We start from the raw sequence: 142,108 nt of genomic DNA on the forward strand, positions 1-142,108 counted from the left end.
TCAAGACAGATCGATAATCTCACAACATGGATCAAAGAGATTTATAAAAGCACACTGTTAACGGCACGCAAATTTAAACGTTGTAAACGCTTCCTTCGGCCAATATCCAACACCATTTGGAAGTATTTCATTTGTCGGATATTTTGTGGTCAATGGAACGGAATGGCAGAGAGATCTGGGGGTACAGATACACGATTGACACACACGTTATGAATATATTGAGTATGATTTATGAAGGAAATTGTTATAAATGGCATTAAAAGAACCATGACATAACTAGTGCTACCGATTGGTGAATTAATGATAAACACATAAGCAGATGTATCTAACAGTGTCATAGATAAAGAAGACACTAGGGGGCAGCAACAATCATTCAAAATCATACATGCATGTAAATCTGAAATATTTGTGGATTTTAGTGCCCTAACTCGTCAGAAAAAGAGTTTCTTGGAGGTTTTAATTGTGTTCTGAACGAAGGAGACAATATCAAGTCATTTATTTAAAAAAAAAAACAAGTAAAATGCAATAAAGATCTTTTAAAAAACATTTCACTTCTGAGCTTCCGAGGTGCTGCGAGTTGGGATCTGTCACGATTGCATGGAGCTAGGCTAGCTCCTGTTTCCCCATCTTTATGCTATGCTAAGCTAGCACATTGTGTAACAGGAGGGGGTTGTAACATTAGATGCGTTTGTGTGTGAACAGGCCCCTCAGGCGGGTACCAAGGAGAAAACTCTGTGCTGCTGGTTCTGTGCTTCAGGCCCGATCTCCCTCAGTGCCAAGATAGAAAGAAAGGGCTACACTCCAGGTGAGTCAGATCTCCTCCTCGCTCCTCTTCCTCCTCCTCTTCTTCTCCCTTCACTTCACTTCTCAGACTCGTGTCTTCTCTCTCTCTCCAAGGCGAGTCCATTCAAATCTTCGCCGAGGTGGAGAACTGCTCGTCCAGGGTCGTGGTGCCCAAGGCGGCTCTGTACCAGAACCAGACCTTCTTTGCTAAAGGCAAGGGCAAGCAGATCCAGCAGCTGGTTTCTAACCTGAGGGGAGACCCTCTGCTGCAGGGGAAGAGCCAGAGCTGGGAAGGCAAGCTGCTGAAGATCCCCCCGGTGTCGCCCTCCATCCTCGACTGTCCCATCATCAGAGTGGAGTACGCCCTCGTGGTGAGTCCAGGGGAGACCTCTGCTCTGAACCGGCACCGTTCCGACACGGATCGCGTGAAGGTGTTGCAAAATCGAGTGGTTTTTGGTCCAGAAGAAAAATCATGGCAGGATTCCACAAGCGATACAGGCGTGACGTGTAAACGGCTTTTTTCTCTCCTCGAGTCAGCTGCTAATTGCTACTAGCTGTTTTTTTAACCTCCGGGCTAAGATTATGTAACCGATCGTCCACACATCACACTCCTTACTGACTCGTAGCTCCAAGCGATCCAAAGTCAATGTCACACTTTATTCAAGTAGAAACGTTTCAGCGAGTCGGCGTTGATGCGTATTTGATTTTTGAATCCGTAAATGGAGTTTTTCCAATGTTACAATGTAATATATATCTATTTTTTTACTGGAAAACATTTTTGAAGCTCCGTTTGAAATGTTAAAGAACATTTCAAAGTGATCCAGAATCCAGAATCTCTTCTGGATCCTGACCAAAAATGTAATCGTCTGTTCCTGGTAACGTTTCCTTAAAGCTTCATCCGGAACCTTTTGAGTCATCTTGTTTACAGACAGACAGACAGACGGCGGTGATTACGGAATGATCTCACCCTCACCTGCATCAACTGGTGGCATTTGTTTTACGTCAACCCTCCGTCTGTCTTTCCCGCCTGCAGGTGTATGTGGATGTTCCCGGCGGATTGAATCTGTCTCTCTCGTTGCCCCTGGTGATCGGGACCATACCTCTCCACGCCTGCACCTCTCGCACCTCCAGCATTAGCAGCAACTGCAGCACATTGAACTGGCTGGGCCTGCAGGAGACGCCCGAGGGTATGTACACTGAACGGCGCGTGCTCATGCTGCTCGCCTTGCGCACCGCGACGTCTCACGCTCATTTGCATGTCGCAGCGCCGCCTAATTACAGCGACCTGTCAATATCGGAGTCTCAGAGGAGGGACCGTCTGCACGGTTGCGGTCGGCCCGACAGCGACGGAGAGGAGCAGGGATCTCTGCTGACCTACATCACGGAGTTCAGATACCGCCCCCCGCCGCTCTACTCCGAGGTACAGATGCTGCTTTGTCACCAAAAAATATGTAAAAGACTCCTCTGCATTAAAAGGAGTTATTTTGTTAAAAGACAGAACCGGCCAAAAGTGCATCAACAAATTACAGAAAAAAAGAAGAAAAAATCTCTGTAAAGCGACGTAGATCAATTAATATCAAAATGTATTTGTTATGCTAATTGTATAAAAAGAAATGTCAGATATTTGTTCTTCCAGCATGTTTTTTTTAAAATTCTTCCCCAAGAAATCCTAGAATTCTGGATCTGCGGTCTCACGTGCGAGACGTCTGTACTTTTTGCAAAGTTTGGGAAAAATTGTAACAATTTTACAGATTGGTTACAAATAAACAAACTGAAGTACAAACACATGGAAAAGTGTAACTTCAGAAAAGATCTTTTGGAAAGAATAGAGTTCCATTAGAAGATTCAAAGTTTGGTTTTCGTGACGTAAAATGTTCCTCGTCTCACGTAAGAAAAAGAAAATTCAAACTATTGTCTTCTGTCATGTTTCCTTAACATTCACCCTCTGTTTTATCTGTCGCTGCACCAGCAGCCCGTGACATTCCTTTGTGTCACCTTCCTCAGGTGGATCCTTTCCCGGACCCCGTGGCGGCACGCCCGGCCGCCGGCGTCGGGAGGCCCGACATGTGCCCGTCCCGCTGACGACGGCTCCAGAGATCCGAGACTTCTGCCTGAACAAGAGGCCGTCGCCTTCAGCAGCTCCAGATATGATAAATCATGCTGCAGCCTCCCTGACCTGGGGGGTCTGGGCAGGGGGGGGGGGGGGGGTTACAGTGTATTTGGTATATAGACCGGGGATTTGGAGCCATGCAGGATTTATTTTTAATCCTGTCCTCAAGACGAGGCAAACAAAAGGACTCTGACATCGCTGCTGGACGAGGCAGAACGCGAAGCAGACTTGTCCCGCCTCGGTGGAATTTGCACACGCTGTAGTGAGTCTTTCCTCTCGGTGGGGGTTTCTATCCTGCAGGATGCCACGGGCCTATACGCTACAGATTCTGTCCACAGATTTGTGTCTTTACTTTAAACAGCACATTTAAAAGCTGTCTGCAGTTAAACTTGAGCATGTTAGACAAGACGAGAAAAAAAAAATGCTTTATATGATCACGTTTCGTATAAACGACCACCTCGAGCACTTAAAGCTCAAACTGTGTGTGAATTTGCGTGTGTGAGGGAGTGAATGTGATGCGACGACCAGGGGCAAGAGAGAGAGAAAAAAAAAGCACAAGTCCGACCAATCAACATAAAGCATCACAAATCTGTTGGTTTCTAACGGAAGCTCTTCTGGACGTGGATTTCCTTAAAAAGCTTTGTGTTAAAAAATGAAAAGAAAAAAAAAGTTTACAGACAAGAATATCGAATTGAGAATGTTGTTCAAACATGATTTTCTTCCACCTAAAACTTCAAAGTGCAATATATTTTTGTATTTGTGTTTTTTCTTTTTTTTTGCACTACTTTCATATACTCCGTTGCTCTTTATTCCATTTCTGTGCATTATGTATTGTTATCATGATATTTCTGCTGTCATGATCAACTTTTGATAAAATAAAGTTTATTTTGTAAAATAAATACGTGTGTTTTTTTCTTCCTTCGAGTAGTTACCGAGTAGTCTAGTCCATAATCCCATCCGCTACCGCCCTGTTCACATTAAAAAATGATTCTGTAATTTGTGAAACATGACACCACATCCAAGGAGAGGGTTTTTTTTGGGGAGGGGGGGGGGGGGGGTGTTTTGTGCGTGAGGTTTCCCGGTCTCACTTTGCAGGACGACACGCTCATACCTTGACCCACATATTTAATGGGAGGTCACACGAATCGTGTTTTGGCTTCTTCTATGCAGGCTGTGTCTTTGTGGCTGATAAACAGAAACTGGTTTGAACTGGATGAGGAGGGAATGCACCAGCAGGCAGGAGGAACTGGGAATGCGTGTTTATATTGAGGACATGCAGCTTCTCACTCGCATCGCTTTCCTACTTCGGCTGAATTTTTCCAAATCGTCTAAAAGATTCTGATGTTCAAACTGTTTCTGAAACATTTCTGATGCTCCATGAGAGAATAACAAAAACAGGATGTGATGGCTTTTTAAATAAATCTACACCTGTCAGTGTTTGGAGACGGTTTCCAACCATGCTCTGGACCGGTTACTGTAGCGTGTCTCCGTGCCAACGGAGTCTCACTGTCCTACAGTCCAAACTATTCACCTCCCGAAGATGTTTGAACCGTAAAGCTCCTCAACATCTGAAATGCTCCATCAGTCAAGAATGGGAAACTTTCCAATTTCAAATGGCAGCAGGTCTCCTCACTTAACATTCCAAATGTCATCTTTTTTGCCATTTTCCCCCAGAACGAGCCTAGATTGAACTTGTAACCACGGAAACAAAATTGTCTAATTGTCTTTATTCTAGACCACAGCTAAAACGCGAAGGGAAAACCCTTCCTTCTGTCGTCCTTTGTTCGATGGGTGGTTGTGAAATGTCAAATGACTCAAAGGGTGGCAAAACCTGAACAACCGGAATGCAAATTCCAGAGAGTCAAAACAACGACCATCCCATCAGTCTCGAACAAAAATCAGACGGCCGTCATCAATGGAAAAAAAAAAGATCAGATGTGATCATTTGATAGTTGAAGCTTTCTGACGAATGGAATCACTTCTCCTACATCACGGAGGATCTGGAGCGACACACGACTCTGACCTTGCATCATTCAGCCACCTACAGGTCATAGGGTCACATCTCTGCCCCTCTCTGCTACTATGACCCCCCCCCCCCCCCCCCACACTGGAATCTAACAAAGTCATGTAGGGCAGGGACCTCGATCATACCACCAAATCTCATCGAGATTGGATCCAGAGTGAGATCAGGAAGACATTTTAAACGTTAACATTGAAAACGGATTCAAAACACTCAGCTTTTAATGCTTTTATCTTTCTGACAGCATTTATTCAGACATTTCTAAACTATAAATGCAAATCTTAATTACGGATTACAGATCGTAGCATTGTTCAACGGAGAAGACAGGAAGCTGGAACTGCAGATCGTGGCGCCCCCTGGCGGTTCAACAAGTGAAGTTATGGCTGTAGTTTCAGTGACTCCTTTCCGTCTAACACGCCCACATGACCTAATAGACCAATCATGACGCTACACGTCATCTCTTGGCTCCACGTGCAGCTGTTTACGTTAGCTTCCTCAGACAAAGCAGCCGAGCCGCTTCGGTTCGCATGTAGCACAAAGACAAAAAAATAATACTCGAAAATGGTGAGATACTGCAGTCACGGCTTGTGTAACCATGACGACCGGTAACCCCGAACTAAAGGCTGCAGCTAGCTCGAGGCTAGCGTCGGTGTTTACAGCTAAAGGCTGCAGCTAGCTCGGGGCTAGCGCCGGTGTTTACAGCCAAAGGCTGCAGCTAGCTCGAGGCTAGCGTTAGCTTCCCAAGTCACTGAAAGCATTTAACTTTTAGTTTTAAACATAAATTTATCGCCCACAAATATCGCCATTTTTAATGTCAACTCAAACCTCCGTAGTGAAAACTCTGCCGATTGAAACGTTATGATTAATCGACTAATTAGCTAATCATTAGCACCTGGCTTGGGGTTTATCGGCGTTATCGATCATTAGACCAGTGTAAACTGTAAAGATACGTTTTATAAGTTCTATTAACATTTTCTTCGGTATTCTATTGTGGTACAATCAGAAACAGTTGCAGCCTATCACACTTATAGGCTGCATAAGTACGAGTCATGAAATTACGCTGGTTACTGCACGTTTATCCGGAATATTAATGCCACCAAAAACTTCAATAAAATAAGAATAAATTCTTACCGTGCTTGACGAGTCCACAGATTCCAGTGGTATTTGTGCCGTTGCTCTGTTGTTTTCTGACTCCTGTACGTGCAGTGACGTTAATTCCACCGTTTTTGGACAAAAATACATTAAAATTGAGTGGAAAAAGTCCTTCAATTACCGGTAAATATTTAAAGCCCCTCTGCGTGGTCCTCAGAAAAAATTCCACATCCATGAAACACCTGACCGAGAAGCTCTGTCTGCTTTGCCAATGAACAGAATGCATTAATTGCATTTCCATCAAATGCTGTCCGAGTGTCTGAGCTGACGCCTTCCGGGGGGCGTGGCTACCCAAGCACTATATAAAACCAATGCATTATTATTAAGAGCTAATTATTCATTGATAAATTCACAACTAACCCCAAACCTGACCCCAGTGTTCAACATTCATGCCAATTTAAATCAGGACCAAGATAGTTCATGCTACTTTTTTTAACTATACATAATTCTAAATTCTAAAAATTATTAGAATTCTAAAAAGCTTCTCAGAATTGTAATAATCTGGACTTTATTTTTTTCCCCGGACTAAAAATCGGCTTTTCGTTTGTGTCTTTTTTTCTGTTAAAATAACGTAATCATCATGAACCTTCTCTCAAACTTGTTTTATTCTATGATGAACAATATTCTTTCACATTTTAAAGACCCACATGTGCTTGCGTCGGGTTCCACCTCGTTGACGGGCAGGCTTGTGAGCTCGTTTCTAACATTCTCTAGTTTCTGCATGGTTTTCACGTGAAGCCTTTAAAATTCATGGGAGCGCTGAAGAAGCAAAGACCACACAGAGACGTTCATAACAGAGCCCATATATTTTTGTACATTTTTCTCCAAAATACAAATTCTAGCACATTTCTGGTTGAGCGACCTGCTGTACATGATCTCTGAACGTGAGATGCACTTCGTTTTTCTTCTGGGAAACATCGCCTCCAAGTGGCGACAAAGGCCAGCTTATGCCGCTAACAATCTCTTTGGACATTTTAATGACTATTAGAAGCACTAAAGGGGAGAAACAGCCCAAACCATAGTAGAGACACATTAAAATGATGTCATTCAACTGATGCCATCAAATGTTTTGAGATTGGAGCAGATTTGTGATGATAAAAAAAACAAGACATTTCTCACTCTGGTCCTGATCTTCAGCAGGAGGCCGACCGACAAGGAAACGACGTCACTCAGTAAATAGACTCAAACAGACACAAAGATATGGCTGAAGGTCGGAGCTCCAAATATACAGCTTTTAAACCAAAATATTCAAATGTGACGGACCCTCAGCCACCTCTCCGTTCCCGCTCGGACTCTGGGGCGCGGCGGTCAGACCCGGCGACCAACAAGGCACAAACGTTCACCCTGCCCCGGTTACCGATACTGCACAAATACTCAGCGGTGGAGAGGAACTAAGTACATTTACTCAAGTCCTGCACTCAATGCAATGTGTACTTCATCGGTCCTTCTTTTTTGTTACTCCAATACTTCTGTGTTTATTAACAGCTTATTGACTGGTTCTTGTTCAAGTTAAAATATGAAATAAAAAAAGCAAAAACATTATTAGCTTATAAAAACAACATATGAATATCAAGGATACAAACAACTGTTTCAGATGTATGACTTGCTCTCACCTCCTATAATCTTGACAAATATTTAGGCAAATTCTGTTTTTCACAGAACAAAATACAAAATAGAAGAAAATCCAAATTAAAAACCAGATTTCGGAAGAATTATCTGATGAATTTGAAGTTCATCACTCACCTTCCCGAATCTGTTTAGTTGACTTAACGTAATTTTATTTTACAGAAAATTACCTTTTGATTTTTCCACACACACAAAAAAGAATACATAAGATTCAAGACTGAACTTGTGAAAATTTTAAAATAAAACAATTTTCAAATCCAATAAAATATGTGAAAAATGTGTTTGCAACAAATTAATCTGTTTGAATTTATATAAGTGTAGAATTTAAATTACCATTTTGTTTGTTTCTGACATAAAGATGAAAATATTTGAGTAATCATAACATGTTTTTTAAATTGCTTGTCCTGACGATGTTACTTGAGTAAATGATCTGAGTAATTCTTCCACCACTGTAAATACTGTATATTTTAATAATCACATTATACAGTATTTCATTGACATGTGCAGCAGATTGTCAACATCGAGTCTGACGCCATCCAAACCATTAAGGTGATTTGTTTTTATTTAAAATCTCCCTGAATGTTTAATAGAAACTATGATGCACCTCTGCATTTTATTACATTTATTACATTACTGTTATCTTTTTAAATAGAGTTGCAGCTATCCATGAATATCAATTTGATATAATAAGAAAAAGAAAAACACAACACTAAACACTTTGTGCAGCAAAGCATCACCGTCCAGTTGGATATGGCTTTTAGAGAGCAATCCTGACTCTGCTAAATATATTAGCACACGCTAACTGTGTCTGTGCATAACAAGGCATGAAGTCTGAATGTGACGCAGCTCAGGTATGGAAGCAGATAAAGGCCAAAATTAATTCAGTGATTTTTCCTTATTCAAATTGGAAATAGAACCAAGACTGGATAAATAAATACTAAAACATTTTTCATTTAAAAGCTCTCCTCATTGTCCATAAGTGGATGGAAACTCAGGTATAACCTCATCTAAACCCAGTTTCTCAACTATTTTGTTTTTCCTTTTTTTAAAATGCAAATAAATCCATTAAAAATAAATTTACAACTTTGGCCTTTCTGTGCTTCCATACTTTTGTGCATCTTGATTTAATTGACAAATAAAATCACATTTATTCTGGCTCTGAAAATTATTCACTAACTGATTCGACTTCACATCAAGTGAAAATGGTCAAAAGCTTCTTTTCTAACAACCTGTTGCAGAAACCGTTCTCGCCGCTGACAACGAAACCTCCTCAGTCTCTCCCTCTTTCCTGTCCTACGCTTCTTCCCTTCTTACTTCCTCTCTCTTTCTACCCGTTTCCTTTCGCCACCGTTACCTTCCATACTTGGTGTCTAGGTGTGTGCAATGTTGAACCTGCAACACGCCTGCTCTCACGTGTTGTTAAACTCACCAGTAGCCTCAGAGTACCAGACTTCTTCACTTTGTTAGCTTGCATACACATGCACATACGGTCATGTGCATGTAACATGTTAATTATTTATACCCCTCCCCCCCAAACACACACAAAACAAGTCATACATGTACAGTGACAGACCGCCAGCTGCTTCGGTACATGCTCATCCTGACTGTTTATCAAACTAAAGACATTTTACAGCTCGGATTTACTCCAAATCACAAATTTCAGGTTAAATAAAAACCCTTCCCCCAAATAAATTCTTGTCACGGATGACGCCTACAGTGATTGGACAAAAATAATGACTCAATGATCATCACGAGGTCCAAAACACATCAGAGTGTGATCTGGAGCCACTTCTTATTCTGGATTTGCCGATCTAGAATCTTTAAAATTTACAGAATCACCAACAATTCACTGCTTGCAGGTGAATCCTTGGTGAATCCAATCTCTGATTGGCTGTCGCTGCTCTAATGATAAATATTGCAAACCAATAAGAACTTGCTGGAGTCGATGGATGTGAGAAACGTTCTGATTGGTCGGTTTGTTGCCTTTAGTTTGATAAACGCTCGTCCTGATCTCTAGTCCAGCTATCGTCTCTGACCCATCATTGGACCGTTACACTTAGACACACCCACTCAGTACAAGAATATGAGAATAATAATAACACTATCTGGTAACGTTCCTGGCGCCCCCCCCCCCCCCCCCCACCCCCCGACCCTTCTGGCTGCAGACCGCCGCCCATCATGTCGCCCACCCCTCTGATAGCCTCATCCGTTTTACCGACGGGCTGTGGTGCTCCTCCTGACTGGACAGAGGTCGGAGCAGATAGCTGTCGTTTCCGTGGTGATCTTCACGTTCCTCGCTGCCTTCGTACGAGCTTCCGCAGCTGGACGCGCTGTCGCCGGGAGAGCGCCCCGCCTCGCCGGGACCCCGGCCCGCAGCGGAGTATATGGCCGTGGTCGCGCCTCCTCCGAGCCCCGTGCACATCATGCCAACGCTCCGGTCTCTGGGAGGGGAGGCTGGCTCGGACTTGATGTGGAGGTGATGGGAGGAGGAGAGGTTCATTGTGGAGCTCTGGCACAAGTTCCTGATGAAAACAGAAAGGACTTATTACCCGAACACCGGCTTTTACCACCGTTTGATCCAAAGCAGGGCGGGAGGCGGGACGGGACAGACGTGAGTGGACGCTCACCCCATGTGTCCGAGGGCGGAGGGCTGCACATTCTGGATCTGCTGCTGCTGCCAGTTGGTGACTGATCCCAGACCAGAACCTCCAAAGCCAGAGAGCGAGGAGAGGTCGCTGCCCAGGGAGAACTCTGAGGGGGGAAACGCACACTTCACTAATCAGCTCCAACACGGGGGGCTCCGCCCTATTTGTGCCGTAATCACCTGAGCCGTAAGCGGAGGAGAGCGAGGACGGATACCCGCCCATCACCTGTCCAGGTAGGATCTGAGCGGCGAGGGATACGGCGGGGGTCGACAGAGTCTGAGCGCTCTGAGAGTGATTTATCCTCTGGTTCTGCAAAGAGAAGAAGAATATCTGACTTTAAAGTCAAAGTACATACAGAAGTACTCCACTTAAAGTACTCCGTTAAAGTACTCCGCTAAAGGAGGCACTAGAACGAGTCTCCGATGGTGAACTCACGATCGTCGGCATGGTGCCGCACTTGTTGGAGGGCGGCATCAGCGTGCGGAGGTCAGGCTTTCGGCCCGCGCTCACTGGAGGAGGACTCTTCTCCATGTTCTTGGCCACGCCTCCTGGAGCCAGCAGCCCGGGGGAGGGGCAATGGTTACCATAGCTGCCGTTTCCTGGAAGCAAAGGCAGGCGGTGTGGAATTTGACAGACGATGACGTTTGAAAACAGGCGAGAGAAGAAGACGGGTTGGACCGGATCTTACCCACAGTGGACACCACAGCGCTGGGCAGCTCGGACGCCATCATCCCTGCAGACGTGAACACACTGTCAGAAGGTCACGCGACCACACCGTCCACGTGCACGAACCAGACACACACCTGCGTTCCCAGCGCTGGGGGGCCGCTGTGGCGACACGCTGTTCCGCTGCAGGTGCGACATGGGCATCAGGTTGTGGTTACCGAGGCCGCATGCCATTCCAGACTGGGAGTACAGCAGTCCACTGGTGTTACTGGCCGGGATGGACACGCCCATGTCGTAGTTGGACGGGGGCAGACCCTGCAGGACGAATCGGGAGCCGTGAGCCGGTGGACGGGCAGAAGCGGCTGAGGTGGAGAGACGGCGTCAACTTACACAGATTCTCTGCCTGCTGATCATCAGGTCGATGTCGTCGTTGATTTTTCTGTATTTTTCTTCTGATTCTGGACTCTGGCCGGCGGAGTCGTCGGCCTCGATGTCGGGGCTGTCGCAGCCGTTTAAACCTTTCTTACGCAGCGTCTGTAGAAAACAAACACGTAAACACATCAGGGAAACAAGCAAATCTAAAAAATATGTATAGAAAACTATAGAAAAAAACTGTGGAAATACAGCATTAGTGCAGCAGTAATATATTACATCATATACTTTCAGTACATCTTGCTGTTCATATTTCCTTTTTTACATTGAATGCAGGATTTTCACTTGTAGTGGAGACATTCACAGTCAAGTATTAGTAGTTTTACTTCAGTAAAGAATCTGAATATCTTCTTCCACCTCTGACAAAACGACCCGCGGCCACTAGAGGGCGACGTCAGAGCAGAAAATCCAACAGGACCTTCCAGGAGCCAAATAAATCACAAACGGACCTGAAACTCTCGTTTCTACATCTCAGAAACTTGAACTCCGTCTTTAAAAGAATAAAATGAACATTTAAGCGTTTCCGGGTTTGAAAAACGTGTCGCCGTCGTCCTTCAGTAACACTTTGAGGTACTTCTACTTTCATTTTTCGGCACGTTTCTACTTCAGGTCAGAGGGCATGTTGCACTTTTTACTCTTTAGTAAGTACTGTATTGAGTTCGGAGTTTGCTCTGTCTGTGGTTTGGCTCTGGGGGGGGGTCCGGCTTCAGCACTTCACAGCTCATTAGTCCAGTCTGTCACTGGTTGGCTGCAACACACACACACACACACTGGGCTCAGTGGTGGGCCCACTGCAGTTATCCCAGTCATCCCAGTCATGCCACCTGTTTGGCTGGAGAGGACGAGGGTGAGGCCTGGCTGCAGGAGGGATGGCCGTAGAAGGCTATTTTTTGCTCCTCAGCTCGGAAGAGTTTCTCCCTCCCTCACAATCTGTCAGTCTGGCTCGTCCATTAAAAACGGCCCCCAGTCGGCTTGCCAACAGTCCAATCATCTTCCAGCAGGAAGTCACGCAAATCAAATTTCACATAATTACTAAATAAAGCCATTTAAAGTTAAAGCTCACAAAATAAGACATTAAATCCTTTAATTTAAAGCGTCGTGGAAAAATCGTAAACGTTACCGTGATTAACTTCGAAGAGAAATTCTCAGAAAACATAATTCAATTTCCATGGAAACCGTCTCCGCGCCATCTCTGTCCGTCTGCTAATTGGAGGACGGCTACAGTTTTTTGGACATGTGACATCATGAAATGAATTAATTAACTAATGGGTGACCACGAAGAAGTTATTTCCGCTCTGATCCTCCAATCTGAATATTTTTCAAATAACTATGAAAGAATGAATAAAGAAATGGATGTCGGGAAGGTGCAGATAGTTTCAAACTTTTTTTCATTCTCTTGAATCAAGCTGGGTCCGGATCTTTAGATTAGGAACCAACAATGTAGTTCGTTGGTTGGAGATAAGCTCGGGGTTTAATGTCTTAAACTGAAAGTGCCGTTAAATAAATTCCTTTAAATGTTCAGCTGTCAGATGGATGAAGTTGAATACTTCCTTTTGAAATACAGTAAAGTTAGGAGCGTCAGGAATGTGTGTGTGGCAGCTGGTCCGACCAGCCTCCCGCAGAGACAGCTGAGGACGGACGGGAGACGCCATAACATCATACCAGCGCCTCCTCCTCTTCCTCATAGATCCTTCCACACCTTCACCCTGACTGCTTTCCCCCCCCCCCCCCATCAGTTCTTGTTTCAGTTACGTGGGTGGTCTCTTCCACCTTCAGAGGATATGTACAACTACAAGTAAAAGTAAAAGTACTATACCTTTTATCCAGCTAACACTGGATATCAAATGGTACATGTATGGCTCTGAGGAAAAGACAGGAGGCGGAGCTAGAAGTGGTGGGGATGAAGATGCTGAGGTTCTCCTTGGGAGTTACCAGGTTGGACAAACTGGCAGCTTCTATGCTAACGCTAGCTGCAGCTCCTTCCGCAGAGATGCTATTAGCTAAAGCACAGGTCGCACAGGTGACAACAATAGCTGTAGCTGCTACAGGAGTCTTTCATCCCGTCTTAAGTCTTTTAGTCACGCGTCATCCTGGACAGATTGGATTCAGATTTTACAGCCAGTGATTGAACGTGTCGTCAAACTCAAAGGACTGACTTTGTCTCTCTGGAACATTTGGCGGTTCAATTTAACGGGGAATCTAGTACTGACACCAAAGTACCTTTAAAAGTACAAAGAGCGTGACGCAAACCTGATAAGAAATTGGATAATCTTCACACTGAATAGTCTCCTATACTTCTTATTTATGGCAGTAAAGTCTAATAGATGTATGGCAAAAAGAAATAGTCCATGCTAAGAACATCATAGGATAAGAAACTTCCTGGGAGACAAATATTAAATGCAAGTACATGACAAGAAGAAGTAGCAGCGGTGGAGGCTGCGGTCGTTACTCAGCCCCTCTTCCTCCGGTGGCTGTTCCACACACTCCCGGCTCCGTCATGGCTATTCTTAGCCGCGTACCGGCCTATTTTTAGACCACTACCGGTTTCCAGCCATTTAGCAGGGAGGGATCTCGGCCAACACAAAGGAACTGGACTTACTCTGTTGAGCGTCAGTGTGTGTGTTTGAGCGTGTGCACGGAAAAGTTCATCTGTTTCTAATGTGAGAGGAGAGCGAAACACGAACAGAACAGGCCGGAGCAAAAAAAAAAAAGTGGAGTAAGAGTAAGGAGGGCAGATTTATAAATATCAGCGAGGTTCCCAGGCTAAACAAACACACACACACACACACACACACACCAGAGGCAACATGCCAACCTGCCACAACAAAGGAGCCTCTCTTCTACTACATTCCTGTCTGGCAGACATTTCATTGGTGGAGTCTTTTCACGACTGAACAGAACTCAGTCCAGAATGATCAGACATCAAACTCACAACTTTTAAGGTTCCTGACCTAATTACGTCAACAACCGGTTCCCATGATCAACGTTCCCAACATTTCCTGAAATGTCGACGTATCCCTTGAACATTCTGTTCGCCAACGTGGGACAGCGACCGTCACCTTGGCGCTGTTTTGTTGCGCCATGTGTCGTTGAGGCTAAACAGCCTTTCAAAGATGTCTATCCCTCTCATCGTCCAATCAGAGAGCGGCGAGGTTAAGCACGATGAGATGGGCCGACTAACGAGCGTTATTAGCTAATGCAGGAATCACATGCGGGAGCAATGCAGCTTCTCTTTAACGTACCGAAAGAAAATGTTTGCTGCAATTTAGCCAATTGTGGTGTTTGAAATACAATAAAACATAGAATTATTAATCTTTACTAATAAATAGGCAGACGTATTTCATTTTCCTTCAATGTCTTTTTTTTTTTTAAATGATCCGTTTCAGGGTCCTTGATGAGAAAAGTTGTGGAACCAGTTAGCTAATAAACCAGAGCTAATGTGCTACGCTAACGAACAAGTGGATGCTCTACCAGCAGGGCAAAGAAAGCGGTAAAAAGCTTCTATCAGCTGCTGAACTGGGAAAGTGAAGCTTCCAGAGACAGGATATGTTCACAACACCAGGCTGAAGGAAACCACGTGTGATTTGTCGCTTTAAAGAGGAACAAAATACAACATTTGTTGTTGTAAAAACGTGATCACATCTGCTGCGTGTTCGGATCAAACACAAAATTTCAGCAAGATCAATCATCTGCTTTTCAAGGTGTCAAACAGAAAAGACAACATGAGTGATGTCATCACTTCCTCCAGCTCTGACTGGTGGAAATAAATAAATATTCTTGCTAACCGGAAAAAGGTAAACTCTACATGTCTGACCGGTTTGTGACAAGTCGAGGCTAAAGACCGGAAAAAAGCAGCGGGACGGAAACGAAGAGGCTGGTTGGACAGATTAGGGTAATGATCTGAACTGGATTGTGGTAGATTACAGAGGATTACAGAGCGTAAACCTGGTAGTGACGGGCGGGCCGAGAGGCCATGTGGTTGGGCGTGTGGAGGGAAAAGCTCAGGTACAACCGCCCACACGCTACAGACATGTGACAACAACACCTTTATACTCAACATGACTGCCTGAGGGCTCCAAAAAATGTCTCCCTGCAAATCCAAAATACGAACCTTTGTGTGTGTGTTGTCCTAACGCATCTGCATAACTCAGGACAGTTTGGTTTAATAGGTCCAGTATCGATCCGGAGCAGCTCTGTCCCACAAAACACGGTCTACAAATGAAGCCGTGAGTCTAAATAACGCGTAAACTCCTCCAGGTCCCGCCTCTTTGTTCTCAACAACATCAAAGTTTAATGGTTTCTTTCCTGGCCGACGGACTCAGCCTTCGTCTCAAGGCCATTATTAAATCTGTCAAGTGGTGTTTGTGCAATCCTGCCGGCAAACAAACCAATAAACAAACATGGAGGGAAACATTTAATGGAGGTAAATAATAATCAATTAGTCATCTGGCCTAGTCTCCAGGCACAGACGAAAAGAAGACGGCAAATGTTCTGTGAGTAAGAAGTTTAGCTTAACTAAATGCCGATTTCATTGACGGGATTGGTTCCGCTGTGATGTCGGCGTGCGCGTGGGGACCGATGGCGACTTACATCCACGATGTCGGAGTTGGTCCTGCTCTCGTGGGGCTCGTTGTATTCGGTGTATTTGAGCAGAACTTTGTCCATGTCGGTGCTGGCGTACTGAAACAGCTTGTTGGTGCTGTTGAAGATGATGAGGGCGATCTCGCAGTCGCACAGCACGCTCAGCTCGTACGCCTTCTTCATCAGGCCGAACTTGCGCTTGGTGAACGTCACCTGGGGGGACGAGGACGGTAAGGAAACAACGGTAAGGAAACAACTATAAGGAAACGATCTGGAGGATCTTTGAGTGTCAGGCATGGACGGATGGATGATGGATGGATGATGGATGGATGGACAGATGGATGGATACTAGATGGGTTTGAGGCCTTTAGACTCTCAGAACTGCATTTTTCCAACCTTTCCATTTGTCTCCCTTCATTTCAGCGCATTCTGAGGTGATGCGGCGCTGAGCGCTGAAATCAATCTGCACTCAGACGAAACTTCCATACATAAATAATGGGACTAAATGCAGAACTAATGCTCGCGCTGATGGATCTCACAACTCGTGCAAGCCTTAAGAGCCTGCCCATTGATTCCAACTGAAAAGACTTGAAATCAATGGCTGCCTGAAAGTGGACGAAATGCAGAAAATGGACTGTAAGGTTCTTAAAATTTCTGCAACAGCTGAAACAAACTGATGCTTCTTCAGAAACGTAGTAGAGAGGACTGTGATAAGGTCAGTCCTGCTACGAGGGTCAGGAAGCATGTGTGCCTGCATTTCCTGTCATAACAGGAAGAGTAGAACCGCTGCCCTGACAAGACTCTGTGTGTGTGTGTGTGCGCGTTCTTAGCTATCTTTCTCATGGCGCTACCAGGCTTCCTTAGACTCACATTCAATCACACAGCTTGCAACGTTTTTACGTCTCTCCTTGCTTTTTATTATTCATAATTTTATATTTTAGATCAAAACCTCAGTTTTCAAATTTCTGATTCTTGAAATTCTCCAAATCTGTGGATAAAAAAAAAAAAAAACATTTTACGTGCTACTAGCTTCTCCGTAAATCGTTGTGGGGTCATCACCAAACAGCCAATCGGCTTGCTCCTTCATTCTGATTTGGCGCTGCTGCCACCAAGGCAGGCTTAGAGGCAATATTAATTAGCTAGTTGAAAAAAAGCAGGCTGTGTAAAATTAGCTGCTTGCTGAATTTGGCTTTCTATTTAAAGTGCTAATAAATATGAAAGTAAATGTTCTAGTGATTTTAATCATGTGATCAAGTGAAAGACGTCTCGTGTACTTACATGTCTGTTGCGTTCATCCATAATCCGAGCTATCTGAATCTTTTTTCTCCCCATCTTGATTACTTTTCTTCGTCGTCACAAACGTCGTCTCCTTGGATTGGCTGTCGGATCCTGAGTTTGACTTTTTTTTTTATATATCCTAAACCACTGCTTCCTACCAAAAGACAAGAGCGGAAAACATCATCAGGATTAAAGCCATTATCTGAAAACAAGGCCGAACAAGCAGGGCAAGAAGAGGACAAGCTGGTTTTTAGGGTTCTTGAAAAGTCAACAGCAGAGTAATAAAAAAAAAAAAGACAAAAGAAAACAGGAACATGTACAAACACCACATTTAATCACCAACAGTGGATTGCGTGTGCGTATCATGTCATGCACTAATGGGGCGTTATACTGCCAGGCACGCACTGACAGGCAGCACTTGTCTGTCTGCACGCCCGTCCATTCACCGCAGATGAATCCCCCGGACACACCCAGCGTCCTCGGAGGGGGGTTGCTGTACCCTCAGGAGGAAGTGACAGAACCGCACCGTCCGATTGCAAATAACAAAGTTCAGTTCTTTGTTCGATTTACATAACAATTAAAAAAAAACATCCAGTGGTTTGGAAAAAAACAAACACACAAAAACGACCCCGGGGCGAGAAGGGACGAGCCAAAGTCAAACACTTCGGTAAAACGGCGGAATAATTATACAACTTTATTTACAATTCACTTTTTATACACGTCAAGACCGTAAATTATAGAACTACAGCAACTTCCTGGATCGACAACGCAGTTTACATCCATGTCATGGATGCATCGTTCATCTAGACTCCCCTTTTTCTTTTTTATATTTAGTCACATTTTAGAGTCAAAGTCTCAACATCTCATTATAGTCAAAGAAAAGTGTTTTAGTCTTGTTTTAATGAAAAGTGTTGGCATGTTATTGTATTATGTTTTCATCCATCCATCCATTTCCTTGACCGCTTTCTCCGTTACCGGGTCGTGGGTTGTGCTGGAGCCTGTTTACGGGCTACACCCTGGACAAGCCGCCAGTTTATCGCAGGGCCACGCACAGACAATCATTCACACGCACACACTCACACCTACAGACAATTTAGTGTAACCAATTCAACTAACTTGCAAGGTTTTCAGTGGTGGGAGAAAGCCGGAGAACCCGGAGAGAACCCCCGGACAGAACCCACGGAGAGAACATGCAAACTCCTCACAATAAAGTGATTCAGAAGCAGCGTTGCAGGAAGTGTCTGGTCTGATGGTGTCAGCTTAAAGCGTAAAACCAGACATGGAACGTGTTCTGACGGCTGAGGGATCTTGAGCCCGGGTCGGAGCCAGCGATCCAGGCTTCTTACACCTTTAAAGTTGAAAAACAGCTCGAGACGGTTTCAGTCTCCAGACCTCGAGCCGTTGGCTTTAGCAGCTAAAACCGAGGCTCTGAGCTGCAGCTGTCCCGAGAGGAAACCTTCAGAAGGACGGGCTACTGGGCGATCGCTGATAGTTCTTGTTGATTTAGTGACAGTTACAGTTTAATCACGCTGATATCATCTTCATCTGAGTCATGCGCAAAACATTTTTGTAGCCCAGAAATACAAAAATAAGTTGAATATTTCTTTGAATCGTATGAATAAAGATGATTGTTTGACCACAAACTGATCTTTTTTTTTTTTTATCTCTCGAGCCTCTGGCCACGAAACACAGGACGCGATTCCAGAACACAGACATGTGTGTTGGACTGTTGGACTGAGACGGCGCCATGTGACCCCGCCTGTTGCTGCAGAAGCGGAGCTCAAGAGGTCGTCCAGTTCAATTGGATGAACACACACACTCACTGAGACAAACACGCAAACACAACAGGTGTCCCTTGGCAGAGGAAGGCGGGGCCCCCTCGGACTGACGGGATGAAACGGGAAATTAAAATGGAGGATTTGTGAGACATAAGAAGACGATGCAGTTCTGCTGTGGTCCATCTAACAGCGCTGATCTCCTGAAGCTGAAAGCGAATGTAAGACTAGCCGAGTTCCTCATTTAAGTCAACTAAACCCTATCCCAGATTCCAAAGCTTCCTGGATCGCCTCTTTTTCCAGATCCACTCCTGAGTTCAATCGGGTTCTTCTTTGTTACTTGCTCAACCCTAGCACGTTAGCAGCGGCTACCTGCTAACCCCTCCGGCTTCCACCCAGCACCAGCATCCGAGTTCTACTTCCGCTGCATATCTGAAGGAGGAGGAATGTTTTGTGGACGCCACATAAACTGTCGCAATAAAAGACGAACAGGGGCCACGCCTGCTCTGAACTATGAGAGCGCTCACTCCCTCTTTCAAAACGCACCCATAACCAGAAACTCCTGCATTCCGAAGAGGACGAGAACGAGGAAGCGCCGCGCCGCCGGGAGTCACCTTCCCCAAGAGCAATTTGTGTCTTCTTTCTCGACGCCTCGGCGCTCCATTGTTTTAAAAGCTATTAAAATCATGACTGAGGCAGACTCCGGGTTTATGAGGGGCAGGGGCAAACAATTACAGTCGTGATCTACGTACGTACTTAGGGCGGCCATTATGGAAACGCATCACATTTTCTCCACTAGGAGGTGATTCATCACATTTTCTCCACCCATCAGCAGGTGTTTGGAGCCCACAGAGTCCTATGAGACGTTTTCTCCCCTGGAAGGGCACATTTTTAGATCTGATCAAATTATTCAGATTAAAACGGCATGGTTTTTTTTTTTCTTTACAGATTTCCAGATGTAAAGATCTGCTGCTTGATTAATCTCAAAGTTATTACTAAGACCAAAATGTCTCTTCGGGATCTGGGAAGATGATGATGTGACAATTTTTATTGACTAAAACAACTGTTCAATGAACCCAGAAAATAACACAATAACCCGCGTCGACGCGAGAGGCGACGATGATCTCATCTGATCATATGATCGGTCTTAATCGATGTGTTTTGCCACAACAGAAGACACGCTTTGATGAAGCAGAGCGGTGAATTATCATCGGTATCATCAGCAGCAACACGGCGGAGTGTCGCATAAATACTGAAGTGTCTGAGTCACGCTGCTGTGAAAACAGTCCAGGATCAACGGTTTAAATTTAGAACGCTCACAGACGAGCAAACTCAGCATGCTGCCATTAAACGGGAGTTTGAGGCCAAACTGAGACGTGAGAAGATGCATAAAACCACCCGAACCAGCGTGTGTGTGTGTGTGTGTGTGTGTGAGTGTGTGTGAGTCCTCTGATTCAATGCAGAGTTTGATCTTTTACAGGATGACAGTAAATCTCCACCCTTCTCACGCCCACGCTCACAAACCTGCTATTTATAGACTCGGAAGGACTCCAAAAATAAAAGAATGAACTTTTTACCCCAAACAACAATAAGACTGGTTTCTCGTTCTCAAACACAGAGAGAGAGAGCGAGAGAGAGAGAGAGAGAGAGACTATTCTGCAGAGATGGAAATCGGTCGTATCACCCAGTCCCCAGCTGATCCCTCGTCAATTATTTGCCACCGGGATGAATCCTCAGAGGATTCTGAGCTTGTGCTGCAAAATGTACACAGCGAAGAGCAACAGCTAAAGGGCGACATGTGGCGATGCCCTTGTAATCCTTGGCAGGACACTCTGCGTGTCTTGGTTTCAGGGGTGAGGGGGGGGGGGGGGGGGTGTAAGGCTCTCCTGCATGGGGCTGACAGGCAGGAAGGGGGAGGGACAGTCGTGAAAAGACCATCGCTAACAGCTAATGGGTCGTTAAATATGTCGTTTCACTTTGTTACCTTGTCGATGCCCCCCCTACTGCTTATTATTATCTATTGCCATCAGTTGCAAACGAATAACTGTGTATATTAATCAATTATAATAGAATCAGGTTCCCCTAAGCTAAAACAGCTCATGTTAGCACCCACTTATTGTAATGCATTGCCTTTAAACCAGAAAGAAAACTTACTTTTCAGGTTGAACTTAACAGATGTGCGCTGGTTTCATCAATCATAAGAGGCGTGACACAAAACGCAGGGCTGCTAACGTGTCATGCGATGTTCTACTTGTTTAACAGCCTTTTCTAAACAGGAATTATCTTCCGTTCCTGTTACATTGTGGTTGATCTTTGTGTCGTCCCAGTTTCAATTTGAAGATACTTTTGCTTTTCAATGGCAGGCAACGAAATAATCCTAATTAAAAACACTTTACATTTCACAGTTAGCGCGAATATTTGAAATGATGAGCTCATCGGAACGTGTCCCGGTCACGTACGGATGTATGCGAAGCAGCAACAGTGTGCCGGGTCAATCAGCATAAAATAAAACAAATCCAAGCTAATTACTGGTTCAAGTCCCTTTTAAGGTCTCAGATGTGGCGGTAACTGGATCTCATGGCTGCGGTTCTGGTGAGGGATACCCCCTATAAGCAGCCAGTGAGTCACGCTGCGGCTCAGACAACACACCACATGCTCGGCATACGTGAATGATATCACACTGACATCTGCTAAGTCTTTAAACGACACAGCGTTTCTCTCTAAGCTAACGTCTGAAGGACTCACCAGCCGCAGTACAATCACATTTTCCAGCTCAGGAGCTTTTTTTTGAGTGTGATTCATCCATTTCTGACCAACGGGGCTAAGATTTTAGACTATTTGAGAAACCTTTGCTGCAGTTTTTACCTCCGTAATCGGGTCTCTTTCTGCAGATAAATAATAAAAATTTGTTTGGCTGCTCTAATAATCGTTTATCATTTGAATGCTTGAAAACTTTCAGTTAAATAACAATTTAACATACTAACAATTTCAGTCAAAATCTAAAATTTCAAAATACAGTTTCAAGTTCATATGTCAACATTTTCAGAAGAGATTTGAACAATTCTTAAAATGTCCTAAAATGATGGATTAGTATTTCTATAATCTTTGAAGAAAAGCAATCATAGATTGTAAAAATTAATTTATATACATTTAGTTTGAGGTGGCAGCCCCTCTGAAACATTAACAAACGTGAACCCCAAAGCCCCAAGTGAAGCAGTACCAGCAGAAACCACCAGAGGCAGTTGAGCCATAATTCAAAACACAACATGAGAAACGTATACAGACACGTCGGAGAAGAAATCCCGATCAGTCGACGTATTTATCGACCGGACAGCACCGAGCAAACTTTTAATTAAAGTAGCCTCCTTCACGGTCGCCATTTCCATTGTTATTGACATTTGTCTCTTTACTGCCCCCTAGAGGATGCAGCCACAAGGAGGGATAAAAGTAGGAGGCATGAATACATGAATGTGCCCCCCCCCCCCCAGAGCCATAGGACCGCCACTGGGTTATTAAATATAGGAGGGGGCGATTAAATTGAATCCTAAACACAAATTTAAAAGTCCCCCCAGGAGCAACAACGGGTTGGATGAGTTTCCATCCATGACAAACTTTCTCCACTAACATCACTTCTCTCCGTTTTCTTACCGAGAGCTGCTGCAGAAAAACACACTTAATAAAAAAGAAAACACGTCCTGAGTGGAAGTGGACCGGTCGGGGGGGGTCCGCGCCGCTCCGGGATCGAGACTACAATCTGACGGTCAACGCAGCCGAGCTGGAGGGACTGATCCGGTGTTTGTTTCCTGTTGTTTATCAACCCCGCACGTCCCGCACCACACACGCACACGCACACGCACACGCACACGCACACAGAGGCTCACCTCTCCGCTCAGCTCCGCATGTCTCCCGTGACTTTCTGCTGCGTGTCTCCGTCCTGCGGTGATTCTCCTGAAGCGCGCGCTTCCCAAGACTCGTCAGCAAGCACCTGGACGTCAAGAGGCGGCACACACACACACATACGCACGCATACGTACACGCACGAACACGCACAGAAGAAGAAGAAGAAACACTAGTTGTATTTTAATATGAATAATAAAATACAGTTAACGGGATAATAAATAAATAAAGTTCTGTTTAATATTTTAAAGTATCCAACAGGTTTAAACTGTTAGAGGTTATCTGGTCGGGTTCGACACCGCCTCCTCGTGGAGACTGGTGAAGGTGCATCTCTGTTTCAACCGTGATGACTGAAACCCACAATTATAACTATTACCTTTAAGTATATTTACTCAAGGATTGTATAAATTAGAGGTACTTTATTATATTCCTAAATAATTATATTCCGTGTTTACTGTTCATGAAAACTTCATGTCTACATTTACACAAAACAAGTGAAGTTTATACAACAGGAATATATTTATGTGTAGTTTATATCTGCATATATGCTGAAATGAATATTTTTTTTTAATTCGGATTAGCGTTTTAATGAAATTTAAATAGGCCTCATAGAAGGTTTATGCTTTACTGAATAGCAATCATTTTATGTCTTTTTTTTTACTTCAACAATAATAAACTAAATTTCTTTTGATATTTTTTTCTTCTTCTCGTTGCGCAAAGGATGTTTCTGAATTCGCTCTTTCATCGGATCCACTCCAAAATGTAAAACGTTCTTCCTGCTTCCTGTCCAGCAATAAAATAAAATAAAATAAAAACAGAAACTCCATTTTGAACCCGGAGAGGGTTAACTTCAGGAACCGGTACCATACCACTCTTCAGCTGTTTCATACAAATCTAATAAGACCAACTGAATTAATGCAACATTTGGTTGTAATGAAGCACAAAACTAAAGGTTCTACATTCTGAATTTGACAGTGAAATGCTTTACTTTAAAAAAAATATTTAAACAATATTCAACAAGCAACAGCCAGGACACAAATTATTAAATTGAAAATGTCTCACTGCAAAAGTTCAACTTCACAAAATATTGTAAATTCAGTTGACGAGTGGCGCAGCATCTTCTGTACGACAACAACAACACCAAGTAAACCATGCAGACAAATCAATTTACAAACATCAAAGTTTTATATCTGACTTGGATCCCAGGTCTGCAGCTCTACAGGATAATTTAGTGTCTTTCAGATCATTGTCTTGATACAAGTAATCTTAGCTAGCTAACAACAGCCTGACACAGACATTAGCTAGTATCTAACAAGCCAGTTATTCCTCTCTTATTCATGCTAATGCTGCTCCCCATCTGCTAGAATCATAAAAAAGCTACTTCTTGCTAACACATTAGAACACAGCTGATAACCGGTGCCACCAAGTGGCTTAATAGTGACTTTCAAGCCTACTTATTATTTATTATCCTTAATGGGTCAAAAGTCTGAAGCTCTTTTAGCCACTTTCAGCTCATTGTTTCAGATTTATTTTCTAATAAACTGGCTCATATAAACTGAGCTATCTTATCAACCAAGCAGCTGAATGTTTCTGTCCAGAGCGGATGAAAAGCAGCTGTATCAGCGTTATATGATCCCATCTGTGTTTACAGCTTTTATCTGCTGCTGCCAGGTGAAGAAGAAATCATGCAAGTTAAATCCAGTTTCCATCTTCAACCTCTATCCTCTATTGCGATCCAGTAAACATGTTTTTCTTATTGTCCTCTAACAAATGTTCCCGTCACCTAGCCTCCGTGCTAAAGCTCACACTCACCTGTGCTTTTTTGTTGTTGTTGTGTCTTCACCTGGAAGGTTCCCCAGCAGCTCCAGCTGTGGGTTTGATCGATCAATAAATCAATCAATCACTTGTTTCAAACAAGAAATGATAGAAAAAAAAAAAAAAAAAAGGCGAAAGTGGTAGACGAGATTTCAAGCCAGACCAGCTGGCTTAGAGAAGAGGGGGGGGACCCAGAACGGGACTGCGTTTGGATCTGAGACCAGTCCGCTCTGAGCTGAGGTAGCCTATACCCTCATGGGACCCTGACCCTCAAGCGCCGCCCCCTTCGCCCCATCGACACCCCGTGACCTCCTGGGTCCGAGCTGCCGGTGGGTGGAGGAGCCCGGTCACCTGCTGCTGTCACTCGGGGTATATATTTAGCTCGGAGGTGTCAATGATGCTGCCTGAGAGTGTGTGTGGTGGAGAAAAATGTGTTGCTGACACTCAGGGCCTCTGGGGGGCCTCGGTGCAAGAGCCCAGGATTACTGGCCCAAAGACCGGCGGCTCTACACATTACATAGAGGGAGAGAGAGAGAGACAGAGAGACACAGAGAGAGAGATCAAACCAGTATGTCCTACATATCAGCACACAGAGCATCTGCTTGGCAGAGGATTACTCTCAGCTGTCCACTCCTGTCAGAGGAAGGAAAGGACTTCAATGACCTATGAATCCATCGCATAACGGCCCAGAAACGGCCCAAAACAGCAACCCCCCATTTGGGGGGGGGGCTAAAGTAAATGAAGCGCAGAAACCTGAGACAAGTCGGTGAAAACATAATTAAACAGTTCTAGTATTTCCAGACTAACAAGTCTCCATAAACCTGTTTACTTCCACCCTCTGCGTGTCGAGTCTTTAAACATGAGAACCGACAACCTCGAAGCCGGATCCATCCAGAACTAGAACTACAGCTGATCCAACGCGAGGGTTCTCGTTCCTGACGTCCAGCTCTGATGAGCGTTTCATGCAAATCTGTCACTACTTCTTCAGCTGCCACCATTGATTGATTGATTGATATTTGGTCCTTGTGCACATTTGTCACATCCATCCCTCATCAAGCCATCTATAATAGCTAACAGCTAGCCCCGCGGTGATAGCCGCAGACTCCCGGTGTGTGATCGGTCTCTCAAAATGAGACCAGGGTTCGTTCAGAGACTCTAAACAGCTGCAGCGATGAACCAGTTTACACACAGACAACTGGGCTGCATCAGAAGATTCGCATTATATGAAATAATATACGTTTCATCTAAATAAATTACAACTAGAAGCTTGACTCTGGTCTCATCGTCGGGTATGAATTAGAAAGCCGCAGAGCAGGAGGTGGTGATGGAAAACTAACAGCTCAAGCATAAACATTAATTCCACCTTAACCAAAAATAATAATTCTACATGATTTCCTTTCTTCGACACCCAGAGAGGGAGACGAGGACGGATCGTTGGCGTCGTGGTTTGGAAGGAATGTTTAAAATGTTCCGGTGTGTTAATTTCACGTTTTAATCGGTTTGCATCCATCCGTTTACACCATCCTCCTGAAATAAGAAAGGCGCTGTTCGTTTACACCCTCCTCCTGAAATAAGAAAGGCGCTGCTCGTTTACACCCTCCTCCCTTCTGCTCCCACTGGGTGGGGGGGGCGGGTGTTTAAACTCCTGTCTGCACCATTTACACCCGAGCATGAGGAGGAGATGAATGGCAGGTGGGAAGGAGGGGGAAAAAAAACCCAAACAGTGATTGTTTGTTCTTTATTCCGCTGTCGGGAAACGGATGAAACTGAATTCTGGCAGATTCATACACGGTTCAGTTTAATCATTCGAGCGCCGACTCATTTCATGCAGGTCCCCTTTTAGTTTGCGGCACAGCCGACCTCCACATTGGGTGGATTGTGTTGTGGCTTCAGAACTCCAACTGTTGAAGCTGGAGAACGATGGGGATGTCGACTGTAGGTCAGAAACAGGAAACGTCAGCGGTCTCTCGTTTGTTGACCCAACCAGCCGCGGCAGCCTCCTCCCTGGAACGCCACCTCACTTCCTCCTTTGCTCCCGACTGACAAAAGTTATAATTAGCACAGTGGCAAGAGGTCGGGCGAATGTGAACACCTTTTGTTTTTGGATATTTGCTGAAATTAACGATGTTTTTTTTATTTTTTTAACTAAAGACCTTTTAATCAAATTTTCAGGTGGTAAACAAATGTTTAGTTCAGACTATGAATACATTAATTTATGAGGGCACACCGACCACCAAACTGTATAGAATTAGGAAAATGTAATAGTTTGGATAAAAATAGGAATATCAGTTTACAGTTCAGAAATTAAATACAATTATAAAATAACATAAGCATAAATAAATTGAATTATAAATAATTATAGTTTGACTTACTCATCCACCCAGACTCAGGATTTATCAGGACAGCTGCTTTACTCCAAATATATTGCATTGTATTCATTGCATTGTTTTCATACTGCTCACAAGGTCAGCTCATCTAGCCTTGATACTTCCACGTAGCACAATATTTTGTTCAAGCTAGCATGTTTTGTCTACTAGCATAGTTTGTCTGCCCCTGTTGGACTGTGAAGGAGATGTTTTGTTTCACACACAACCCCCTCCTTCACTGTCCTGTTCTCATGTCAGACACACACATATGCAAACGCGCACACACTCTCATACAGATACGTGTAGCACTCTGTACAATGCAGTACCATAAAACACTTCTTATGGTCATTCCATTCAGGCTCTATTCTGTTTGAAAGACCAGGAAGACGGTCGCAACAGAACCTGGACCGTTTCACTGCGTGAACCTGGACTGTGTGTGGGACTGTAGAACATTCATTAACATTAGATCCTGTCTGCATGTCAAAGATTTTGATGAAGTTAAGCGGCTGTGCATTGTGGGTAAATGTCTCAGCTCCTTCAAAATCAAATGGAATTGTTGATGAAACGGAGGACAAAGAAAAGGAGGAGGAAGAAACGGAGGAGGAAGCACACCGGGCTATTAAAGGGAACAGGAGACCAAGCTAAAATACACCTATGAATAATTAGCAGACTACAAACAACCCCTTTGTGTTCTGAACCTTACAGTGAGGCGACGGGATGTTTCACAAATATCAGGTGTTAGACACGCCCGAAATTACTTTTTACCAGAGAACCATGAACTATAGATAATTTCTAAAGAACATTCAAACTGTTTCTGCACCATCACAAGCTTCCTTCACGGAGAAGGTTGACGAGAGCAGCGGACGCGGACATGGGGAGGGACCGCCTCGAGCCGCGCCGTGGATTGTGGACTATGCATGGCAGCTGGGTGAGGATGGATTAGTTTACACACGCTCATGGCTTTCACAGTAACTTAATCTCCCCGACAAGCCAGCTTCGTCCAGCTCCGCAGCGCTCTGCGGCGCTCTGCAGCGGACGCTACCCGTAAGCTGGAAGTCTTTGTGCGAGCACCAGAGGGACGCTGTCAGAATACGGCGACCTTTTCTGATCTACTTAAACTGCGGTGGATAAAATACTTTATTATAGCAGGAGACACATTTCATCGCTGCTGGGTGAAAGAAACACAGAAGAAATATCGTAGCAGTAGTCAGTATTATTAAATCTACAAACATTATCAGCAAACTTTTCAAGTCGAAACCAACGGCATTAAAAGTGTGACTAAATTCACACAAATGTGGAGTTAAAAAAAACAAACCATGACCAAAGTCATTCATAAAAGAGAAGACAATATCATCTTCTTTTGGCTTGTCCCGTGAGGGGGTCGCCACAGCAAACCAACCGTCTCCACTTCACCCTGTCCTTTACATCGTCCTCCCCAACATCAGCCACTCTCATGTCCAACCCATCAAAGTCTGGTCTCTCTGACCTCGTCTCCAAAATGTCTAACCTTCACTGTCCCTCTTATTGCGTCATTTCTAATCCTATCCAACCTGGTCACTCCCAAGGAGAACCTCAGCATCCTCATCTCCTCCAATTCTGGCTCCGCCTCCTGTCTTCTCCTCAGAGACACTGTCTCTCAGCCGTCCATCACGGCTGTCCTCTCCACTGTCACAGAGCCCACCTGATACTTTCCTCCATCCTTTCCACATTCTCTCCATCACTCTGCACTGTTGACCCGAGGAACCTGAAGTCCTCTCCCTTATTTACGTCTATTCTTTGTAACTTCACTGTTCCCCCCCGGGACCTTCGCATTTACACAAATATACTCTGTTTTACTCCTGCTCATTTTAATTTCTCTCTTTTCTAGATCATACCTCCACTTCTCTATATTCTCCTCTACCTGCTCCCCCCCTGTCAAAAGAATTCTGATTATCTGTGGAATCTGCATCACTCTAGTTTCTGGTGCTGCTCCAGAAACTAGAATCAGGTCCGTGCAAATAAATCGAAACTAACGAAGACGTTAGTTAAAAAATAAATTAAACTAACACTCGTTCACAGATCGTTTTAGGGCATAGCTCTGTACGTGGTGGCTTCGTAGGTGGAGGTCAGCCATACAGCGGTGCCTCGCCTCAGTAAGGGTCGGGGGTAACTGTTGTCACATGGTCGACATAACTCGCCGAATGACTGACAGGTGGACACTAGCGCTGACCGGGTGCCACTGATCCGGTTATGAGGTTCTGTCCGCGCAAACGGAAACAAGACTTCAGAGGTTTTCAGTCTGAATATCCAATTCTAACTAGAAATATTTCATATGGTTTTTAAGAAGTGTACAAAAACTCCAAAGTGTACTTGAGTTAATGTCCTTTAACTGCAAACGTTTTTGTTTTTACTGCAGGTTTTGAAGTAAGGAAAGCTAGCTAACGGCCATCGCACCGTTAGCCCACCTCAAGCTGGAGGCTAAGCTAATGCTACTCCTGCTAGCCAGGCAGCAATCAGAACATTGTACGGTCTCCTCACTGGCGTATTTTTAGATGTCCCATCAACCGGCAAAACACAAGTGTGTGTGTGTGTGTGAGTGTGAGAGTGTGGTGAAAACCACATGGGGGCGACTTTGAGGTTGTAACTGGGGAGGAACTGGGTTGGTTTATTTCTGGAGCTCGGGGTCCAGGAACCGACAGCTGAGCATGTGCCAGAGCAAGGGCAAGTCATGCAGAGATGACCAGATGCAAGTTTCTGATCGTCGGCTTCGCTTCTGACCTTCAACACTCTGCAACACGATCCCTGCAGTGTTTCGCGCAATGCCCGGAATCACCCTGTCGTTTCCATGTCTCCAGAAACTCCGGAAAACATGGGAGAAAACCACTCCCGTCATTGTGTTGATTGGCTCAAGCTATTACCAGAGCAAACTGGGTTAGCTTAGCACGGGGAGCTGAATCACAGGGAGCACGAGAGGACCCGCCTCGAGGGTTTTCGTGGTTGCATTTCTGAATCGCTTCAGTTTCGGCTCACGGCCTTCATTGGTTCAACACATCTGTGGAAGAGGTTTCAGTCTCATTCTGTTTAGATTGCGGCGAATCACCAGCCCCCCCCCAAGTTGAAAAGCATCTCCCATCGTCGTTGATGCAACACGGTTTGCTTTTCCCTTTGGAAATGAATCCGACTTGACGCTGCAGATCTTCACCGAGGCGTCTGAGATTCATCTGCTCAAGGACGAGTCTCTGCTCTCCACGCGTGTGAGCGCAGTGTGTGACTCTGATAATTGATCGGGCTCACACGATTGGAATGTCGAGGAGGCATGAATGAGCGCCGCCTCCCTCTAGTGGACAGCTGAGGTAGAGCAGGAAGAGCTGTGTGTCTTAGACAAATCAAATGAACCGATTGAATAAAGAATAGAAGATATTCTCTTAGCTGGGGCTGATTTGTTTGGGCCCCATCTGCTGGTTGGTAAATGAAACATTGCAGAGTTTATTGGATTGGATTGACTGATTCCAGATGGGAATACATGCGTCTTAACGTTCCCCATCTTGGAATTTTATATTTAAATTCAATTTCTGTTAGTCCTTTGAAAATAATCTGTATTTGACATAACCCGCGCAGCTTTTCCTGTTGCTGGAAGAAAACTAGAAACCATAAATAGAAAAACTCAAAGACATTTTAAATGTGCTTATAGTTTAGTAAGTATCCCGATGCTGAAGTTGATCGTACCAAGTATTTACAGCAGAATTATTGCGGTTCATAAACCACATACTTTGTCAGTGAAACCTGTACTACTACTAGTAGTAACAGTAGTAGCTGTAAAATCAAATAGTAGAAATAGACAAGTGATATCTGGTATCCACTGAGAGACAAGAGCAAAAAAGCCAACATTCTGAGAAGCTCGACTGACACGTAGTAGTACTTATTAATACTCGTAGGTGTAGGAGTAAAAGTGGAACCTGTAGTAGTACTACTAGGTTCAGTTTCCTCTACAGGGTTTCAAATGACAAAAAAAAATCTTATCACGAATGGACCAATCAGAGCAGAGGAGTAGGCTGTCAGCCAATCGGCATCAGCTTGTGTGTAACCGTATCCGGGGCCTGAAAATGGCAAATCATTGAGGCGGACAGAAAGAGGAAAAAGACAAGACAGGAACAAGACAGCCTGATCCAGATCACGTAGATCTAGAATCTGCAGGAGCAAAGTTAACGATGCGAACGTTACAGCCGGAGCGGAAACAGCTAATGTTGTCGTTTCCTGTCGTCCGGGGCTTTCCTCTGCCAGATTAACATCCCGAGAACCACACCACAGAAATGAAACTGGCTGGCAAGCACATTTATTTAGCACAAAATAAATAGAACATTAAAACATTATCGAAAAGAAAACAAACAAAAAAATAAAGGAGGTCATCTACGAGATGAAATGCATCATTCCTGGAAGAATATGAAGACGCTTTCAGGACTGAACGGATATCTATTCCCCCGTTTTTTAACGTGACAAAGATTTAAAACAAGATGAACATGAGATGGGGATTATACCTTAAAGACAAGAAAGGTGTTTGTTGGATTTTTACTGGAGGTGAGTAAACAGGCTGTGCGATCTCAACGCAGTCCATGTACGTAACGATCCGAGTATAAACCACGAGGCCACTGCAGGCCCTCCAGACGAAACTCACGCTCCTGCCTCAAGGTCACCTTCATGATGAGCGTCTAGCATCAGGACCACGGATGCACCACAGACCTCCTCCTCCTCAGGAGTCTCTGGTCATGATGGAGAGGAACTCCTCCTGATTTACTGGTGGGAAGGAAAAACAAGACGAGGTTGACATTTGAATACGTTTTAAGGACGTACTTCAGTGACAATCATTTTAATTGCTTCACTTAACCAGACTGAAGTCTCACAATGCAGTGCGTTTAGCGTTCCTGACCTTTGACCCACACAGTTTGAAACCATTCGGTTCAAACGTTAGACGTCTATTGAGGGTCATTCGTTTCTACACTGAGCCTCGATGGTTTGCTGACATTTGTGTCTGACTGATGACCTGTTATTAGCACAATTAATTAAAAGAAAGAAACAGAATTGAACATGTTTGACAAGTCGTCTTCACGTCATACTACGGCCAAATACTTTGAATTACTTTAAAAAGACGACGACATCATATCTGTTACCGTCATTCTTTAATATGAAGCGTCGCCTGGTTTCAACCCAATCAAGATGATTAGCTGTTCCCTCTAGAGGCCACCTAGTGTATGACATTCAACCGTCACCATCCGATTGAACGAGGCCAATCCTTACTGGTGTTACTGGACTGTGTCTTCCCACAGATAAAGTGGAATTAGACATTTCCTTTTAGCTCTTTCTGCCGAAAAGGTTCGAGAAACAAACAACGTTCCACAAAGCTCGATCGCTTACTTTCACCATCTCCATCGGTGTCAAACTCGTCGATCATACTGCGCAGCTCCTCGTCACCGACGACCTCCCCGAGTTCCCGAGCGACTCGTCTCAGATTCCTCAGACTGATCTTTCCTGATTCGTCGTCATCGAACAGCTTGAAGGCCTTCAGGATCTCTTCCTTTGGGTCTCGCTCCAGGATGCGTTCAGTCACTGGGGACAGAGAGGGGATTTACTAAACAACCGTGTCTAGACATTCCTCGCCGTCATCTTCGATTCCTCCATTTGCTGCCATTACAAGAAAATGTCTTCAATGAGAACCGAATGAAAACTCACCGACTTCGCTGAAGTCCTCAAAGGTTATCTTGCCGTTTCCTCCTCTGTCATAGTCTTTAAGAATCTTCAAAACATCCACTTTCTTCACCTCAAAGCCGAGTGCACGCAGCGCCACCTGATGGGCATCACTGGTATCATTACACAGTTTTAAAAATACACTGAAAACCCAAAGGTACTTTTAGCTGCCAACTAGCATGTTGCTAAGAGAGTTCAGTCAGTCCGGGGTTAAAACTAGTAAAAATGCTGACATCATGAAGACAACAAACCACAAGTAACTTGTGCATAAATTTATTTTACTCTCTCATCCAGATGTTCTCTCAGTTACCTCACTATGACCTAACTTACTGATAAAACGTGAATAAAGATTCAGTGGAACCCACATTATTAATTTGGTTGATAAAGCCCAGCATCTGAATGTGAAGCAACCCTTATAACTTCTGTCACTGCTCACCTTCAGCTCGTGGTAGTCGATCTCTTTGTCTTTGTTCGTGTCAAACAACTCGAAAGCTTCTTTGATTTCATGTTTTTGATCCTCACTGAGCTCTCTCCTCTTCTTACGCTTGGTTTTGTCTGCGCCAAGTTCAGTTCTGGAAGGACACAACAGCCAAATTATTATTATTATCAACATTAACACTTTTTAAATGATTTTTAACAGATCAATTGCTATTGCATGTGACATGTTTTTAACGATAGTCTATTAGTGAAGCTGCTACTCTCACAGTTTCAGTAATGCTTGATATCAGTGTACTCCAGCTCGATGGATAAGAGCATGATTAGCTACTGAACCGGTCAATCATGAAGTCATCATCGGTGCTGCATGCCTGAATTAGCATTAAATCATGCACGTAGCACTAGATATATTCAATTAAAGCCACTAACGATATCACTTCATGACTTCAAAGGCGCGTAAATAACTTGTTATCTGCTAGCACAAAATGCTACCGATTAGCGCTTTATTAAGATGACACAGCAACAGATTAGCCGAACATTCACTGAGAGAGCACTGATTAAGACAAATACGCTAACGCTAACGAGCTAGCTGCGAGTTATTCGAAGCAAAGAAATGAAAGTTCAGTTTATTTACCTCAGAGGAAGACTCATCGTGGAGATTTCAGATGTTGTGCAAATTACTCGGACAGATGTCGCGGCACCGCAACAACAAATCCGCTAACTCGCTGGCAAATTAAAGATTCCCATTGGTCGCCGGGTACTATGCAGGAGTAAAGTGTTCTCTGATTGGTAGATGCCATTTTCTTCTTTTGAAACTTTATTTATAAAGGATACAAACACAAATGTCCCGAGCAGAGATGATAAACAAACAAAAGTACCATCAAATGAAAATAATACTTTATATGCAGCAAAATCCGACCTTTCTGATGTGGCTGAGTTAGTATTTTTAAGACAGCTGTTACATAAAAAAAAAGTAAATTAGTTTTTAAAATGGTAAACTCAAATACTGTACATATGAAAGAATTGCAAATCCCCCTTTTTTTAATCGATTTTATCCAAAATATATTTTTTAATGAATGTATTACTGTTGTTATTGTTTTAGTCCCTTCCAACCTAATTACTAGAATAAATGTTTGATGTGTTGAAACTTTATGTTGTAGTAGCACTGTGCCACATAAAAAAAATAGTCTACAATAAATCCTTTGGGCATAAGGCCTTCCTTTAAGCCCAGTTCTGTGGCTTTGGCACTGGCCTGTAAGGAACAACCACAGAACCCGATTTCTGAATGAAGACTGAGGAGCCATTGACATCTGCTGGATAAACCTGAGTTATAACATCACTGTGACAAATGGGAAATCAACATCCTAACTCCTGCGTGTTCACCTCAATTTGTCACTCTCTTCACGCTCTGACACATATCGCTGACTGCTGGTTTGAATGTGCCTGGGAGAAGGATCCTCCTGTTTACTGCTGTGGCTTTAAATGTTTTTTTTTTTTGTTTAAAAGGATAGTATTTTGCAGCATTTAATAGAGAATGAAAGGAAAATCGTCTGAATACCTCCCCAGGGAATAGTCAGAGGAGCATCCTAACAACAACAACAAACCTTGTCAGCTGACTCCTCCCGATATGGAGGAGCAGCGGCTCCACTTGGAGCTCCTCATCCTATCTTCCAGACATCCTGCGGAGGAAGCTCCCACATATACATTATATGTATATATTCATATGTAACCATTCAATTTGAATTAACACACTTCAGATCAGTTTCGGTTCAAATCCTACTGAAGGAATCCATCGAATATTCTTTTCTTTATTGAAATGTGTCAACATTAACTAGTGAATCTCGTTTATCGGCTCCTGAAAGTCGTTGTCCAGAGTTGTGAGCGAAGCCGGCCTCTCTTCAACCCTTTTGTTCCCTTGTTGACCCCTGACATCCTTTTCACCACTATCACGCGTTTCCCACAGCCTTCTCGTCAGCCTGTTTAAAGTAGGTGCCGCCGGGTCTTTGCTTATCTCTGTGTCTCCTGATTCACGTATGTTTGTCGAGATAAAGGCTCAGAGAGAAGTCGCATCGCAAACAAAGAAAGGCGCTTCACTCGTTTTCTATACCGGCCAACTTCTGCTCAGTAAAGGCGGGGATCAATGTGTATTGGTTAAAAACATGATCAAACACTAACTGCGACTAATTCAACGTGAAATATTGTTGATAAAAAAAGTTGAAAATAAAATAAAGCTACCAATTATTATTACTTTTTCAATTGAATTTAATTCCTTTGTATTTCTATAGTGCCAGATCACAACAGAAAGTTATCTCAAGGCGCTTTACAGGATAAGACAGAACCCAACTTGTCCCACAAGAGCAAGCACTTTGGCGACAGAGGCCCGTGAAGGAAGCAGCGGAGTAACGGCGGCTGTCCCACGTCTGACCCCGGCGCCCTCAGACGGAGGCCGTGTGTCCTACCTGCTCTGTCCTGACAGAGTCACCTTGAGCCCACAGACATGAGGAGAGTATTCACCTTATCCAGAACCAGCAGCAGCACAGAGGCAGCGTTTTAAAGATGCCGGGCCGGGGAACGGACTCAGAAAGCCGCTTCTGTTCGGACTCTGACAGAGTCTCATTCAGACTTTTCAGAGGCTCACGTTCTCTTAATGGAGGTTATGAAAGGTCCAGATCAGGGTCCGGCATCAGGAATGTTCTGCTCCGTATGATCTTTTACCGCCGCTAAGGAAGTTCTGTTTTGTTTGTTTGTTTGTTTGTTTGTTTGCTCAGCAGGAATGGGGCCAGAATATAGACCAGGAAGGAATCCATTAAATTCTGATGTAGGTTTGGTCAAAGGACAGATCCAGGAGTTTTAATACCTTTTTTTTTTTTACATTGTTGGAAAAAAAGACCTCTTGTCCACACCGAGACTCGTTAAGTTCTCGACTAGATTTACTCTCAGGCACAAAGCTGATTGGTTCTTCACGGCCGGCCGCCTGATTGACGACCTCCTAAAACTGCTTTGACCTTTTGCTGTAAAGCTCGGTGACCGCGGCGGCGGGGCAGTTAACGCTGGCCTCAGCAGAGATGCATGATGGAACTTGTTACCAGCCTGAAACACTCACAGCATCAAAGATGACTTAATATTATTGTAGCTGAACTAGTGTTTCACATTTTTTTTGACGCCCACCCACTGAGACGGAACTAGACAATCAAAGTTTAGAACCACCAGAAGGGATTACCGCCAAGGAGGTCACGACCCCACGCTGGTGAATAAGTTTGATTTTGGTGAATGAAAGGCGACTGTTGGCCTTGACAACGCCAAAGAAGGGATTTTCATATTTGTTGTTGTTTTGTTGCTTTTACATGCTGGAGGTCGGTTGGCGTTCTGTAACCGGACCTCCTGCACCCCACGAGGTCGACCCAGGGTCAGGATAACGGCCTGTTGAGCCTCAGAAACCGGTTCTGACCTGGACATGACGGGACTGCAACAGATCAGCTGAAGCTGCATGACGTCACGCCGCCGCCGCCGCCGCGCCGCTGATGGTGTCTGCTTCCAGGAGGGGAATGATGTCACGGTTTTTAGAGCTCTGACATAACCGTCCAACACCAATCTGTCCATGGCTTTATAGAAAGAACATGTACAAAGGAACAGGGTGACATCATCATCACGGCACATCATCCGGGAGGAATGGGATTACCAGTGGAATAAAGTCAGTTAGTGAAAGTTAATAAAGAAGATACAGGTTTTTTTTTTTTTATGGACCACACACAAGAACAAAGTAGCTTCAGACACAAGGACGCATTAAAATCACTAAAAAACAACACTTTTTTTTGGACAGTAAACTTTGAATGTGGCTGAGAGGAGGAGCGGTGGGAAGAAGCTCGCTGATCCGGGCTGAGCAGCCGGAACAGCGAGGACCCGATGACTCCGGATCAGCCTCCAGAAAGATGCACGGTCCAGCAGCCTGGAGATAACCGTAGGCAAGCTTCATCTACCTGCAAACCCCCCCCCCCCCCCCCCCACACACACACACACACACACACACAAGGGGAGAGAAAGAGGGGGAGAGCGAGAGAGAGAGAGCGAGACCCTCCCGCCCCCCCCCCCCCCCCCATCCTACTATTTACGCGCGGAGTCGTTTTTGCGTTTCATTCCGCGTCTGGACCGCCGCAGAGTTCAGGCTTCAACCGCAAAACTGCGCATCGGGGCAAGGTACAGTCACTTTATCGTTAACACGCGCGTCAAGGACCAGTTTCAAGGCTTTGCGTGATTTAGTTATAATTCAGACACAAACGGAGGAGAGAAAATAATCTGACATCAATCGGTTTTATCCGGAGGGATTAATTAGCGCTTGAAACAACAGCGCGAATGTTCTAAAATGAAGTTTATATAGAGCTCAACTTGCTTTGTAAAGAATGTGGAGATGAATTCAGAAGAAAAGGGAGAAAGGAGAGACCATCTCTATTTCTACATCTCTTCTTACAGTCACTTTTATTTTTTAGACTTTGTAAATAAAACGCTAAATTGCTTTATATTGAAATTGACTTTGAGCTTTATGTGAGGTGGTGCTCCAACAGGTTTCTTTGACTCAAATAATGAAACAAAAACAAAAGAAAAGTTCCTGTAACCTTCAAATCACGCTTGAACCCTCGGGGTCAGGATGTGTGAGGTCATATACTATCCAATTTATGCTCCATCTATAACTTATGACCATTTAAATAACAAAGCAATTTAGTATATAAACATTTTAGCCTATTGAACAATTTTGCCATTTAAGTAACTTTTTACAGCAACAAACCACAATACTTGGATGCGATTCGGCTTTAAAGGTATCTTAGAATGTTTTGGTCCTATAAGGTTGTCTTAGTTCTGTTTCCAAATCGCACACAGCTGAGGTTTAACTAAAGCGCAACAATCACATCAGTTTTCGCCAGAGTGGCGTAGTGGTTAGCGGTTAAAAAGCAGAAGAAAATGAATGAATGAAAATAGAAATTGAGAAATGTCTTCTTCTTCATGTCTGATGACATTTGGGACATCTTGCTTTAATTACAGCTACACTGCCCCCCAAATGATTTCAGGGGGTATGGCAGTGTTTTTTATTTTTGTTCTGTATCTGTAGTTTTTAATGTAATATATGATTAAAAAAAAAAATAATTAAAAAAACATTCAACACAGAAAAAACAAGTGCTGAAAGTAAGGCCTTTTGTTGCTGCTGTCATTGTTATTTTTCTGTATCCACGGTTACAAGTTGGACTTCAGCTCATTGTAGTGATTGGTTTCATTTTCCTGAACAGATCGAAATCAGTCTTCAATATTTTTTTCACCAAACTTTCCACACAGAACAACCAAATTCGGACGTTTTTTTCCACCGATCTTTACGTAAACGTCTCCCGTGTCCTGCAGAGGTGCCTTTTCTTATAGTGGGACGGGGCGGCATAATCACTTCCTATGTGTTTGAATACATTAAGTGGAGAAGCGTCACCACAGTAAAAGCTTTTTGGCGGTAACTGAGCGCGAAGCGGAATCATTAACTGAGGTTTTGTTCAGACTTGGGGCCAATCAGATTAATTTAACATCGAGGGTCGGTGGGCCACTTCCAACCCAACAACCCCTCTCTGTGTGTTGGCTTAGACTTTGCGGCTCCACCCTGACCCCCCCCCCCAAATTAAAAGAGGGGTGTTTCCTCTCCGTGCAGACACACACAAATGCACACACACATACGAGGATGACGGCAAACATGTGTGTTGTTTTATATGTTAATCAAGAGGAGGTCTCTATTTTCGTCATGAATAGACGTTTGTGTCGAGTCGACTGATGTGCGTCGTCGACAGGCTGCAGGAAATGTTGCGCTACAGTAAATAGAAAAAGGCTCCTGGAGGACGTTTTCTGCACTTTTAGCTCAATAAATGGACTTTTATTCAGGGTGAAAACATGACCAGGCTTGTTCACTGCCAACACGAGTCACATTCAGATGAGGTTTAAGTTGCGTTCAGGCGTTTGTATGCGACTAAAAACACAGAGCACGACGCCCGTTTAGCAGACGACAAAGCGTTCGATATCATTTTCCAAGAGTTGAAAGTGATCACCTGCTTAGTACCCCGCGGCTGTGACCAACGCTGAACTTTGACCTTTTAGTATTCACCCCTGTCACCTTCAGGCGGGCTATAAAGAAAGCCCACATATACAACCTTCTTAAAACCAGAATCATGCTGGGATGAAGCCAAGATGAATTTTTATCTGGTTCTCCTTAGGGTCAAGGCAGCCAGCTAAAAGAGACACGTTGTAAAGAAGACACTCCCAGTGGGGGGCAGAGGTGAGAGGTGTGAGGAGGTGACGGTGGAGCGGATCTGCTCCTGAAGGGGTAATATACTGGATTGTTGACTGCTGCTGGGTTTTATGGATGTGAAGAAAAGAAAGGCGGTGGGTAAAGTTTACGGTCTGCAAACACTGAGTGACACCGAAAAGCCAAGAAAGTTTAAATCAAAGCAGATTATATTGAGAACTGGAGATCGGTCCTAGAAAAAGGTTTAATCTGGAATATTCCCAAATTTTCCTGTGTCCAGCTACGTGGAAATGTTCGATTTAGCCAAAAGGAGAACAGGAAGTCGACACCTGTGACATCACATATAGCTTAGAAAGAATATAATAACATGTCCGATTGTTCTCTGTCCTGCCACCTCATTGGTCCACACATTTTGACATCACAGCCTCGCTGTGCTTCATACTGAGGACTCTTTGTAGGGGTCAAGGTGGCGTGAAGCCGACGTGATTCATCGTGGGCCGGTTTGAACCCACCACTTCAACCACTGAGGAGAATAACGAGCTCTTCGTGAATACACCAGGTTGTGTGTAAATACCCCACCCATCACTTCCCGTCCCACCTATATACAAATACATACCAGCTCTCAGTAGTTTTTCTTTCCAGAGCAGGTTGTCTGGCAGCTGCTGAAACCTGTCTCTAATCTCATACAGATGTTAGTTCGGTCTGAGAAACCGTTTTAAACCGTCGGCGAGGGGAGGAAATTACTGCACGCACCCGACTTTAGCTTCAGGAAACCTTTGCTCATTGGCACTGAACACATGCAACCAGAAGATGGCGGTAAAGGAGACAGTCTTATGTTCATCCTGAGGGGACGTGACGGTCAACTCTGCTGAATCGTGACTTTAAATCCATTTTCGTTTCTCTTCAGAATTTAATCCGGCGTCCTGAATAAAAACAGGTGGATAATTGTCCCCTGAAATTGCTGAAAGAAGAGATGCAAACTGAAGTATTGGGTTATATCCAGCCGGGTCGAGATCCAACTTGGACAAACCGCCAAGGGCGCTGATGGCGAAGCTTTTGAACTAACACAACTGAAGTAATGTCGGCTTCACATGAAGGAAAATTCATTTTGACAAGCATCACGTCATGGTTTCCACGGCGATTTACAAGGAGACGAAACGCTTTCTGACAGGTGATTGTCCTCAAGCACCTTTTTGTTAAAAAAGCTGAACTGATGTTTGGATGAGTTTAATGAGGTCAGAGGTCGTTTAAACATCTAATGGAGAAAATGACTGTTTGGAGCACAAACTGTGGAGATTCCATAAAATGCCCAAAGAAGGAATGGAAACTGTGAGCAAGCCGTTTGTTAAACATTTGTTCTCTCCTCCTCTTCACCTCCACCAAGTCGTTTGTTTGAGCCATCCCTCCGAGTCGGCTCATTGGCCAGTTTAGTTTGTAGTTTCTTGGTTTGTTAATTGTTTGGGTGGTTAGTTAGTCAGCTAGTGAGTTAGTAAGGTGGTTGGACGGCTGGTTGGTTTAGCTAATAGAAGATGTGGGTTATTTTTGTATCAAAGTGGGGTGGCACAGTGGTTAGCGCTGTTTCCGTACAGCAAGAAGGCACTGGGTTCGAAGGCTATCTGTGCAGGAGTTTGTAAGTTCTCCCCGTGTCTGCGTTGGGTTCTCCCCGGGTTCTCCGGGTTCCTCCCACCTCCAAAAACATGCAATTTAGGTGAATCGATTACTCCAAATTGTCTGTAGCGTTTGTGCTTGTGCAATGCGCTGGCGACACGTCCGGGGTGTACCCCACCTCTCGCCCACAGATAGGCTTCAGCAGATCCGGAAAATGGATGAGACGGTCGTAGATCTATGTAGACGAGAAAATGGATGGATGAATGCATGAAATGAATTCCTTTAGCCACCCTGCTCTGTTGGTTTTGGACTCTAGAGCGCCCTCTAGGGGAACTGCAGCTGATGTTGGCACAACGGCATAAACGGCTTGTAAAGAAAACTGCTGGACTCAACAGCGCGAGCGTCGTTGTGCGTTGGTCCGCTCCTCTGCCGTCCTGCGGTGACTCCCAGTGATCAGGGACCGGGAGGAGTCCCGCTTTGGAACAAAAGCTCACTTCAGATCCAACTTCAACAAATCTGTGGACCAATCAGATGCGTCCGAGTTCAGCTGCAGATGTTTTCATTTTCTGTAACGCTTGTGAGGTCGATTGTGAAACTGCGGTCGAAGGTTTGTTGACACGTTTTATTTGTGTTTGTGCAGCGTGCGTCGGTGGAGGAGTGGCTTTAAATCACTATTTGTAATATGTGTGTGTGTGTGTGTGTGTGTGTGATGATGCATTGGTCCTGCGTAAAACCTCCGTCATAACCGGCTGAGTGTGTTTACAGTTAACGCCAGCTGATGGAGTTGGAGCAAGAATCATGCATTAGTTTTAGATTAGATTTTGCATCCATTGACATGTGGCCAATAACCAATATGAATTTCAATAATAAACTTGAAGGACAGACATATAAATGTCTCAATCTGAGGACATTTTCTCTAAATTACATCTTGCATTAAATTCACCTTTGTGACGTCCTTGCAGCGAAACCTGATTCCACGTGTTTAAATGACATTTTAAAGCAGTTTACACTGAAAGCTGAGCGTAACTGAGATTAGGCAGTAAATTGTGATTAAAAAAAAGAGTGGGTGAAACTGTTGTCTCGTGGAATCGAATCGCGGATCTTCGTTAATGACGTTAAAGTCTTACATCTTAGAAATACTCCAACCGAGTGACGGCTAGTTGTGAGCAGATGATTGTGAGTTGGTGACTTCTTCCTGTACATCGAACGACAAGGTGGGAAACGGGCCGGGGGGGTCACGTGACCGAAGCTAAGTTGTACAATCGAGTGGAGTGGAGATGCTTCTGTTTGACGTTTGCAGAGATATCTCTGATATTTCAAACATGTAGTACTTCAGTATCACTGGGTACATAATTCAATCTTCAGCATCCTGCGTCATTTCTGCTGCTGCAGCCTCCTCCTCCTCCTCCACCTCCTCCTCGTCCACCTCCTCCTCCTCCTCCTCCACCTCCTGCCCTCCAGCTTAATCTCTACTCTCATTTCACACATCATCTGCTCTCCTTGTCCCCTGCAGAGACTCAAAGTTTCTAGAAGGACGTTTACCCCCCCCCGGTGCTACCCCCTCGTTTCCGATTACGCAGTGGTCTTGCGAGGGGGCGGGGCGGGGGGGTATTAGTGTGTGTGTGCGTTGCAGTTATTCTGCTGACTACAGGAGTTCCACCTGGCAAAGGAGGGCAAAGAATCAGCAATTCGGACAGAGTGAATGAAGATAAGGGTGGTGGGAGGGTGAAGTCAGATCAATCCAAATGAACACACGCACACACACACACACACGCACACACACGCTCTGTGGGCTGTGTCCTATGGAAGCTCAGGCCTGCCACTATTAAACTGGCTCAAGTTGAAAGGCTTCTTTTGTTTTTTTTGTCCTCACAGTTTAGAGAAACGAGCATCTCCATTACGCCGCGCTTGTTTCTAGCGTGTGCAAACATAAAAATCTGTTGCGCTGCCATGGCAACAGCCTCAGGGTAATTTGTTTCAAATGCGACACAAAGAATCTTCATTATTTTATGTTAATAATCAGGATTAGGGTTTATTTTAGAATCTAACGGCCGGATTGAAGGACTCCCCCCCCCGACATTCTTTGAAATAAATTTCATCTCGAGCCGGTTTGATATTGGCGGCTGAGGCTTCCATAAAACACGTGCTTGAAGACTGTTTATAGGGGCTGACGCTGCACTGTGGAACCGTCTCCCCCTGAAGTTTCGGTTTGTCCCTGGGAGATGCTGCTGCCTCGCTCTGCTGGCTGACTTATTCACTGCACAGTATGTACCGGTACTATAGACCGACATGCATGTTCGTGTTGAGCTGTAATGTAGACTGAAGCTTCTCGTGGATCAGGATGTCCGCTGTGTCCATTGAGGAGGCTCTTTTATTTTTATTGTGCTGATTTTTTTGGTATCTTGACAGGATTCAGTAACTTTGGAATGAGGTCGGACTCGGATGTATTTAGTGTTTGCGGCAGATGTGCTGACTAACAAGGACGAAGACTGTTTCCTGCTCAGAGATCCCGATGGGGAGAAGGAGCACTGCAGAGAGAAACGGCGGTTTGAGCTGCATGCGGGACGTTTATACGACAAACTTTCTTCTCATCTAAATGTCTGCAGAAGTCCCTCCTGCTGTTTTTAGGCGATTCCTCATGTATAATGTTTTACGTTGGAACAGGACGGCTTGCTTTTTGTAATATCATAAGGTTTTAAATCCACCTCTTACATCACTTCATGCTTTTTACAGTATTATATGGGCTTCAACTTTGCTTCCTAATATTATGAGATTTTTGCTTTGTCCCTTTATGCCGTTTACAGTGTTGTAACGTTTTGGCTCCGCCTCTTAAGTAACTTTATGCAGTTTACAGTGTTGTATCGCGTTGGCTCCGCCTCCTACGTGACTCTGCTGTTGAGTCTGTCGAGTAAACTGTAGTAGACCAGATTTGTAATTGATAAGGGCTTTGATTGCATCATCTCTCGACTCTTTTCTGACTGGCTGAGATCTGAGCCCCTGAATAGGGACATGTTTCAGTCACTCAGTGAGATCTTTTATTATCAGGGCTCACATTTGTTTCATGAAATCTGTCATGTAACAGCTACACAGCGTTCCTGAACCCATCACTTATCTGGACCTACTCCAATATTTTTAAAGCGCTTCTCCTTCTTCCCTCCCACCATGTTTCAGGAAAACCCCTCGAGTTAATGTGTTTCAGGCTTTTGTCCTCCGATGGGATATGCTCTAAAGAAACACCCCCCCCCCCTCCCTCTTTGTCTCTTCTTCTTGTGTCTCTGCAGTGATCAAACCTCCAACTTGTTGAGCGAAGATGATTCCTGTGCTAATCGGTGCTCTGATCGCTCTGACTGCAGCAGACTTGAACATTCTCTATCCGAATCTGCAGCCGTCCAAAATCATCTATTTCAGTGGTGAGTATCTGAGAGTCCTCCTCCGGTATCTTTCTCTGAGTTTTGTTCACAACACTCACTCTGCAGTGTCTTCTGTGTCCTCGGCTTATCAGCGTGTCCAGCCGCTGTGACTCGGCGATAGCGCTCGCTATGTGGGGATCATTAGCTCATTGAGATAGAGTTATCTCATCGGGACTAGTTTAGGTTAGTGGAAATTGATTTAGTAGTAGTCAGATGTTCCTGCCCAGCAATTGGAGGAGCCACAGCAAAATTTATTGTGTTCTTTTTGACCATAATCCCGTCTTTGCACCACTTTTTCACATCTTCCTAAAAGTTGAAAAACTCACATTGAGTGAGAATTTGAATCTAGAAAATTGAGGTTTCCCGTTAATCACTGGTCACGATGCTTTTGTGATCTTTGACCCAATCAAGTTTGAAAGATAAAATATCCACGCAAAATCTTTGTTGTTGTACTTCATCAGTTACCTTCTGGGTCATTCATTTGTTACGTTAGTTGGGTGGGAATTTGAGGCTGTGCCCTTATGTGGTTTAGGTCCTAATGCATCAGAGGTTTCATGTTCGCATTGGGGTTGCAGAATCCTCCTCTGTGTCTTCCACATATGGTGTACTTCAGGGCTTCATACTTGCCCCTCTTCTCTTCTCCCTCTACCTCCTACCCACTTGTGTCCATTCTGCGGAAGCACAACGGCACATTTTATTTTTATGCCCAGATTTATGTACCGCTAAAACAGGAGGATGGATATTGTGCGAAGCAGCTCTTGAAGTGCATTGAGGAAGTGAAAGTTTGGATGTCACTGAATTTTCTCCATTTTAATGAAAATAAGACGGAGGTGTTCGTTGCTTGGCCCAAAAGATGACCCTTCCTCTTCTGTTGATTTGGACAAAACTTAAAAGCTGCAGTGACAAACTTTTGTGTGAAGCTAGACAGACATAGCTAGACATATAGAATATATCATGTTATTATCAAAGTGTTATTTTCTACATTGCAGACAGTAGCTCTCAACTCTCGGTGGTGGCAGAACCCTCTAAGGTGTGGTCGAGGAGAGGGGGGAACGCCACTTTACCCTGCATGATCGAAAGAGACCAATCAATCCCACCGAACCCCAAACTGAGGGTCAAGTGGACCAAGCTGACCTCTGACTTCCTGATAGAGGTATTTTATAAATTACAATCTGTGCTCTTATGCCCTCATTGTTGAAACTTGTGGACAAGAGACAAAACAAATCCCTGCAACCGGTTTGTTGGTCCAGATCTGCTCATTCTGAACGAACGCAATGAGTTGAATGAACATTAAACATTAAAATGTGGAAACTTTGTTCAAAATAGCAACTGGAGATGTTATGAAAAAAACTCTTAGTTTTCTCTTAGATTAAAGAAACTGGTGCAAAACCTCCTAGAGTCTGTAAACATTGCAGACCACTGATTGGACAGAATCATCATTATGACATCAACGCATCCTGATTATCATGTGGAACTGATTTGTTATCCAGATACGCTAAGGTGGAATTATCCTCTCATAGAAAACCACCTCCAGAAAAGTATCCGATACCAAGGCTGAGCCGAGTACAGCCTGTACTACACGGTCCACGGCTGCAGTACTACACGCTGACATATTTGTTAAAGCACATCACTTCAGACACAAGTACTTAAAAAACACGGGTTTGGATGTGTTCTCTACGTGTTCGAGTTTCTGCCATCTTACATTTGAATGTTATTTCACAGCATCTTGACGCAGTTTTATTGATCTCATCGTTCTATAGCTGAAAGTTTACGTCGTCATGGACTATCTCAAAAGGAGTTATGGCGATTACCAAGGACGAGTCCATCTTCGGGGATCCTCTCCCATGGATGCCTCCCTGGTTATCACAGAAGTCACCCTGGAGGATTATGGGAGTTATAAATGTGAAGTGATCGATGGACTATTCGACGCAACAGCGGTGGTGGCGCTCGACATCGAAGGTATACTAGTTGGACTAAAATAAAACGCTACTTAGTGCTATATTGTGCTGTAACAGGCTAAATTTAGCACCAGAGATTGTTTGGCTGAGAGTCAGGAGCAAGTGTAAGCATGGCGTACATTAGTGTCATCATGTTTGAGCGCAGCCAGAGATGTCAGCCATTACTGCCTGGAGCCAGAAGCACCGGCGAGGAAAGCAGCTGCGCTGACACAGCAAGCGATGGATGCTTCTGGTAATTTATCACGTCTTTCCAATGCAGGCGTCGTCTTCCCCTACTCCCCCCGTCTCGGGCGCTACAACCTCAACTTCCACGACGCCGAGACGGCCTGCGAGGACCAGGATGCCGTTGTGGCATCGCCTGAACAGCTGTATGATGCATGGGAAGACAAGATGGACTGGTGTAACGCTGGCTGGCTCAGTGACGGCACGGTCCAGTACCCCATAACGAACCCCAGAGAACCCTGTGGAGGCAAGAACGCAGCGGCGGGCATTCGGAACTATGGCCAGAGAGACAAGGAGACGAGCCATTTTGACGTGTTCTGCTTTACCTCCAACTACACGGGTGAGGGTCCTTACAGCCTTCACGGGTATAAACTTTATTTAACCACGTCGATTGTGAAGACAGTAGTATCAGTGACACAAAAGGGTTAAAGAACGCACCTTATTAAATGTCTAAATATAAAGGGTTAATCTTGAAACCATCCTTTATGTCTTCCCAGGCCTCTTCTACTACTTGATCCACCCGTCTAAATTAACGTACGACGAGGCGGTCGGGGCGTGTCAAAACAACGGCTCTCAAATCGCCAAAGTGGGCCAGATGTACGCCGCCTGGAAGCTGCTGGGATACGACCGCTGCGATCCCGGCTGGTTGGCAGACGGCAGCGTCCGTTATCCCGTATCCTGCCCCCGCCCGCGCTGCAGTCCCACGGGGGCCGCCGTGAGGTCCCACGGCTTCCCTGACAAAAAGCAGAGGCTGTACGGGGTGTACTGCTTCAAAGGCCCGAACTGAGCAAGAAGACGACCCCTGCATTCACACAGCATTCACGCGCACAATCACACACTAGTGAACACGCAAAAAAAAGGTGGAACATGATTTTGTGAACAATCTCCGGTGCTTTATTTCACACAGACGTGATTGTCATTTTGCTGCTTTGTAAACTGGGACCTGATAATCAGTGAGGGGGGGGTTCAATCAACTTTAAGGGTCACATCAGTTAAGTACTACTTTTGAGGTGGGCGGGCGGGCAAGGTCGTTTTTAGTGGAGGTCGGGATTGGATGATTTCAACGCTACAGCCGGGAACGACTCGCGGTTTGATGGATACTTTAGTCACCAGCGTTTTATTTTTCATCAAGTCATGGAGCAACGAAAACAATCAAAGCGATGCCTGAGAGGTAGGACGACAAGTCGAGCACAGCCGAGGCGATCTTTGTCGTCCGTATCCAACAAGGTGCGATGACAGATTTATCTAGTATTTAATGTATTTGTAGAAGTGTCTTGGACCAAAAGTCAGTCACACAAGTATGTAGAATGTTACCATCAAGAAATGTTGTTACTATTTTTTTCATATATTGTAGAAATAATTAAATTTGATGGTTTTTTTTGTTTTTTTTACCAAAATATCTTTGGTTTATATAAAACACAACAACAGCGGATACAAAAATACAAACTTCTGAATATAATTTATTACTTTTGCACTAAACATGTAGAAGAAACCTAGCTCATCCTAGACACCCAGTGGTTTGATATGGAATCCCTAAAACCAGTAATTTTGCTCTCTCTCTAATCTCTGCAACGGCTGTTCTGTCTCTAAGGCTTAGATCAAACCCGGTTCCGGCCTGCAACCAACCTGTACCAGATTAGATAGATAGATAGAGAGAGATAAAAAGAGATAGAGAGAACTTTATTAATCCCTTCAGAAAACTCCCTCAGGGAAATTATAAAATTAGGAGGGAGGAAATTAAATGAGATAGAAATGCAATGCATCATTGCTGCATTAAGATAAAAGTCTTTCATGTCAGGATATCAGAGCACAAACGCTGCAAACCGATGAAGCATTAGCTCAATTAAGTGCAACCTGGACCCAAAACTGCTTTAGCTCATCCACTCGAGGTTGGTACAGGATATTTTGACCTTCTACAAGATACTGAACGCTCCGTACATTAAACGACTGGTAAAACTATCTTTCTATGATTCTTAATTATGCTGTTTGGAATGGCATTGTGATTTTTTATTTTTTTTAGGTAAACGTCTTCTGAAGCGATGTAAATCTAATCTAGTTGTTCATTTTAATTTTATTATGCTAAATTACTGCAAACAATGGCTGCATTTACATGGACGCATTTAATCGGATTAACATGCTTCATGTACACACCCGATTCGGATTAGTCTGATCCGATCAAGCCCATTCCGAACAAGATTTTATTCCGATTGTTCTGTCTTTATTCCGAAAGACAGAACTGGTCAATATCTGAGACAATATCTGCCTGCTGCTCATTTAACATACGAGACGTATCGAGCTTCTCATCTCACTCTCAGAGCAATGAAGCGTATTTTCCTAAATCTCAAGCTATTCCTGAAAATATTTAATAAATCTCTTTGCTTTTGTCTTGTGTATAATCAGATCAAATGTGCTTGTTAGGAACCTTGTTAATAACTGCAGCGTACCTGGAAACCTTCAGCATCCGAAAGGACAATAAAAAAAAAACATAAACCAAGACTCGGCCTCTGTTTTTTTTAAACACAAGGCTTACTGGCTTCACATTACGAGCAATCACACAGCAGAAAGAAAAGTCTGCACGTCGCCTGGAGCCGGGATGAAGTTCCTGGGTGATGCAGTAATGTGTGTTTTCTAAGGGAGGGGCTTCGCTTGCACAAATGTTTTCTTGGTAGAAACACCAAAGTCATTCATGGCAGTGTTTTCAGTTGATTTTGTAAGTAAACTACAGTATTACAAAATCAGAGTTTACCATTTTTTTTGTAAGAGTGTGCAGATTCTTTTTCCAAACATGTTTTTAATTCAAGAGGCGCCATCTAGTGACACAAGGAGAACTCTGTTGGTATTGCATAAGTGTCCTACATTTATCAGTACAATAAATCTTATTTATCGCCATATAAATGCATGTTCAAAGAAGATTAAAAAGACAATTTCAGATTCAGTCCCATATATAACATTCTGTTGCCCCGAATACTGCAGCTCAACAAAAGATGGTGAAGATTCCTGGTTTGTGATCAGTCATAAATTCTCTACTTCTTCTTCTCTTAATTGTATACGATCAAAACTGTAGGGAAACTGTAGGTAAAAGCGAACGCATAAAGAGCCTGAGTAGAGAGGTTCGACTTCTAAGAGAAACCTTTTAAAATTGTACTAAACCTGGCGCAGATTATTTGTTCATGAAATGCATTCAAACAGATCAATCACACAGATCAGAAGCCTAACTGCTAATGAAGTGATCTATGCTGTAGAGCTAACTTGTATGAATGTAGCTGTAGCGTAGCATCTGGCTAGATCTACGAAAATAAATAAATGTCTACTCTTCCAACTCAATTAAAGTGGTCGAAAATAAAATAACAGGAAAAACACAAGCGGTGTTATTTTAGTTCTTATTATTGCACACGCAGCATCGAGACCAAGGCGTTTTTAAAACACTCAAATGGGAAACAATGATTACATAAAACAAGCTTGTGCCACAGATACAGTGAACTATCAGGGAGTAGAAAAAAAAACATCTTTACAAATGCAAAGACACCGACACACAATATATATATATATAAAAAAGGAAAATCTATAACACGACGAGCAAAAGGTCAAATGCATTAGGACGACATAGAAACATCTGGTGGAGCTTCACATTCCCTTAGTCGTTGGATTAAAAACAGATTCCAGATCTGTAGGGGGAAAAAAAAGTACCTCCAGCTTTGATGACTCGCCAATCAGAAGTATTTTAGTGATGAAGAGTCACAGCACAATGAGAGAAGCTATCGTTTGTCCAATGCTAAGTAAATAAGATCCGATATGTTTTCTTGACAGACTCTGTAAACAGTTAAGCCATTAACCGAATCGCTTCAGTTCCAATGACCTTTATTTAATATCACAGTCCATTCATAGTTTTAAAGCGTACAATAAGTTAAATTCCTCTGGCTTCATATACGATCTATGGTTACTAGACAACACACACACGCACACACACACACACACAGACACACACACACACACACATAATAAAATCATCTTAATTTCTGTGTGTGTCTCTCTCTGCAAGTCTCCCTTTAAAAACCTTTTTTCAGCATTTTGTACAAAAATCTACAGGAGAAATCAGCTAAAGTCAAAGAGCGCAACCCAAAACGGAGCCGATGTTCTGAGATCATTCAAGAAACCATGACAAGACAGAGAAAAAACAAAACAATGTTCTGTGATGAAAAGGTAGTATAACATAAATCTATCGTTGTAACACCGCTGTGATGTTAAGGAACATGTAGTGAACTGAAAAGTCCTTTTAGTCAATATCTCGGCCAGGAATGTTGGATATATAGAAATAAGATATTTATTTGAAGGTGAATTTGTTGCAAGAACCCCCCCCCCCCTCCTGTTCACCTTGGATTCCGGCTTAGATAATAATTTGCATTTAAATTGTCAAACATTATCATATATTTACATGATATCAGGTATCACAAAGTTACTGAATTCCCCATTGAGAAGTATTAAAGGAAGTGGAAAAGATTCCGGGATCTATCCATCATTCTGTCTTTCCTGGTCCATCCTTCCACCACGTTTTGTAGAATTCTATCTCCTAAAAAGTCGTTTTTGAGTGAGCCGACTGACACACCAACCAGCCGACGGACTTGTTAAAACAGAAACCTGCCCGATTACAGCTGAATTTTATTTCTAATGTGATCCTGCCAAAAAACATTTCCACCTAACTTCAAGAGGGGGGATTTTTTTTTAAATAATAATTTTAAACTGTATATTTTGTTCCTCGCTTTCTTGCCAAGGTTAATGCCCATCAATAAAATTAACTGAATTCCCAAAGCTACTGGCAAAGCTGATAAAATAAACCACAGCAAAGACTCGCGTTATTGCAGCGATACTGACGGTAAATATACGTAATACCATATGCAGCATTCTCATACTATTAAAAGGTACCCTGTGGAGGTTGCAGCACCCGGAAGGCGGATAAAGTGGACATGAAAATGAATCGAGGAACGAATGATGAGATGTATATATTCAGTCCATTTATACTGTACACATGTACGTACTCACTCATAACCCCGCTGCCAGTTCATTCCGCTCGTCGTAACAGCGATCCCTTGTCGCTAAACACACACGTTTAAATTTCAAAAAGCCCGTCGTAACTCTGAGTCGTCGTCGAATGAGTACGTCGGTAAGAGAGGACCACCTGTACTTGCGAATTTGAATGATTTTGAATGCTGAGCTTGCAAAACGAGTAGTTTACAGGTGTTTCTAGGATGGTGATCCTCGTCTTGCAGGCCCTCCAAGAGACGCCAGTAAACCACAACAATCTCAAATTCTCAGCTCACATCTGGACTTAAAACAAGTTCTGATGGGAAACAACACCACAGGGTACCTTCAGAATAAGATTCAGATTCTCGATCACGCTGTGAAGACACGACTTTTTCCTAGCACCGAAAAATCAATTACTTAAGACAAAAACAGAAACCAAACTCACTTATGCCCAGATTCCGGAGTGTTTTCTTGTGATGAGAGCCTTTGGTAGACAGGTCAGGTCAGACCGATGGACCGCTTGTGTTTGGCTGCCTCCCCTATTCTGATCTACAATCAGTGTCTCATCTGGTCCTCGGCGTGTGTTTGGACCTGCTGATGCCTCTTCTCCCTCTGCAGTGTGTCCTCTCGTCTCTGAAAAGCTTTCCAGAGGCTCTGGAAGATGCTGAAACTTTCCTCTTCATTCGGACTCTGATGCGTCTTGGCGTGATGGACGTGGTTGCCATAGCGCTGGTTGTGTTGTCTATCGTTCTGGTTGATGCGGCGCAGAAACGGTACTGACTTGTGATAGGTTGCGGCTGAGGACGCAGATAAAAAAAGAAAAAAGAGCTTTGAAAACATTTAACAGTCATATGATTCTGAGCCAAAAGTTCGAGCTCTTACGTCTGGTGCAGGTTACTTTGGGGGTGTCCCAGTGGCCATTGTCCCGGCAGTGTATGATGGGGGTGTGTCTCTGGATGAAGCCCTGCTTACAGTGATAACGGAGAAGGGCACCGATCTCGTAGCGAGGCTTCTCGACCCCAAACACCCGGGCATCCTTCACTGTGGGGGGTTTTCCACACGACACTGATGGCGGGAGACAACGGAGACGTCATTGCGCCATACTCGTAGCCATCGCTGCTAAAAGTCTCCAAATGCAGGGCAGTGGTTGGCGTTGATTTCAAGGACAAGCTCGCAAGGTTGATCAATAAAACTTTATTCAACGAGGAGCAGCCGTTTGAATATGAAATTGTAAAAACCGAATTTTAAGTACCCGAGCGCTTGTCCGAGTGAGAGAGTAACTGAGAGCTGCTTTCGACGACGTCCTTTGAGGTCATTGGATACATCAAGACATGAGGACACTTTTTCTTAGTTGTCAGATCAATAATGAGCTTTATTTAACACGCAGTGGTTTTTGCCAAAGAAAGGCCCCTGAATTTGAGCCAGTGGTATCAAGTAGCATCATTTTGATTCGACCATTCTCAAAAAATGTATTTGTATTGACTGAGAACCAATCAGAACCAATCAGTCTGCAGGTAATGTTAGCACAAGGGTTGTTATTTCCTCAGATGGGACGGTGCTTCTTCCTGTGTGTGTGTGCGTGTGTGCGTGCGCGTGTACCTGTTCCCTTTTTGCAGGTGAATGTCAGGTGATAGTTGCAGGGCACGTCGTTCCACTGTCCTCCCTCATGCCAGATCATCACCACACAGTCCTCTCCCGAGTGGAAGAAGCTGTCCGGCTGGTTCGGCCTCCAGAAGTCGTATTGCTGCAAACATTCTTATTATTATTGGATGTAATTCACACACAGAGCAGGCAGCGGTGCTGCTGGGACACCGCAGGCCTGCACCAACCTGGAGCTTCACCTCCGTGCAGGAGGAACTCCTCCAGCGAGCTGCTTCAGAAACGCAAAGGAACACGTGCGCGTACCAAACATGAGGTCATGTTCACCCCGGCGAGGGTGCGCCGCCGCCGCTGAGCGATAGCAGCGACTGCGTAACCGCGCTCACATGCCTCGACAGCCGGTCATTCCCAGCAGACGCACCATTTCTGAGAGTGTGTGTCATCGTGATTTTGACTGAGAAACGCAGATGTTCAGTCGGGGGAGTCTGCAGCACCGGCCCCGAGAACCAAACGGCTTCGGTTCATTCTGGTGCCACGAAACACAGCCTGCTTCATTTAAGAGGACAAGCTCAATACCGTCTGTAAATAGAATGCGCTTGTTGCCATGGACGCCGTGGGGCAGAGACTGCAGCTCTTAACAGACCATTGAGTAATATGTTTGTCTCCCATTGATGGTTTCCAACTTAGAGATTTCAAATCGGGTCTTCTAAACGTTTTCTCTGCAGATATTTTTATATTTTTTATTTTCTATCAGAGTGTATAATTTAACAGAAAGAATGAAGTCTGTGAAGGGCAGACACTGACAGATTGATATTTAGCTCTTGGGAAACACACGCCAAGGTTCGTTCCCCGCTTTCAGAACGTTCTTGGGAAATGTTCCAGTAAAATGAATTACCATTGGCTTGCCGTCAGTCCATCTGAAGTCTCGCTCAAACATCTTGTCGTTCAGGCCGAGCCACTGGTAGTCGCTGCCGAGACCTGCGGAGCAAAACGCATCGTGTTCGTGCCAACTTCGTGCAAACACGCAGCCCGGCGCTGTCAGGAAACGCTCCACAGCTGGTGAAGGAGTGGAAGGTTTCTGAGCTGGAGATGGAGTGTCGATGTCCTGATTTACACGTTTGTGGTCTGAACATGTGTGTGGCAGGAGGCGTTTAGAGAGCACGGAGACGAGGAAACGTTCAGGCTGAGCTGCTTTGGTAAATCTCATTCAGCCACTGGGAGACGGTCGGCAGGAAGCTGAAACTCTCAGCCTTGAACGTCTGTGGGATTCGTCCAAACAACCTCATTTGATCTCACTGAGACTCATCATTGGATGAGATGAGAACAGATCTCTTTCCAGACATGTGCTTTCATTTAATGGTACCGACCTATAAAAACAGAGAAACTCTCTGCTAGAGATTTAGAAAAGGAACAGAAGAAAAATGTTCATCACAATTATATTTTGGCAACCTTTGCGTTGGTAGCAAAACACAATGTAAGCAAGTTAAATGTTGCCAGAACGCGAAGAATGATGGTAAACACCGTCCATTAGAGCCTCCTGAAAGATGCTAGAGGCCCCAAAAGAAACATGAGAAGCCAGAACGGATTACTACTAACGACTAAGAACGCAAAAGACCTCCAGAACGACACGAGGAACCCAAGAACAACCGGAATGATTGTTCAAACGAACTCACGGTTGACAAACATCTGCTCCTCTTCTGACAGGACGCTGCTCAGGTGGGCACCATGCAGCCGACACTCCCTCTCTGCGGCATCCCAGGTACGACGGTGTGTGAAGTACTTGTAGCAATGGGACTGAAACTTCTGCCACCCGAATCCACAAACCTCAGTGTCTGCAAAGAGGGGGGGGGAAAAGAAGAGTTGTATTTTCTTAACTGATTTTGAATCCATAAATGAAGTGTTCAATGTTAAAATGTTATATTTTTTCCTGACCTCATTCGAGATCAGATCCATCAGGCAATTTGCATGACGGTGAATATCGGAACCTCTTTATGACTAATTTAGGGAGTGAATTGAATACACATTTTACAAGAAAAATTAAAAAGCCTCCATTATAAGTAAATGGGAAAATGCATTTTGTATTTTTATCCAGGCGGGTATCTGGATCGCTCTCAAAATTTAATGGGATCTAAACAAGACCAGGACAATTATTCATAATTATTCTTTCATCAAGATCCATCCATGAGTTTTTAATAATCCTATAAGCTAACAAACAGACAGACAACACGGTCTAAACCGTAGCCTCCTTGGTGGAGGTAAAAGCAGAGACTTTGCGCTCTCTTTCACCTTTTCCGGTATTTAATGGCTCAATCGGCACCATTTAGCCAACAATAGAGCGTTGGACACACTTTAAAAGAACCCCCCCGTGGACATCAGACGGTATAGAGTTGAGGTCCAGCGGGGGGACTAAAGGCCCCTCGCTGAATGAACTCAGCATCACACAGTTGGTCTGCATTAAGCATCAGAACTCTAATTGTCTGCAGCAACACACAGTTTGATGCACGTGGACCTTCAAGCCATGCAATCAGCCCCGTGCTTTGCCAGACTCCGTAAACAATGGCTGTTTTGTATCAGTGGCCACAGAATCGTGCTTGTGCCAACAAAGCCGCGATGGAAAGTTGCTGTTGAGGCTTTGGGCCGTTGTCAACCCTTTAATATGTCCCCTGTGCAGCCACCTGGGGGGTCAGGTAATGTCTCCAGTAACGGAGAAATGAATGCAGAAGACCGGCCAGACGATGGGGAGTCCGAGGCTATTTACCACACATTCAGTGCCACACAGCTTTTTCTTTTTCTTTCCACTGACAGGAAGTGACAAGAGGACAGCTGTATCGGTGGATCTGTCTCTGCTGCTGCTGCGCGGATCAGGATGGATGGACGGAACGCCCCAGAGCTCACATCCAGGTTTCTTCTACATCTGGTAGTCTGGGTAATTCGGGCCTGGGGATTTCCTCTTTGTAATTTCTCAAACTTCTAACCAAGAATTGATGAAGACAATAAAACACAAAATAATCAAACGAAGGTTAACAAGCTTTTTTGTTGTTTGTTTTTCTTTTCTATACTTTGGTATAATTTTGGAATGCGTGTACGGTAGTATTTTACACTACATAATGCATTTAATAATACTACTGCATTTCTTGGAACGCATGTTTAACCGTCACCATGCTGCCAAAGAAAAATGTTCACCTACAAATAACTCAATTAGAGCCGACAAATCTTGGTTATAATCTGGATACCCATAAACAGCATCAATATATGTGACTTCTTACATCTTTTTGTATAGATTATTTTCTGAGAAATGTAAGAAAACATTTGACAGATGATCCCTGCTTGGTTTATTTATCTGTTCTCTCGCACTTTAATTGATTTCAACAAATTCCAACGAATTGTTCACAATTTATTTTTACAGCTCGACTAATAGTCTCGGACTATTAAAGGTGTCAGTGAAATAATTGATGCGCAGTCCATTCCCAACTAAGTCAGCCGTTTGTCCAGACTTACAGTAAACCCAACTGTGACAAATTAATTTTCAAACGTAAAAACATCTTACGCTGCACAGCAAAAGTTGGCAGACTCTCTAGAGCGCAGAGAAAGATTGTAAATGTTCACGGGAAAACGTTCGTCCTTGGAAATGGTTCGTCTGGCTGAGACTGGAATAACAAAGGCAATCTTGGCTGAGAAGCTGGAACTGCTCCGGTGAAGAGACAACGACCAGAGCAGGAGGACAGCCGAGCTCAAACACTCCCGACTAAAGATCGGAAGCACCTGTGGCGATTCCTTCTAAATGCATTCATCATATTTTCTGGAGTCTTGTTTTTGTAGCTTTGAACATGAGTACTGCTCATTTAAGAATATCTCTGAACAGTTTTTTTGATCTAAATGTTGTGACGGATGCAAATGCCGATTCTGGATCTCTTCCAGTCACATTCCCAACTCATTCATTCGATCATTCCCCCCCCCCCCCCGACCACTTTATCGGACGTCCGGGTCGCAGGTATTGCTTGAGGTCCCAGCAGACTACGAATGTAAAAGGCAGTTAAAACCGGATACAAGTTCATGTAGTTCAGTTACTTTAGTAGAAGTATTTACTTCAACAACTAGGCATTCATCGAGTATTTTGTCGGCTACAAACTGCAGAAACCAAATGACTTTTAAACGTGACGTCTTTACTCAGCTGACCTCGTTCACAGAACTCGCCGGTGTAGCTGGGCAGACAGAGGCAGGTGAAGGAGGTGACTCCACCCAGACAGGTGGCTCCATTCAGACACGGGTTGGACTGGCAGCCATCAACATCTGGAGAGACAGCACAGGCCTGCATTATCCCACACCGGGCATCCGTCACTGTGTGTGTGGGGGGGGGGGGGGCCGTGTCGCCTGTTCAGGAAACATGACTGTGTGTCTTGTGGCTACAGACACGCACCTGTTTCGCAGAGCTCTCCTGTGAATCCAGGTGCACACAGGCAAAGAGCTCGGGCGCCGTTTCCATAGCAGGAGCCTCCATTCTGACAAGAGCTGGTTGAACAGGGCATCCGATCTGCACGAATACAAGCAGAAGTTTAAAATCTCGCCTGAGTGTTCCAATTATAATAATTGTACCGGTTATTTTCTGATTGAAGATGTGGACATAGAGGTTTAGAGAAATCATGGGTCTTGCACATAAAGGAAAAATAGATTCATTAATTGATTTGACATTTTTAACTACCTGAGGTGACATTTTTGCAATATTTATTTTTTACATTTGTTAAATGTTTGGATTATGTTTTGCTGGAATCTGTGACATCCCAAAACCCATTCATCCTCCCCATTCCCATTCACCACCTGAATATTACTATTAGAGAGCTGAAAAAAATTAAATAGGTCTTTGTGATGTTTACAGAACAACAGACAACAATCACTAACAATAAACAAGGCGAAATACCTCTGACATCCACAGAATAAGGTGAGTCAGTCCCGAATTCTGGTTGCTCTGTTGCCTGGTCTTCTGGGCGTGACTCCAGCAAAGGAACAATTTCTTTATCATAGTCCACAGAGTCAACCTCCGGAAGATGTGTGGCAGCAGGTTCAGGGATGAGAACCCACTCGGGGACGGAGTGGGGGCTGTGCTCCACGACAATGTACGAGGGCATTGTCGTGGAAAGTATCGTCTGACTTGTGTTTTGTGGGGAAGCTGTGGTGGACTGCTCAGTCTGGATGCTGGACAGCTCTGTGTGGGCTTTAGTGGTGGTCGGTTCAAACTCTGCGTCAACAGTGGGTTCCTGGGAACCTGTGGTAGCAATCGAGGGGTGTGTCGAGTATTTTGGCACGGTAGGTTCTGAGGTTTTGTCCCTAGTGTCTTTGGTGAGTGTGGTTTGGTCTGCAAAGGTCACAGCTGACATGTCTGGTAAAACAGTACCAGTGAACCCAATGGGAAGGTCAACCAGAACGCCATGATCCGCAGAAACCGCCCCGTCTCCTGACAGCTGGTCCGACACGTCCCCTTTTTCTGATGGTGAAACAACAGGTACTCCCGTGACCTTTGCACCTGCACCAGGTTGCGGCTGCTGGGTGTAAAGTGTAGAATCAATGGGTGGCAACGTGCTGGTGAATGTGGGTGTCTCTGGCGGGTAAACATCTTGTCCTGAAGCCTCGTCTTCCCCAGAAGCAGAGCCTTCAAACTCTTCGACCTGGGCCCGAGTGCTGGTTTCCAGCGACTGTGTGGCTGGGATGAATGTAGGAGGCTCAGTTCCTCCTATTTCAGTTTCATCCGTCATGAAACCGGACTGGCTGCCTGAAACCGGGGTAGGCAAAGCCTCGTCCGCTGAGCCCTCTTGCAAAGCGACTTCTTCGTCTGCTCCGTGGATTCCAGAGGCTTCCATGTCCTCGTAGGCGGAGACCCCATCAGTGACGGGCTGGGAGACATGAGGGATTGCTGTGGATGAGGGTGTGGTTGGCGCTGGTGATGAAACAAGGAGTGTATATGGGGTCATAGTTGTTGTCTGATGCGGTTCCTGATTTTTTACTCCCGGGGTTGTTTTGGGAACAACTTTGAAACTTGTGACTGCTTCAGTTTCCGTATGATGAGTGACTGCATTACTAGATTCCTCTGTAGGCGTCTCCTCGGTGTGGATTTCTATGGTACCATAGTCAAAGGGAGTCACGTTCTCCTCCCTCTCTTCTTCTTCTTCTTCTTCTTCTCCTTCTTCCACATCACCTACCAGAACAGGAGTGGCCGTCTCAAACTGATCTCCTCTGACTTCCTCTGGCATGTCTGGCTCAAATGTGACCTGAAAGGATCGATGAGCAAAGACGAGAATCAGCAAGATATAAGGAAAATAAATCTAGTTTGGGTTCTTGGTTGGTACTGAGTACTTGGTACTTGGTTTGGCTCCAGTATCTTTGGTCAGAATCTACTTGTGGACTCATTTAGGGCCATGCCAAAAAATATCAAAGAGGTTTGTTCTGATTTCAAATATCTGACGACTCTGTGAGACTCATTTAGAGTTCTGCTTTTGTTGTTCTGCCAAGAACGGTCGGATGAGGTTATGTAATTAAGCTTTGTTTGTTTGTCGGCAAGATGTCTTCAAATGTTGACAACAGAGTTGGACAAAAAAAAATATTCTAGGGGTGGATTTTGGGCCAAGAAGGCAGATTTGTTGAGGAGGAAGTTTAGAATACGTATTCAATACTGGAGGTTCATGTGAGATTCTAAGTAAGAAAGGTTTTTGTGTCTTTCATTTCCATGTTTGTGTCAGTAATACAGTCGTCCCTCGTGTTATGTTCCAGGATAGGTGAAAACCCACAAAGTGGATACACCATATTTATTTTACGTGTATTTATACCTTTATGAACCCTCCCTACTGTTATCAACTCACCTTCTACTGCATTACCTGTATTACCCACACGCTTACAAACACTTTTTGTATTCAAATACAGTAACATTAGTGTATATTTCAAAACTTTAACAATGCTTTCACAAAAAAACAAGTAGACACAAAATGAACGATTCACCCATTGATGCTAACTGGATGACGACCCGAATAGCATGCCGTATACAATCTCACGTAGGTGCGGCTCTTTGTGTTTTCTGAACGCAGATCTCATTCAATATGTACAGTACTCGTACTGTATTTTATGTGTTGCAATACTGTACCTCATGTTTTCCATTGACAAAGCTGACAGTTGGAGGCAGGCCAACGGGAGAGGGCTCCAGAGGATCGAGATCTCCGCTGAACTGGACGGCCTCACTGGTAAACTGGGAGAGGTCTGTGATATGAGGGAAGTGGGAGTCCGTGAGGCCGTCCACAGGTTGAGTCAAGATGTCCACAATGCGATCAACTAGAGACAAAGAACAAACAGACAAATAATGTTGCATATTATTAAAAGTGTCCAAAAACAAAATCATTTTGTGAAAATTTCCCCCGATTTCAACTGGATCTGTCTCCTCAGGTATTAACGACAGAACGATAGACATGTTTTTGTCAGTCTTTGGTCTGTTGAACTATGCTCGGTGCTAATGTCACACAAGGTTCAATCCCTAAATTGCACTGAGATAGTATGACCAGCCTTAAAATAAACTCATCCTCCTTGGTCCGGTTGCTGTTTCAGGCTCTCAGCTCATTTCTAATGTTTATTCAAAAGAGCCAGAGTGTAGATCTGGATGGTGAATCAGCTTATGATTCACGTCAGTCGATGCCAGGGGCCGCTCTCAAACAATGCATGCCTGTTTCTCTCCATTAAGGCTTTATGGTACACATGGAAGCTATATCGAGGAGGGGAGTCACAATTAGAACTTGGACACAAATGCAGACCTGAGATCAGATTGGCCTCTGCTATTGGAACTGGACTAGTCTACATCAGCCGCTACATTTCACCCAAAAAAAAAAAAAAAAAACTAACCATGGCCTGTATTACGTGTTGATATTTATTACCTGTGCAAAAGAAAATGCCTCCAACATGTCAAAAAATAAACACTCCTTCACGGAAGATGGTACCACACGGCTGGAGGTAAATAAACATTTGAGCTTGTGTGTGGGGGTGGGTGACTGACCCCCCTGCGCCAAACCTCCCGCTCCTGTTTAATGATTGTGGGGCCCGAGGCAAACCTTGGCACATGGCCGAAGTCTCATTCTCTAGTCATGGATTCAATTTCTTTTTTCTTTAACTTGAGCAGTGAAAGCTGTCTGTAGATTTACTCAAGCACTCATATCCAGCGAGGTAGCGCTGTCCTTTGCATCGTCCTCCCCAACACCAGTCACTCTCATGTCCTCCCTAACTACGTCCATGTATCTTCTCCTGGGCCGTCTCTCCTCTGGACATGTCCAAACCATCAAAGTTTCACTGTCCCTCTTATTGTCTCATTTCTTGGCTATGTATGCATTAAATCCATTAGAGAACTTTAAAGTCCTTAAAACAGGACATATTTGTCATGAAAGATATTCAAGTAAACATGTCTGTTCATGAAAAAGAGCAAAATACACAAAATAAACTTGTGAGATATTTACAATACGTTAAGCTCTAAACCTGTGTGTCACAACTTTCCACATCTGGCTCTGCAAACAGTGTTTGTTTGTGTGTGGCACGTAAATATGAAAGGTAACAAACCATTAGTTGTTTCCCTTGAAGACAACAATCGCTCTGAAGACTGTGTCAGCACCACCAAACAAACACAATCGCATTCAGAAAAAATAAATGTTCCAGCTGAAAGTCTGAAATGTGAGACTGTTGGTCCCAAAGCACAAGGATTGGTTGTGGGGGCCAGGGTACATTAACAAATAGGAAATACAAGTTAGAGTTCAGTGAAGGTCACGGATTACTAACTTAATACTGTTAATTTAGTCTCAGCGCAGACTAAATGTCCTTATTAGTTTTATCATATTTAGTCACATGATCCGGTTTGGTAGGGTTAGAATAAAAGCCTGGACATTATAGCCTTACAGAGAAAAACATATTTATTATAAGTATTTTAGGCCAGTTTTAATGAAAATTGTTGACATTGTAAGTCTTTCCAAAGACAACGGGTTATTATTAATATTCTATTCTCGTGAATTTAGTGAAGACTTAACCGATATTTCTGCTCATCTTCCTCTTAGTGCAATGATTCCAGAGGAATGTCAGAATGTCAGCAGAAGGAAAAGACCTGGACACAGAACATGTTCTGATTGGCTGATCTATTTGTCCAAGGCGGCGCAGTTGGGTTTCTGATAGGTTGAGATGCTTTCTGCCACAGGATGAAACTGAAACTGAAGGAATCTTCAGACCCACCATTTTGAGACCGATACTCCCATGCGTGGTTGCATGTATTTAGTGCTAGACCAGATGCAGCTCCCATCAGTCATCAATAACATTCATCAGCAGAGGTCATCAACCCGTCTGATGGCATCTGAACTCACCTGAGTGGTTCTGGTTGTGCACACTGACGATGATGAGATGGAAAGGCGGTTTGGCTGATGAATCAATATCAGGAATGGCCAGTGATTGGTCCATATCAATTGTAATTGTACTTCTGGGGGTGACATCCTCTTTAAAAACAATTGCGGGTTGCTGCCCCAAATCTCCAGTCCTGGCTGGGATGCCTGGTTCTGGAGTTTCTGGAACAGCCACCTCTGATGCGAGCTTTGGGGGCTGTGATGGATCCGTGGCTTCTGTCCCAGGTCCAGAGGTGACACGGTCTGAGTCCATCTCCAGAGGTTCTGATGGTCTTGAATCTGTTCTCACCTCCTGCTCTGATCGTGTGACGGTCTCTTGGGACCAACTTGATCTTGATGTGGTTTCCAGCCACACCCGCATTGGGGTTTCTACTGTTCCTGACTCAGTCCCACGAGGGCTGTCATCGCCACTGCCTCCCTTTCTGCCACTCTCACCTCGGCCTGACCCTGGTTGGCCTCCCTCCTCTCCCCCATGGGAGACGTCGAGGCGTTCAGGTCCCGAGCGGATGGTGGGTAAAGGAGGGAGTTCCATGGGGAGCAAAGTATCTCCCCTATGTGGTATTGACTCCACTCTATGTGAATCACTTAAATCTTGCAAATCGTACTCATCAAACATCGGGCCATGGGTCTCAGGGACGATGGTGCGGTCCACGTCGGTGTGTGGTCTCTCTGTCGGTGAATATGTGACTGGATCCGGTGCTTTTGCCTGAATTTCGGCTCTTTCAGGGTCCAGGACTGATCCGGGTGTTGGAACATGTGCAGTGTCTGTGGGGCTTGATGTCGTCGGCTCGGGTAGTTTAGCTGCACAAAAAACGAGCATAGAGAAGAGGGGGGGGACAGCAGAAATTAAGATTTGAACCCAAACAGAAACATTATATTATAGGAAATGACAATCTTCATGATGTTGATGGACATTTTTTTCCAACATTTTTCAACCCAATATGTTTCACTTCACTACAGAAGATTTTTGGAGAGCTTGGACACGATGGGCCGGCAAAGCTAAATGGAAGTGTTCCAACTGAATTTTCAGATTTGGGTTGGAATTTGTCTGTGCACCTACACATATTATTTTGTGTTAACACATAGAACTATTTAAACGATTATATTTGGTTGGGTCAGTATAAACAGCTGATATTGTGCAAGTAAACCGGATGTGGCCGGTCTAGTCAGGCTAACGTCATAAATTCATATCTAAGAAGAAATGTTTACAGAATGAATCAGCATCGTCATGAGTCATTAAAAAAAACCAAAAAACAGCATCTGGAAAATGCTAGCAGATGTGGAACGTCCGTTAGCTTGCAATGGCTATAAAAGGAAATGTGTCAGCTTGTAATTTTATTTCTTGAAAATGAAGTAATCTTTTTGAAAATAAAACAAGAATCATGCCCAGATACTGCCGAACTCTTGATTTCAGCATTGAAAGAATGAAACTGGCCAGAAAGCGTTATTTTGAGGGCGATAATGTCTGAGCAGAGTACAGCAGTTTTCCACTATTGCTAAAGCTGCTCTTCACATTTTCTCCTCTAATCGTATTCACAATCCTAAGCAGATCCTCCCGAGGCCTTAATGACTCAGACCTCTTTGAACTTAAGACGCGATGCTAGCAAAGATTTCTATCTCATCATGAATAAATACACACCATAGGAATAAGGAAAGGAATCTAAGTTCAAATCCCGCACACAACGCTGCCCTTTGTGAAATTGTTGTGTGCTGACCTCATGTGTTAGCGTCTTCAGACACAATGCTTTAATCAACCCAATTTAAACTTCCCTCCATCCTTCCAGAGGAGGAACGCATGGACAGACGGGAAGGTGGGCGTCCTTCGTTTATCGTTCTCCCTCTTAATGTTCCAGACTTCTTTCTACAGCCTCCTTTTCCACATGATTTTTATCAGTAATGTTTCTAAAAACTCTTCTATTTACGATTTCGAGAGAGAGATAAGAACTTCTATTATTCTACCACTGGAGACGAGGAAGAGGAGGTGGGAAGACCTTGGTGACAAGTAAGGGACCACACCTGTCAAAAACTATAAGGCAATGTCCTCCTGAGGTTTTTTTTTTCAATTTGCAGGCGTGTTTCCGGAAACAAAAGCAGGTCAGGGGTTGCTTCATAAAGGTAGTATTTTTCAGCAAATTAAACGTTTCTGACATATATGAAGGAGGCCCCGGCATGCATGTGGAGCCCCGCCCAGACGTGATGTCATGCTTTTGGCGAGGAGAAGCCGTCTGTCTGGGACCGGGTTCTGTCCTCATACTGTCACTTTACCTTACATCACGCATCCCGCCGCTTGGCATCGTCGTCCTACACGGCCTTCGGAACGCCGTCACGCTGCCAAACACGCGACTCTCCGAATTATTTTCACGTGTGCAGAATCACGTTTGGAGAGTTTAATCGGTTCCTGGTTGCAAACCTACGTCACGCTTGCACAGACTAAACTGGCCTCTCTTTTTAAAGTGCCTTTAATGATGATGATACTTATGGGAGAACTGGATGTGCGCTTCCTCCCTCCCTCCCTCCGTCTGTCTGTCTGTCTGTCTGTATGGGCCGGGACCAGCTGTGAAGCATTAGGGACCTGTCCCCCTTCTGCAGTATCCATGTTCGAGCGCATGATTTGGGTTTTCCCCTCATAAAGTACGCGTAACACCATAAACAGGGCAGAAGGAGTTTAACCTCCTTGCCTTTGGCTTGCAGCGTTTGTTCTTTCTTGCCCCTCTCTGTCGTCGCTTTCTGTGGAAATCCAGAAAGTTCCTAGTTCACGAAACATTCCCGGGGCTTCACAGTAAAACAGCAGCATTCTCCAAAAACACTTGAGGAAAGATGAGACCCAAAAAACAAATATGATGTAATCCGAGTCTCCAGAAGATCCAGATTGATTTTAAAATCATTGAACAGCCTTTTTTAACCTCAAATATTCAATGTTACCTTTAAACTAAAAGTTCAAATGGTGAATGATTGTTTTTTTTTATGTAGTCTTACTCTTTTAGTCAGCAAGTTTCAGGGCGTTCTCACACCTGATTATCAGAACCAGGGTCCGAAACAAGGCTGTAGTTTCTCCTTACATTTAGTTTAATTTCACTATAGAAATGAGACCACCTCTCTTGTGTTGGACCAAAGACTGGGTGTTGGATGTGGAGAAGCTTTCACGCCTGGAATTGTTAAACCAGATCAAACTGAAAGAGCATAAAAGTCTGGACCAAATGAGTTGACCAATTTAACCGCAGATTTCTCTGATCAGTATCCGACTCTTCCCTAGAAGAGGAGGAACGGCAATACTGGAATACTTTCTGCCAGCCAACAAGAAGCGTTTTGGGGTGGTACTCCAAGTATTTAAGCGGCCTCCTGAGATGGGACTTCCGCATCCCAGGCCTGGAATCACTTGACTTGGCTCAAACACAATGTATGAGTCGTTTTTCTGTTTACTCCGTCTTCTTCCGGAGTTTAGGAGAATCCTGCGCTGCCGTTTTGATGCAGCTAGCAGGAGATTTTACTCACGGGCCTCACCCTTGAAGCAGAAAGCTCCGTATCCGTCGGTCGGGTCTGGGTATCCCGTTTGGTTTTCATACTTGTAGAGCGTGCGGACCCCCAGCATGCCCCCCCCACACTGAGGCTTGGGGACGTTAACGGGGTACCGGACGCTGCCGTCGGACAGCCAGCTGTAGTCGCAGCGGTTCAGCCCCAACCTCCAGGCCGCGAACAGCTGGCCAGGCGACGCCAACACGGAGCCGTGCTTCTCACATTCCCGCCTCGCCTGCTGGAAGGTGAGTTTATCGCTGAGAGACGGAGGATAGAAGACGTCACCTGGAGACGGAAAAAAAGGGTTTACACGTTCCACAAGTTTCGTGTTTCACTGCGCCTCACTGGAGTGTGAAAGCTATTGTTGAGTTTGATTGATGGAACGTCCAATTGTGTTGCTCATCCTCTGTCCTCGGCACACACACACACACACACACAGCACAGGACTAAAGAACAACGGAGTGTTCACCTTGTAGTTCGTCCATGTAACAGTACACGTCGTATTTCTCTGCGGGGTCGCGGATGCCGTAGGTCCTCACTCCCGGTTTGTTCGTAAGATCGCCAGTGCAGCCGAGACGAGGCTGCGTGATTGGATACCTGGAAGAGCCGGCGCATAATTCAAAGAACAACCACTTTTAGTTGCAATATTTGAGCGTGCTTAAAGTGTTTTCTCGGAATGGACCAAAGCTGGAGGCCGCGGCCTGAAACTAGCATGCACGTTGCCACACCTGACCGACTGGTCGGCAAGCCAGCCCGCGTCGCACTGGTCGAGGCCGTCCTCGAAAGCAGCCGTCAGCTGTTGGGGCGTGGCGATGGTGGCGTTCACAGAGAGACACGCCTCCACAGCGCCAGGAAAATCCATGGTGTAGCGAGAAGCGGCAGCTCTGTAATGGAACACCACACCTGGACGGGGAACGGGAAGGACAGGAAGAGAGTGAGGCCGGAGGGGGCTTCCTTCTTCCTTGGTGCATTTGGGGGGCCAGTTTTGAACACCAGAAAAACGGTACCTGGAATTCCGCGCCTGTAACTTCACAGTACCTTCACTGTATGAAGAATTTGACTAGAGACATCTGTCCCATAGACAGAGATGGTTTTTAAACGTTGCTAGCATTAGCCACTCATAAAACTGTAGCAGCGACACTCCTGAAATAAACATGTTTGTCTGCTGATGAATGAAACTTTACATTTTAGAAAACAAAGCTGCTGCTTCTTACTCTTGGGATAATGCCGTCTGCACCGGTTGGCGACCGAAGAACTCCAGCGATGGAAAAGTGGGATTATTACGTTAGGAAACACGAGCCGCTCCATTATCTCTGACTCTGTGCGACTATTGTCTTGTGTCATTATGTCCTTTATATTCAGCTGGATTGGGGGAGGGGGGGGGGGGGATCATACCTCATCCTGGCAGAGCTGCCGGAGGACGTTAATAGAAGATTGACTCCTTAAACGGGGAGTTGTGTGTCGCTCATGGGGAGCATCTTTGTCTGGAGCTGCCCAGCTGAGTAAATGTCTGGGAACAACGGCTGGTGTTTCTACAGGATGAACTCTGGTGGCTGATCCCATGAAGTATTTGACATTTGCTATATTTAGTACTCAAAATACAAAGATCGCAGCGCTGCCTCCAAAGATGCAAAACAGACAAACTTGAAACGGCTAATCAATTACTGAAATGAGAGAATTTAAAATGAAAAGCTTTAAGTTGGGTTTACAAATTAATTATGTTTGGTCTATCTCCCAAATTGCAAATATTTTTTTCGTTCTTTGACTGTAATTGTTTTTGTGTTCCAAAAGAAACCACAAAGAGTCCAGATTTAGCTTCTATTGAAAATGTGCATTTAGTTCTGACACTTACATGATACTCAAATAGTCCCATTACTCGTTTGCAGTACAAGTACTTGTTTTGTAGAATACTCACTCAGCCCTTCTGAACAGACGTGTCCTTGTTGGAGGTTTACACAATATGTTTTGGTCTCCACCACCTCCCGAGTAAAATGTGCGGTTCTTTAGCCACTAACTGCTACTATTATTCACCACTTTGTCTCCAGCTGTGTGTGTTTGCTGAGCAGGTTGTGCTCAGAGGTTTTATCACGGTGTGCTTGCCTCTCAGACTCAACCAAAACGACAAATTAATTGGCTGTAAAACCAAAACAAAGGCCGAAAGACACTAAAACCAGACTCTGGATCCTAACTGTGAACATGACCTATAAAAGTGCACCTTTGGCGGTGTGTGCTTGTTATACTCACCAGTGACACTGAGGCGGACGGTGTCCTGGGCATCCTCCATCCCACGCATGACCTCGCAGCGGTAACGCCCCGCATCGCTCGCCCGGAGCCGGACTATCATCAGAGAGGCGTCCCCGATGGACAGCGGATGGCTGGGCACCGACACCCTGTGCTTGTAGTCATGCCCCACCTTCACTGCCCCGCCCTGCGCCACCAGCACCACCGTCTCCTCCTCTCCCTCTAGCTTGGTCCATTTGATCCTCAACTCCTCCTCAGGTGCTGGGCTAGTGGGAGGAGTCTCGCCTTGGAGGAGGGGCCCAGGAGGGGGCGTGTCTGTGGGGCTGCTGGGAGACGCCGTTGGCATCATGTAGAAGTTACAGGGTAGCACCACCCTGCCCGCCAAAGAGCCGGCGGCTGGAGGGTTCTTCTCCATCTTCATCGAGTGTGATGATGCTGGAAAACACGACCACGGATGAGCGTGCAACGCCATTCAACTCTTTCAACATAGAAACTTCAAAATATGCACTCTATTCTCTTTTACTGTTCCTTCTTCCTGGAATCGTACCATCGCCCTGATCGGTGTGAAACTACTTTAAACGCACGAAGTCATGCATGAAGCAGCTTCAGTTCGAAGATGGACTCACCTGGTCGGATGGAGCGCACACACACCAGGTAGAGTAGGAGTGTGAAGATGTGTGGAATCATCTCAACACAACCTGAAGAAGAAAAAAACATGAAATGTAGATGAGAGTCATTTAAAATGAAATGTAACAGAGTAGTTTTTAGCTGAATGTTGTGGTTAAATAAAGTTTTTATGTCCTTATCAAACATCTCAGAGGACGTACTGTAATCTATGGAAGTCGGTTAGACAAATAGTGAATAAAAATGATGTGTCATAGTAAAAAAATAAATAAAATGCTGACATTTGAGTTATGAACATCTGAGAGAAATCCTAGTCAGAATGACTTTAACTGAAACTGTAACTATGGAAACAAAAAAAATCAAAACAACATCAGTTCCTCGATTGCATAAAGCATCACTTTGTTGCTATGTGTAGAAATTTAGGTGGAGAAATACGAAAGTCTTTAAGTCATGCTCTGGAAACCACCAAATGCCGCAACCTATTCCTAACCCCGCACCCATTTTGTGTCCATAACTTCCCTCTTAACCTCATTGAGATCGAGTATTCCAGCTTTTTATTAGAGCTGTCTTGTTGTTTTAAGATCTGGATTACACTATGAAAGAGTTCTAATCAGTGTTAACACGTTTCCACGTTTCACACTGGTGCCTCTTCATCCTTTTGCCCCGGTCCCTAAAACAGCCAGAGTCCGCCCGTGGCTCCAACCCAAGAGTTTATTCATTATTGTTGTAAGAAATATTTAAAACTAAGGGAATTAATGCAAGAAGAAATCCAAGGAAAGTAGCAATTGCGTGATAAATTATATTATTTCCATCCTGTGTAATAACACATTATCCCCACATTGCTTTTCATCTTTTTTTAATTTGTTGATTTAAAGATGTCAATGAGACAGATGTCCCACAGCTGTACCAGGATCAGTTCACAGCTGCATAATTGGAGGGATTAAAGGATGTAAATGGCTCTAAACGCTTCCTATCAATGGGTTTACTATCTAGTGGTCTTATCACGTGGAAACATTCCTGCCCACCCAACAAACCTGGAGCAGAAACAGTCCTGGTCAAAAATAATCACATACATGCGTAGTTTCAAGTAAATGAAGCATGAAAAATTTAATATTTTCAGCAAGAATATTCTCCAAATTTAATTTCTTACCTCTTAAATCCTAAAAAAAAGAGAGAAAAGTCCAGAATCCAGCTGACTTTTCCAGCAGAAATCCCCAAAACGAAGCAAAAGTCTGAAGCTTCTGTGAGCTGCCTGGTCGGACCTCCGCCTCCTCCTGCTCTCAGCACCGGCTGCGAGTTCAAATCCACTTTACACAGCGTTTATCCGGCATTAAGGAGAGGAGGGGCGCAACACACCTCCCCGTAGTATACCGCCCAGCGCAGGGAGGAGGAGCAGGGTGACAAAGTCTGCAGGAGGAGTAGAGGGGCACGGGGGGGAGATGGAGGAAGTGAGAATGAGGAAAGCCTGAAGGAGGGAAGGGAGAGAGAGAGACACTGACAGGGAAAAGGAGAGAGAGAGTCCAGACTTTACTTGTCCTCCCAATGATTTTGGTTGAATAAAAGAAATCATCTCAATCTGTTCAGCAGAGAACAAGAGGCTCACTGTTCACACACTTGCATCCTACATTTCCCACAATGCCACTCAGCATCTCATCTACTTCAGCTATACACGATTTGTGGACTGACAAACTCCACCTTTATAAGTCCTTTAGAAAAATAAATAGCAATAATATATATATATATATATGTTTTTTGAACAAACATCATTTCCCATAAATCCTAGCCGCCAGCAGAAAAACGCCCCGGCTGAACGGAAGAGGTGAGGTCAGGTGTGAATTAGTTCACGTCTGTGATGAGAGCTGGATGGAAAGAAGTAAACGCTGTTACAAGTAAGAGAGGTTTAAGTTATAAAGTTAGACGAGAAGAAGAAGTTAAAATACATCCACTGTTTATTGGTACAAACAGTGAAAGATATTTTAGTCATGAGTCACAGTTCATGAAATACATTACAAAAGAAAGGTCTTTCAAGTCTGACTTTGGTCCACGCAGTTTATTTAGGGTCACTTCACGCAGTCCACAATATATTTCATTCATTTATTCATGCATTCCTTAAAAATGCTCCAGTGGTTTTAATGATGAAAGGGATATTTTTGGTTGTTAAGCACCTACAACTCTAGAACCGATAAACACCACTTAACACTTAACACTTTAATGCCGTTGGTCGAGTTCCACAGAGCTGGAGAACATCTGACAAAGAGAACCGATGCGGTCTTGGAACCCCCGTGATAGAGAAACACCTCATTAACGCGTTTTCACTTCTTTGCCCTCCTTCTGCTGTTAAATAAATTATTTTTACTGCAACAAATTAGCTTTAATAGATGAACCCTGCATAGAAATACGACACCTTCATCAGTAAAAATCAGCGCTTTAAAGGCTCAGAAGTCCTCAAACAGGTCCTCGGCGGACGAAGTTGCTGCTGCAGCGTTTGCAGAGCGCTGGGGAGTCGGCTTCTTACTGGATCCCGCGGGGGGGTCGGTTCTGATCCACACAGAAGAAAGACAGGGAGAGGACAGGTAAGTGGACTAATGAAGCTGCTTTAAAGGGGAGCTCTCCTGTTGAGACAGGAAGCGTATCAGGTGGCACATAAGGAACAACACTGGAAACACATGGGCAGATTTATACCTGTGTGCAGTGCTACAGTGTGTGTGTGTGTGTGTGTGTGTGCGCGTGTGCAGCAGCACCCCCACCTTAACTAGTACGACCCGTGTGCTGTACCCTCTCCACACCATTTCTGGCTCATATACCGACCGGTATTCTGCCTTCACTTGAACGCAACACAGTGTGGCATTCAGGAGTCCACGTTTCAGAGGACGAGACAAACACAAACGAGCAATGATTGATTGGCAAATATATGTGAGATGTTATTCCAGTTAGCGCTAATAATCATTTAGGACGTTCTATAGTTTCTTTCAGAGGTTCTAGCAATCAGTCAGGTGGATTTTGGGATCTGTCTCCATGCATTGTGGTTCCTACAGCTTGGTTCTCACAGTCCTTCGGGGGGGGGGGGGGGGGGTTCTAAGGTTCCTTTGTGGGTAATCCCGTGATTATTACATTACGGCCTTCTAGCTTCCCTTTAAGCGGTCCTTTGAATGGCTCATCTGTGAATGTAATCTAATCTTATTTTGGGAGACGAGCTTTGTTAGGCCCTTTTGCTGCGTCAACCAATCAGGACAGAGACATTTGATTTGTGCTCTCTATCGTCCAGCAGCTCAAACAACAGATTATGGAATGAACCCTTAAAGTGAAATAACTAAAAAATATTAGCGAAAATGAGAAGAAATGTTTGGTGTGAGAAAGGAGGCGCTGAGCTCGGCTAAATCGTTACCAAACAGCGCTGCACTTCTGCAACCAGTTAAGAGGAAACAAGAGACATGGGGGGGGGCAGCGCCACGCCGCCGTGGAGGACCACCGGAGATTTGACATGAAACGAGCCACTCCAACCCAGAGCTGAGGTTGATTTCCGGCACCCAGAGACCAGTATCTTCTCCTGGGTCGACCTCTAACCCTGTTCCATCATCAGCATCCTTCTACCGATATAGTCCCCGTCTCTCCTCTGGACATGTCCAAAAAAAGGAAGTCTGTCCTCTCTGACCTTATCTCCAAAACTTCTAACCTTCACTGGATCTGGTTCCAAATTATTCATACCTCATAAAAATGGAGATCGATCAGGCGCTCAGACCAAATCTAAAACCTCCTGGCGTAACACACAAGACGGTACCAGTCCCGTGTCTTGTAGTGATTATCTGTGGATGGCTAAGAGCGATCTCTGATGGTTTACAGAAACAGCCTGTGTGTGACGGAGGAAGAGAGTGGCTTCTCATGGGAAACACACACACACGCGCCACAGCAAATCAACCTTCCCCACTTCACCCTGTCCTTTGCATCATCCTCCCCAACACCAGCCACTCCTGAGTCGACCTCTAGCAGCTCCATCCTCAGCATCCTTCTACCGATATAGTCCCCGTCTCTCCTCTGGACATGTCCAAACCATCGTCCTCCTCCATTTCAAGGTCAACTTTCTCTTTGGGGCAGTAAAGGTGTAGCATCAGGCGCTGTAAAAGGAGCTACTGCCCCGCTCCTCAGGGAGGAGGCGCCAACCCAGGAGTGACTCACAGTCATTGGACCATGCTGCATCCTTCCATCAAGTTTCACAATGACTGGGTCGGTTGTTTGTCCTCTATCCTGTTGACAAACAGACACAGAAACAAACAAACCTGACCACAAGCATGAGCTCCCCAGGGATGCAACAAGCTCCGCAACGTTGAGCAATTCCTTTCAGTATTTATCCTCATCATCTGTTCATGTGGCTTTCGTTTTAATTCTTTTCAGGCTGCTTCTCTCGATGGATGGAAACAGGCTAGCCCTCGGATGAAGGCTTCTCTTCTTCATCTCGGGGGGGGGGTAACGGTAAGGGACGCCGCGGCCGATGGCTGGCTGGCAGCAGCTCGAGGACTGTTGGCGCTGCTTTGCAGCCACATGTGGCACAGTTTACTGCAGCCGGCACTCAAAGCGAATCGAGCCTCTCCTGGAAGCTCCAGAAAGATTGAGACACGACAGAACATATAGAAGGAAGCGCAAACACAGCCATCATAGACAGGCAGAAGTGGGAGGAGACTAAAAGTTACGGAACTATTTATTTGAAACCAGTCACTGACAATTTAAAAACCGAATCTGCAACAACTCCCGGCTGATGGTTGGTGTTGCAACACAACGTCTGCATGAACTACAACACAATTTAACCGAAGTTACAGAAATAATTAACACATCAATGCTTGAGGTTCTATAACAATGATTCTTTTTTGCAGTATGGATAAAGCGAAGTTCTTTTAAAGTTGAAAACGTTCCTTCAAGCCTGAAAACGTCTTATTTTCCTCATGATGAAATCCAAGTGAAACATCGTCACCTCGGAGATGGATATCACAAAATCCAGGAAGGGAGAGAGGCGCGTTTAATCTCAACCCTCAACAATAAAGTTGAGAAATTGAAATGCATTAAATGTGTATTTTGGTTGGCAGTGACACACCCTGACTAAATCTGAGGTTAAACCTACGAGGAACCAGTAAATCACTCCGAGAGAAGACGTTAACCACAAAACCACAAAGCTGGAGACGACTTTTTTAGGCGGAAATATTTTTCACGCATCGTCAAAACAAACTTCAGCGATGCAAACACGGCGTGCGACAGCTGCGAAAGACATTAAGAAGAGCTCTGGATGCAACACGACTGGGTCCTGTACCTCTTTCTCTGGGAGCTCTGAGGATTCGGCCTTTTGGCCACATGGTCTGGAGGCCTGAGGGGACGGCAGCGCCGCTTACGAGACGGGGCCACGTCAATGATGTCCTTCAGGCTGTCGTCCAACGGGCTCGCAGTAGAGGACTCTGTGGAGTGCATGAATCCGTCAGGTTCTTGCATGAAATACTTAAAAGAAGACAGATGTACAGTATAATCCTGAGAGAGTCCATGGTAAGACACCAGAACCAATCCGGTTCCCGCCTCCAGGAGTTCAAATGCTGAACAAATGTGTGTTTGTCACGGTGAAAATGGGACGATACACTTCCAGGTGTGTGTGCGTAGGAAATTCCCAGCAGTCTAAAGCTGCTTGTTACTTTTCCCACTCTGCCTCTGTCTTCATACGTAAAAGACGATGCCAGGAACAAGCGTATGGAAGAACGGAAGAACCACCAGCCCAATCTCCAGGGATTACAGAACAGAGATCCGCCGTGACTGCACTGACAGTTCTGATGTTAAAGTACAGTTGACATATTTCTGTCGGCTGGTTTCCACATTATCTTCCTTTTGTTTTTTTTTTACACACTGACTTTGAAGCAGTCTGTTAAACTGTTAACCTCAGTGACCTTCCCGGCCCAAGGTCAAACCAAAGTCGACGTGTTCCTGCTGCGCTTCATGCCTTTAATGGTTCCTCTGCTCTTCAATTCACCACGGTTTAAAGGCATGTGCATATTTGATGAGGATATGACTGTCAACACCGTGCTACACCTAACATTAGCGTGTCTAAACTCCGTGCTACAGCTAACGCTAGCGTGTCTAAACCCCGTGCTACACCTAACGCTAGCGTGTCTAAACCCCGTGCTACAGCCAACGTTGGCATGTCTGCAGCCAGACTTGCTCAAACAGAATAAAATAAACATTTTAGGAGAGGCATTCCGACTGTAAGATGAAAATAAATCGTGTTAATCATTTTTGTTGTTGGTCTAAAAGTAAAGACATCAAGTTTCCTTTACGTTTTACTGGTGGGACTGAAGGACGCCAGCCTGGACATCAACAACAGAGTACATTGTCGTGTGGATCAATACTGAAGCTGGTCATTAGCAGCAGTCTAGATACACAATGTAAAAAAAAAAAGAAATCCACGCTGAAACCACGAACTTCCTGAAACGTCCCTCTGTATGTCTAACTTGAACTGGGAACGCGCTGCCATCTGAGTCACTGTCGTAGCAACGAAATCAACACAAACCCTGCAAGATTTTCCTCATCAGACTGAGGGGACGGCCCAGAGAGGATGACACAGACACCCCCCCCCCCCCCCCGCCCCCCAATTTGGAGGATTCAACGTGTGAGGATGTGGAACAATCATGGATGTAAACAGCTGTAAAAAGTCCCAGGATCGGTTACTCATGTTCAGCTCCAACCTTGTGCGACACACACACACACACCTACACACCATGCATGTAAGCTGCTACTGGTGGGCGTTAATCACAACCGATGAGGTCGATGAAGTGTCACGTCAACGCAAGGAGCTGCTCATTTGGCTAAAACCTCGTGTCGTTTTTAGCATTTCAAATTAAGCATTTATGATGGAAACACTGAGAGACCCAATCTGACAAATGATCAGACCGATCTTACCTCTGGATGGTAAAGTTGGGGCCGGAGACGACTGCGTCTTCTCTGGCTCCTCATCGGTACTACCTCCGTATTCATCCTCCTCTTCCTCTCCTGCTCTTTGATTTGATTTTACAGAAACCTCCTTTTGCTGTGCATCAGCGCTCCTACAGCAGAACAGCGGCAAACGTGTTTTTACAAGAGAGCAGTTGAAATGCACTATTTTGACAAAAGTATTGGGACATGTATCCCCAACACCCACAACGGCATCCTGTTCTCGACTCCCGGTAGCTATAACAGCTTCCACTCCTCTAAGAAGGCTTGACATGTTATTTTGAGTGTGCCTATGAGAACCTCACTGATCCATCTCTGTTCCAGTTCTTGCCTTCTGCATTCCGGCAGAACATAAAAGGGTCTTACTCAAACTGGCTGCGCAACGTTATAGGAATAGACCTGACGCAAACGCTTTGGCATACGGAAGCAGAAGCCCACACCCTAAAAAAAAACAACCCCAGCCCCATACCATAGTCCCTCCCATTGGACGCTTGGCATGATGCAAGGCTGGCTGTAAGGCTGGCATGCTTCCCTTCGGCCATGAAGCTCCCAGCTCAGGTTTTGTGCTGATCTTAATGTCTGGAAGTCAACAGCGAGCCTGTACTTTATACACGACATCGGTGACCTCGCTGGGAGACTTCAGGACTGCATTGGTGCTCATAAACCTTTCAATACTACCAATAGCTGACTGTGGAATACCCTGCAGGAAGAAAGTTCACAAACTGACTTATTGCGAAGATGGCATCCTATAACACAACCGTGGAATTCACTGGGTTCTTCAGAACAACGTGTTCTTAAACCGTTTGTAAATGTAGATGGCAGAGACTTTATGCAACTTTTGTCTATAAAGTTGGTACTTCAGACTGAAGTTTTGCCATAACAGCCTCAGGTCTACAGCGTACCTGGACTCCTGTAGGTCTGTGACGGATTCCTGCAGACTTCGAATCTTGGCCTTCTTCTCGTTCAGGACCAGGACGAACCGAGAGTACAGCTCCGACTCCAGAGCCTCTTTACCTCCAGCGTACCGCTCAAGTCTTAAATACAGAAAAAAAACAAGAAGAAAAAAAAGTGATGCTTCTTTCCACAACCCTCTCCTGGATGTCTGGAGAAGCATATGAATGTTTCCGTCTGGCGACACAAGAGCGCTGCTGCCGATCAGTGATGGATAGAGCAGTCAAGGGAGTGATTACAAAGTCATGAATCACACAAGGCAAGCAGCTCCGGGCATCAAACCAGCTCCTCTTTAATGAGAATGGAAATGATCTTGCCTTAAAGCCTGATAATTTTCTAAAACATCTAAAACTAATAGAGAAAATACCTGCAACAGTTTACCTGCAAGTTTTATACATCAATTCTAGTCTAGAACAGCAATTCTCTGGAGCATTGAGTGTAGATTAATCTGCATTAATCTGTTTCCTCCCGTCTGACTGACAAAATAAAAAGTACAATTTGAATTTTAGATTTGTGAGGCGTTCTGAAATGAGGTTGGAGCTGAGAGCCACAGGCAGGACATCAGATTTAGGTGCAATCCCAGTTCCTTTTTCTAACCCTACCCCCCCTTAGTGTTCAAGTGCCCCCCCTTCTGTTACATGAGGCGGATAATAGCTCAGCAGGAAACTAGTGAATGGATTTATGGAAACTAAAGCACATGATGTTCTGATAATTTTTGATAGTTGCGGTTGTGTTCGGGCAAAGCTGAAACTAAATAAGATGATAATAGTGGAAGAATTCAGATCCCCCACACAAGTAAAAGTATGTATAGAAGTATTACTGGAAAATTGTAATCAAAATCTGTATTTTTTATTTGTTTACAAAGTACAATAAAACAATGTCGCACCATCTGGTCTTTGAGGATCAACATGTTAACAATGAGGTCAGGAAACTTTAAATATTTAAATATTACTCTCCACAGATGTGGAATGTTTTGTGGAAATGTTCAACATAAGCAGGATTTGTCCCTTTTGAGCAATTTAGCAAAGGATTTCAAAATCATCCACATTTTTTATTTTCACGTCTGATTTGAAAGTTTGAACTGAATTTGTTCCTCATTAACTTCAAAACGATGATTTTAATTTAATCTGGAACAAAACCATTAGAAATTTTAATCGAGCAGTAATCCTCCTCCTGATGGAATGACAAACCCTGCCGGATGACATCACACAGACGGAACGCCAATCAGAGGAAACTGAGAAATTATTTTCTCAATCTGGGTCAAATTTTATTTTATTTTTTTAATATATAAATTGAGTATATTTATTTTATATCTCATGTTATTATATTCACATGTATATATTTTAATGTTGATGCCATTTCCTGTTCAAGTAAAGCTTGAACAAAAGACAAACAATAACAGAGTGTCTGTTCTCAACGAGTTCTACCGCGTTTACTCTGTGGCGATGCGTTGGTGCTCTTCTTTCAGTCGCTGGTTCTCCGTCTCTAGTCGGTGGTTGTGGTTCTCCAGCGCGGTTCCCCTCTGCAGACTATGGACCAGTAAATCTCTCACTGCCTCCGCCGGCTGTGGGACGGCATCCAGCAGAACAGAACCCAACCTGAACTGAGGCAAAAAAAAAAAAAAAAAAGAAATCAGCGCAAGGAGGATAATGCGGCCTGGTTCATCACAAAACTCACACTTCCCATCTGCAATGTTAAAACAATATCATTGGTCATTTCATGCATCAAGTGTTTAAACCGTATTTTTCACCTTGTCCCAGACGACAACCCCCATCCCCTGGGAAACGGAGATTTTTAACTCAGACACGACGCTGTCGTGTTTACACATTGATAAAAGGCATCAGCGCTGACCTCTCTGACCCTGATGGCATGGTAGACGATCTGTCAGGTAGATACTTGCTAGATGCCATTTTCAGAATGCCAACGGTTGCTAATTAGCATTAAATGCAGGCTGATCATTCGGTTCATAGCAGGTATCATTTTAGCATTTTGTCTTCTTGCTGCCCGTATTATGGGCCGGAGACTTGGAGCTACTGGTCAGCTGGTGTTGTCGACTGGTCTGAGATCCTGGCCGGAGTACGTCGGCTCAAACACTGTTGATGTGGGCAAACTCCCGTCGTCATAGAGATGCTTGAAAAGCCGTTCCCGGACTTGTTGATTCACACCAATCTACTGCGGGACACTTTCATTTGAGGTCCAACGCCACCTTTTCTAAATGCTCTGAAGGTTGGCTGATATTGAAGTCATCAATAGAACCGCCTGTTTGTGGTAACAGAATGGGACTCGTTCCAATATGGAGCGTGAGTGGCGTCCATACTCCAGAGGAGGAATTTATGGTAAATAAAAATGCTAAAAATTACCATAAATGTTTTCATCGGGCAGATCTGGATTTTAACTACATGGACAACAATGATTGGACAAAAACAAAATCATCTGGATCCAGTTCATAATGTGGATCTGGTGTCCAGAATGCTTACATTTTGAGAAACAAAGAAAATTCCCTACTGTGGGATAATAAATAATAACAATGATCCAGCTATTTCCTTGAGGAAACCTCCCATCGGGATCAATAGAGTACGGAATAAGAACACTGACCTGAGATCAGACTGCAAGTGATTCACAATGACAACCAATAGTCAAACATCAAATGATGAAAAATGGTGTGGAAATGGTGATGAAAGCTGTTTCTGTAGCATCCAGCTGTTCTTATTCACGTGAATGGAAACCAGTTTAACCAGTATAATAAATAATTGTGTTTGCTTAAAGTTGTGGCAGGCCTAGCTGTAGCTGTCGCTAAGCTAGCCGCCAATGGTGGGACACCCCTTAACTTCTCTGAAAACGATGCAAGACATATTAAAAGAGACAGTTTTTCCACATCAGAAAGAGAAAAAAGTGGTTATATTTAAATGAAATGATTTGTGGAACAATGCATAGATAGTTATCTGATGGTGATTATGGCATCGGAGGCTTTACATCGACTTCAGTGGTCTGATAATAGGAAACAGTTGTGAACACAAAGCGACATGTAACCCACACGAACGTTCTGACGCGCCTCCGTCTTCAGGAACGTCCTGAACAGGAGCCGAGATGAGAGGGGAACAACCAGGCGTCTGACCGAGCCCTTTCGTTATGACTCTGACAGATGAAATACTTATTTCAATGTTGAGAAACCGTCTGACGACATCTCGTGCGCTTCTGTAAATCCGGCTGTTCTCTCTGAAACGGAAGCACCGACTCATTTCCTCTTCTCCGTGAAAGGCGCATTCAGATTTCCCTTCTGCCGTAGCTGCCGTGGCAACCAGCGTTGACCAGTCATGATCACGCAGCCGACCCCCTGAACATGGATTATTCACACCGTCACGCTCGCCATCTGTCACGTTAAAAAACACGTCTGTTGCTTCTGTGTTTGGGGACATTAACCTCAGCGACCTTCAACTTCTCTCAAACAGGCTTCGGATACATTTATCATGGCATTTTCATTATTTGTCAATCATTACATCCATCGTTTGACCTATGACACTCCTCCTGAGTCGGGGGGGGGAGGTGAGCGTTTAACTTAACGCGGCCTCCACGGAGGCTGAGGCGTCAACTCACCGAGAGATCCTTCTCAACCTTCTCGTAGGTCAGCGTGACGGAGGAGCCGCGGCCGGGTGGAGACGGCGTCAGGGTGAAGCTGTACGTGGGGGAGGCCTGCGTCAGTGCCTGCAGGAGGTCCTGGACGTACCTCCCTGTCGGCATCTCCAGCTCCTCGGCCTCGCCGAGAATCGCCGCCGCGCTCACTGCAACATCAGAGGAATACTGACTAGCAGTAGTAGTACGCATGGTACGCAGAATAACAGTACTACTTCTCGACTCCTGACATGACACTCATGAATCTTCTTCCAAGTAGGTCAACGTTGGCATGCTATAAAGGAAGTGAGAAAGGGTGTGCATGTGTGTGTGTGTGTGTGTGCGTGTGCACTGTGTGGTCAGACGGGTGACGTTGCCAAGCCAATCAGGTGAGCATAAATCTGTCGTGTTAAATGTGTCTTCGGGTTTTACCATCTCCTCTCCAAGCGCCCTGTCCATCAGTCAGCAGCAACTGGAAGCCTGAATCCAAGCCCCGCCCACTCCAGTCCACTCGCAGGAAGTAGGAGGAGTCACCTTCAGATGCGATGTGAAGCTGACGCGTCGAAGTGGACATACCTGCAAATGACAGATGGAAAAAAATAAAGCACAAAGTTAGAGGACTGTTTTTGTTTTGTTTTTTGCTCGGAAGCAAACTGACTTCTATTTTCAATATTTACTCTATATTTACTCTAAAAAGATGCCTAAATGTGAAATAAATGAATAATAAATAAATAAATTCTGCTGAGGACGTTCCCGAAACAGTTGGTAGCTGGCTGTGTGTTAAGGCTAATGCTCGTAAAATGCTAAGCTAACATCACCCCCAAAAAAACAAATGCAACAAAGGTTGAGTTATACGCAGAAGCATTATTACATGGTGACATCACAAAGTTGTCTTACTGAAAGTTTCAATGGCGGTTTCAACTCTGGGATGAACATTAGACTAAGCTAACTTTAAGAAAAGAGAGGCGAACACAACGCTGCCTCATCGGAGAACCGTGAAAACAGAGAGAACCAACCAGGGAGATTTATGTCACCTTCTGGTCCAACAAAGTCATTCTGAGCTTCTTCAGAGTATTTCTAACTACACGCTGCAGGTTTAGCCCCGAGCAGTGAAACACGAGCCGCTGCAACGCCTCTGACCAATAGAGTAACTCGTCCTGGACTATAGGAAGAGAATTGTCAAAAACCAGCTGCTGTGACATCATTTTCCTGGCATGTGTCGCAGCCTGTTCACGCGGCCAGCTAACAACTTTGCTTCTGCTGCAACCATTATGCAAAAAGGGCCAGGTGAAGAAACGCCTCCTGGCTACAAGTGCGCGCTGTGGGAGAAGTTTTTTTTACAGAATGGAAAAGATACTGCAGGGGAAATGAATTTGCAAACCATCATACACAAAAAAAACACACTAAAACACAAGGCCACGAGAGAAAACTCGAGCCTTGCCTGTTGTTATGCAGCATCCAACATCAAAACTACTACAAATGAGCAAAAAAATTAAACAATAAACTAGATACAATAATGATAATCAAAAGTATCAATGGGGACATTAATGCTAGCGTCGCCAGAAATATGTATCGGTCTTCATCTGTACAGAGTTGATCTATTTTGCTGCATATTTGATTAAATGTAGCAGGTAAGGAAAATCGAATTACTGCCTTCAAATACTTTAATTTACAGGAGGATGTAAAACTCTCAGATATGACAGGTCTGCAAAATAATAATTGACTTAACTTATTTACATTTTATCCATATTTGTTGGATCTCCATACGATTATGTGTGACTTAAATTAGTAATTTGTTTATTTCGTCTGTAATACATCTGGTAATTGTGAAAAATGTCCATCACTTTCCTACTTCCGAGGAAAATACTGTACGTTGCTTTTTCCATTTCACAATGTATGGATTAAGATTGTTACAGCCGATCAATAAAAGATATTTGCAATAAAACATGATGTCCATTGGGGTAAATAATGATCCTTCCAGATCAGCCACAGGGGCCATTTGACTGAATTTATCAAGTCAGATATTTTCTTTAGCATTCTTCAACCTTGTTCAGAGAGGAAGAAGAAAAAAGAAGAAGTACCAATGAATAAAACACTTTCTTTATGGTACCTGATGTGAGTACTTCCGGTCAGGCACCACAGTAAACAGCGTGACAGCGAGCAGCAAGACGCCGTTTGTAATCACGAACACGTGATGTAACGAGAGTAAAAGTATCCGATTACTCCACCAAACGCAACGTGTTAATTTAGCGCTTACCGACAGCTAACTTTGTGCGTGTCCGGTGTTTATGGTCCGTCGTACTCGTGTCGCGTTTTCATTACGCGTAGCAGCACCGGGAGCAGAGTGACGTAATCTCCATGCGACACAGCGAGTCAGTGCGCAGTGGCGTTGCTGAGCATGGAGCTCTGTTGGGGCTACTACTGGACACTGGGGGTTTGTCATATGATGTCATAATGTATTTTTAAAATAACTAAGTAAAAAAATAAAATACTATATTATAAATAGCAGCACCATATTTATATATTTAGAGGTAGAATGTCTGATAATCAAGTGCTGTTCCAGAACAAGTCTCATTTTGAAATCATTAAACGCTTAAGGGAAGGATTCACTGATTTACGATGGATCTTTTTAATTAAACATTTCCTTTATTTCAGCAACAAACAATATCCCAACTTATTGTGCAACTGTTACGCATTTCAAAGACAATTCAAGTAAAAAGACGATGGACTCAGATGTAAAGTTCTTCTCTAAATTTTACAACATTCAGGTAAAAAAAAAACAACTACCACTAAAGGGGAGGAAGTACGTAATAGTTAGATAATAATAAATGTCCCTTGTCTCCACGTCGTTGTGGTTTCCTTGTCGGAGAGGCTAAGGCAACAAGCCTTGTGCCAGATGTTGTTGAGGGGGAAATGAAGGGATTACTGCATGACTACATCTTGAGTTCTGCAAACAGACACTCTTTCCAAGAGTAATTGCTTTAAGAAGCTGCTCCGGCATTAAAGCACTCTCTATTAAGGGAAGAAACGCACACACACACACAGAGGCCCCATTTAGGAGTGTGTGTGTGTGTGTTTGTGAGTGGAGTTCATACAGTAACCTGTGAAGCTCTCCCAGGTGGCTTCTCATATGTATGGCCTGTGGGAAAGAGTGAATCAGGATAAAGTCTTGTTTCAGGACCATAACTGCCAAACAGCCAATCAAATGTCACCAAATCCCTCCCCAAAACTGTGGGGGGTAAAAGAGACATACCCGTCAGCATTTGGATTTGCTCATGTTTTCAGAGAAGCTATTTCAACTTTCAGTCCTTATAAAAATAGAAAAAAAACTAAAAGAAAACACGACTCTGAGCTCTGATCTTTAATACATCCCAACAAATCTGCTGGATCTGCGTTAAACTTAATTTGGATCTGTACTGGTCCAAAACCCATCCTTCCACCGATTGTCATGGAAACCAGTTTGGTAATTTTGGGACTGTAAATACGCAAACTATCTGTGAAACAATCCTCGTTTGTCTCTCCAGTCTGCGGAGGATATTTGTGGTCCAACACAAGCTGGCTCCTCTCGGAAATGTTCTTTTTATTGGCTGAGGGAACCCCGATTTCTCACAATCTGCTTGTCTGTGGTTTCCTGCCGTGCTGAACGATATCCCCCTCAGTGCCAGCCTGCTCCTAAATGCAACCGACGGAGACGACTGTATCTGCGTCGGTTTCTGCTCAGAGCCCACGAGCCGCTCAGAGTGAAGCATTTATTCACCGAGATCAAGGCTGGCTGTCCCGAGAGGCCTTTTAGCGATAAAGAAGGTCCACAAAACTGCCGCCCACTCCAAGACCTGGGTCATTTATTTAGATTGGCACGTGAAGGATGTAACGCTGGTCCCAGTTTGGGAATGGGAGCGGGCAGAGAGGCCCATTCCCATTGAGTCAGAAACGGTATCTGGGAAAACTGAAGCGCCGGGACTTCAGTTTAAATGACACCTTATCTTAAAATAACAAGAAATAAAGTGAAAATAAGATTTTGGATTGCAATAAAAGTGAAGGTTTTATTAACTTTTAAACCCAGCTAGGTTTATTTTTTAACCCCTCAGCTGAACGCCACACATTATGAAAATGCGCCACCCGAGTCCGGTCCGACTGCTTTGTCCCATTTATACAGATCTGGCTTTGGAACCGTTCCCACCGCCACTGTCCCACAACAATGACCCCCCCCACCCCATGCCTTGGTAGCTGAGGCACAATAAAGGTGCGATCGTTCAGCTTCCAACAGGCTGTGTAAAAGGGGCTTTTTTGGATCATTCACAGATGTTGGGCAATCCAAGGACGGAAACACAAGAGTTGGAGGAGACACTCGCTCTTTAGCTTCTATTAAATTGGATCCAGGAGACATCGGTGAATGAACCTTCTGTGCTTTTGTTATGAGGCGCACAGACACACACACACACACACAATCCTGTCCCACGGACTCAACTTATGGGTAAATTGTGTAATCAGCCTCAGTGTGCTGGCAGCATGAAGTCGTCTGGCGGCGATTCTCCTCTCCATGAGAATGAATTAGGCTCTATGGAAACCAGGCACGGCGGGGGGGTCTTCTGAGGATAACCTCCAGGAGGTCTCCCCCCCCCCCCCCCCCCCAGACCCCACACTGCCACTACCCCCTTCTTATTTACTTTGAACCAACCGGGGAGCCTTTGGAGCAAAAACAACTCGTTCATACAAGATGGTGGAGAAGAGCAAACTCCCTGAAGGTGGAGCCGGCGTGGAAGAAGAAATCATTTCCCTCAGATACCAATATCACATACTCCACCCGGGCAGCACGGTGGCACAGTGGTTAGTGCCGGCGCCTCACAGCAAGAAGGTCACAGGAGTTTGCATGTTCTCCGTGGGTTCTCTCGGGGTTCCTCCCACCACCAAGAACAGGCGCTTTAGGTGAATTAATTACTGCAAATTGTCCGCAGTGTTTGAGCTTTTGCAATGCGCTGGCGACACGTCTGGGGTGTAACCCCACACCTCTCGCCCACAGCAAGCTGGGGTAGGTTTCAGCAGAAAACCGTGACCCGGTAACGGACAAAGCGGTTCAGAAGATGAGTGAACAGTCATTTTCTGTGTAAAGGTGTCCATGTTTACTTGACGCCAGTAAAGCACACAAAGATCCCGCTCTGATTGGACGTCTGCACATCCACTCCAAGTCAGATTTCAGTAGGAGAGATGATCTCGGCACGTTTTTTACACACTTTGACACGTGGTCGGTTCTTCTTCTTTGGTCCAGTGAATCCAGTAGCCACGTGTGTGTGTGTGTGTGTGTGTGTGTGTGCGTGCACCTCCATCTCTTCAGCTGTGATGCTTTTAGCTCTGAAACTCGTCCTGAATGAGCTGTTGGTAACGTCACAGTGTCTTTCCGTTCTGCCCCGCAGTGAAAACCGTAAACATCATGAATGAAATCAAACAAAATGTGTTTGCTGTTTCCTCTGCATCGGGCCGCAGCGCAGAACACAAGATGAAAACCATAACCGTGTAGTTTGGGTGGGGGGGGGGGGGGATGAACTGAGCCTCTGTTAAAATGAATACTAAGTAACCCGAGGAAACTTTGAAGCAGCTTTCGGGTGAGCATCTTTCCCCCCAGCCCATTCAAGGAGTGTTCCCATTTCACTGTGCCTCATCCTTCAGTACAAATGGCCAAACAGTGTGTGTGTGTGTGTGTGCGTGTGTGTGTGTGTGTGTGGGGGGGTCGGTTATTCCCCTTCTCAGCCATCAGCAGGGGCAGCGACAGTGACTGATCCACAGCCATTGAAAAATAAAGTCTGGATGTGTTGCAAACATCTGCCCCCCCCCCCCCCACCTCCATGCCAGCAGCAGGACGTACAAACACCCCGAGTCAGTGCTGCCCCCCAGAGGCAGAAGCTTCACATGACAGCTGGCAGGTTCAGTGCATTGAACCCCCCCAATAGCCAGAAGGCGGTTGTTGTAATCTACTTTGCTTTTTTTTTTTTTTTGACCCATGACAAACAGGAAGTCACAACGCTACTGCAAACACTAAACGCACAATAGTGAACTGGAACATCTTTGTGATCTATCACATCAGGCGTTATTCTAAATCTACGCATTCAGGGACCTGCAGCATCTTCGTTTATGGATTATTGAATCAGAGCCACACTAAAGTCATCCTGTTAAATATGCAATTTATTTAAAAAACAACAACAATAACATGAGCATATAAACGCAAAGTTGATATGCTGGATCCAGCGATGACTCAGCAGATCAGAACACTACCACTTTAGCCTGTTTGGGTTTGACCTTCTTCACTGGGACGTGAACGTCCTCGTAGTCAGCGCTCATGTTGTTGGACAGCCAGGCGACGGTCAGAGAGTTAGCTGGAGGGACAAAGTCGAGAATAACAAACAATGCTTCTAGTTTGACTGCTTCCTCCTCTTCTGCACCGCCTTTCCTCTTTAATTTGCTTCTGGCGCGAAATGCTACGAGCATTCTCATTGGTCTAAATCGTTTCATAGTCATGCGATCGCCAATCGGTTAACACAATGCGCTCAAGTTGTTAGCTTTTCTGGTTGTCTGCAGAAAATACGTTGCAAAATTGAGTCGACTCAAGATCATTTTTTTGATGCCAACAAAATACAGTAAGCTAATAAAACATTAAATTGAACAATTGGAATTAAAATCAGCAGACCGAACCCAAGCGTTTAGTTCGGAATAAAAACAGAATATCCGTGACTCACTTGCAGCCTGGTGTTCCGGACAGTCCTTCTGAAAATGTTCCACCGAGCCACAAACACGGCAGGAGCCTCCTGCGGACGCACAAACCGTCACTTACAAACATTCTCTTCAGCCGTTCATCCGAGGTACGGCTGCCTAGTGGCGAGCGTCAGAGGATGGGACACACCCTGGATGAGACGCCAGTGAAAAGTTCAACTGCAGTGAAAGTCCTGTGTGTGTTTGTACCTTGTGCATAGAGCCCTTTTGGATTATCCGGGCACGACCGCGACAAATGTCCCGACTTACTACAGATGAAGCACTTAGCGTACGGGTAGTCACCTGGGAACAACAACAACAACAACAACAACAGCGTCACTAAAGCGGTTTATCAACCCACAGATGTCCCGCTGTGGGCCTCTTGGTCACCCTCACCCAGAGCAGGGTCCACTTTAGCTCTGCACTTCTGGATTTCATGTTCGGTGGAGCCGCAGCGATAACAGATGCCTTGACCCATCTCGGCATCTCGGCAGGCCTCGGGACAGTCGGCGAGACCGTGACCGGGTTTCCTGCAGTTAAAACACAGCTGGAGGAAAGAAGGAAACAAGGAGAGGGAATAAGAGGGAAAGGAACGAGGCAGCGCCCGGAACGTTTGGTGTGCACGTTCTCACCATGGTGTTCTTTTTATCTTTCTGCCTCTTAATCCTTCTGTTCTCCCTCCTTTGGTCTTTCTTCAGGGCGGTTTCCACCTCCACCCTGACCTCCTGATCCAACTCCCTCCTCCCACCCTGGTCTCCTCTGGACAACTGCTGTCCCGTTTGCTGCAAATACTCCAGGAAACCATTCACGTCCTCGTCGATGTAGTCCTTCTTCTTGCGGTTGGGTTTTTTCACGGCTGAGCCACGAGGCTGGACCCCCCTCAGAGGTTCTTGTTGAGCACCGTCGGCAGCTGACCTGCTCGGACCCCCTCCTCCTCCTGTTCTTAGCCGACTCCACGGAGTGGCCTCTGCCGGCTTGTGTTTATGGATGTTGTTGGCTCGCGCCCACCTCGTCATGGCGGCACGCCCGGACGGAAGCTTGAGAGAAAGGATATCGTAGGTCGGACATCTGCTGGTTGGTCTGTATGTTAGGATACTTTAAAGCTTGCTTGAATGTAAACTTTTCCAACACATCAGGTTATTATTTCAGTCAATCTAATGTGGATCAAACCAATAGTTTTGTTCATATTTTTTTTCTTACTCCACCCAATTCCACATCACATTTCCTCTGATTATCTGATCTGTTTCGGTTCCAAGACCTTTAATCCGATCAAACTGAGCGCCGACTGTCCAATTGCGTTCAATGCATTTCAGGCTGTAGACTAGCCTCAGATCGGATCACCAGTTTGTACGTCAAGGGAACCCGCCTCAGCTGGAGCCGCACGAAGAACCAAACCGCTGCACATTTCAAATGCACATCTAATACCAACATTAACACACACACACAATGAAAACTGTCTATTACGTGTTCAAAATGTTGATTTATTTCGACAGGCAGGAAGTGTAAGGTAGCAAAAGCTGGCTAAAACACATAGCATTAGCTTATTCCGTTTCGAGAAGCAAGAACTTTATGAACCAGTGAATTCAAAGAATTTAGCGGCTTCTACATAACACGGAGTTTAAAATGACGTTATTGAGAAACAACTTTACCTCGTTTACTTTTCAGCCCAGACGTCTTTCAATCTTTCTCAGGAAGTCCTCACTCTTCTTCTACGGTTGTTTTTCGGCTTCTTCTTCCTTTTGGTGTCTTAACGGCGGCTGACCACTTGCGAGAGATCATTACCGCCTCCTACTGATCCGGAGTGAGGATCAGGATCCTTTCTTCGTCGACCCCAGTGCTTATCAATTATTTTCTGTTACGACCCCCCCCCCCCCTAGGAAGAAAAAAATCATTTCGCGACAAAGGGATACATAGCCTGGGAAACTTATACATAGACGGGGTGTTTGCAAGCTTCGACCAACTAATTTCTACCTTTAATCTACACGAATCAGACTTTTTCCGGTATTTTCAGTTGAGAGATTTTGTGAGAACGCACACTACATCATTCCCTCTGAAACTAACACCCAGCGGGATGGCCCTGGCCCTTAAGGCTAAGACTTTATCAAAGGGACACCTCTTATTTTTATAATTTACTGTCCTCCTCCAGTGGACTGATCTTGACTAAGACCCGTATGAACTGGAAGTCAGAACTTCAACTGAGCTTCTCAGAGATCTTCTGGGAGCGAACTTTGGGGGCTGTCAACTCATCATCCAGCTGCGCCAGACTCTCATTAATACAATTTAAGGTCGCACACAGGCTACACTATAGCAAGGAAAAACTTTCAAGGCTTTTTCCAGACAAATTTGATGAGAGGTGTAGTAGGTTCTCGCAGACCCCTTGTAACCTCACCCATATATCTTCTGGGCATGCCCCAAGCTTTCTGGGTTCTGGCAACTATTCTTTACAACAATTTCAGGTATATTAGGCATTAATATAATACCAACTCCACATATCGCCATCTTCGGCCTGCCCCCAGATGACCTCCAGATCACAGCAATCCAGAGAGACATTATTGCCTTTTCCTCGCTTGTTGCTCGTAAGAGAATTCTCTTATTATGGAAGTCCTCCCAACCACCATTAATCAAAGGTCTGGCTCCATGATATTTTAGGTCTTCTGAAACTGGAGAAGATTAAATTCTCACTTAGAGGTTCATATGACAGTGTCTATGCTCATTGGAGACCTCTACTTAATTACCTGGATGGGTTGCCGGCTGGGGAAGTTTCTCTGTAAGGCCCTTATATCTGGTCTTGTCTGAACCTGCCCTCGTGTACTAGGTTTGCCAGTGGCAGATAACTGCCCCTCTTTTAAAGACTTACTGTGGCACGACAAATTTACTTGACTGACCAAGGAGTAGGCAGCTATTAGGAATTGTTTTATTTACATAATCATTGATACTAACACTTGTGTGAATGCATGTATGTTATATATATACATATATATATATATATATATATAATGTATTTATTGTTATTGTTATTGTTTTTTATCCTCTTTTGTTTGTACGAGTATTGTTCATACTTATTTGTTATTTCTAGTTTATTATGTTGGGGGGTGGGTGGGTGTTAATTTGATTGTTTAAAAATAAGAAAAGTAACTGTACGTTTGCATTTTTTGTCTGACTTGCATTTGATAAATAAAAGTATATATAAAAAAAGAAAGAAAGTAACTTTATCACTGCTGGTAGTAACATTTAGTTAGTGTGACACGCTTAAGGGCAAACGGACAGATGCATTTGCCTCACACTTTTTCAGCATGCAAGCTACTTATAAAATGAACGTCATAAAGATCTACCCACTAAAAAAATGCTAAACATAGAAGTATTTTCAAATATATCGAGGATTCTTTATTTACAATGTATGCTGATGTCTGCCTGTGCCGCCCAGAGATGGTGGCACAGGCAGAAAGGCTTTGAAATGACATTGTGAAAAAAAAGTCTGCCTCCCATTCCGTATTAAAGTGATATGTTTTTGTCTTCATACTCAGTCCAGCAATGGTGATAAAGCAAGGGCTTTAAATCTGAGATAACACGTGAATAGCTTGCTAGTTTCGCCGCACTTAGCACCTTTTTGCGCATGTGCGGTGACCTAAAGGTCATAAAAAATAAGTTGTTATCTGACTGGCTGCCATGCATGTCAATCAAAAAATATGTCATGTGATTGACCCACTTTACCTTCGCGACGTATTGAGCACCCCTGCCCTAGCGGGTCGCGCCCCACTATTTGAGAACCACTGGTCTACCCTGGTCACTACCAGACCTCCCACACACAAGCACCAGCAAGCGTGGAAGATACTAGTCCTATTCTTTCTCCTCCATCAGCTCTTCTATTTAAAACATGTTTATCAAAGACATCAAAGGACTGACATCAAAGAACTTTAAACTGCTTCAAATAAGTCTGTTTTTTCTTTGATGTTTTTAATTACTTAAGATTTTTTCTTACAATTTAGCAACTTCCCACGAATGATAGATGAAGAAATCAGGATCCTTTTAGAGACTGTTGCAAGACTAGTACTCCAAGGATCACCTGAAGACATTCTTGAATGTCTATCGATTTATATATCACTGCATAGTGAGAGCGATGTCGCCACATTGACAGGGGAAATTAATTTATTGATACCCAGTTTCTCAACTACATTCTCAGACACACAAGTAACACAAATAAACACTGAGAGTGGAGAAACGTTAACTGATGAAGAAGTTACAGCAGAAGAGACTTCGTTGTCTACTTTGCTGAGACCAGTGACACCAATAGACATTGAAAGTGGAGAAACATCAATTCCAAGTCAACATGGCGAAGAAGTCCACCCCAAGGAGGACGTAACAGCAGAAGAGACACCCACAACAGTGACTTCCATAGACACTGAGTGTGGAGAGATGTCAAATCCCATTCAACATGATGAAGATGTCCACCCCAAGGAGGACGTAACAGCAGAAGAGACATCTCCCTCAACTTCAACCACAACAGTGACTTCCATAGACACTGAGTGTGGAGAGATGTCAATTCCCATTCCACACGAAGGGGACATCCACCCCAAGGAGGACGTAGCGGCAGGGGACATATCTCCCTCGACTTCACCCTGGCCAGTATCACCCATGGACACTGAGGGTGGAGAAGGGTCCATCCCTGGTCAATGTGACAGAGACTTGACGGCTGAGGAGACATCTTCCACAGCTTCACCTACACCAGTGACACCCATAGACACTGAGTGTGGAGAGATGTCAAGTCCCATTCAACATGACGAAGAGGACGTAACAGCAGAAGAGACATCTCCCTCAACTTCATCCACAACAGTGACTTCCATAGACACTGAGTGTGGAGAGATGTCAAGTCCCATTCAACACGAAGGAGACGTCCACCCCAAGGAGGACGTTGTGGTAGGGGACACATCTCCCTCGGCTTCACCCAGGATAGTATCACCCATGGACACTGAGGATGTAGAAGGGTCAATTCCTGGTCAATGTGACAAGGACCCGACGGCTGAGGAGACATCTTCCACAGCTTCATCTACACAAGTGACACCCATAGACACTGAGTGTGGAGAGATGTCAAGTCCCATTCGGCATGACGAAGATGTCTACCCCAAGGAGGACGTAGCGGCAGGGGATACATCTCCCTCGGCTTCACCCAGGCCAGTATCACCCATGGACACTGAGGGTGGAGAAGGGTCCATCCCTGGTCAATGTGACAGAGACTTGACGGCTGAGGAGACATCTTCCACAGCTTCACCTACACCAGTGACACCCATAGACACTGAGTGTGGAGAGATGTCAAGTCCCATTCAACATGACGAAGAGGACGTAACAGCAGAAGAGACATCTCCCTCAACTTCATCCACAACAGTAACTTCCATAGACACTGAGTGTGGAGAGATGTCAAGTCCCATTCAACACGAAGGAGACGTCCACCCCAAGGAGGACGTTGTGGTAGGGGACACATCTCCCTCGGCTTCACCCAGGATAGTATCACCCATGGACACTGAGGATGTAGAAGGGTCAATTCCTGGTCAATGTGACAAGGACCCGACGGCTGAGGAGACATCTTCCACAGCTTCATCTACACAAGTGACACCCATAGACACTGAGTGTGGAGAGATGTCAAGTCCCATTCGGCATGACGAAGATGTCTACCCCAAGGAGGACGTAGCGGCAGGGGATACATCTCCCTCGGCTTCACCCAGGCCAGTATCACCCATGGACACTGAGGGTGGAGAAGGGTCCATCCCTGGTCAATGTGACAGAGACTTGACGGCTGAGGAGACATCTTCCACAGCTTCACCTACACCAGTGACACCCATAGACACTGAGTGTGGAGAGATGTCAAGTCCCATTCAACATGACGAAGAGGACGTAACAGCAGAAGAGACATCTCCCTCAACTTCACCCACAACAGTGACTTCCATAGACACTGAGTGTGGAGAGATGTCAAGTCCCATTCAACACAAAGGAGACGTCCACCCCAAGGAGAACGTTGTGGTAGGGGACACATCTCCCTCGGCTTCACCCAGGATAGTATCACCCATGGACACTGAGGATGTAGAAGGGTCAATTCCTGGTCAATGTGACAAGGACCCGACGGCTGAGGAGACATCTTCCACAGCTTCATCTACACAAGTGACACCCATAGACACTGAGTGTGGAGAGATGTCAAGTCCCATTCGGCATGACGAAGATGTCCACCCCAAGGAGGACGTAGCGGCAGGGGATACATCTCCCTCGGCTTCACCCACAACAGTGACTTCCATAGACACTGAGTGTGGAGAGATGTCAAGTCCCAATGAACATGAAGGGGACATCCACCCCAAGGAGGACGTAGCGGCAGGGGACACATCTCCCTCGGCTTCACCCAGGCAAGTATCACCCATGGACACTGAGGGTGTAGAAGGGTCAATTCCTGGTCAATGTGACAGGGACCCGGCGGTTGAAGAGACATCTTCCACAGCTTCACCTACACCAGTGACTTCCATAGACACTGAGTGTGGAGAGATGTCAAGTCCCATTCAACATGATGAAGATGTCGCCCACCCCAAGGAGGACGTAACAGCAGAAGAGACATCTCCCTCAACTTCACCCACAACAGTGACTTCAATAGACACTGAGTGTGGAGAGATGTCAAGTCCCATTCAACATGACAAAGAGGACGTAACAGCTGAAGAGACATCTCCCTCAACTTCACCCACAACAGTGACTTCCATAGACACTGAGTGTGTAGAGATGTCAAGTCCCATTCAACATGACGGAGAGGACGTAATAGCAGAAGAGACATCTCCCTCAACTTCACCCACAACAGTGACTTCCATAGACACTGAGTGTGGAGAGATGTCAAGTCCCATTGAACATGAAGGGGACATCCACCCCAAGGAGGACGTAGCAGCAGGGGACATATCTCCCTCGGCTTCACCCAGGCAAGTATCACCCATGGACACTGAGGGTGTAGAAGGGTCAATTCCTGGTCAATGTGACAGGGACCCGGCGGCTGAGGAGACATCTTCCACAGCTTCACCTACACCAGTGACACCCACAGACACTGAGTGTGGAGAGATGTCAAGTCCCATTCAACATGATGAAGATGTCCACCCCAAGGAGGACGTAACAGCAGAAGAGACATCTCCTTCAACTTCACCCACAACAGTGACTTCCATAGACACTGAGTGTGGAGAGATGTCAAGTCCCATTCAACATGACGGAGAGGACGTAATAGCAGAAGAGACATCTCCCTCAACTTCACCCACAACAGTGACTTCCATAGACACTGAGTGTGGAGAGATGTCAAGTCCCATTCAACATGATGAAGATGTCCACCCCAAGGAGGACGTAACAGCAGAAGAGACATCTCCCTCAACTTCACCCTGGCCAGTATCACCCATGGAACCTGAGGGTGGAGAAGGGTCAATTCCTGGTCAATGTGATAGGGACCCAACGGCTGAGGAGACATCTTCCACAGCTTCATCTACACCAGTGACACCCACAGACACTGAGTGTGGAGAGATGTCAAGTCCCATTCAACATGATGAAGATGTCCACCCCAAGGAGTACGTAACAGCAGAAGAGACATCTCCCTCAACTTCACCCATAACAGTGACTTCCATAGACACTGAGTGTGGAGAGATGTCAAGTCCCATTGAACATGATGATGTCCACCCCAACGAGGACATAACAGCAGAAGAGACATCTCCCTCAACTTCAACCACAACAGTGACTTCCATAGACACTGAGTGTGGAGAGATGTCAAGTCTCATTCCACATGACGAAGAGGACGTAATAGCTGAAGAGACATCTCCCTCAACTTCATCCATAACAGTGACTTCCATAGACACTGAGTGTGGAGAGATGTCAGGTCCCATTCGGCATGACGAGGACCTCCACCCCAAGGAGGACGTGGTGGCAGAGGAGACATCTCCCAGGAAAAGTGGCAATGATGTAAAGAAAAAAGTGCATTTTTCCTCTTCTTTAACCACAAAAGTTCCACCACCTGATCATGAGAGTGTAGCAAAAAATCAGCATTCACAACCGGACAAGATTGTCAGTCAACGGGACAACGATACAAAACCTAAAACGATGCCTACTACTCGCAGAACAGCCAGCACAGCAGCACATAGAGAAGTTGTTCAAAAGAAACCACAAGGAAGTTCTGCCACTCAGAAAAAAAAGAAACAATTACAACCACCGACACAGTCTAAGAAAAGCCCCCTTCCCACTCAGGATAATCTCAAAGGATGGGATGACTGTGTTGTTGTTACCTATAAGGATAAACATCCGATGTATCACTGAGAACTACACAGAGCCTAAAGCGATCCCCAACTGTTTTGACAAATCGGTCTAAAATACAAGAAAATGCCTCTCCTATGTAAATACATAAGAATAAGTTATAAAAGCCGTTTTGTTTGGGGACCGCCAATGTTGTTTACGTTGCAAGGCATTTGGTTTAGACACCTCATTGCTCAGACACCCCTATGTTCAGACTCCCCTATGCTCTGACAACTTGGCTGGTGACCGTGCAACACGCTTTATTAATTTTACTTCTTTGCAATAGTGTCTGTAGCTAAACGTTGGAAAGATATTCACAGATTCGGACTTCCGGCATCAATAATTCATTGTTGATACGTTGTCAAATGAAAAACTGCTTCATTCCATCGTTGTAAGGTAGACAATGTGCTTAAGCTCAGTTTTATCAAAAGTAACTGTATTTCTAACTGCAGAAATATCAATGGTGTCTAAGTGCAGCCGGCTGTGAGACGAGTGCATCTACAAATTGCAAACCCCCGCTGCAACAGCGAAGAGAGACACTACACAGATATTCAATAACTTCACTTTTAGTCAAGGTAGTGTCACCAAAATCACTGCAGCGTCTAAAAGTGATGTTATTGAATATCTGTGTCCGTGGCTCTCTTTGCTGTTGCAGCAGTTTTTAAAGTTGTAGACGCACTCGTCTCAGAACCGGCTGCACGTAGACACCAATATTATTTATTATTATTATTTCTGCAGTTTGAAAGACAGCTACTTTTGATAACACCGAGCTTGTAGCACATTATCTTTACCTTACAACGATGGGAATGAGGCAAAGTTTATTTTCATTTTGACAATGTATCACCAATAAGCTATTGATGCCGGAAGTCCAAATCTGTGAATATCTTCCCAACTTCACCCAACCTTTAGCTACAGACACTATTTGCTGAGAACACAAATTAATAAGTGTTGCACGGTCACCAGCAAAATTGTCTGAATACAGGGGTCTGAGCAATTGGGTGTCTGAACATAGGGGTCTCCGGAGCAATGTCGTTATCCCCCCTCACTCTCATGAAACCTGACTAATGAGACCGTCTGGAGTAATTTGCATCCAAAAGGTGAAGGGTTGCTGCCCCCCCGCACGGACAGTTGAGCTGTTTTTGCTGAGATGCATAACAGGTCTGGTGGTGGTGGGGGGGGGGCGGGGGGGTTGTGGATTTTGGGGACAGAGGTCAATACAATGCAATATGTGGTTGCAGTTTCTCCACACACAGTCCACTATTGTATGTTACATACATACATTACAGTATTGACCTCCGTCCCCAAAATCAACAACCCCCCCCCCCCCCCCCCCCCCCCCCCCTAACCAGACCTGGATGCATATCAACAAAAACAGCTCGTTTAACCGTTGTTATTGTTGTTCACAATTATGTCGCCTGTCAAATGTTTGTGTTTATGTTCCTTTCAATTAAATATCTGAAACTGAAAAGCTCCAGTGTAAAAGATGTATGATTATCCATGCATGTCGTAAAAGCCTTTATTTTGCAACCTTAGTGAGAACAACAAGCAGTGAATCAAGCCGCTTGCACCTGCCGGCACGCACATCTTGTGCACATTCGCCAGCTGTGACGTCACAGCGGACAAGCTGCCAGTTCATCGCAGGGCCACACATAGACAAACAATGATTCACACGCACACACACACACGCACACACACACCTGTGAGGAAACAGCGCTTACCACTGTGCCACCATGCTGTGTTTTTAATCCTGCTGACAAAAAAAAAAAAAACTAAAATACTAACCTAATCACAACAGGAGAAATCTCCTCACGAGAGGTCATGAATAGTGGAATAACTACAGTAAATGTTTCCTCCTGTGGATTTTGAGGCGGCAGCTCACAGGTGATTGTATTTAAGCTGATCAACAAGGAGTTGGAGCTCGTCTGTCCTCACCTCGGACATGTTTCATTTCCTCCTCACGCTGCTTGTTTTCACTGAAGATGGTAAGAACTCATTCGTTCGAGATATCGTTCTCTGGAGAGGAAAAAACAAACGTGTTCGGCTCTGTGTTCTGTCGTAGTTCGCCCCAGGCCGATACAAGAAGATGCAGCAGGTAAAGGTTTGGGCATGGATCAGCCGATATTGTCGACTTTCAGCTTTCTTTAAAGCCCCAAATATTTTCACAGAACTTCAGCAGGACTGGGTCACCAGGGTGTTGAAGTATGCAGAGTCCAACCCAGAGACTTTAGAAGGTGAAGCCACATCTAATCGTGTGTGTTAAAATGTGTTTGTTTGTTTTCTCCGTTCAATTCCAAAGGGGCATTTGTCGTTTGTCTTTCCGACAGAGTTGACAGTCAGCGGTCACGTGGTGCTGGAGGGAGACGTGATTCCGCTTGTGGGTGAAACGGACTCATTGTTCAACTTGTCCCGTTATTTTGTGCGTGTTTGTTGTTGGTGGTTGACGGTGAGACTCCTGAGTTGTTCTGATGGTGAGAGCAGTTTGTCTCCGTGTCTCTGCTGCGCTTTGAGCATCTGAAGTATTCAGTGGTAATATACAAGCCTTGCGTAATCTCGTCGCTGTTAATGGTGCGTTTTCATGTTGCAGAAAATTGTTTTCAGTCTTGTTGGCATGAAATTATTTGAACTATTTCAAATGAAATATTGTGTTGCTGTCGTTTTTTTTGGGAGGGGGGGAGTGGTGAATTGTCTGAGCGAAATGGGAAAAAAACAAATCAAACTTCCAGATGACATTTAGTCAGATTGAGCATAACAAATTTCTTAAACCTCAGCGGTTACACCAGAGAGGCGCTCAAGTTAAACGTCACAAATATTTAGATGGATAGATTTTTGAATTTGATATATAAAAATACAATCTGAAGAATGTTAGCATCACTTTCTGTGTCACGTGATTCCTGAGAGGAGGAAGCGGTGAATAGAAACGCAACCATTCTGGATCGTTTTCGTTTTCAAATGCCGTCTTCCCTGCAACACACTTGCACTTTTGGCTTTTGAGCCCACAGATTGATAGGAACGCCGTGGAGAGGACTTGGCCCACGTTGGACATTCCCTATGTCATCAGTGCAAAGCTCGGTGAGCGGTTTGATGCCACAGTGCTCGTCTCTGCTCGCAGGAACTCTGTCTTTGACTGAAATGCATGTCTTCTAGTGGGACGCACGGACGACATCCTGTCTGCTATGGCGATGGTGTCTGAGCGCACCTGCATTTCCTTCCACCAGCGCGCCGCTGACGCCGACTACCTGCTCTTCAAAGCCAGCAAAGGGTATGACGTAAATCTGCAGTAAAAAAAAATTGCTTCTACTGTCGTGGTGCTAACGGTCACACGCAGAAGATGCTGATTGGTTAATTGGAACCTCCAATCAGGTTACACCCGTGTTCTGTCTGGTCCAATCATGTTTGACCATTTTTCACAACCGAGGTCTTCAGCAGGAACCTGGAACAAACTACGACTACTGATTTCAATTCTAAAATTAAATCCTATTCTGGACCAAAGACTAAGCTTCTTTCTTTTTAAATCCTTGATAATTGCATTTTTGTCACTGATTCTAGATCGATTCCTCATGTTAAAGTGGCGATCGTACATCCTGTCGTTTCCCAGCTGTGCGTCGTACGTGGGCTTCATCGGCGGTCAGCAGCCTGTGCTCCTCGGGTCCCTGTGCTTCGTGGGCAACATCGCTCACGAGCTCCTGCACGCCCTGGGGTTCCACCATGAACACACGAGGATGGACCGCGATAAGTACATCACAGTTCTTCCCCACAATATAATGAAGGGTAAGAGGTCTGTAATTTAGACATTTAGCTTAAACTGTTTTAAAAGTTGCCCTGGTTGACTTTTCATCACTGGAACGGCATTAAATAAAACCCCTTTGATTTGACGTCTGTCCGATTCCTCTCCGTGATGGTCGCGATGTCTTTCAGGGATGGGAGGAAACTTTAAATTGCAGAAAGGACAAACATTCGATCTTGGTTATGACATTTCCTCCATCATGCACTACGGAAGGTAAACTGTCTGAACGTGCAAGCATGCAAAGTTTTTGTCCTTTGACCTCATTTGAGCCTGAATTCCCGATTCAGTGGGTTTTTTTCAGGGAACGGCCTGCCCACCATCGTTCCCAGAACTGACGCTCTGGACATGGGGCAGAGAATCAAGATGACCGAGACGGATATAAAGCGAGTTCGTAAACTTTATCACTGTGGTATGTAAACTGTCTATTGGCTCTGGCTGTAAAGGAATTGGGCAGAGCCACAATGTAGAAAACACTCTGTTCAATGACGTGGAAGATAAAATGACCCTCATTTCTCCTTTCTTGCGGATGCAATAGAAACAAAGCTCACGGAAGGCGGCAAAAAGGGCCCGGAGGAGGCCGGCCAAAAGGGCCCGGAGGAGGCCGGCCAAAAGGGCCCGGAGGAGGCCGGCCGGAAGGGCCCGGAGGAGGGCGGCAAAGTCAAAGAGTGCAGTTGTGCTAAAAATGAAAGCAGACATCTCAAGATGGAGGCAAATGCGAATATACATAAACACTATGTGGCATCGACCCTTGATGACACACTGGAGGGCAACCACACATCCGTCCCTGCATCTCCATTGGCATTACTGCAGTTCTTGAATGTCGCCAGTAGAGGGCAGAATAACACCGAGGCTGAGAGTGAGTCTCAACCACATAACTGATCCGTCATGTTTTTTCTGTGCATACAAATATCGCAATAAATATTGAGTCAGGTTGGAACTGAGCTTGAGTTTGAATTTTTGTATTAGTGTTAAATTGCTGTTAATCAGAATAACATGAAAATAAGTGGCCAGACTCCACAAAACCACCGGCTGGTCTACATGCAGGGCACTGCTGAGGTGCCCTTGAGCAAGGCACTGACCCCTATGCCCACGCTGCATGTTAAGGGGCCCTATGGTGCGTGTTCTGGCTGTTCTGGAACTGCTTATTTGGTGCTTCTGGGTCAGCGGCAGTGAATTTTCTGGTGTCGGGGCACAGAGCCATCAAATGTAAATTAATCTAATTAATTTGAGACTTAATTACCTGTTTGCGTGTTTGAGTGAAATCTAAACGACGATGATGTGCAGCGTCCTTGCAGTTTAAAGCCCCTGCCCTCATTCTGTCATCTTAGCTTTACAGTAATTGACACTTGGGGCTCTCAGCCTCACTGTTTGTGACTATATGTCAGGTGTAAATGTCAGAGTAATTTTACGCCAGCCCACCTGCGCGACAAACGGAGGTGGAAATAGATGCCTGGCAGTTTCCCGAGAGTAAACGATGGAAGTCTTGGAAACCTTTCATGTCACTTAAGTGTTTATAAGAAAAGAAGAATTCTGCAGCAGATTGGAAAAAAAGTGAGTCTTTGCTCATGAAATTGGTTTTCAGTGAAGGAGCAGCTTCAAATGAGTCTCTAGCTGTTTCGATGAGATAAGGTTGACCCTGCTGTGGTAGGGTGAATAATAAAAACTGCGTGTTTGAAATAAAACGCCATATTTCTCTTTGTGAACGGCTCTGCTATTCATTCAATCAGAAGTAGAAAATTCAAGGAACTTGTATTTAGTTGTAAAACACTTTTAATAAAATCTACTCTACCTACAGCTTTAAACTTCCCCTTCACTGTAATATATATCCTGATGTCAAACGAGCACGGAAGGAAAGTGACAGATGATGTGATCTGAAGATATCGGAGGTCATGGAAGCCCTGCATGACGCGATTCTTGAAATTTCCCTTGCGACTCATTGTTAATGTTTTCACTATGGGCTCCATTTGTTTGTTTGTCTGTTCCATTTGTGGGCCTGGACTAAAGGGTGGACCCAGATTGTTGTCCTACTGTCAACACAACAACAACAAAAAAATCTAAAATATCTGAAAAAAAAAATGTTTTAAATAAATGTCGTATACTATTTATACAAATTGTGAGTGGGTGTGTTTGGGGGCAATGAATCCGCCCCTTTATCTGGATCTTTGGGTTTGATGATGATAACCTACAGGACATTAACAGACAATGTACGCATGTCTACTCTAGTTTTGAAGTAAGTGTAATCCAATGGGATTACTAGGACAGTAGTGGAGTAAATATACTGTATACTTAGGTTCTGTCTGTCTCCGCTGCCTCCTTGATTCCCTGACGACAGACTTGTTTCATCTGCCTCTGGAGCGCAGTGACGGGCTGAGGAACTGTTTGGTGTCCAGTTGCAAGCGGTGCGTAAAAAAGCGCGTCCTTGTTCCACCGCACCAGCGGGAAGATTAAGGACTGGAAGCAGCACAAACCGGGCTGGAGAGAGGAGCCTCCTTACCCGAAGCAACGTTCCATTATTCCTGCTTCTTTCTTTGCTCCAGAGCGGATTGGGATTGTTGGATTTGCGTCGAAATTCTGCGCATCCGTGCAGGAAGATGATGCGTTAAAGTTTTAGCTTCGGAGGGAGAGGACAAGAGCAGGTCTCCGTTTTACAGTAAGTACATAATCTTATTCCTACATAATGGCACTAAATGTTAGAGTAAAAAGTACTTTAATGGCATCCACGCAAAAATGTTTGTGTTCATTTCTGCCAGTGAAACGGGCACATTTAACAAACTAGACATGAAATGAATTGATCGGGTCTCTGGTATCTGATCTCTGAAATAATACGACACTAAGTAAAAAGTCAAATATATTTAAATATTCACATCTATCTAGTCAGGAGCTGCAGAAAAAGACATATTGAATATATGTGACAGAGGAAAAAGCATTTTAACATAAAAGATGAAATGCAACATAACTTTTGGAAAAAACAAAACAAAAGCAACTCTGTTTCAATTTGAATCCTGGAGAAAATCAATTTTCCTCCTGCCTCAGTCATCACCATCATCGTTACTGGACCTCGTCTAGAGGTTAAATGAGGATAAAACTGAAACCCCAGTAATCAGCATGAAAATAACAAAAGAGGAGTTGGTTCACAAGAAATTAACAGGACTGAATCTGATGTTATAGTTTTGACATTATCTTAAATTCAGATTCAAACTTTAATAAACAAGGTGCACAAAAGACAGACATTTTTTCAATGATAGCTTCTTCTAGAAGCCATAGAACACACTACCTATAGATACCCTCTATGGAACCCACTTCCATGTCAGAAGGAGAACACACCACCTATAGATGTCAACTGGGGAAGACTTTTTGGCATATGCAGGAAATTGTCTCCACATTATTTGACAATCAGTCCCGTCTCCAAGAACTATGTCCTTTGAGACGGTGTCCTTCATAGGACACCGTCCCTGACACACACTGTGATGATAATTTGTAACACCATATCCAACATGGAGAACATTAGCAAAAATGAATACCAATACAAATGAAAACCTGTTCAACGGGCTCAGATTAATCAATGTAGACTGATCAATACAACATGGTACAAACTGCTAAGGTTGGTTGAACTGGACACTGATAGCCGGCGCTTCCACAATTGCAAAATAATGGCCCCACCTTTATTTCTATGGTTAGTTTGATTGCTTCCAAATGTATTAAATTACTTTGCGGTTCGATAATCGAGTTCTCTTTTGATTTATTTATTACTGTGACGCAGTTGTTTTACAGTCATCATGTCTAATGAGAGCCAAGGGAGGAAGAGGAGCCAGAGGAAGACAGATCCCTAACCCCCGAACACTTGTACTAGGAACAGTAGTAATATACTGGTTTAACCCACCGGTCATCTCCTGATAAAGCTACACTTTATATCTAAATATATATTTGTCATAAAGGTCTGAGCAGGACATGATGTCAACATCAATAAATACAAACAAAACACAGAACAGGGAGTCTTCCAATTTAGTGTTGGGTCAGGACAACATATTTATATTTATGGTCTGAGCTTCTTAATCCAATTAGAGAGTCTGAGAGTTTTCTTGTGATTTTGGTTAAGAAAATAGTGAAAGATTTTTCAGTTATGTTCCGGAAGGAAAAATAACTACACATGGGTGAGCAGTATGTGAAGCCTGGGGAACCACTCAGAGGTCAAAGTACATAGAAGACCAAATACACCCTTTTATAGACTGGAACACGATCAAAGTGTTTATTTGATTGTTAAAGGTTTGCAAGAACTGTCTCAAAAACCAAAGATGTGAAAAACATATTTAAACAAAAACACCCCGAAACAAACACACACACAAAACCCCCGAAACAAGTCATGCTGCTTCTGATAAAATCAGATATGAAATGATGGTTATAAAACAGTGCCTGATTCTGCCAGGAGTAGTCGTAAGCTTGTGCTTCCATTATAACCCATTTAAATGGCTGCATTTAATGCATAGTAGTGATTTTATTGAAAGTGTTTTACAACAAGTATTATATTCATACATCTGATGGCAGCATTAGCAAGCTGCTTAGCTCATCCCGCGGCTAACAGCTGTAGCTTTTGATGCAGTGACCGTTTGCACACAAAGACAACATGGAGAAAATTGAACATAAAACGAAACCTGGAGATGATCAAATCAGACTGTGGGCTACAGGAGTACTTTTATTCAATGAAAATGTTCATTCAATTTTTAACAAAATAAACTGAGACAATTAAGTGAGAATGTCTCAGCTTCATTATCTGCATGCATGTTTGTTTGCCACTGTGATGCCAACTTTTGATTTCTTATATTTCATTTTATATATACACTAATTAAAGTATTTTTAAAATACTGAGTTCACATAAAATGACAGAAAATGTGTCTCTGTCTTGTAGATCCTGCTCTCAGTACAAAGACCACATGGCTTCACTTTGACCCGCAACCATTCATCTCCTCCATTTGGGAAAATCCCTTATTCTCAATGGTTCACCACCCAATCACCCTTCTTCCATAGGAGACTGGCTTGTAAAGGTTCCCTTCTTGCCACCATGACAACGGCTACCGACGTGAATTGTCTGCCAGAGTTCAGCGGACTCCTCAACAGGAACACCAGCCTCATCACCGGCACTCAACCGTGCAACCGGAGTACATTCAGGCCCTCAGCTTACACCCCGCAAGCCATTGCCGCCTTTGCCATTGCCATAACCTTCATGATGATTCTGACCATCGTCGGGAACATCCTGGTCATCATCGCCGTCCTGACATCACGATCACTGAAGGGGGCTCAGAACCTCTTCCTGGTGTCGCTGGCTGCAGCAGATATTTTGGTTGCCACACTTATAATTCCCTTTTCTTTGGCTAATGAGTTGCAGGGCTACTGGGCCTTTAGCTCCATTTGGTGTGAAATCTACCTGGCACTGGATGTTCTCTTCTGCACCTCCTCCATTGTTCATCTGTGCGCAATTGCACTGGACCGCTACCTGTCGATCTCTCGGCCCGTGTCCTACGGTGCCAAGCGTACTCCCATACGGATCAAGGCAGCGATTATAGTTGTCTGGCTGATCGCTGCAGTCATCTCTTTCCCTCCTCTCCTCACCTTGGACAAAAGCGAAGGAGGTGAGGAGGTGTGTGAACTTAACAGCGAACGCTGGTATATCCTCTACTCCACCATTGGCTCATTCTTTGCACCCTGTGTGATAATGATTTTGGTGTACGTGAGGATTTATCAGATCGCTAAGCAGCATACACGCTGCCCACCTGGACAGAAGCACAAAGCAGTAGCAGGACGAAATGCCAGCATGGAAACCAGAGAGCCTCCGGTGAAGTTACCGGAGCAGTCGCAGCATAACGGCAACCAAGGAGGTCCAACTGTCCACCAGCAACAAAAGGTCCTTGCCAAAATGTCTGCTTCAAATTCTACACCATCGTCACTTTACAACACGAGACAGAATTCCCAGCATTTCCCTTCAAATTCGAGTATCCCCTCAGTCCTAAAGTCCTCCTCATCGCCTTCAATCCCCCTCCGCGAAAGTCAATCCATGTCGGCTGTTCCCCACAAAGGATCCCAGAAGCATCCTGACAAAGGGCGCGAAGAACTTCCAGACAACACGTCTAGCTCTGGCTCCGAGATGGAAATAGGCAACGCGAGAGCAGGCGACAAAAAAGCGACAAAAAAGGCAGATGAGAAAACGTTGGGATTGTCCCAGAGCAAAGGGTTCAAAGTTCAGGTGCTAAACCTGGCATGCCGATACAAAAGCTCGATGGCAACCTCGTCCGGCACCAAACTGGTACCTGAGGAAATACCTAAGATTCAGGGTACACCTATATCCCGTCGCAAGGCCATGGTGAACAGGGAGAAGAGGTTCACCTTCGTGTTGGCTGTTGTGATGGGAGTGTTTGTGGTGTGCTGGTTCCCCTTCTTCTTCTCTTATTCTCTGCAGGCAGTGTGCCCCGAGACATGCAGCATTCCCACGTCTCTGTTTAAATTCTTTTTCTGGATTGGCTACTGCAATTCTTGTCTCAACCCGGTCATTTACACGATTTTCAACAATGATTTCAGAAAGGCCTTCAAGAGGATACTCTGCCGGGACACAAACGGCACGTTCTTCTAGAAAGGATGCTTGTTTGGATTCCTCTTTTAGATTGGCTTATTTTATTGCCAAATCTTTATCTCAACCCGGCTGTATAGACATCAGCACAAGTTACGTTACTGCGCGGGGACACAAAGGTACCTGATTCAAGAAAAAAAAGACAATTTTTAGGGGATTGACCTCTTCAGTGCTTGTACATTGAGAAAATTGCATCCATTTTTCTCTTCTCCTTGTTTTTGTGTGAATGCAGCTGACTGAGTCAGAGCAAAGAGGGAGATCTCAGAAAGCCGCAGTCAAGCGGCCAAATCAGTTCTGTTTAATGTTATTTAAGAATACACTGTAATTGAATATTCAATGACTGCGAAGGAAAGAGATTTGATTATATTTTGAAAAGGAAGTCATGAGGACGCAGGGTCAATGAGACCCACGGCGGAACATCTGTGTTTGAATGTGCACCGGGGTGGAGGAGCGAAGCCTGGGGGGTGGGTGGGGTGGGGTGGGGGGGGGTCTGACTGGAAGAGAACAAATATCACTAAGTGTCCTTTATCGGAGATAAAATGGGCACTCAAGGAAAGATCAGGGAGACTGTAAGCGTCCTCTTCTCTGTGATTCTCACTCTTCTTCTGTTTGCCACTCCGTCTCAAGCTGTAACATTATTATGGATAGTTTTATTTCTCTGTGTATTCCCTCGTGTCTGAGAAATTGCATCTACAACCTCTCACTGGGAATTGCTTGTTAAAGTGATATACCCAGAGGCTTCACGAGGGAGAAAGTGGAACAAGCGAGCAGGGAATCAGCTGAAGCTGCATGAAAGATTGAAAACTATACTTGTGATTTGTGCCACTCGGAGGCTCGGAGACACGCCGAGGACTGAGCTGGCCGCTTCTTCCAACAGCTCTAATCTTCTCTTGCCTTTAATGCTCTTTTTTTTAATCCTCATGCAGGAAGTCAGTGCATGTGTTCTCGGTGGGCAGATGGCGTTCAAGTTGTTGTTTTTATTGCAATATTAATGAACATGGTGGGCAGCAAGCTTGTCGGCCTCTTCTGTCTGCACGCCACAAAAGCAATTCCAAAAAAAACACGGACAATTCCGATGATGAGCAAAAATCCCCGATGGAAAAAAAAAAGATCCTCTGGAGTGATCAGATTTTTTTTAGGTGCATGTTTTTCAACAGCCAATAGAATTTTACTTGAGTATTCTTTACACATGTAACAAAACACCAGTGTTGGGATCAACGTTTGTACAATATTAGCTTTTTTTTAAATTACCTCCAGCTGTCACAAGGGAGTACATTTTTGTCATTTCAGTTGGACTTTAAATGTAGAATATTTATAATTAGTGCAACTAAATGTTGCCTTGCTTTGTATCTTCTAGCTCTGTTCCTGTGCTGTTTTGTCCCAATACTTTTATTAAAAAAAAAAAAACCTGCTTGACATTAAGGGTCGAATAAATTACATGGTGATGCTGTATAAACAAACGCTGCTTGTTGTTTCAGAGCAAGGAGGGATGGAATGTGAGCAGGGACAGGAAAGAATAATGGAAACAAGCCATTTATCATCGCTTTTTTTTCTCTTTCTATCTGGGTGTTTGGGGCTAATTATGTTTTGTTGACATCAGTGTGTAGAATATGAGATAAAATATACAGAAATGCAGGATGAAATGAACCCTTATTCAAAACAAATAATCATGTGTGACAATAAAAGTGCTAATTAACAGAATAAGGCTTATATAGCGTGAGTTTTAATACCCGTCAACTATGCGCTGTCAGAGAGCCAGAAGCATCGTGTGTTGTTTACTTGCTCTGATTTGAATGCAATGAAATGAGTTGAAGCCTTCCAGTGGGGTTATTTATTGTAATTAGGACAACTCTTATCATCTCCTGATGAGTCGATGTTCTGTCAACAAGAGCTAAATAAACCTCTTAGGCTTATTTAAGCCTCCGTGTGTCACATATTAACACCTTGGATTTGGGGAACTCTTAAAGTTCCTCCCAAAAATGACACGGTTGCAGGAAGAGATGCTCTGAGAAGCCCTGAGTCAGCATCGGCTGAAGTCTGTAACGAAACCAATGGTGGCAAAACTATTCAGTCTCTGCATTGTGTATCAGGCTTATTGTTAAAATCAACTGTTTGAAAATCAAATAAAGCACAAGTTTAAATGGCTCAATAATAAGCAAAAAAGCCTTTTTTCTTTTACTGATACTGCAGTCTGAACGATTCAACCCCCCTGAATACCATCCCAGCAGCAGACATTTTACTGTTAAGGCCTGAATTTACATCTGGGCTGCAAGATGTTCACCACTGCCGACCCAAAAGCACTCGGAACAATCCAGACAAGACACAGACGCCAAGAATCGGGAAGTTCCTAGGAGAAAATATCTCACCCTTTGTGAGGAGGCTGAAGCTTGGGCGTTAATGGATGTTCCAAAGTTCCAATGTTCCCAAAAAGACATGGAATTCCTGGATCATCCTAGAGGCCTCCTGACTGGAATCACCACACCAATTGGCAAAAAAGATTTGAAGAAATGAGTTGCAGCAGGTAAACCCTGGAAGATTCCAGAGCGAGAGGCCCATTTGTCCAGGAGGAACGGGCTAAGATTTAAAAGCAAAGCTGCCAGAAGCTGGAGCCTGGATACACATCAGGTTTGCACCAGCGTAGCAGCTAAAGGGTCTAAAGCAGGGCTCTCGAAATCAAATGACCTGGGCGCCGACAAATCGTCCTCCCGGATCTCCTCATTGTCACCTCCTCAGCTCGGCAGTCAACTCTCCTACTCATCTTTAGAGGCTGATGACACCAACACCCTCTCTGACCTCAATATTCATTTTAATTCTTCACACTCTTATCACCTTATCTCGCCTTAAAATGACAAAGGTGAATACTGTGTGGAATAGCCGTACCGCTAATCTAGGTTTGTTATAACTCATGTGATTTAGGAAAAGACAAAACTGCTGCAGTGTGACATTATCTGACCTCGAATCTGAGTTTCCCACCGTGATCTCAGGAGAAACCGCCTTTCACGTGTTGACAGTCGATAGAGAGCCCGTGGTGGTAAATCCATGCTGTTCCAGTTTCCACCAGAATTTGTCTTTTACGACAAAAATGCTGTCTGAGGACTTTTAGGATGCTTTAAATCCTTCCCATCGCATACGTGTAGATTACGATAATCCCTGCTGGCTCCGGCTCAGAGACATCAGATTGATATCCATCTTTCCTTTCTGTCCTACTCTTTTAAAGCTGCAGCGTCCATTTGTGCATCATTTCTGTTGTCTAAAAATGAAATATACTTGATGACAATGGCAGAATGTAAACATATTTACACCTTTACTTCCCACACATGCTTGCATTTTAACCCACAGCGTTTATTTGACAGTTTTAGCAATAATTTAAATTACAAATACATCAATTCATTTATTGTAATAAATTGTAGCAGGAAAGCTACTCAGCAGCATTTAAATGCATAAATGAAAGTGAGTTCCATTGGCTCTAAATTATGCGCGCACATTGTCAGAATAAGGTTTACAATCAAATGTGCGTTAACTTGACCTTTAGTTAAGATTTTGAGTGCGGTATCCTTAACTTTAACACAGTACATCTACATTTGCGGTATTAATATTCTTACTGACGTACGATCTGTACATTTGTTCCACCTTTTGCTTGTGGGTATGGAAGGTTGACATTTGTCCAAAAACCATAAAATCCATTCAGGTGTAAAATCATTTCATTCTGTACGAGGGACCCTTCAGACAGTGAAATATTATATTCATATCTGTATATTCATAGCCTCAAGGCACTTTCATATTTTTTTTATGATGCCCATGTGACACGGGTCATTTCTGTCAGCCACGATGTTCAGGAACACGACGGCTGCTGCTGCAAACAGGTCATTTTGAAACATGCTGGACAAATACCTGCAGGCATGCTCACAAAATGCTCCAGAATCTGACCTACTTTATGCATTTTTAATATATAATACGTTGTTCTTCAAACAATTTAATCTCATTGGCATGCCAGTATTTCCAGCATCAAAACACATCATTGCTACTGTCAGTATGGAGGGTTTTTTTTTTTTTTTTGCCAGAACTGAAAAAAGAAAATCTACTTAAATGTATTTTAGCAAATACAAATTAGCAATACATTTCTATTTAAATACTAAATAATAATTTGGATCGTCTAACAGGGTCACTTGGACACATCTATCAGCAAACATTGGTTTCTGCATCTTAATGCTAAACTAAGATAAGCTAAGCTAAACTAAGCCCAACCTTACTCCTGAACTGAAAACACAGACCTTAAAGGGTATGTTCAGATATTCCCTTAATGCTCTTGTCTCTCAGTGATGCAATAATGTGTGCATCTTGTTGCCATGGAAATAAGTGAGGTGGGCGTCAAGTGAAAGCATGTGGCCGCTGAAATAAAGAGAGGCCAACGTGACCACTGGTCTTTTGTTCCTTGCTCCACTCCTTCATCGCCTCCGGTGCTTTCACGGAGGTGGCAGGTGGTGACGGCTCCACCCCGAAGGCACCTCGAAGGAGGATGGACCAGGAGTCAGCGGGACGCAGCCGAGGGCGAGGACGAGGGCGAGGACGGGGGCGAGCAGCTAATGCGTAGTAGCTGTGAGGTGACCCCCCCCCACATTCATCTTGTGATTCTCACTCAGAGAGTGCCTGTAACATGAATAATGAAGTGTATACGAACTGAGAAGCTAAAAGATTCATATCAGACACAGATCTGAAGAAAGTACATCCTTGCAAGCTGATTCAAGCGGTGAAATATTCATACGGTTTACAGCGATACTTAAACACGTAGTCCCTGATGTATATGCTGTACTATTACATCTACTGTCATACTACTATTGGAATACAGTTTGACAGAAGCAACATACTTGTACGTAACTTTTTAATATCAAAATACATTGTAACTAAACTAACTATAGGCAGTTCCAACAGTCGTTAGCATTTGATGCCGTTAATTCCTCCACTGCATTCATAGAGGCGGATCGACACAGAAGCTCCGCCCACCAAGGCACAGCGTGGAAACAGTGGGGTGGAACAGGAACCGTCCTCCAGCGTCAACACCAATGCAAGCTTAATACCTTTAAAGTTCGTCAGTGTACGCTTCTTCGAGGTGATTATTGTGCTTTATATTAATATATTATTGCGTTATTGTCAAGATAGATAGATAGATAGATAGATAGATACTGTAACTTGCAGTGTATTATGTTTATAATGTTTAAATGTCATCACTTTAGTTTCCTAATGTCAGTTTTTAATTAGCATTTCCTTAATTCCAATAATTCTTTACGTTTCTTAACTCCCAGCTTCTGAGCTGTTGTGATGGGAATTTCTCTTTAGAGGTCAATAAAGTTTTATCTGATCTGTTCTGTGTTGAATATAAAGATGAGAAACAAAACAAGAGCAGGGGAGATGTGTGTGTTTTTGGGTGTGTGTTTGTGTGTGTAATAATCAAATTGTGTTCAGTCCAAACAAATAAGGATGTTATTCTGTTAGAAAGTAGACGTTGTGCTCGGGGGTCTGGTGTGACATGGTTAAATGTCAGACCCCATCTCTGCAGAGACTAATAGGAAGAGATCTCTCTCTCTCTCTCGCTCTCTCTCTATTTGATTTCACTTTCTGGACATTCGCAAAATCGCATCACTGAAGATGCTTATAATTAAGTTATTGTTAATTGTATATCTGAGAAAAAGAGCAACGAAACAACAAAAGACATTCCGAACTTTAGCCGGCACCTCCACTGAATAAATATTAGCAATGTTCCCATAAAATCTGATAGAGAAAGAGATAGACAGATAAAATTTTTTACCGATCCCCGCAAGTCAACAACAAATATAAGCAGGTTCAAACAGACAGGAAAAGAAAGAAGGATTTTAAAACCCAAAATAGAGAAGCTAAAAAGGTCAAACCCTGGAAATCACTGTCAAATGACAAATCCTCACAGAATGAGCCCAGAGTCTACCTGTAACCACGGAAACCAAATAGCAGAAATGACTGAATCTTAAGCGATTTGCGTCAGTCCATAAACGTCTTGACAGAAAAAGAATATTCAGTGTTTTTCGAATTGTGCTGCAGGATTTGAATTAGCCTTCTCGCTTTGTTTATAATGTGAAAAATAATTATTGATCATCAACAACCGGTCAAATAATTAGACCCACAGGCCACAGAGGCTTCTTTCAGATGAAGATCACGCTCAAGATTTAAAGGTCAAAGCGTCGTATATCGGTCGCAACGGCTGTCTCATCGCTGCTGCAGAATGACAACTACACACGCACAAGCACACCTACACACACCACACCCACAAGCACACCCATACACAGAGAATGTGGTCGATCTATGCCATGAGGTCAGACAAGTAAAGACATATTTCATGTTGTTCAGATCAGCTCCAGATGATCAGAACCAGCCAATGGCTGCAGGGCGGCCGCTGGTCAGCCTTAGTGCGCTGAAATAATCGATTTTCTTGAAGATGAGGCGATCATTCCAAAATCTTTTATTTTTAAATGTATTTTCAATACCAGGTTCATTCGCCACCGATCTTAAGGTCAGAGTGTTCAGAAGAGCCCCAAAACCCTCCATCTGTCATCAAATCTCTTATCAAGTATATCTACTGTTTTCTGTTTTCAGCATTTAGTTAGAAAAACATCATCCTGCGGTGAAATTGCCATCCCAAGTCTGAGATGATGATTGCTGCAGTTTTAATTTGTGCCGAAAGCAAAGAAAGAAGCAAAAGGAAATCAGGAGTTTGATGAAGGAGCGTTATGTTTCCCTGAGGAGTTGTTTTTGTTGTTGTTGTTTTCTTAAAAAACGAGATGCTTTATCGAGTCAATCAGAGAAGTAACGCATCGTATCTACATATTCATGATTTCACTCGTCTCTGCAGCTGCAGCTTTGACTGACATCCAGGAGTTAAGCCACGGCTTTGGGGATGCGAGCATCAGCAGCAGCAGCAGGACTCCGTTGGGGGAGGAGACGAACCTGGTGAGAGGCTGAAGAGCGTGTTGGAGTGTGTGATTCCAGGACAAAGTGGAGCGCCGTTCAGCGTTACAAGGAGCACGTAATTGATTTTAGGATGCGGTCCAGTGCTGATATTTAGATGAGAGTGCTCCGGGTTCGTTGCTAGTCATCTATTTATGCTGCCGCCGGGCCCGAGCCTTGTCTATGCGAGGATTCGTGCTGATGCTGCAGATCTCAGGGGGTCACGCCGTTTGCGCTTCGCCGACACATTTCTCTCGGGGGGGTTTGTCAACGTTGTTGAGTCTGCCATCTGCCCGAAGAGTACCCCCCCCCCCTGTGATGCCTCAGAATCTGGGAGTTAAATGAGCTGAGGTGGAGGTTCTACGATCACACACACACACATTTTCATTCAGAAAGTGATTAAAGTCATATTTTAAATCCTGACGGGTCTGATTTTCAGCTGCACCTCACACAGTATAGATAAACAAATGGTGATTAAAATCATCTCCATCGCTGGCAGCTGGGAAAAGTGAGGAAAACTTTTGTGGGATATGCCCCCATCCAACCATCCGTCCATCCATCCGTTCTTATCCAGGGTTGGTTGTGGTGTCAAAGCACTAATCAGGTGTTGCAGATGTCCCTTTCCCCACAAGCTATTTCCAGTTCCCCCGGGAATCAGCGGATCTCTCCGTCGGAGGGATATATCCGGCTCCTTAAACTAAATGTTTTGCCGTGGAGCTGAGATCTTGTGTGTAAAGCCACGTCCACTGGTGATTTCATCGCTTTTCTTTGTCTCTCGGTAAAGCAGTACACGTACCCTAACCCCCTCGACAGACACGACTGATCCAGTTGAATCTTCCCACATCCTTTTTGACCCCGTGCTGCTCACCGCTCTGAAAACCATCATCTGACCACAGCGAGCTATTTCCTGCCGTTCCCTCTTTCCGTCTGCGTGGAGGATTTCATTATCCACTCCAACAGGAGCTGATCACATCTGAGGACCATCCACCTCTCCCACTGATGTCTTCTTCTTCTCCTGCCTTTAAGCGATGCCTCCCTCCTCTGGTGAATGACCTGCGGCCTCGGTGTGTGATTATTACCTGTCTTCAGCTCAGCCACACTCTGAAGGAAGCCGTCGCTTCTGAAATGTCAGCAGACCCCCCCCCCCCCCCCCCTCCATTTTGTCTAGAAGAAGGGCTCTGATTGTTGATGTTTCTGTAACTATATACGTACGTGTACTTCAGATGACATATTTGAATGAATTTAACAAGTACATTAATTGAAATGTTAAAGCACAAGTTCACTGAGAATCCATCAGGTGGAAGTTCATCATCGTCGGTGATGATGATGTCACCATTTCCCAAAATGCAGATTAATTTCTTCTTAATTGCTCTTTGTTCTAAACTGCACTGTTGATTAATTTCCTGTTGATTAATTGTTGCAGATTTGCGTTTATAAAAAAAACAATTATTGAAGGGATTAACTTTATTTCTAAAGACTGCCCCCCATTTGGTGCTTGCATGGACGATAATGAGCTTTAACATACAGTAGATGCCCAGCCTGGCGTTTAAGCCCCTGGAACTGCGTTTAGCAGACGATCAATCGTGTCGATTGAGCCGATGATCACTCCACTTTACCTGTAATCTGTTTACGGTACAAATATAAATGCCTTTTTACGAGGCACGAGTTATTTATTGGACGCTGGGGCTGCAGAGTATAAAATCGCCTCAGCTTTAGAACAAACATGTACAGAATATAAAGGAGGCTAAAAGAGACAGATCATATAACACATGGTCAGGGGAAAAACATACACACACACACACAGCCATCTGACCTCCCCACAGAGACACACAGGCAAAGTAAAAGCCCGATGATGACAGCCATTAATTTCAGATGACTGTACACATAAAAAATCCTCCATTAATGTTTGTCGGGGCGGAAATGAATGCAGTAACCGCTAGTTTTTACCACAGAGAAATGCCCGCCTCCCATCACTCACACGCAATATCAGCGCTGACCTGCAAATAAAGAACAAACGCATTTAACACTGTTAAAATCCTGATTTCATGATCTCATCTCGCTCGTTTGAGGCGGGTTAATTATCCCGCCGACACCTTTTTAAACACGCCAGAGTGTCTCTCTCGCTTGCTGAACTCTTTGCCCACAAATCTCCTGCAGAAATGCTAATAAATCACAAAGTAAAAAAAAAAAAAAAAAAAAAACGAAAAAACATTATCTCCAGCCGGCTCCATTAGATGGAGAGGAGGAGGAGGAGGAGGAGGAGAAAGAGGCGGGGGAGGGGAAAGAGAGGTGAAACATGGGGCAGTCAGCTGTGAAAAATGACTGAAAATTGGGCCTAAAATAGGAAGATAAAAGGTAGGTGGTGTGTCTGGAGTTAATAGAGGCTAAAATGGAGAACCTGGAACAACATTTATCCTGATCAGGGAATCGCTGCTTGAGCAGAGACACTTTTTAGTTAATTGCTGTTCAGAGATGAACATATCTATTTACCAATGAGGTCATGTGTTTGTTCTTGTTTGTCAACAGGATTGACAAACAGACTCTAATAGAGGTAAAGTCCAAAGAACCGTCCAGCAGGTCCCGGTGGTCGACAGAGCCTGGACAGAGATGACTCACTGCCGCCTCCAACGCATCTACCAATGCATCAGAGTCAGCCCTGGGTCCAAATCATGTTCTGGATGTTTAAATTCATAGAGCTGACATCATGAATAATGGTCCAGACTGACCTGAGATCAGATCGGAGCTGAAACTGCTTCAGTTTGGTGTCAAACGTCTCGATCCTGAGGGAGACTGCCCATGAGGGAAATAGATTGATGGAATAACTGTCAAGCTAATAATGACGCCAGTGTGAATCAGATTCTATTGGCAGGTTTCCTGGTTCCGGATTCACATGATGAGGGTCAAACTGTCAGTGGACTGATGGGTTTAGCAGACCAGCGCTGTTTAACTCTTTCAATGCCAGTGACTTCTGTTTAAACCCAAACATTCACTGCCAAACCTGACGTTGAATTCTGGCTCACTTCAACGGCCAATAAGAACGGAAAATGGTAGGAAGATGCTGCCTTTCCCTGATGAAAGAAGAGACTTTAATTAGGTTCGGCGTATGCACGTCATAGTGCAAAATATTCTGTGGGGCTGGCACTGACAGAGTTAAATGTAAATGTTTTTATTTGTTTTTTTTAAAGTCTTCTCAGCTTCTTACACTGAGGATTTTTTGTTTTTTTTCAGCCTCACCAGAGCAACCAGATTCCCCCCCCCCCCCCCAGTCTCAGAACAAACTGGTGGGAGGTTCAGCGACTCGAGGCAGAATGAGTTTCACTGCGTCTCAGGGACCCAATCGGCTGCCATTTAATAAAACATATAAGAACAGCTGACGCACAGCAGCTCCTCAAAGACGCTTGGAACCTAAATAGGCTGATTTATCTGATTTATTAAAGCTCCCCAATCAGCAGATGTGCATAAATCAGTCTGCATTTATCTATGTGAATATATGAATAGGAAACAGTTCGGCGATGCCGCTCTCCCCTCGAGAACAGCGCGAGCAGGGATTGGCTGCCGAGAGCTCTGCAACCACGCGGCAACCGCGAGCGCCAAGTTCAGCCATTATGCTATTAGAGCTAATTAGCAGCGCGCCAACTCTGCTGCCGCTGCCGTTTTCCATTTTCAAGAAGGGACAGTGTATGTTATCAGCACTGAGGAGAGACATGATGGTCCACCGTCCTGTTTATATAAGAATTTCTCTTTGGCATAAGGAGTCACTTTTATACGTTTCTAATGGATAGAATTCATGGCCGTAGTGAGGGAGGACGATGCAAAGGACAGGGTGAAGTGGAGACGGTTGATTAGCTGAGGGGGGACAAGCCGGAAGAGAAAGAAGAAGAAGATTGGCAGCAGCATACCTTGTTATTAAATTTATTATCATACTCATTCTATTTCTCATAATTACACTAAACGTGCACGGAAGCGGGCCCGGCGGCGATCAGCTGACCAGCCTCACCTTCGCCACCTTCCTCATCATCAGCTGCCCAGATCTGCTGGAGCTAAATATGCGTTTGCAGGCGGTGCACCTTATTTAGCCGCTACATGCTCACAAGTACAAGGAGGGAATGGCATTTAAAGTCGCTTCCTCCGGTTTCAGAAAGATAGATGTTTATTTTTTATTTTATTGCTGCAGAACCAGATCTGGTGTCGTTCTAGGTGGATTTTTTTTTTTTTAACGCTTTTAATGCTTTTATTATAAAATGCTGCTGGGAGCTGTTGTGGGTGGGCGGCGTCCACTTCACAACTTTAGCAGCAAACACTTAACAAATGTGAAATGTAAATGGACAGACCATTTGATCGAGGGGTTGCTAGTTGCACCGACTGTGTGAAAAACAGCGTCGGCCTTCTAAATGGAGGACTCCCGTCAGCGTCAGTATCAGAATCAGACGCGCTTTTAGTCAGTTTAGGGGGTCATTGTTACTTTTTCCTCTCGTCCTTCTCTTTTGTCTCCGCTTACAAACAAACAAATCACTCGCCAGAAAGATGGTTGCATTTTTGAACATGGTACCATTTAGAGCACTGCCCACACCCGCCTCTGGAGAACCTGTGTATTACGAGCCCCCTCCCCCTCTAAAGGGACCTCACGTGGGCGCTATTAATTCCTCTCCGCTGTTGGAACTCATTGTGTTGCTGTCTTTCACTGTCACTCAAAGCTGGCAAATGCACAGCAGGAGGAAACAATGCTCGGAAGCCTCTCGCTGCGTTTCTGAGTCACGCTTGTTGTCGTGTGAACAATAAGGCTGCAAAAACAAAACAAAACTAGATAGGCGTGGAAAAAAGGTGCGAAGTGCATCTCAAATGGATCTGATTCGGGGAAAGATGACCTGCTTCCACTGGTCCAGTTTGACGAGCTGATCAGGTTGCATGATCCATGGCGTCATGGATCAAGATGTCAGCTGCTGCTCAGTCTGTACGGACATCATGTCGTTCATTCAAACGTCAGGAACAGAGAAAGCTCGTTGTTTGCTCGTAGCGGTTTCCTGCAGACAGTTGGCTTATCTGGATCATCCTATTTATTTTGTCCCTGCTGATGTGATTTGCAGCGGCTGCAGGTATACTTAGACACGTATACACAGCACCTCCTGCCCGGCGTCTGTGTTTCTGTGTGTGAACGGCCTCTGACCGTGTGATGGAGCTGATGCACCGAGCGCCGCGCCAGGACCTGACCCTCTTCTTATAGGGTCACGGTGCAGCTTATTGAACGGCTGCACTCAGCGGTAGCCTTGGTGTTAGATTTCAGTCGCTTCTCTCCTCCCTCCCACCGGCTTTCTTTCTGGAAGGAAATCAGACAAAATCATCATCAAAAGGCCACAAGATCTGCGGGATGATTCTACCTTCTGAATTCCAACAGGCACGGTAACATCGAGATGTAGGTTTTCTTTTTTCTTTTTTATTGACTTTACAGAGCAACATTTCAGCTGAGGTTCCAGCAGGCGGACTAGAGCCTCTGTCACAGATACAGAAATACACGTTTTATTCACCTTTTTATTTGTGTAATCTGAAATAAATGTTACACACAGACATATAAGATCATAATTAGTGTGGTCTTACATCTACACTGTGTGCACTAAAACACTCTGGTCTGATAATATATTAATGTTATTCACATGTTTTCATGTCCTCAGGCTATGTGTGTGTGTGTGTGTGTGTGAAAAGCGTCATGTTGATGCAATGATGAAAAATCTTGAGAAACCTTTTTTCATGAAAACATGTCAGCCTCATTTGGTGAAGAGCCTCCTGGTGTTTGCTACCAGTAGCGATTTTTAGCTACTTAAAAGTCTCTTTGTTGTGACAAAAACATAATTTCAGGTGTCAAAATAAGTCGGCAAATATATTGTGACACTTCCAGACGTGAAAATTTTTTTTTACTCGGATAACTGGACTAATATGAAGAACCTGATCAGCTCGATACTGGACTAAATAAAAATGAAAACGGTTCAAAGAATAATCACTTTAGGGGGCAACCAAATGCCATTGCTGCTTCTGCTGCACCCTATTCAAAGAAGAAGAAACAGCACCTATCTCTTATGATGATATTGTCGTTGAATACTCTAATATTTCCTGTAAATACTACACACTTGATGTACTATTGGTTTCAGATGCACTAAAAATCATATCAACTGTTTTATCTAGCATCGCTATGAAAGTTCAGATGGTGTGTTGAGAATAATGCTAGCACTAAAAAAAAGAAACTGCTAAGCTAAAGCCATCAAGACAATTAAAAAAATAACAGCTTATCCCCGCTATGTTATTAATATTTCAAATGTTCAAATGTTTATGAGTAATGAACTGGACTGGACGGCTTAGAGCTACTGTGCCCAACAGAACGACACAAAGGGGCCGACGTTCCTCCCGCGACTGTACGAAATCTCTAAATGCATGAGGAGAGAATCCAAGATGAAAAATGGTGCTGGAATATCCATTTGTTACAGAGAGTGCTGACCCAGCGAGCCCGTTCATACAGCGAAGAAAATCACTGGAGAATAGATTCACTCTCTCTTTATCTTTCTTAAGCCATCTTATTTTATCCTCAGCATCTCCCCTCGCAGTTCTTCTTTCATCACGGCGATCGCTTTTCCTATGAATCCGGGATTAGGTGTCGGAGCGCTCGGCTTTAAGGCTCCACTTGCTCATTGGATCGCTCGATCATTTGTCACCGTGCTTGTAGTTGAGCGAGTGCGTCCATTATGCTCAGCAGGATTTGCCATCATCTGATCTGAAGTGTAAAACTCTGGCTCTCAGTGCTAAATATTACAGCATGTTCCTCACTCAAGACGAAGGGAAATATGTTCAGCGATGTTGAGGACGTCGTCTGAATTACTGTTTTGAGTCAGAGCTGCGTATATGGCAAAATCTATTCTTTATCGCCGCTCATCAGGCACATTTACAGATCAGACGCCATTAAAACTTAACCTAAGCAGGAAAACCACCCAAAGGTTTTTCTGTCCAGGTCTAAATTCCACTACTTCTGACCCAAGAGCACCAGAACAGTGGTAGAAAAGCCAGACCTGGCAACCCTGCAGTCTGACACCCAAAGACGGAAACTGCTGGAGATGTTTCATGTTTGGTTTGTGTCTTACTTTCTTCTGCTTGTGTGGAAATAAAAGTATTTTAGGGTGAGGCTGCGTGACAAGGAATTTGAATGTTTAAATATTGGACTTAATTATAGGGATGTCCCGATCAGGATTGTTTTTACCCCCGAGTCTGAGTCACTCGATTTTGAACCTACACCGGCACCGAGTCCCGATCCGATACTTCTATAATACACTACACTTGTTTTGAGCTAAAATAAATAAATGAAGAATTCAATGATTAATTATTAAATGTAGTTATATCCTTATGGACTCAAGCGGGATTGAATTTCGTCTTTTTACTAGTATAAGATTTCATGTATATTTTGGTTGAACCTGATATTGAATAAAAATATATATATACATTTAAAGCCTCCTTCTGGCATGAAGTTCAAACATTTGGGAGAAGTGAGTTTACACGCAATCCGTCTGCTGGCGGGAAAGCGAGGCCGATGTAGCTTCGCCCCCCGAGGCTGAGAGGGAAAAGGTGAGTCAGATCGATACCTGGCTCACGGACAAAGCAAAGAGTCCAGATGGAAGCCTCTACCGATCGACGTGGGCGTTTCTTCACGTTCCATCCCTGATGCAGGTGAGAAGGCGAGTGCGCATGGAAGGTGAGGTGGAGAAATTTCAACCGAGCGAAGTTTGAACTGTGATTTGTGTATTCTACAGCGGCTCCTCATTAGCATGAGTCCTGACGACCGTCATCATCTGGGAATGATGAAACGGGAGAAGGCCTGCCTGTCAGCCTGTCTGCAGAGCACGGATCTTGTTCGGAAATCTGATCACCATGTTTTCCCAGGCCGGCCTCCCGGATCACATATATTACATCTTTTCCATTTATTCATGACTTTTCTGTGGGCAAGCAGACGCACGTCATGTCACCTCGAGAGAACGGAGGGCGAAAAAGTCATTTGAAATCAGCGTGCACAGCCGAGGAGGCGTATTGTACGGCGCCGCTCGCTCCCCACGTGAAATAAAGAATGTAAATGCAAGGACGGGTGTGAAGAGAAGAGAAATGAGGACTCCCCTCTGCTTTTAGACTCTGTTTTCTTTCGACAGAGGACGGCCTTCTACCATTTCCTTTTTGTTTTGGCTGTGAACGAAACATGTTAATGAATCAAGGAGTACAGATCACTTTTTACTTTACTACGCAGGGTGGCACGATCCCCGCACCAGTCACTGAATTTAACATCAGTGACTCGCTAACATGACCAGCAGCACATAGAGTGTAACCTTCTGCCAGGACCCAAGAGTTCCTTTAATTCCTTCGTGTATTATCTAAAGCAAACTGATAGACCAGACATGGGCAAACCCAGGGGCCATATGTGGCCCGTTGGTCTTTTTAATCCGGCCCGCCGAACTTGTCCAAATTATATCATTAAATATAATTGTATTATAGTTAAACCTCATTCATTTGACCTAATCCCTGTAATGCTACCTGTAAAAGGCCAAATCCTTTAATGCAATAGCTTTCATGTGTCATTTAGTCATTTAGCTCACACAAATACTCCATCCATCTGTTCTTGGTCCAGCCCCTCTGTCAAATTTCAGAACCTATTTTGGCCCGCGAGTCAAAAAGTTTGCCCACCCCTGTGATAGACCCTCAACTAGAATTTATTTATAGGCAAACTATCCTCAAAGAAAAACTTTTTTTTTTATTAAATCGACCAGATTCAGGATTGTTCATTTGCACCAATCAGAACACACTCAAAGAAACCGGCCTCTTAGTTAAATCTGATTCTTTTCACCAAAGTTCTACTTCCTGAGGCGGTGTCAGCGGTGTCGGATGAGGAAACTCCCGCGTCCGCCGGAGGTCGGGTGCACCCGGTGCGTCTGGCTGCCTTCCATTCCTCCGCTGGGAAGCTAGCCCGCCATGATCCTGCTGCCGGTTCAGCAGTGCTGGAGGCCCCGCCGGCCTGCTCGACGCCGCCGTCCACCCCGCTGCAGGGATTAGACGAGATTGTAAGGCTTTGCCTCGGATGCCGAGTTCAGCCTCTCGCGCCTCGGCCTGTCTGCCGGCTCACCCTTCAGATTACTCCACATTAACTGTACTAAATACGCCCTCAGGGAGCCAAACAAAGTTCATTATTAAATATTTTCCCATTATCTGCTCCGCCAGAGAGCTTTAAAGCGCCGATTTATAAATCAGATCACATCTTGGCCCCCCGAGGCGGCCGCCGGTGAATCATTAATGCTGAGGTGCAGTGACTTTGAGCTGCGGGTCAGACAAACCCGTTCGTTTGCAGCAGTCGCTGAACCATCTGAATACTGCATGCCCACATTTTCATTTATTCAGGGAGGTCGCCATATTAGGTCTCTATTTATCTCTCTCCTCCCTTCACTCCTTCTCGCTCCATTTGTGTCCCACACACACACACACACACTTGCACAAAAGGAGAATTTATCGCTCTCCAAAAAGCACTTCACTCCGGCAGACGTACGATATTTAGGGCGGCAATTAAACTTTCCACTGGATATTCATACTTTAAATCTCCCTAATACCCGCTCGTTCCATCATCTATTTGCTTCCAAGAGCGCAGCGTCCAATGAATGAGAGGAGTCCCGGCGAGATGCGGCAGCCGAACTTAATAAGCTCTGTTTAATGTTAACGTAACGTTCTGCTCTCACTGTCGCCTGGAAACGAGACGGCGTTGTTTAATCGGTTTGATCTGTTCTGTGCGTTCGAGGCAGCAGAGGATGATGGGGGATGTTCGCCGGCTCTGCCCTGCAGCGGCTCTCTGCTGGTCATGCAGTGTTAGATTCCTGCTGTAATGTGTGGCGTGTCCATCGGCTGCCAACATGGTTCAGCTGCAGCACATGAAAATAAATGAGGCACCACCATCATGAGTCTAAGATTCTGTAATCTGGCAGAAACTAAGACTCAGTTCCCCGTGATGTCGCCATAAAAAGAGCAGTCCTCTGATAGGCTGACCGTCATCATGTGACTGCCCCTAGGCTCTGGATCACATTGTTATCATCACACGCTTTTTTTTGTAGGATCTGGATCAGAAACTCACAGCAAGAAGGTCACAGGTTCCAATCTGATTTGTGGCCTTTATGTGAGGAGTTTGCAAGTTCTCCTTGTGTCTGCGTGGGTTCTCTCCGGGTTCTCGGGGTTCTCCAGCTTCTCCAGCTTCCATAGGTGTGAGTGTGAATGATTGTCTGACTGTGTGTGGCCCTGCGATGAACTGGCGGCTTGTCCAGGGTGAGCCCAGCCTCTCGCCCGTAAACTGCTGGGATAGGCTCCAGCACGACCCGAGACCCTGTAAGAGACAAAAGATGAATGAATGAATAATGTATCAGGAACTTCTGAAGATAGATTTAAAACCAAGCTCCAATCTGATCTCAGGTCAGTCTGGGTCATTGTTATTTACCTCACTTATATGAATTTAAAGTTTCTGGATCACCAGATCCAGAATAGGACCTGCATCTGGATCAGACTCTGGCGTCTTCGAGATCTGATCCAGAAATTGTCCAACAATAGTAGAGAATCCTTTAGAAATGTTCTGGATCCAGAGCACTACATGGACCTGATGGACTGATCCTAAGACTGGACCCCACATCTATACAGAACATCCATCAGAATCTGTAAATAACTTTTAATAACCCTTTTAAAATAAACAAACCAACCAGTGAGGACATTACCTCCTCAGTGGAGGTAATTACTTTATGTACTGTTGTACAGTTTATCTTTTCCTCCTTGAGGATCAATTAAGTTTTGTCTTAAACTATAATAGACCATATTCACAAGGCGATCATTTTCCGAGTCCCATTTCACACGACTAATATCTACTGATCACATAAGCATAGGAGTCCTTTCACTTTAACATTTCAGACACAGCTTCCTTTCTTCTTCATAGTTTTCATCACTTAAATGTAAAATTCTCGATGGACGTTTCATGAAACACGTTGATCAGTAATTGGAATAAGCATTCGTGTATATTTCATTTCAAAGGTACTTCTGGATCTCAATGGAATCAAGCATTAAGCTCCTCCTGTTTATTATTCTGTCACTATTAAAGTTATTATTAAACATAATTACTCATGATTTTTCCTTTTGATTATTGGCACTATAACACCACAACATGAACCCAATGAACATATATTGTTCTGTTTGTGTTCATTTTTGTGTGCACATAATTGATTAATATTGATACCCCCTATCGAAGGGGAACAAAGAAGGCTTCCCTGCATCCGAGCCACCAACGGAACACAATCAATTGAATTTCACACACGCGCCGCAGGTACGCATCCCGCCATCGGGTTCTCGCTCATCCACTTTTCCCCCTTCCTTCTTTTGTCCGACAGACATCTCGTTGGTGTGTTGATGCAGACTGGAGTCAAAGTTCATCCCATTCTCCAAACAATAGAGGCTTGTTTTTCATTCTCTCCTACACACCTCCATTCCACGTTTGAGAGCAGACAGATGGAGGCGATAAAGCCCGAGCTTCACGGTGAGTAATGCCTCGGCCGGATCGCCTCCAAACAATGAGCAGATAAGATCTTTTCGCTGCTGAGCTGTTGTTCTTGTTTTAAATGAACAGCTGGAACTCTGTTAGCACTGAGTGACGACTGAAATCACAGGAACACTGGCAGCGCCTGTCTGTGAATTTATACCCGAAGGAGTGCTCTGTTCTGAGATGCTGAAAGTTGTCCGTTGATTCCTGATAAAGGACGAATGCTAAGTAGATCCAGTGAAATTATTTGGAGCGCTAAATTAATGCTCCCTCTCTGGATACCTCAAAGTAAGAAGCAAATTACATGGGCAGAAGCAGCAGTGAAGTGTGAAGTAGGAGTGACAGGAGATTTAGTGTAGATGTGGGAGTGCACCAGGGCTCAGTTCTTAGCCCCTTTTTGTTTGACGTTCTAGAAAAGAGAGAAATGAAGGTGAGCAGGATCAGATCAACAGTGCAGAGGGATGGAGAATGTGGAAGTGTTGGGACGGTTCAGTGATGTCATTCCACATTCTATACCTATTGCTGCAGCTTAGCGCCATAGTAAGACTATGATAAACCGACCTGCCCCCCCCGGTTCAGACTTATCACCCATTGGACATTTTTGGCACATTAGGAAACAAAATAATTGTTTCCCATTATATCAGGTTGCCTCCTTCCATCCTAAAATCTTTGAGGAGATGAAATATCGCAGCTTTAACTTTACATTTTCCTGCTTTAGATAACGAATCACGCAGCAACCGCATTATGTGCTGCTTTATGCTGTAGTTTGATCCACACCAACGCATCACATTATGTGAGAACAGCAGCAGCAGAATGTTGCACAAAAAGAACAATATTTGAGTCTCTTTAAATAAATTATGACATTTTTCACCGCTGAGTGTAAGCTGATATAAACAGTCCAATATATTTTCTTATTATTGATGATAAAGTATTTGGCATTAAACTCAACGTGCATTTCCCCCTCTGTGTAACTGGCAGCATTGGGGAGGGTCTTCATCACCCTTCTTCCTGGACGTGATGCACATCTCACTTTATTCTTGCTTATCTCTTCCAAGTGAGATTGATGTCGTGGGAAAAAGCAGATCAATATCCAGCGTTCCCCTGGGGAAAGAGATTAATGCGGGATGAGGAGCCGCCTGAAAGCCTCTTAAGTAGAACCCCCCCTACCCCCCAAGGAGATCATTCACATCTTAATTAGCTGTTAATGGGACGCAAAGTGACACAGAGTGTGTGTGAGTTAAAATACACACGTGTGTTTCCGTCATATCAAATTTAATGAGATGAAGATCCCCGGTTTAAACTCTCAGGAGAGCCACGAAGACGCTCCTGTCGCCGAGGGCGATTCATTAAAGCACAACAGCAGAGTGTTCACTTCAAGTGCAGCGTGAATGCACAGCGGCTCAGCAGCCGGATTATTGATCAGGAAGAATCGGGCTGTTTCCTGTGTTACTGGTCAATACTAATCCTTGTCATTTATCACCGTCTCTTTCGCCACCTCCTTGGGGGGTGCAGCTGCAGAATGAATGAAGAAGTGGAAAAGATGCCGGATGTGGACCGGATCTGAACACACAAACCTGATTCATGGATGTTTAGATCCAGATGTGCATCGTCAGAGCAAACAGGAAGCAGGCTGTGAATATCAAATAGTTCTACTCCTTTTTAGCTTTCTGAGATCAGTGGACTATCTGCTGCATTTCACAGACGCTTCTATCCTTTTTTGGGGGGATTAAACATTTTCCAAATGTGATTCCTATAGGATCTGTGGACCCTCCTCTTCTGTTGCCGTGTCGTCAGATGGAGGGTTAAACACATGTGGGATGCTGAAGAAAACAAATGACCTGCCATCAGATTTCCCCAACATTTAAAGATGCATCTTGTGTAAAATTGAAAATACAAAAAGTCTCCTACATAATTATATAAATATATTTTTTTAAATTATATAAATATTCCAACGCTTCTTTCATGTCAGAATTATATGTGAGGGTTAAAAATAAAACTTTTTTAATCCAGGAAAAAACAGCGCTTCCAATGCTCCACACAGCAAACAAGTTCATACTTGACCTAAACTGTAAAGTTTTCCAAAAGCAAACACTGGAATATAATTGTCCATAGATAAACGTCTGCAGATTGCTAATACTAGTAGCCACTTTACTGCTTCTAAGCCCCGGTGGGAAAGAAAAGAAAGAGCAGACACAACTATTTTAAAGTAGGCTGTGTCTGATGAATAGAATTCGACACTTTGTGCTCCACGTTCGCCTGCCTAAAAGCTCCCTGCTTCCTGCAGGCATGAAAAGAGCTTCCACGTCTGCCTCTGGAATGGCCGACTCACAAATATACAATACTGTCCATTGCATTGTTGGGAATGTGAGTCACAAGCTTCCACAACATGCCTACAGAAGCGTTAATGTGTAGATGAGTAGGACGGGAGTCGTCTTTGTGCTGGGCTCTCGGCAGCCAGAGCTGCGGCTGATTTTCGGGGGTGACTGAAAGCGTGGGATGACCCTCCATTGTTGCCTAACCCAGTGTGCCAGACGGTGTGAGTCAGACGCTCCCTGTCATTTATAAAGGTGATTAACGCAATTAATGCTCCAGGGAGAGAAAGCTGGCATTTAATGGCCCCTTTTTCTGCACGCGGCTGAGAAAACACATCGCGATGGTTCATTCTCAGTCCATTCAGACGAAGTTATCATGAAATGAATTTGTTCTTTATTAGGAGCGCCAGATCTCCTTGCGAGCGCCGCAATCAAATTAAAGCAGATCAATAGGTTAATCGAGGGGTGACATCATAGCTTGTCCGAGCGCTGCAGCGCTGCAATAAGATTGTCTGCTGATGCTTTACTCCACTTAATCCTTAATTACGTCCTTATCCATGTGTCCCCGAGACGTGCAGCTGTGGCTCTGAAAGACAGCGCTGATCACTTCACTGCACTCTGCGCCAGCTATTCATCAGCTGCCGGAGACGAGCATCGTAGCGACGTAGTCCAAAGTGTCATCTGAATTATTTGGTTGATTTCCATTTGAACTAGACTGGCTCCTTCAGACTGGCTAATATATATATATATATAAACTGGGATACACATATGCAAAAGGTCAGTACCTTGACCTTGTCATTAATTCATTAATCTGGAATGCTGGGTCCGTTACCGGGTCACAGGTCGTGTTGGATCCTATCCCAGCAGTCAGTGGACACGAGGCTGGCAACACTTCGGACAAGCCGCCATCATCATCATCATCATCACAGAGCCACACGCACAATCATTCATTTATCACTTGTGTTAGCGTTTTGCTGCATAAGACATTAAATGCGGTGTTAAAGCTCACAGATTGACATCAGCGTACACGTTATATTTTAATATTTATTACCTACGAGGATGAGGATCGCAGCGGTGTCAGACGAGCCTTCGGGGTCAACGATCGATGAGGATTGATCCTTGGGCAAACTGTAAATTTCATGTAAATACAGCCACATGCGTTGACTCTAATTTGTCCCAGGGCACAGGGAAGCAGTGACATTCATGTCCCCAGGACTATCGGGTATCCTCCTCTCAAGACGATGAATATTTATTCTGGGCCTTATTGCCTGTAATTGTATAGGGCACTTTAAAACAACAAGCGCTGACACAAAGTGCAGATTAAAACAAATAAATGGAATTAACATGAAAAAAAAGAGGGAAACATAAGTATAGAACACATCAAGCGTGCATCGGAGGCCACGGTGTCACGCCGCCTCCAACACCAATGAATGCAGCCTAATGGGAATAATCGACGGAGAGTTTGATTGAAATGCACTTTTTTAGTCTCCATACAATAGTTTTGTCACAAACATCATAAACATGCAGGAAAGGTTGTTTGAACATGACGTTCATACTTGGCCTTTACGTGCCTCCGATTACATCAGCCATGGTGCATGTCTGACTTTGGACACGCGAAGATTAATAAATATGTTTGCCCAGCAGAATTGAATTTCTATTCCGTAAGCACTGCTGAAAAAGATAAAGGTTAAATCATTTTTCGACTGAATGGTTTTTATCATTTTCTATTTATAAATCTGGAACAACATTGCCTCGGATGGTCAGCGCCCCCCCCGCCCCACAGGGATGCGTGAACTCTTCTGTTTCAGTTTGTGCACAGGTGATTGTCAGCTCCCAACCGTCTCTATCCGCTATTAAATTCTCACTGGCGCTCTGTTGTCATGCATATAATGACAACAGACTCGCTGGACATCTGCATGACAATAGATCATCCCCTGCAATTTCTCCCACGAGTGTTTTTGGCAACTATACAGAAGCATTCTGTTGACTTTATTGGGCTACTATTGGGTCCAACTGGAAACTTAATGGTCACGTTTTAAAAGCTCATCCATCAAAGGAAGCAAAAGTTCAGTCAGGAAGACAAAACCTCTGAGGCACAATTTAATGACCTTCCCTACGAGACAGATTTCACACCGTGAGCCATAAGACATCATCTCAGGGCCTGAGGTCCAGGTCGTCTGCAGGTGAATCCGCGTTTTAGTGTTTATCTTATACACCAAGCTGCAAATCTATTTGCACCCATCTGTGCAGCACTGGATTGAAATCGTGATGCGTTCAGGAGCATCTCGAAGCAGCAGAAAGCGATTCAGCCACTGTGACCCCCCCAAATGACCCCCCCCCTTTAAGTCAATGCTGCAGTATTATTTTATTTCCATTTTAAAAGGCATGACATTCTGCCAACGGCTTTACAGCTCTCACAGAAATTTGACTTCACGTCAGGATTTATCGGGAGAACGTCTGCATTACTGCGAATGATTTTACTGTTTGAACGTGGACTAGGATTTTAAAAGGCAGAGAACACTCTAGTTTGGATTTTATGAATCCAGAAAATAAATGAAATGTTTCCGTAGTACCTCCGACCACATGACAGACAGCTATGAGCAAAAGAGGAGGTGAAACGGGAGGAGGATGCTTTATACTCTAGAGGGAGAACAACTTCCAGCGTCGTACTGAGGACTTTAAAAGGAGGTCACGGAATTAGAATAACTGAATAAATTGATTAGAGCCAATTAAAATCATTATAATGCGTTAATTAAGTGTGCATTTAGGAAATTAGATTAAATGGGAATTTCTATTCATTTTTTTTAAATGCGGCCCATTCACCTTTAACGCTGGACTGGCAGATTGCATTAATTCTTTTCTCTCCTGCATAAATCATCGCCGAAAACAAGTTCGGGTCCTCCGACATGATTGGCCTCCTTTTGCTTACACTTGTTTTTTGTCCTCTCTCGGTCCTCCTCCCTCCTCCTTCAGGGTTTATAGCGTCAGCGTTCTCCTGTTTTGTTCTTGTATTCATTTATGCGGATTCTTCCATGGGCAACACTCATTGAGGGAAAGATGCTGCGTAAGGCAAAGTGTGCAGGTACTGCACGTTTAGCTCGAACACAAGAGGTTCTCCAGTATGGTGTGATGAGGTCCGATCACGGCACATCAATCAGTGCCGTTTGCTGCCTCTGAAGATGAGTAAATCTTTTTGGTAGGTATAGGGTCCGGACATCAGCTGGTTCCATAACGATTTTCCCACAGTAATTAGCCCCTTGGTTTATGACAGTTATTTTTTTGGTTTATTTATTCAGAGATATAATATGTCGTTAAATTATTATTTTGTTTTGTCATCCTGAGATAAATCCCTGAAAAGAGATTAGAGACACATTAGAGACACAAATGCCTCTAATGAAAAATGCTGCATTACTAGTTTGGGCACATAATGTGCTGCAGGCTGAAATAAGAACGCTTGTCTGCGTGTCGACTCAATTATTAAGAGTAAACCTTTGGGATGGAGCTAATTGCTTGGATGAACTGCGTTTCTGGACGAAGATGAAAGTTATCCACGTCTGTGACGAGTCTCTAAAGAAACTTTGAGCATTAATAAGAAGAGAAAAAAAGAGGGTGTTTGTGTGTCGGAAGGCATGTGGAAATCATTTCTATTGATGAAACTTCAGGGGAAGGAGATTGTTGTCCTATATTTATAGTCACATTATATCCATAAAACAGCCATAAAGTGGCACAAAATATAATGGCACAGAGAAGATGACGATCATCGCAAGGGTTTTCATGTGACAGCATTAGGATAAAGAACAGTTGGACCACCCAGCATTTCACCTCCACACCTTCTTGATTCACTGAAGGTGTGAAACGTGGGAATGAGAGAACAGAAGAGGTTCATTCGGTTGAAGAAAAAAAGAGAGGAAAATGATCCTATATTAGAACAAGAAGAGCACTCAGAGAGCACAGACCTCCGCCAAGCAGCTCATTCCCATCCGAATTGGAGTTACACCGTCCACATGGTGATCTGGATCGTCATCAAAAGGCTCTAAATAGTTCTTGGTATCTTTAGACACCAACCATGAAAAGTAAAAGTGAATCAGAGTTGATTTGTATTTTTGTTTTTACTGATTATAGATTCTGTAAATGAGGTTTTCAATGTTAAAATGTAATATTTTTTTGATTTTCTCTTCCTTTAAATTATTCCCCATTCTCACAGTGATTTCTCTGAATGTGAGGAACCTGCTAATGCTACTTATACTCACAGCTAACTGTCTGGCTAACTCCTTTTAGCTCAGTTATAAATGTATAAATACTAAATGGATGTAGTGGCACCTGTACACTGTAACCAACTGAACACTCCTCATCTCACAAGCCTCTATGGTGGTGGCAGAAAACACCAAGGCCTTTACGATATGTCCATGACGGGCTACCGTAGAAAATTAGGTGTACCTCAGGGAGGACCTGCTCTCTTTGTCAAAAAACTGTGGCAGTTAATGACTATTTAAATAACTGTTGTTACTGGTTCTTCAAAATACTCCAATTTAAGTATGTTCTTTGTTAATTAGCAAATTAATTTGACAGCTATAATTATAGTTCAACAGCTTACAATGAATGACTGTAGTTTACAGCCCGTCCCTGACAAGCAATCACAGCCAATCGTTGTGTGGGGGTGTCGGCTATTAAATCAGAGATACATTCCACCACAAACTGCGACATCCATGGAATAATTGCATTTGAATCGCTGCTGTTAAGCCTCGTTCCATAGAGCATTGTTCATTGCTGTGTGTTCCGTGACCGGCCCGCTTCACAGACTGCATTATGCACACAAACATCTCCAGCATTAAAAGCGATTACACCCCACAAACATGAATTAACTCAGCTGATTTATAGGGCATCTGAACTACTGAAAACAAACCTGCGGCTTATTCTGATTGATGACAAGCATCTTCAAACGTTTCTCAGAGCAGCACAAAGAGGAAACAATTTAATCTCAAGAGAACTGTAATAAACACAGGAAGATGATCTGAGTGCCAAACACCAGTCGAGGCTCACATCCGACACGCGGATAAAGAAAAACCGTCTCCTGTTGACACCTGAAACAAGGACCCGGAGGCAGTTGCCAGGTTACGTTCCTCTTAGTACCCATCGTAATATATTGAGTCATTAATCATGGCTGTTAGCGTTGATTAACTTGTTCTTGTTCATTTCAGTTTCAACAGTTTCAGCTGTTTATTAAATGTAATTAACTATTTAATTTGTTTATCACCTTTGGCTGATAAACTGTAGCCTTTCTTTGCTGCTAACATTATAAATGTTTGTTTTACCTTTATTTAACCAGGATAAATTCTCTTTCACAATAACAACCTGGACCTAAGTTGCATGTTTTCTGGTGGTGGGAGGAAGCTGGAGAACCCGGAGAGAACCCACGCAGACACGAGGAGAACATGCAAACACCTGACAGAAAGGCTGCAAGTTGGATTTGAACCTGCAACCTTCCTGCTGCGAGGCAACGACACTATCCACCGCGCTGCCCATTTAGAGTCTTTGCTAACCTGCAAGTCAAAACTAGAGGGTAAAGTTTTTTTCCTGAAGCCCCCCCAAAATTGACATTATTGTTCCATTTTACTGGAGCAAATGGAATCTTTACTGGTCTGTCAGTACCTGGAAGTCCAGTTTGAACAGACTTTTAAGACTTTAAATTCCTAACGTCCCTCTGCAAAGTTGTTTTAAATTTCACCGTCCAGCCTCGCTTCGGGTTCTGCTTATGTTTATGTGACTAAGTTACCCAATGTCTGGATATAAACATTGGCTGGCAGACCATTGTCAACTGGGAGAGAGTTAATGGAACCACAAACTGTGCTGTCGTGCATCTTATCCAGTTCAAATCGCTGCCTTCAAATGTCAACACAGCAAAGAAGTCTTTGATGCAATGAATTCAGATAATATGTTGTATTCATGTTTCATTGTGTCAAATAAATGTGGAAACTCGTTCAAAAGCTTCGGCCTCAGAGTTTTCGGTTTCCGTTTTTACCCATCACCCCCTCTGGCTCTGCACTAACCCATAATTCCTCTCAGCTGACCTTCCATTAAGTCGTCTCCTTCCTGCATCCCCTGATAAATCTGGACCCGTCTCTGGTTCTGTCTGCAAACTCTTGATTTTGTGACCTTTCCCCTTTTAATCTGAATTTCTATTTCAGAGAAGCTCTCTTTGTATCCGAATTTTGGGTTCAAGGTTGCAGTTGTTCTGACAAGTTAATACGAGTACACTTCACTATTATTAGGTTAATTTGGCTAATTCACATATAAAGAAGGGCAAGTCTGAACTAACAGAAACAGCTGACCATCACGGGACCAATCAGAGCAGAGGAACAAGCTGATTGGTGGTTTAGTCAGCATTAATTGAACAAGACCACCTGATCCCAAGCCTGTGGGCGGCATTGTTAAGAGAGAGAACACAAGCCAACATTCTAAGAAGTCAAGGAACAGATTTATTATTTGTGAGGATGAAGTTAAAATGGAAACGTTACAAAGAGAAAGAGAAAGTTTAAACCGTTGGCTTTCCTCCACAGCTTTCAGGTCAAAGTTCAAATGAAAGCAAATGAGGCAGCTGATCAGAGTTCTGAGCTGAAGGTTTACGTCAGTTAGCTTCCAGTTTAGCATTACTAGAACTAGTAATTTCGTGTCAACATTATCGATGAGGGAGGGAGTGAACTGACTTCAAATGAAAGATGTGTGCAACCATTTTTCAGCTCTCCTCCACCCTCATGATAACATCCCCCACTCTAATGATGATGTCACCCACTCTAATGATGATGTCATTCACACCAATGATAACACCGCCCACACTAATGAGAACATCACCCACTCTAATTGTCAACATTTGACCGTAATACACACCCATTATAAAATCTGAAGCCTGCCACCCTAACCCTAAACTGAAAACCAGTCTTGGTATCAAAATGTTAATTTAGCCCAGTAAAGTCCAAAGTCTGATGATTTTACAGTGCTGTGAAAAAGCATAGTGAGGAATAATCATTCAGCACAGAACGACTTGAGTGTGGTTTAATGTAGGCGATAGAATAATATGTGATACTTTAATTAAATATATACTACTTATACAATATTCATGCAGAATTTAGTTTCTAAGGAATAATTTAATCAACACAATTATGCATAATTTTACATTAATGTTTTCGCATTGACTCATGAGAGAAACTTTGCTTAAAAGGCTTTTTGTTACATTTATGTGGAAGTTTTGAAAGAAAATTCAACATTTCAGGCCTGATTTTTTATAGCATTTCAAATGTGTCCTTTCTTCCGTTACTTCAATAATTGTCTGCACTTAATGAACCATGCGGCAAAATTTAGTCTAAAAAGAAAACTTGTGCTGGTTGGCAAGACTTATCTCCTGAAATGTGCAGATAATGGAGGTTATGCTGCTACTCATCAAGTAGAACACACTCATGGCTCTGTGAATAAATAAAATAAAAACTCCCAGTGTTCTGTCCCCTCTCATCCTAGGGTCTGCACATTTCATGCCATACAAGTATGCTTTAATATCGTCATCTCAGGCAAACACACACTGTTTGAAATCCTCATCTCCTCACAGAATAGCATTGCCCACTGGCATTGTTAAAGCAATAAAGCAGACATAATTAAAATTGTGCTGTATTGTGCAGCTCTGGCTGTGACTCAGCTGCTGCTTTGAAACCACTTTTCAAAAATAACTTTTTTCCGCTGCCTCCCTCAGCTCTCTGTCACCTCTCTCAGAACAGATCCCCCTGAAAGAGGTCATCAAAATATAATATTTATTTGGCATTTTGGACACTAGGATTTGAGGATTTCAATGAAACAAGGGATGTGAAAAGTTGCAAGTCGGGGATAACTTTGAAATTTGTGTTAATATCGCAGCTAATTGCGCTGTAAAATTTGTTCCTCAATATCTCGGTTGATTGACCGATGTTTATGGAATTTGACAGTCGTATAGGGTGGGAACCTCTAGTTTACAAACAAATTTAATCCGGACCGGATCCTGAATGGAGTCAGTAAAATACATTAAATTGTAACATTGAAAACCCCATTTACGGATTCAAAAATCTTTCACAAATACACATCAACTTCAATTCCCTTTTACTTTTCATGGTTGGTGTATAAAGATACCAACGTGGCGTTGGGCATATGGGGCTAGACGATTGTTGCCAACAACGCCACTTTAGGACTTGCAACCTAAAGATCTATTTTTTTTTGGTCCTTTGGTCCCCAGCTCTTTTTAGCGGGCTTCCCCACCCACAGGTCCGCTCACAGTGAAAACCAGCACAGCAGTTAATAATTAAAAATATTTATTTAACACTCTAAAAACAAAAGAAAAGGAGACAAGGCAGTGACAGTCTACGGCCAACCTGCCTTCCAGACGGGGGAAAACACAAATGAGGACGCTGGAACGAGGGAGGGGAAGCACCTATATACTCCCCCCCCAATCAGTGGTAAATGGGCCACAGGTGCTCCCTCCCACACCTGCCTACCTAATTACATCCAATCATCCGGTTACACCAAGAACAATTTAAAACCTTTTGATGATGATCCAGATCACCATGTGGACGGTGTAAATCCAATGAGAAGGGGATTGAATGTTTGGCAGAATGTTCTTTGAGTGCCTTTCTAGTTTAATGTATTAAGTACCTTTAATTCATTATATATAACGTCATGATCTTTTTTTAATGAAAAAAATCCTCCCATCTTTTTCATTATATCGATTTTGTTACGATTCTTTTAATGAAAATAAGTTTATTTTTAAACAGGAAACAGGAAGCACGTGCCGACGACGTCACATCCGTCAAAACAAAAACAAATCGCTGCGTTGCGACATCTGTTGCCATCTGTTGTTTTCCCCTCGCTGTCGTGTTTTCTGCTTGCAACGCCTCATTCCTTTGGACTCTACGTGTTCATGGTGAGAGAGAGTTTATATATTATATCATGAAAACGGGACAGCAGCCGCGTTCACGCTGCTTTTACAAAAATGGCAACGATGCTAGCCAATTAGCCGACGGAACAAGAGCCGTCATGTCTTCTCTCTCTCCCCTTCCAGGTTGTCCGACTGAAGCTGAAGCTGTAGTTTACCGGTAACGGACGTCGGCAGCCATGGCTCAGCAGAGAGGAGTCAACAGCCTGCAGTTCAACCAGGACCAGAGTAAGACGGCAAGCGGGCATGTATCGATCAGGCTGAGGGAACAGGACGCAAACAGCATCGATCTCTCTCTCACTCTCTCTCTCTCTCTCAGGCTGTTTCTGCTGTGCGATGGAGACGGGGGTCAGGATTTACAACGTGGAGCCTCTCATGGAGAAAGGACACCTGGGTGAGTGGACAGTTGCTTATTTCTCCTGTGGATGTGAGGTGATTCAGTGTTTAATATCCAGCGCACTGATTTTTATTAAATAACTAGTTATCACCCACTAAGGTTCCCCCCATTATGTGACCTACAACAAACAGCGCCCTAATAGGCTGACACGCATCACGTGACTCCCAGACCACAAGCTGCCCTTCCGATCTGGATCACATGGGCTTTGCTGTTAGCATTGATAATGCTCCTGCCAAAGACAACACGAAGCATCAGAGTCTGTTTTTTATTTTTGGTGCCTCCTGTGTCACGTCGTCACCCAAATGGCTCGACGTCCAGCCCTGTAATTAACCGAACTCGGCTGCACTAGAACGAATGTGTTGTAAAAGTGTTTTCCTCTCCTTTGGTGAAAAACAACTAGTGGAAACGTTCACCTTCACTCCAACAGGAATAAACCAGAGCCCTGATTAATCACTGTAATTACTGTGTTACATTAAAAAGGCTCCACAGCCTGTCGTTTCACGCTGATGGATGTTTCATCAGCTGAGAGACACTGATGACAGGAAATCACAAAGATGATTGATGATTATTATTGATGATGCCGGTCAGCTTGAACAATAAAAGTTAAAGTTAAATGGTTTCATGTTGGAGGTGAGTCTGTCTGCCTTCACACATCCAGTCTGGTTTCAATGTGCACTGATCTACTTACTGGAAAAGAAGCTTAATTCATAAAGAGGCGGGTAATTAGCTTAATATCTGAAGAACATTTAAATCAATAAATGGTTTTCCTGCAGCGTGTCTCCTCTAACACAGCAGGAGTGGAAATATTTCTTCATCCACCTCCAGCTGGAATATTAAGACTTCTCTTCTGTGCTTTCCAGACCATGAGCAGGTGGGCAGCGTGGCGCTGTGCTCCATGCTGCATCGCTCCAACCTACTGGCCGTCGTCGGAGGAGGAGTCAACCCCAAGTTCTCCGAAATATCGGGTGCGTTTCATCAGAACTAACAGAACTAACTTCTTGGACATGTAGACTGCAGGGGGCCGAGCTTAAACCACTAAGCAGCTGATAAGTGAATGACGGATCCACCTCTGGATCCACGTGAAGTACGTAGAACAGATGCTAAAGGAAACCGGTTTAACCGGTCGCATGCCAATCAGGTGTCCGCTGTATTGCCGTTAGCCGCGACTGCTCTGTTGACCAATCAGAGGCTGTGCTCCTGCCGAGTAGCGTATTAAAGGCTGTTCTTTGGCTTCACGCGTTTCTCTTTCCAGCGCTGGTCTGGGACGACGCTCGGGAGTCGCGAGACCCCAAAGACAAACTGGTGCTGGAGTTCACCTTCACCAAACCGGTTCTCGCCGTCCGCATGAGGCATGACAAGTGAGTCCGCCACCTTCGGTTTGACCCCGTCCGGCTACCATACCACCATTCAAGTACGATGAGTCTGTTTGTTTGTTCCTCCAGGATCATCATCGTTTTAAAGAACAGGATATATGTGTACAGTTTCCCAGACAACCCCGTCAAACTCTTTGAGTTTGACACCAGAGACAACCCCAAAGGTAGAGAGTCCTCCTCTGGCTTTTTCGTTATCCTTCCTCCATCATGGCCGACTGCTAAGCACCAGAATAAATCGGGCCGTGTTTCCTCCAGGCTTGTGTGATTTATGTCCCAGCCTGGAGAAGCAGCTGCTGGTGTTTCCTGGACATAAATGCGGCAGCCTGCAGCTAGTTGTGAGTCACAAACAAACTCAGACACACAGCTCTCTTTCAATGTCCTTCAAACCGAAGGTCGTGTTGTTGTCGTTGTTTTTCAGGACCTGTCCAACACAAAACCCGGAACGTCGTCTGCTCCTTTCACCATCAACGCCCACCAGAGCGAGATCGCCTGCGTGGCGCTGAACCAGCCCGGCAGCGTGGCGGCGTCAGCCTCTCGTAAGGGAACACTCATCCGCCTGTTTGACACGACGACCCGAGACAAGCTGGTGGAGCTGCGGCGAGGGACCGACCCGGCCACCCTTTACTGGTACTCGCCTTTCCTGCGCTGTGATTGGCCGAGTGGGCGGTGGATGAAAACAGATACTAACCTCCTGGTTCATCCTGCGGAGGAGCGTCGTGCTTTTGTTGGTGGTCTACGTGGGGGATTGTTGGGAACTGATTTCTCAGATAATCCAAAATACGACGCTGATTCTCTGTGGAAAAATGTTTGTCTTCTAGGAAATGTTTTACTCGGGGGGGGGGGGGGGGGGGGGTCACAAGATTTCCATCTCAGCGTCTTTGTTGTATTCGAGCGGCCGAGACATCCAGACGTTTGTCCTTCGTAAATCCGACCGTTATCGCCGCCACTTTAAAAATCCGCGCAGACTTTACGACATAGCTCAGCGTGTTTTGTTTTAAACGTTCCATTCCGTTCAGATTAAACAAAAATGAAAGTAGATAGAGCTTGTCTGTTTTGTGTTTATAAAGAAGTTGTTCTCTGTCTTATGACTGAAAGCAAGAACAGGTCAGAAGTGGATCAGGTGACTCTCAAAAAATATCAGCTGATTGATCAATAGGATTTGAGTTCAGCCAATCACGGTCCTTCCTGTCGCCCGTCGTTTCTCCTCCGCAGCATCAACTTCAGCCACGACTCCTCCTTCCTTTGCGCCTCCAGTGACAAAGGCACCGTTCACATCTTTGCTCTCAAAGACACCAAACTCAACCGCCGCTCAGCGTAAGACCCGCCTCTGACTTCCTGTCCCCATTTCTTTCCAAACAAACTCTTCTAAAGAGCCCAATCGCTTCCCTGCTCTGCTCCTCTCAGACTGGCTCGTGTCGGCAAGGTGGGCCCCGTGATCGGCCAGTACGTGGACAGCCAGTGGTCGTTGGCCAGCTTCACCGTGCCGGCCGAGTGCGCCTGCATCTGCGCTTTCGGAAAGAACACGTCCAAGAACGTCAATTCCGTCATCGGTGAGGACAACACGCGGGTTTGTTTTGTTTGAGACAAACATTCGACTTAAATAGAATTAGCCTCATCGTGTCTTCCCCAGTTGAACCTCTATTAGATCTTTGTCTTTAATGTTTCCTTATTACTGCCGCCGCCCTCCAGAGTCTCAGATGGCTGCTCCCCTCAATGCCAGACCAATCAACAAACTTCAGCTCAGCTCGCTGTGACTACCAAAAGCTCGGTCCGCGTTTCCATAGGCACGACGTTTAGAACGCAACGAGGTTCCAGAAGGACAACCTTTTCGCTCAACGTGACCTAACTTCTCTCCCTTGCTTGCAGCCATTTGCGTGGACGGGACCTTCCACAAGTACGTGTTCACCCCCGATGGAAACTGCAACCGAGAGGCCTTCGACGTTTATCTGGACATATGCGATGACGACGACTTCTGAAGCCAGCTGACAGACATTAGAGGAAGAAGGGGAGGAAACGCGGAGTCAGTAATGACAGACGAAAGCGGCTGGAGATAATGATGATTGTTCTGCTCTGGAGACGAACGGTGGAAATGCTCAGAGACGGAGAATCAGAGACGCGTGGAGGAACAGACTTCAGGCTGAGGCCGCTTCAGTGTTTTTATCTGCGGTTTGTGAAGGAGGGAAGTTCAGCGTGAAACCGTTTCATCTTGGGTCGGGCTGAGGTGAAACCAAAACAAAAAGTGGATTGATCAGAGGAAACTAAAGTCAAACTCAATATTAAAATGTTTTCTCTTCCAGTCTTTATTCACCTCTGCCCTTTGACGTTTTATTTGCTTTGACAGTGAATCATTTGTGGCCAAATGTGGACTGAATTCTGGATTATTATTATTTTTTGTCTGTATCGAGTTGGGATGTAGCAAACGTGATTCGCACCAGTCGACCTTTACATTATGACCTCTCTCAAATGAAGCGATCTCACTTTGTCTTTGTCACGGCGCCTGTTAGTGGATGCATGAGGCAGGAAAAATGGGCAGGTCGTTGCCCCTTATCAACGGTGATCGTTGGGGCAATATTAAGCAGGTGGTCCTAATGCAAGGACGGATTGGTGCTAACACGCTAATTAGTGAGCTTTCCCTGATTGATGGGCTTTATAACCTCAGGATAGAGTTAGGCTCGTCTCCACCCATTTGTTTTTCTGTTTTTATTGTCCTTGTTTAACATATCTATGATGATAACTATTAATTAGCATTAATGTATGATTAAAGTCTGATTTATCTTGATCTTCATTCAACGATGACAAACAAGATGCTGTCGTCAGCGTAGAAATGAACATTGCCAATAAACATTATGTACAGATTAAATAGCTGGGCTGAGTGTGGATTCTTGTGTTACGTCTTTATCAATGAATAGTGATCACAGCTGTTAAGATCTCTCTACCGGAATGATCAGACTGAAACAGCTTCAAGTAGAATCATCCAAATTATAAGGAGACTTAATAAAATGTTCACACGAAATAATAACTCGATGTTAAAGTGTAGAACAATGTGCATTTCAAATAAACCTAGAATATAAAATCGGATTATATAGGATTCTTCTTGATGAAGGCTTCAGGATTAGTGCGGTGATCATTTGTCATTTTCCGGTGATACCTTCAAACCTTCCATCACCGTTTGTCACAAAAAATAAAAACAAACACTGCTGTTTTTACTTCAACTTATTTTGACTGACGTGGCAGGAATGCCGTCATTATATTTGAAAAGCATTTTCTGCTCTGGTTAGGATTCATTCAGTCAATGAAGCGATGCCATTCAATCTGCAGTAGCTGATGTCAGAAGTCGTTGTTCAGCAGATCCACTCAGCATACTGTATTTGGGTTTTACACCGCAGCGGTTCCAGAGTCGCAGGTTATTGATGCGTAGAAAGAAAATAAATGATTTGGACAACAGATAATCTTTCTTAGCTTCTGGCACCAACACTTCTTCTTGGTTCTGTTCTTTTCTGCTTTGGAAATTACAGGATAGAAAAAAAAATCATAGCACTGTAAGTTTAACAAACATCACAGTGAAGGAAACAGACACCAAAACTCATTTAAGAAGTTCAGAGTCTCAGAGATGGAAAAAATGGCATCACATTGATTATACAAATACTCCAAATAACACTTAAGCACAGATATAAGATCTGCATGGCCTGAGCAAACACTCGCTTTATTTCCCTCACCCTTAGATCGTTGCATCTTAACGCCTGCATCTTGTTATTTCCCAGCAGATGCAGCTCCCCCCTCTTCTTTTATTGCATGTTGTTGATTTCTGCTAAACCGCTCTGAACCTCCCAGACCTGCAGTTGTGCATCAGGTCCCACGGCAGCATTTTAAAGTGAAACCCCTCTGCCCTTGCATTTAGTTTTTTGACACATCCAGGCTTGCGTTTAATTTACAACGCAGGTTTACATTAAGCTTCTCCTGCTACTTGACACTGTGCAAGTGGGATGATGTTTAAATGCCAGGAAAGATGAGTCATTTGTCTGTCAATGTCTTCAACGAAGCAAGATTGTGTGGTTGGTTTCAGGTGCTGGCAGCATTTAGCTCCCAATAGGAAATGATCCACACCTGGTTCAGTGGTGGAAAGCCTGGAGAAACAATTAACAGCACACAGTTGACCACAGAGCATGACATCCTGCAGAGATCTGAGATGATGACTCTAAAAGCACACACACACGCACGAGATACCAGGACAGGACACACCTGGACTCTGTTCTCTTCTAAGCCTTTCAGCAGCTGAACATCCAGATGTGGACATTATTAAAGAGGATGACGACCTGTGGTGAAAACGAGAAACATGTTGAATCCCCCCCGATCGTCAGGTTGTTGTTGTGACTCACTAATTAATGTAAATGCAGGACTTTAATGAGGTAGCTAGTCAAGCTTGTTTCTAGTTTGTGCT

General features: G+C 44.3%; 10 protein-coding genes across 11 annotated transcripts in view; 4 read left to right on the plus strand and 6 right to left on the minus strand.

The window, feature by feature from the left end:
• The window catches only part of LOC137908427 (arrestin domain-containing protein 3-like), an 8,644-nt gene extending 5,735 nt beyond the window's left edge, over positions 1 to 2,909 (plus strand). Inside the window, exons 4-8 of the mRNA XM_068752832.1 lie at positions 703 to 805; positions 898 to 1,154; positions 1,817 to 1,970; positions 2,049 to 2,203; positions 2,788 to 2,909. Of these exons, the coding sequence (XP_068608933.1) occupies positions 703 to 805; positions 898 to 1,154; positions 1,817 to 1,970; positions 2,049 to 2,203; positions 2,788 to 2,865 (747 nt within the window). The 3' untranslated portion in view covers positions 2,866 to 2,909. The remainder of the gene's footprint in view (positions 1 to 702; positions 806 to 897; positions 1,155 to 1,816; positions 1,971 to 2,048; positions 2,204 to 2,787) is intronic.
• A 6,958-nt stretch (positions 2,910 to 9,867) lies between these two features.
• On the minus strand, positions 9,868 to 24,888 carry LOC137908948 (myocyte-specific enhancer factor 2C-like). The gene is made up of 11 exons (XM_068753378.1): positions 24,778 to 24,888; positions 22,950 to 23,053; positions 17,294 to 17,447; positions 16,025 to 16,228; positions 11,393 to 11,536; positions 11,140 to 11,317; positions 11,025 to 11,069; positions 10,772 to 10,935; positions 10,516 to 10,645; positions 10,319 to 10,442; positions 9,868 to 10,213 (listed from the first exon to the last, which is right to left on the minus strand). Exons 3-11 carry the CDS (start codon positions 17,345 to 17,347, stop codon positions 9,868 to 9,870), a joined length of 1,389 nt encoding a protein of 462 aa, XP_068609479.1. The 5' UTR covers positions 17,348 to 17,447; positions 22,950 to 23,053; positions 24,778 to 24,888.
• Positions 24,889 to 31,441: 6,553 nt separating this feature from the next.
• cetn3 (centrin 3) lies at positions 31,442 to 33,989 on the minus strand. Its single transcript, XM_068752813.1, has 5 exons — positions 33,934 to 33,989; positions 33,301 to 33,436; positions 32,850 to 32,964; positions 32,535 to 32,726; positions 31,442 to 31,916 (listed from the first exon to the last, which is right to left on the minus strand). The coding sequence occupies exons 1-5, from the start codon at positions 33,948 to 33,950 to the stop codon at positions 31,873 to 31,875; spliced, it is 504 nt and encodes a 167-aa protein (XP_068608914.1). The 5' UTR covers positions 33,951 to 33,989; the 3' UTR covers positions 31,442 to 31,872.
• Positions 33,990 to 44,482: 10,493 nt separating this feature from the next.
• On the plus strand, positions 44,483 to 47,549 carry hapln1b (hyaluronan and proteoglycan link protein 1b). The gene is made up of 5 exons (XM_068752739.1): positions 44,483 to 44,582; positions 45,572 to 45,735; positions 46,343 to 46,541; positions 46,800 to 47,102; positions 47,260 to 47,549. The coding sequence occupies exons 1-5, from the start codon at positions 44,483 to 44,485 to the stop codon at positions 47,547 to 47,549; spliced, it is 1,056 nt and encodes a 351-aa protein (XP_068608840.1).
• A 4,787-nt stretch (positions 47,550 to 52,336) lies between these two features.
• Positions 52,337 to 69,222, minus strand: vcanb (versican b). Its single transcript, XM_068753158.1, has 15 exons — positions 69,162 to 69,222; positions 68,539 to 68,970; positions 67,023 to 67,197; positions 66,764 to 66,891; positions 66,283 to 66,579; positions 62,746 to 63,582; positions 60,507 to 60,691; positions 58,296 to 59,640; positions 57,798 to 57,911; positions 57,557 to 57,670; positions 55,054 to 55,212; positions 54,276 to 54,358; positions 53,381 to 53,525; positions 52,664 to 52,846; positions 52,337 to 52,578 (listed from the first exon to the last, which is right to left on the minus strand). Exons 1-15 carry the CDS (start codon positions 69,220 to 69,222, stop codon positions 52,337 to 52,339), a joined length of 4,500 nt encoding a protein of 1,499 aa, XP_068609259.1.
• Positions 69,223 to 71,156: 1,934 nt separating this feature from the next.
• Positions 71,157 to 82,791, minus strand: xrcc4 (X-ray repair complementing defective repair in Chinese hamster cells 4). The gene is made up of 8 exons (XM_068752820.1): positions 82,778 to 82,791; positions 81,106 to 81,269; positions 80,659 to 80,843; positions 78,501 to 78,667; positions 77,016 to 77,147; positions 76,084 to 76,226; positions 74,456 to 74,597; positions 71,157 to 71,697 (listed from the first exon to the last, which is right to left on the minus strand). The coding sequence occupies exons 2-8, from the start codon at positions 81,245 to 81,247 to the stop codon at positions 71,595 to 71,597; spliced, it is 1,014 nt and encodes a 337-aa protein (XP_068608921.1). The 5' UTR covers positions 81,248 to 81,269; positions 82,778 to 82,791; the 3' UTR covers positions 71,157 to 71,594.
• Positions 82,792 to 86,838: 4,047 nt separating this feature from the next.
• zcchc9 (zinc finger, CCHC domain containing 9) lies at positions 86,839 to 89,163 on the minus strand. Its single transcript, XM_068753257.1, has 6 exons — positions 89,064 to 89,163; positions 88,047 to 88,451; positions 87,811 to 87,961; positions 87,625 to 87,717; positions 87,402 to 87,470; positions 86,839 to 87,041 (listed from the first exon to the last, which is right to left on the minus strand). The coding sequence occupies exons 2-6, from the start codon at positions 88,428 to 88,430 to the stop codon at positions 86,929 to 86,931; spliced, it is 810 nt and encodes a 269-aa protein (XP_068609358.1). The 5' UTR covers positions 88,431 to 88,451; positions 89,064 to 89,163; the 3' UTR covers positions 86,839 to 86,928.
• A 15,374-nt stretch (positions 89,164 to 104,537) lies between these two features.
• LOC137908485 (alpha-2B adrenergic receptor-like) lies at positions 104,538 to 106,100 on the plus strand. Its single transcript, XM_068752893.1, has one exon. It carries the CDS (start codon positions 104,538 to 104,540, stop codon positions 106,098 to 106,100), a length of 1,563 nt encoding a protein of 520 aa, XP_068608994.1.
• A 29,715-nt stretch (positions 106,101 to 135,815) lies between these two features.
• wdr45 (WD repeat domain 45) lies at positions 135,816 to 140,530 on the plus strand. Its single transcript, XM_068752621.1, has 11 exons — positions 135,816 to 135,888; positions 136,027 to 136,128; positions 136,220 to 136,294; positions 137,158 to 137,262; positions 137,550 to 137,655; positions 137,740 to 137,834; positions 137,926 to 138,005; positions 138,089 to 138,297; positions 138,883 to 138,984; positions 139,075 to 139,220; positions 139,537 to 140,530. The coding sequence occupies exons 2-11, from the start codon at positions 136,080 to 136,082 to the stop codon at positions 139,644 to 139,646; spliced, it is 1,077 nt and encodes a 358-aa protein (XP_068608722.1). The 5' UTR covers positions 135,816 to 135,888; positions 136,027 to 136,079; the 3' UTR covers positions 139,647 to 140,530.
• Positions 140,531 to 140,668: 138 nt separating this feature from the next.
• LOC137908246 (L antigen family member 3-like) overlaps positions 140,669 to 142,108 on the minus strand; it is a 3,223-nt gene continuing 1,783 nt past the window's right edge. Inside the window, exons 3-5 of one of the 2 annotated variants that reach the window (XM_068752623.1) lie at positions 141,910 to 142,108; positions 141,387 to 141,794; positions 140,669 to 141,167 (exon numbers count right to left, since the gene is read on the minus strand). The exon at positions 141,910 to 142,108 is cut by the window's right edge and continues 808 nt beyond it. The gene's annotated coding sequence lies outside the window, so the exon portion shown is untranslated. Of the gene's footprint in view, positions 141,795 to 141,909 lie in introns of both variants that reach the window. The other variant, XM_068752622.1, reaches the window with a different exon arrangement.

The sequence above is a fragment of the Brachionichthys hirsutus genome, chromosome 19 (genome assembly GCF_040956055.1).
Source record: "Brachionichthys hirsutus isolate HB-005 chromosome 19, CSIRO-AGI_Bhir_v1, whole genome shotgun sequence".
In the NCBI taxonomy this organism is placed as follows: Eukaryota; Metazoa; Chordata; class Actinopteri; order Lophiiformes; family Brachionichthyidae; genus Brachionichthys; species Brachionichthys hirsutus.

Excerpts from the sequence above, each read along its gene's own strand:
- LOC137908948 (XM_068753378.1), bottom strand. The coding sequence starts at position 17,347 with ATGGGGAGAAAAAAGATTCAGATAGCTCGGATTATGGATGAACGCAAC. Across the intron at positions 16,229-17,293 it reads TGGATGAACGCAACAGACAT|GTGACGTTCACCAAGCGCAA; the intron begins GTAAGTACACGA and ends TCGTCCCCCCAG. Across the intron at positions 11,070-11,139 it reads CCCCAGCGCTGGGAACGCAG|GGATGATGGCGTCCGAGCTG; the intron begins GTGTGTGTCTGG and ends TCACGTCTGCAG.
- cetn3 (XM_068752813.1), bottom strand. Across the intron at positions 32,965-33,300 it reads TCGACTACCACGAGCTGAAG|GTGGCGCTGCGTGCACTCGG; the intron begins GTGAGCAGTGAC and ends GATGCCCATCAG. Across the intron at positions 32,727-32,849 it reads TGAGGACTTCAGCGAAGTCG|TGACTGAACGCATCCTGGAG; the intron begins GTGAGTTTTCAT and ends CTCTGTCCCCAG.
- hapln1b (XM_068752739.1), top strand. The coding sequence starts at position 44,483 with ATGATTCCTGTGCTAATCGGTGCTCTGATCGCTCTGACTGCAGCAGAC. Across the intron at positions 44,583-45,571 it reads CAAAATCATCTATTTCAGTG|ACAGTAGCTCTCAACTCTCG; the intron begins GTGAGTATCTGA and ends TCTACATTGCAG. Across the intron at positions 46,542-46,799 it reads GGTGGCGCTCGACATCGAAG|GCGTCGTCTTCCCCTACTCC; the intron begins GTATACTAGTTG and ends TTTCCAATGCAG.
- vcanb (XM_068753158.1), bottom strand. The coding sequence starts at position 69,222 with ATGATTCCACACATCTTCACACTCCTACTCTACCTGGTGTGTGTGCGC. Across the intron at positions 60,692-62,745 it reads GCACAACCAGAACCACTCAG|TTGATCGCATTGTGGACATC; the intron begins GTGAGTTCAGAT and ends CTTTGTCTCTAG. Across the intron at positions 57,912-58,295 it reads TTATTCTGTGGATGTCAGAG|ATCGGATGCCCTGTTCAACC; the intron begins GTATTTCGCCTT and ends GTATTCGTGCAG.
- xrcc4 (XM_068752820.1), bottom strand. The coding sequence starts at position 81,247 with ATGTCCACTTCGACGCGTCAGCTTCACATCGCATCTGAAGGTGACTCC. Across the intron at positions 78,668-80,658 it reads AGGTTGAGAAGGATCTCTCG|TTCAGGTTGGGTTCTGTTCT; the intron begins GTGAGTTGACGC and ends TTTTTGCCTCAG. Across the intron at positions 76,227-77,015 it reads ACAGACCTACAGGAGTCCAG|GAGCGCTGATGCACAGCAAA; the intron begins GTACGCTGTAGA and ends GTTCTGCTGTAG.
- zcchc9 (XM_068753257.1), bottom strand. The coding sequence starts at position 88,430 with ATGACGAGGTGGGCGCGAGCCAACAACATCCATAAACACAAGCCGGCA. Across the intron at positions 87,962-88,046 it reads AAGATAAAAAGAACACCATG|CTGTGTTTTAACTGCAGGAA; the intron begins GTGAGAACGTGC and ends TCTTTCCTCCAG. Across the intron at positions 87,471-87,624 it reads AAAAGGGCTCTATGCACAAG|GAGGCTCCTGCCGTGTTTGT; the intron begins GTACAAACACAC and ends GTGCGTCCGCAG.
- LOC137908485 (XM_068752893.1), top strand. The coding sequence starts at position 104,538 with ATGACAACGGCTACCGACGTGAATTGTCTGCCAGAGTTCAGCGGACTC.
- wdr45 (XM_068752621.1), top strand. The coding sequence starts at position 136,080 with ATGGCTCAGCAGAGAGGAGTCAACAGCCTGCAGTTCAACCAGGACCAG. Across the intron at positions 136,295-137,157 it reads CATGGAGAAAGGACACCTGG|ACCATGAGCAGGTGGGCAGC; the intron begins GTGAGTGGACAG and ends TGTGCTTTCCAG. Across the intron at positions 139,221-139,536 it reads GAACGTCAATTCCGTCATCG|CCATTTGCGTGGACGGGACC; the intron begins GTGAGGACAACA and ends CCTTGCTTGCAG.